We start from the raw sequence: 124,372 nt of genomic DNA, 5'->3' as shown, positions 1-124,372 counted from the left end.
AAAGGGCAAAAAGTTAAATATAAATGCAAAAGTTAAATATAAAATATATTTCACTGTATAATTAACGAGTACACACATAAAATCCTAATATGTATGTATGTATATACATACATATATATATGTATTTATTGTTATTGTTTTATTTATATTTATAGAATTATTTATTTATCAAAAAATAAGACTAGAAATGGCTCTCACTATTAACTCAGTCTTTAACTCCAAACTTCAGTAAAGTAGTTCACTTTCTACATTAAAAGCACAAACCTGGTAACTCTGCACAGAGAAACACTGTGTGGAACTAAAATGACTCCTGAGAAAGTCTCTTGAAAACCATGAGAATAAACATGGGTCAATTTAGCATTACCATTAACACTTGTAGCCACTGCAGGTGTGCTAAACTGAATGCATGTTTGTTGCTGTACACTCAGTAATTTTATAACACACTTTTTTTGCAAAACTGTAAACACAATTCATTGCTTTACACTTAGTTTGCAACACTTACTAATGGTGAGGACATGTCCCCACCATCCATACCCACATCTATGCCTGTGAACAAAGTCATTTGTCTTGTGGATCAGGAGAACACAGAGGCAATGAGAGGCAATATTGATGCCACTAAAATCAAACTAACCCTGTCTTCTCTGGCTTCATTAGGCTTCCAAACGTCCACTTATCGAGAGTCCCTGAAAATGAGCTGTGAAGGTAACACAGGATCATTGGATTGGCACTTCTCTCAATACCAGCATGGTGAATGATGAATTGCTCCTGAGAGCTTATAGAAGCCACAAGAAAGCAAGGCACCTAAACTGGACAGAGTAATAATAACAATAATAATAATCATAAACTATTCATAGAACAATTTTGAACGCAAATCTTCACAAGGCAATAGAAGCAGGATGAATGAAGTAAAAATAAAAGCAAAAGAATAAACTCCTGAAACAGAGCAGTGCTCGAAAAGATCAAGAACGAACAGAATATTACAGGAAGAATATGTTTTTGCTTGTTCATAATGGGTCATAAGTGATAATTGAGAGGAAATACATCTGAATGAGTCTATACACTGTGTTTTAAGGAAAATCCTGTATAATATAAATTTTAATGGTTGAATAAAATGCACTCTGATGTCTGTGATTTTCCTCTGAAAGTAAGAAAGATATCTTCGCATCTAGTGAGGTTGCACTGAAGTTCAAAATGTGAAGAAGGATTAAAACCATGATTAATGGTACTGATTACCACCTGAGGGTTACCATGGGGCTTTGCAAGTAAATTTGCAAAGAAAGTCATTCTTGCATCCTTAACAGCTACTCAATCAGCATGCATTAGATTTTTCAGATTTCCAAGAGATGACAGAGGTTTATCAGATCTACACATGTGCTCTGAGACACTATGTTTTTTTCAGAGTGTGAGTGTGCTTGTTCAGTCAGAAAATGCATTTATATTGCATTTCCTAAATTGAACTGGTGCAGTATAATCCAGAATAGTGGAATAGCAGTAATAGTGCCCTGTTGTTATTCCAGAGTGGAACTAAGTCATCAGTGTTCTACAGAGAAGCTGAGGGTGTAAACCGAAGGACTGGATGAAAGGAAAGTGAGTGTAGACATACCAGTGTGCAGTCTGAGGTGGTTTTACAATAGACACTAAAAGTGACACTTTGATGATCAGATAGACAGTCAAGTCAAGTCAATTTTATTTGTAGAGCCCATAATCACAAAACATAGTTTGCCTCAGAGGGCTTAACAGTGTACCACATCCCTCTGCCCTTAGACCTCACATCACCAAGGAAAAACTCCTGAAAAAGAACCCCTGTAACAGGGAAAAAAAAAAGTTAGAAACCTCAGGAAGAGCAGCAGAGGATGATGAGGGATCCCTCTTCTGTGCAATAGATGTCGTAAATAACAAATGAAATACGATTGTGGCAAAACGGAAAGAGAAAGAGAGAGGGGGAGAGAGGCACAACACTAATGGAAACGACGCATGTCATATTACAATAACAATACGTTTGAAATTATTAAATGCATTCTATAATTATATTCTGGGTGTTGCTAGTGCTGTCTCTGCACTATGTTGAACTCTGAAGCCTGACGGAAAGTCCTCGAATAAACTATTATCTTGGAGAAAGTCACAGAGTTGATGAGCAACCACTCTCTCAAGGATTTTAGAAATAAAGGGGAGATTAGACATCTTACCTAAAATCTCAGGATCGAGAGTGGGATTCTTTAGAAGAGATTTAATGACAGCTACTTTAAAGGACTGTGGTACATAGCCCGTTAATAAAGACGCATTGATAATAAGTAGCCTAGTTGAGATTGGGTCTAGCAGGCATGTTGATGGCGGCGAAGGTCAATGGGGGAAAAACGGTCCAAATAAATTCCAGGCCTTGCTGCTATATCCAAGCTACCTGTGTCCGGGGTCAGGTCAGTTAAGGGCAAGAGGTGATGGATTTTATCTCGAATAGTCATCATTTTATCATTAAACAAACTCATAAAGTCTCTACTCTTCCTGGTTGGTTGAAAACTAATTTCTTTCAATTTTTTGCAATGTTTGTTTCAATTTGCGGATCTGTAGATTAAACCATGGAGCTAATTTTCTTTGTTTCATTATTTTCTCCTTGAAAGGTGCAACAGAGTCGAGAGGTGATCGCAGTGAGCCAGTAGCATTATCAACGAGACAATCAATTTGGAATGTTAATTTAACTTAAGTTAGTAAGAGTATTTTCAGTCACTGTGAGACATGGTAATGAGGTCAATGCAGAAGGAATCAGTTTCTTAAATTTAGCCACTGCTGAATCAGATAGACATCTAGAGTAGTAACTCTTGCTGAGAGGCTTGTAGTTGAGTAATAAAAAATTGAAAGTTATTAAATAATGGTCTGACAGAGTGGGATTCTCTGGGAAGACTAATAAATTTTCAATATCGATGCCGTGTGCAAGAACAAGATCTAGGGTGTGGTTGTAGCGGTGGGTGGGTTTATGTACACACTGACTGAAGCCAATTGAATCCAAAAGTGTGGGGAAAGCGGAAGTCTATCACTATTAATATCCATGTGAATGTTAAAATCCCCTACTGTAATTATTTTGTCTGATTTAAGCACTAAACTTGATATAAGCTCAGAGAATTCAGATAGAAATTCAGAGTATGGGCCAGGGGCGCAGTACACTATAACAAATAGAATTGGCTGTAGAGTTTTCCAGGATGGGTGAGAAAGATTAAGAAAATGGCTTTCAGATGAAATATAGTTTAGCTAAGCTTTAGGGTGAATTGCTAAGCTTGAATCAAAAATAGCACCAGTGTCCCACGCAACGTGACTATTTATATGACCAGGAGGAGTGGATTCATTCCGGCTAACGTACTCTTCAGGACAAAGTGAGGCATAATAAATCAATATGATTATCCAATATTAAATCAGTGACTAAATGAGCCTTGGTTGATAAGGATCTAACGTTCAAGAGTCCACATTTAATTCTCCTGTTAAAATCTTTGACAGGAGATGTATTAATTTTTTTTAAATTTAATTGTACATCTCCCCTTTTATTTATTTTAGATTTAAACAAATGAAGTGGTTGGCGGACAGACACCATTTTTATAACATTTAGCCTACATTATCAGTGTGTGAACAGTCACTCACTAGAAGCTCAGAGAAGCGTGTAAGACTGCGACTCTGCACCCTGGTCCCAACTCTGGGATGTCATGGCTTTGATAGGAGAGCAGCTCCACCCAAAGTGGGATGGATGCTGACCCTCCGGATAAGACCAGGTTTACCCCAAAAAGAGTACCAATTATTAACGAAGCCCACATCATTTGCTGGACACCACCTCAACAATCAGTGGTTGAGCGATGACATGCGGCTAAACGTGTCATCACTGGTCACATTGGGGAGAGGTCCAGAGAAGATTACGGTGTCCAACATCATCCATCATCTTACTCACACACCGACTCTATGTTAATTTTAGGGACCTCCAATTGGCGTAACCAGGTGTCATTGCCGACATGAATAACAATCTTACTGTATTTATGCTTAGCCTTAGCCAGCAGCTTCAAATTTGAAGAAGGAACAGGGTCCATGGTTTGTCCTTTTGAGTGTTTAGGCCTTTTAACTGACTGTCACTGAAGACTGATATTGTCTGATTAATAAAGTCCATATAGTATAATATTGAAAAACAACTAACATGAATATTAAAATCACTAAAAGTCTCCCATCATATTTAGTTATAATTAAGCAGATCTGAAAACTATGAGGGAAAATTCAAGGCCATAGCTTTTATTTCAACATTGGTAGAGACACATTAAGTGGGGGGTCTGGGAATCCTCCTCCAGGAAATTTTGAGCACAAACTATGACATTTCCTGCATTCTTGTTAAGTTTTATGCACCAATTTATGTTGGAAATGTCTTTTTTTTTTTGGTAAAGAAAAACACAATTGATGTGGCAGATGACAGTTCGAAACCTGAAAATAGGCTGATAAGAATACAGTAAAGCTCTCAGACATTATGTATTGCTTTTAAATATACATTGTGTACAATATTTTTCCTGAAGATCAACTTTTTCTATTTGTCTTTTTTTTTTTAGATTATTTTTTTGGGCTTTGGCCTTAAATTGACAGGACAGTGTGAGCGTGAAAGGGGGAGAGAGCGAGAGGGGGAGACATGCAGCAAAGGGCCGAGGCCGAACTCGAACCCGCAGCCGCTATAGTAATAGCATATATATATATATATATATACCTGCCACCCATATGTAAACCTACGTCCTTGGTGATGTTAGCATTAAATGTTTATTTTAAACCCAGTTAATCATTTTTTCACATTAAAAGGTTTGGAGATCAAAAAGTACCAGACTGCAGCAACACATTTATGTACAGCACATAATTGTTCCTCATGTCCACTTGAGGCTGGCTTCAAAACAGAATCAGTTCCAGCCCGTTCTAAGTCTGACCTCATCAAATACATCTCTGTCAGTGCTTGTGGTGTACAAGCATGACACCAAAAGCCACCTTCAGTGTCCACTAGGAATGCTGCTGGATGGCACCAAACAGCATTGATGGCGTTGTTACACTGACGGACAGCCAGATGGCACCAGGTGCGTTCACATGCTACGCATATGCACATAAATTGGGGAGGTTTGCGTCAGGTTAAAACGTAGCCTGTGACAACATAATATAAGGAGCACGAGTGCACTTTTAGGGCAGGCAGGATAGGACTGTTATGCAGGAGTCCAGTGTTTGCTTCCAGTGTGGATGTGGGTTTTTTTTGTTGTTTTTTTTTTTTTTTACTACATCATACCATGTGTCTCTTTTGCCTAAACGTAACCACCCATGACGTTGTTGCCTAATCGTAAACAGCATAAATGACTGACAGAGTGGCACTGTGTGACAAGTTTCAACCCCCATAGACTCTCATGTTAAAATGCCGAACTTTACACAAAAAACAGTTTTGATATCAATATCTAATTTCAATATTCATGGGGGTTATTTATTTATTTTATTTTTTTTATAAGTTGCCTGTTAACATTTTATTAAGGCCCAAAGTTGCACATATTTCACAGCAAGGCAGCTTGTCTTCTTTTCCAGTGTAAGGAAATAACCCTGATGAAATCATGTGTTTTAAAGTGGAGGTGATTTTCTATAAGATGTGCCCATTCATCTGGCAGGGAGGTCTTATAAAAAATATGCATTATGGGGAATGTAGGATCCAGTGTTTAGTGTAACAAACTGTCGTAAAAAGCAGGATAAGTTGACTTCTGCTGCACAGACTTTGAGCATTCTTAAACTGTCTCCTCTGAGTCGCCCAATTTTTTAAGTGCAACACTAAATCACTGGAGTTCCATAGTTCAGAGGAGCTGTTCTGCTGGTGGAGCCTTTCATTTCCCATGACAACAGCTACAATCCAATACTGACAAGGGTCACAACAATAAGAAAAGTGTTGCTGTTGTTTACAAGATACAATAGGCTGCACATACAGTCGGATGTAGCACTGGGCCTTGGTGTGATTGTCCAGTGACAGACTCAGGCTGTCTGAAGCCTCATCCACAAAATATGCCCTCTAATGAATGATTAGAGAAAAATTACATCAAACAGTACACATTTTATGCAATTCCAAGACTGTTAAGGGATCCCAGTACACAGAAAAATTTAATTCACTGAAAAATGGTAAGGAACTTCTCTTTATTGATCAGAATACGGGGATGGCTGGGGCAAAATGCATGACCCTCCCTTCACCATAAATGAACATATTTCACAGTTTCTCGCCGATAAATGGTGTAATTTTGGAGATTTTTAAAGGAAATATGCTTTCAAAACCCAGCTGTGCTAAAATTTAGCACAACTTTGGAGCGTTATTATGCCACCTTCCTGACATGATTGGTACTTATGGATGCCTTGGCTACAGCAGCTTTTATTTGCTAACATTAGTCTGCTTAACTCCTCACCTGCAGCTCTGCCTGTCACACCTGCTGCTTCTTTGGCCTTTGTCTCTCTGCTCCTCTCAGTTTCTCCTTCTCTCTGTATGCCCACTTTTTTTTTTTTTTTTTTTTTTTGATGAAGCATTTTTGCGTGGCTAATCAGGCTGCAGTTTACTTCACATCTTTACATCAGCATCAATCTGTCACCTAACCACTGTAACAGCTGTCACATCAATCTGACGTGTATCTGTTTGCCTCAGTTGATTTTTCCATAATTCAAATAATTTTGTTATTTTATAAAATTGAACTTTGTCACTTTTGTACTAACATAGTAACAAAAAGTGGCGTCACCATGTTCCTAGATCTCAGCAGTACCAACGTCAAAAGCCACCTTGTCCCTGATCAGCTGAATGGCAGCACAGTGTTCACTTACCATATGAAGGTAGACCCAACCTTTTTTTTTTCCTAAACTTAACCACATGCTTTTGTTGACAACCCAGCATTGGTTGCCATGTGCCTTTGTTGCTGAAATATGACCATGTGCTTTTGTTGTTATCCCTGTTGGTAGCAGCAGATGTAGAGGGACACTTAGATCATGTAGAAAGAAATGAAATGTAGAAAGTCAGCTGACAAAGCGGCAACATGTGACGACTTACCGATGGAAAATTGGTGTTGGAAAAGGTCAAAGCTGTGATAAAATAAAATAAAATTCGAAAACTAAATATCATGTTTCAAAACATTTATATTATCAAGTGACATTTATTATACCGTAACAGAAACCAGCCTCATCTTTTTTTTTTCTGGTGCTGTAAAGATTGTTTAAGCTTTTTGCCTTTATTCAATAGGACAGCTTAAGTGAGAAAGGGGAAGCAAGAGGGGATGACATGCAGCAAAGGGCTGAGGTTGGAGTCAAATCTATGACAAGGACACTTTGTGAATGGGGCGCCTGCTCTGCCAGGTGAGCCACCCAGCGCCCCATGATCTTCTCTTTTTTTCAAATTAAAAAAAAAATTAAATTTGAAAATACAATTCCTCCCACACACCAAAAAATTATAGGGAAAGAACGGAAGAGATGCAGTTAGCGGTGTGTGTAAAGGCTTTGGCGATTAGGTAAAGCAGCAGCTGTATATCAGCAGCCCATCCTGCGGTGGGCAGGGTGCTTGTTTCTCTGCCCCGTGTCACCACCCTCATTAAAGTGGCACTGTGCAGCCCCCCTTAGACAATCAAGCCTGCCCTAACACACACGCCACCAATAAATCACCTCGTGAAAATCAATGGGCTTTAGTTAGCCTGGGACTCATTGTGTCCTTGGGAAGGTGTGAGATGAATTGAGATGAAGTGAGAACAAAAGAGGAACAACATCCACCCAAAGGGACGGAGGAGAAAACACAGCAGTGGCTACAGTTAGCCTGAGTGTCAGGGTGGAGCTGCTGATCGCTAGTGAGGTCACTGACTCATCTCTACTTTCTCTGAGCTCACCAATATTCATTTGGCCTAATGGTGCGTTCTGTGGTGCCGGTTATTTCAGCCCAAGCTTTGTCTCCAAGCACAAAGTGAGGAAACAATTGAAAGGCAGCAGAGGATGAGTCAGCCTGCCATTATTACTTTCTCTCAGAGATGGATGGAGGTCTTAAACTAAGGCTACCATACTGAATGCTTTTTTCTTTCCAGAAAACTTTGGAAACACTGCCCTCTGCATCTGCACAGTTTCCTAGGTTATTCTTCCTAGCCTCATGCACACGCTCCCAAAAGCAAATAAACCCATTCAGAACCCACAGTCTTTTCCAAACAAAAAAACAACAAAAAAATAATGATGAATCCCCACTCTACATTCACTAATAAATCATCATCGTCACAATATAATGAAGTAGGCCATGGTATTATGTCATCCTCCAAAATGCATAAAACACGACAAATTATAGTATGTTGTCAAAAATACATGAACAAAAACATAGTATTGAATGTCGGTCAAAAAATAACTAAAAACCACATAGTAATGTGTGTGAAAATCATTAAACAACTAAATGGTATAGTATGTCATCAGAAATCATAAAAAATGACAAAGTATGATGTCCAAAAATCATAAAAAACACAAAGTATAATATGTGTCCAAAAATCATGAAATACAACATACTATAGTTGTCAAGTCAAGTCAAGTCAGTTTTATTTATATAGCCCATTATCACAAAACATGGTTTGCCTCAGAGGGCTTTACAGTGTATGACATCCCTCTGCAATAATAGAAACAGATGCATGTCATATTACAATAATGGTAGGTGTGAAATTAGTAATTGCTCTCTATGATGATGTTGAGAGAGATGATAACAGTCTCATGCATATGTGAAAGGGAGTTGTCCAAAGGCAAGATCACAGCATCGGCGCAACCAGGACCAGATCACGATCAGGGCGAGCGGGGGGCACAGAATCAGTACAGCCACAGCACGAGCACAACCAAAGGCAGGGTCGCAGCATCAGCACAGCTATCACCACGGTCAGGCACAGTCAAGGTTACGGCCAGGATCCAGGGAAACTAGGAAACAAGGGAGCAGGAACGCTCCCGAGAGGCAACAGGATTAGCGTAGTGCAGTTCAACAGACCCAGGCTCTGTAATTGCGAGCCCCAGGTAGTGAGAGTACCACATGGCTATCACAGAGCTAAGCTAAGCTTGCACACGGCAATGCAGTTAACAGACATGCATGATTTCTGATGGTGGCATTGAGAGAAGGAAAGGAGCTCAGCGTATCAGGGGAAGTCCCCCGGCAGGTTAAACCTATGTCAGCCTAACTATGGGCTGGACCAGGCAACCTGAGCCAGCCCTAATTATAAGCTTTATCAAAGAGGAAGGTCTTAAGTCTACCCTTAAAAGTTGAAACAGTGTCTGCCTCCCTGACCGAAAATGGAAGATGGTTCCATAGGAGAGGAGCATGGTAGTATGTTGTCGAAAAATCATACAAAATGTCATAGTATAGTATGTCCTCCAAAAATCATAAAAGATGACATAGTATAGTGTGTTGTCCAAAAAATCAGACCAAACGACATAATATAGTATATCGTCTAAAAAAGTTTAAAAAATATATAGTATAGTATGTTCTCTAGGAATCATTAAAACAACAAACTATAGTATGTTGTCCAAAAGTCATGAAAAACAGAACAGTATAATTTGTCATCAAAAAAAAATCATAAAAAAACAAAATTGTATAGTATGTTTTGTCCAAAAATCATGAAAAACAACATGGCATCGTATGTTGTCCAAAAGTGCTGAAAAACAACATATCATTCAAAAATCATACTAAATGATGTCCAAAAATCTTAAAAAACAACATAGTATAGTATGGCATGGAAACATAAAAAAAACAACATATTATTGTATGTTGTCCAAAAGTCATAAAAAATGATCTAGTATAGTATGTCGTCCAAAAATCGTAAAAAATGACATAGTGTAATATGTCATCCAAAAATGTAACAAAAATGATATAGTATAGTATGTTGTCCAAAAATCATTAAAAATGACAAAATATAGTATGTTGTCCAAAAACTATAAAAAACGATAGCTGTGCTGGTGCTGTGACCCTGCCTTTGGCCGTGCTCGTGCTGTGGCTGCATTGATACTGTACTCCTGGCTCGCCCTGATCGTGTTCTTGATTTTGCCATTGCTGTGGTTGTTTCTGAAGCTATGCCTGTGTTTGTGCTTGATGCAACCTTCTACTGCAACTATTATGAGCCATGCCTATACTATCAATATACACATGGGACTCTTATCAACACCCACAATATTATCCTAAAGTGCATATAGTTATTTTACATCTGTCGTTATTGTAATATGACGTGTCTGTTTCCATTATTTGCTGTGCATCCCCCCCCCCCCCCTCTTCCCCTCTCTCTTTCTCTTTCCTTTTTGTCATAATTGTAATTTAATTGTTATTTACAACATCTATTGCACATCTGTCTGTCCTGGTAGAGGGATCCCTCATCATCCTCTGCCACTCTTCCTGAGGTTTCTTCCTTTTTTTTCCACAGTTACAGGGGTTCTTTTTCTTTTTCCTTAGGTGATGTGAGGGTCTAATGGCAGAGGGATGTGAAAACAATGACATAGTATAGTATGCTGTCCAAAGATCATAAAAACCACATAGTACTGAATGTTCAAAAATCATAAAAAACGATGGCCATCGATGAGCCGGGGGGGAGGAGGGGGATCAGCGGGAGGGCACAAGGAACTGGAAGACACCGGGTTAAAAAAACCTTCCAAATCTGATGGCACCTACAGAGATTAGCCCGAACGGAGGGTACTGCCACTTCTTCCTCCTGTGCTGGAAAAGGGGGTGGTTGATAGCCCAAAGATACCATAAAGGGGAATATACCAGTGGCTGCGTTGATGAGGGAGTTGTGGGCCAATTCAACCCAGGACAAATGTGAGCTCCAGGAGTATGGATGGTGAGCAGTAACACAACGTAGAGCCAGGTCCTGGTTGGCCCGCTCAGTCTGCCCATTTGTCTGTGGATAATATCCAGAAGAGAGGCTAGGGGTGGCACCCAGTCCCAAATTTCCTTCCAAACCTGGGAGGAGAACTGTGGACCCCAGTCAGACACTATGTCTTGAGGGATGCCGTGGCGTCTGAACACCAGAAGGTTTGCTGTCTCAGTGGCTGTAGGCAACTTATGAAATGTATGGCCTTGGAAAAAATGGTCAACAATGGTTAAAGTGGTAGTGTTACCTTTGGATGGGGGAAGGCCAGTGACAAAGTTCACTGCAATGTGAGACCAAGGGTGGCTGGGAATGGGCAGAGAGTGCCACAGGCTGGCTTGTGGTTAATGGGAGGTCTTACTGGGAGCACAAACAGAGCAGGCAGACACAAAGGTGCGGGTGTCTTGAGAGATGGAGGGCCACCAGAACCGTTGCTTTACAAAGGTGAGGGTGCGGTTAAAGCCATGGTGACAGGTGAGTTTTGAACTATGGCCCCAGGGGTGCAGCTTGAGGTCCGAGGGGTATTGCTGAGAGAGCACAGCAGCCCCAACTCCTGAATCTGAGGCATCAATCTCTACAACAAGCTGCCTTGAAGGATCTGGATGGGAGATAACTGGGGCTGATGTGAAGAGGTGCTTCAGGTGGGCAAAAGCAGCATCTGCCTTTGGGGTCCGGGAAAAGGGAGAGGATATGGAGATGAGCTGTGTTAGAGGAGCTGCCACACTGCTGTAGCTCCTAATAAACTGTCGATAGAAATAAGCAAAGCCCAGGAATCGCTGCAATTGCTTCAATGTTGTGGGCTTGGGCCTCTCCACCACAGCCTGAACTTTAGCTGATTCTGTCTTCACCTGCCCCTGTTCAATGATAAAGCCCAGAAAACTCACAGATGATATGTGGAAATCACATTTTTTTTGCTTTGACAAAAGGCTTATTTTCCAGCAGTTACTGTCGTACTAACCTGACATACTTGACATGTTCTTCCATGGTTTGGGAGTAGATGAGTATGTCATCCAGGTAGACGAAGATAAAGCGGTTTAACATGTCACGGAGAACATTATTGACCAGAGCTTGAAAGACTGCCAGGGCACTGGTGCGGCCAAAGGGCATATCTAAATACTCGAAATGGCCAAGGGGGGTGTTAAAGGCGGTCTTTCATTCGTCACCCTTCCAAATCAGAATGAGATGGTAGGCGTTGCGGAGATCTAACTTAGAATACACTGTGGTTTTATGCAGGGGCTCAAAGGCTGAGTCAATAAGGGGGAGAAGATATTTGTATTTGATGGTGATGTCATTGAGGCCTCCATAGTCAATGCAGGGGTGTAAGGTGTGATCCTTTTTCTCAACAAAGAAAAAAACAGCACCGACAGGAGATGAGAAGGGACGAATCAACCCTGCTGTCAGCGAGTCATGAAGACGGGATACATTATACAGACAGCTGGTGGGTAAGGGGGCGCCAGGAAGTAAACCAATGGCACAGTCGTATGGTCTGTGTGGGAACAAGGAAAGGACAGAGTGTTTTACTGAAAACCTCACCTAAGTCATGATACACTGAGGGCACAGATGACAAATCAGGGGGCTCAGAGGTAGGCTCAGCAGTTACTTCACCAGGGGCCAGAGCTGACTGAAGACAGGGCGAATGGCAGAAAGCACTATTACTGAGCCAGTGGACCAGTCGATGTGGGGGTTATGGAGTTTCAGCCACGACTGGCCTAACACAACAGGAGCATGAGGAGAAGAAAATAATAAGGAGTTGAATGGTCTCTCTGTGATTACCTGATAGGATGAGGTTTACAGTCCCTGTGCAATGTGTTATTTGAGCCAGGAGCTTTCCATCCAGGGCACTGACCTCCTTAGGCGAGGGAAGAGCTTCCACAGGGTTCCCAGCCTGGGCTACAAGGGTACAGTCAATGAAGTTGTTATCTGCACCTTAATCCACCAAAGCAAGGAGAGGAGTAGAATCCCTGTGCCAGAGAAGAGAAACATTAAACTGTAAGCAGGAATGAGGGGATGAGGAAGAGGTAGAAGTGTGGCTCACCAGGAACCCTCCAGTTACTGATGAGCCTCCTCTTTTGGTCGGAGGGAGCAGGAGGCCAGAAAATGACTGGCCTGGCAACAGTAGATGCACATCCGGTGGGGCTGTGCATCTATTGTTGCCAGGCCAGTCATTTTCTACATTGGCGTCGTCCTACGTTAGAGACAGGCCCTGCCTATTTGCATGGGCTCCTCCGAGAAGGCAGGGGGCAAGAAACTAGGGGGAGTACTGGAGATACTCAGACTGTCAGGGTGGATCCAGGGAGAAGGGCGGGGCTGGGAGTGTGCAGTGGGGGCTTGCAGGTGACCTGACCTCTCCCTATGACATTCTCTGAACCAATTATCCAAGCGATAGAGAGGGAAATTAGGGAATCTAAACTGTCTGCCTCATCTCTGGCTGCTAGCTCATCTTTAATATAGTCTGCTAACCCCTGGACAAAAGCTCCCTGCAAAACAACTTCATCCCACCTGCTCTCTGCTGCAAGTATCCTGAACTCAATCGCATATTCAGCTACAGACAAAGATCCCTGATGGAGAGAGAGGAGCCATATAGCGGCCCCTTTCCCCTGAACAGGATGGTCGAAAACTTTTCTCATTTTAAACACAAAGGACGAGAATGAATTACAAACATGTGATTCTCTCTCCCATAAAGCTGAAGCCCGCTGTGAAGCTTTCCCAGTAAGTAATCCCGTAATAAATGCAATGCGTGACTTATCTAATAGGTAAGTAGCAGGCTGCTACTCGAACACAAGGGAACAGTGAGGAAGGAACTGCCCGCAAGCCCCCAAATCTCCAGCGTAGCGTTCAGGTGTAGGAATGAAGGGCTCCCGAGCAGGAGGGGCTTGAGTGGAGGGCAGGGCTGGTATAGTTGATGCTGGTAGATTGCTGGCAAGAGATGCAACAGTGTCCCCCGCAGAGGAGGCAGAGAGGAGAGAGGAGACCTGATCCATTTGGCCACTTAGTTGCGAAATGCTGCTGCTGAGTCCATGCAGAGTATCAATCAACTCAAGGAGAACTGTGTCATGATGGCCAACTAATGCACCCTGGGAGGCTAGAGCTTGACGGAGTGTCTCCAAATCTGCTGGGTCCATGGTGGCCAGATTGTTCTGTTAGGGTTTGAATACTGTAAGACCCAAAGCAGGCTTGAACACCGATGGTAAAGATGACAGTGTGATGTTGGAGGCAGGGGCAGGCAGGTCTGGTGAGAGGATGAGGAGTTGGGATGTTGTCGTCAAATAATCATAAAAAATGACACAGTGTTGTATGTTGTCCAAAAATCATAAAAATGTAATAGTATAGTATGTTGTCCAGAAATCATAAGAAACAACATAGTATAGAATGGCATGGAAACATCATAAAAAACGACATAGTACAGTATGTTGTATATATATGTATATGTATATGTATATGTATATGTATGTTGTCCAAAAACCCTAAAAAATTACCTAGTATAGTGTGTCGTCCAAAAATAATGATATATAACACATTATAGTGTGTTGTCCAAAAATCATGAAAATTGACCTAGTATAGTTGTCATCTAAAAATTAAAAAAAAAAACTGACATAGTATAGAATGGCATGGAAACATCATAGAAAACGTCATAGTACAGTATGTTGTCCAAAAGTCATTAAAAAACTGACATAGTATAGTATGTTGTCCAAAATCATCAAAAACATAGTGGGGCGTTGGGTGCCTCAGGGGATAAAGCAGGTGTCCCATATATGAAGGCAGTGTCCTTGCTGCAGTGGCTGTGGGTTCTTTCTGGCTTGCGGCCCTTTGCTGCATGTCATCCCCTCTCTCTCCCCGTTTCACGCTAGCAATTTCCTGTCCTATCAAATAAAGGCAAAAATGCCAAAAAAAATCCTAAAAAACAATACAGTATAGTATATTGTTAAAAAATCATCAAAAACAATGTCATGCCAAAATCATAAAAAAACAAGATAGTATAGGATGTCATACATAAATCGTAAAAAAAAGTCATAGTATAGTGTCATCGAAAAATCATAGAAAATGACATGGTATAGCATGTCGTCCAAAAATCATTAAAAACACCATAGTACAGTATGTCCTCCAAAAATCATAACAACAATGTACAGTATGCCATTCAAAAATAATAAAATACCCATAAAATAATAATTTGGTGACACAATCTTGACAGGAAACGATGCAATGTAAAAAATCTTTCACTTTCTGTGACACTATCCCTGCTTGTTTGTTCATCTTGCACAGTGCTCTGCACCTCGACAGACTTCTCTCCTAGGTGTCACCACCCCCTCCACCTCCAGATGACAGTCAGCTCATATACTACATCACTTTGGAAACACTGATAAGATTTGAATGAAATATCCAAATGTAACATATTAATGGTCTGCAGAAATGTTAAAGGCCAACATTATCTTCTATAGACCGGGCCCAGAGCTACAGTAGAGGAGGGTTGCAGTTAGCCTGCATTGCTTGAAAGTTATTTTGTCCATTGAAGTTCCACCATGAATCAGCCTGCTGACATTTGTGTGGCTGCTGTGTGTGTTCTTGACAGGACGGCAGGTTCTGTGACAAGTAAAGGAACACCCATGTGTCTGATATTTCATATTTGGTGTTAGTTTAACCCTTTGATTGCAATTTAATACTACACACATGCGCATCACTGTGCACAAAATTTTCAAAATCAGGCTTTGAAAAAAAAAAAATTATATAAGTATGTATTTCTACTGTCTAAAGCCAGGCTTTACTAAACAGCTGAATTTGCCTTTTCAGAGGTTGTGATTCACTTTTTTTATTAAAAAAAGGATGAATATTCACTGTTGTAAATGCCATATGTTTTGTGTATATCTATTTTTATATTTGTTATATATGTACGTATTTTTATTCCATTACATGTTTGATTAAAAACACATATCAGTGTGTTTTTTTTTCAATATTTCCGAGTTTTACCGTAAATGTAAATATCTTGAAAACATACGTGAAAACAATACTAGCACTGATAATACAACTAATCCCATGGTCACAAATTGATATATGCTGGGAAAGTAACATTTTGCATTCTAACAGTAAATGATTTGTAAATTTGATTTTTAGTTTTTGTTTTACCATGAACGGCCAAAGCAGAAAACAAATTAGGTCCATTCTTGTAACATACATCATCTTGTGATGCACCTGGATTAATAAAGCCCCAGCTTGTGTCCAGGTAGCACTACCCTACCCAGAGCTCTCCTCTCCTGATCCACTGCCACTCTGATGCAACTTCTGCTGCCTCTGTGGCAGACTTAATGGACCTTCACCTACTGGCCCCCGTGATGCCCAGCATTTTAAAGGCCCTGCAGAGGGACTGGCTGGTAAACCCTCTGCATCCCACCTCAATAGGCTCACACCTTGCACGGCACCCGTTACTTCGGCACTCCTCCATCATCTCGGTGTACTTTGTCCTCTTCCTCTCGTTGGTCCTGGCAGCTGCTGTATGTTTCTCCCAGGCCCCCAGGAAGTGTGCCACCCTCTGAAGCAAAATTTACATGTGGAACTACAGCATCACGTGATGCACACTGGCCCAGAAAGACTTTTCCCCATTTGCTTAACGTTGGGAAAGAGACCTCCCTAAATCACTATATATATTTTTTTGAGACAAAATAATATTAAAAAAGCAATATTACATGGCACCACCTTTTATTATATTTTTGTGGGCACAACACATTTTGATTCTGTTAATTTGATTTCTCCAGTCGGGATTATGATATGATTCCCTGATAAGTTGTATGTATAGGTGTGTGTGTGTAGAGAGATAAATATACCATTATCTGATTATCACGTAAATATTAAAACCGACAGCACCGCTGTCGTTATACCGCTGATTAGCTGCTGTTGCTAATAAGCTAAGCTACTACGAGAGGAATGCCTTTGAATGAGTGCCGTTCGCTTGACTAGGTTAATTTGTGTGAGCGAGCCAGTGAGTCGGAGTCAATGCTCGGGTACACTCGGGCGCACTCGGCCGTGTTCGTCTGTCGTTAATCACTTCTACGCATGCTCTATGGGCCAGTAGAATTTTACACTTTTATAAACCCGGAAAAATATTTTTTTCTGCTTCATGAGCAGCTCTCATAGGAATGAATGAGGCACCGCCCCCACGGCTATATCCAGATTTATAATAGATCCATGGTTTCTCCCCAGCCCTGATGAAAGCAATGTTCTTCTTCTCTGGGTGGAGGCCCTTGCAATGGTTAATTCCACTGCAGATGGTGTCCGCTATGGATGTTGTTACAAACCCAGCTCACAATGGGAAAAAGGGAAGTAACACACAAACAATCGTTGGAGAGGACTGTGAATTAAGGTGTATTCATTTTAAAAGACAAATGGATAATAATGACAAAACAGATAAGGGCCGCCAGGTGCTGTCAAAACAATGAAACAAATAGAACAAAAAGCGGACTCCTTAAAGCCAAATGGAGCTGACTATCTAAAGACTACAGTGACAATAACTCAAAACAAAACCTAACTAACTACTCTGGTGAATCGGTGAAAAACAGAAAGACAAATGACCAGCACCCCTGAACCTAGTGAGACTAAAAAGTGTCAAAACCTATAGTGAGTGTAAAAATCAGTGTTTTAAGCTTACCCTGGCCCAAATCTGGGACAAGCACAGGAGTCAAAACTTACACACTAGTCACACACAATGATTTTACAAAGAGGTGATACAAGTGGCATCTGCCACCATTAGCAGAGCACATCTGATTTATATAACAGCTGTCACTCCCGGATTGGTGGAGCCCTGCACCAACCAGCCGCACCAATCACCAGCTGCTGGGGATCCGTTTGGGGCCGGAAGGACACGCCCCTTGGAGACCTGACTGATGTAACTCAAAGGACCATAAGACACACACATACACCCACATACAGCGGGAGGAGAGGATTAGGGCTCATGGCTCAGGGCCGTAACAATGTAAGGACTTGGTCATGGCACCAATGGTACCGCCCCTCGCCAAGGGCTTTCGGACAGCAGCTGAGGATATGCTCCATGGTCCCTCTCTTCAGGCACAGAGGGCAAGCTGGTGAGTCCACCTTCCCTCAGCAGAATAGGTTGGATGGGCTTGGTAGAACATCGTAGAAAGCCTGGATTAAGAGAGTCCATGAGACTTTGCACTCTATCGCTTGCTCCCATCTTATCCAGGCTTCCTGCATTCCTACCATCCTGCTGGCTCGCTCCTCGTCCACTGATGCTCACACCTATTCCTACTTCTCCTGCGCCTTGTCGTAGCGGGGTTCTCTGCTGCTACCCAGTCAAGCCCTTCAACGAGCCACTGTCCTCACCAACACCCTTTGCTTTCGTCATGACTCAATGACATCCACGGCCTCTGCTGCCCTCCACTTCCATCCTGTCCTGACCTTGATCCCAGCCTGAGAGACTTTTGGGTCACAAGACTCTTGCTACTGCAGGACCTCCCTGGTATGGGTCACCATGAACTCTTCCTTCAGGCTGCTGATTGGGAGCTTCAGCATGTTGTTCTGTCCGTACAGGGCAATGCTATTTAGGCTCCAAGATAGTCCCAGCCACTTTCTAAGAAACTTGCTGACAGTCCTCTCAAAGCCTTCAACAGTGGAGATCGGGACCTCATAGACCAAGAGGGGCCAAAGCATCTGTGGGAGGATTCCATGTTGGTACAGTTGATCCAAGCCTTGAACTTGCCAGGAAGCCCTGACTTATCCACTGCCGCTAGCTAGGCTTCCAGCTCTTGGTTGGTTGCTTGGAAGGATGCTGCGTCTCTCAGGCTGCAATCAAATACCTTCCCCAGGCTCTTCACTGGTTTCTCGGTGATGGATGGTATCTGGGTGCTACCTAGTGCACAGTGGTACTTGTCGATGGTCTTTCCCTTCAGCACTAGCGACCGAGACGTCACCGGCTCGAAACCCAACTGTTTTGTAGAGGCCTATATTTAAAAAAAAAAAAAAAACAAACAAACCAGAAGACAAACTAGGAGGTCTATTAAAAAAACTTAATTATCACAGCTCCAAGGACATAAACAATTCAAAGAAATGATTTTCCATTGCTTTTTCTCAGTTAGGACTTTGAAGGGATATTCAAACCCCAAACCTGACTGCAGATGTTTATATCGTTTATTTCTCTGAAATGAACAACACAAGAGAAGACATGTTTTTGATACTTTTATTTAAAGTTTTCAATACAGTGAGCACAATCAGCTTGCAGTATACTTTGGCCTGTGATAAAAGCATGATACATTTTAAAAATGGATTATATTCACTCAGTTTTGCATTGGGCTAAAATGTGATGGACACTTGGTGCAGCTTTGAAAATAACTAAAAGATGATGTGGAACTTAAAAAGGAAGTGAGTGTCAGAGGTCAGTGGAATGAACACTGTTAACTGCAGGTGTCACAGATGTCCTCTTACAAATAATATTAATAATAATAATAATTGTATTTAAAGAAGTTCATTAAACATGAAAAAAAAATACACATGTAAAAACAGAAACTCGTAGACTGACTGAATGTTAATTTGCACTTATTCTATTGCAGATATCTCAGGCTGTTTGTTTTGAGAATGGATGAATGTTTTCAGCATGTTCTTTTACATGTTTAGTATTCTGATTCTGATTCTGATACTCCTTACACTAAAAGAAGGGAAAAACAGTTAAAGATGTTGTTATTTAGTGTCACTATGCACTGGTTTTATTGGTGCGGTCCACCTGAGATCAAATGGAGCAGTATGAAGCCCATTAACTAAAATTGAAAAGAAGAATTAAAAAGAGTTGACAGCCGTCCGTTACACTACTGTTGTCAATCATCTCCGTGGCTTAAGAATACTCACCCCACCAGAGCCTCAAATGTCAACAACGTCACAACTTTTTTTGTTTAAACAATTTAGTCTTACTTAAATATGGGCTACTCATATTTCTCTTTGACAACAGGGAAAATAAAACTTGTAAAAGCTGATGGGCTGCTACTCTGGCAAGTGCCTGTGCACGTCTCTGGGTTGGATGCTGAACTGCATTAGTCAGACAGGCTGAAAGCTGAAATACATTGCTAGAAAAGCTGGAGGATGACTTTCCTGAAAAGGTTGCAAGAGGAAATGTGTTATATTGATATCAGTCAGATGAAGTACGTTGTTTTAGAACAAAAACAGCATTTCTAATGAAGATCTGAAGCTGAAATGTAGTGACTGAGAGGAAGAGGGCTGAACGACCTCACAAAGCTGAACGAAGGTCAAAACCTTTTTCAGATCTTGTAAAAAAGCACAGGAAAAAAAGTGGTCATATGACACACTTAAAGCAGTAAATTACACACCCATTATAAACTTAGAAATAAAACATAAAATTTGAGTTTTGGAAAATGTAACATATATTCGAAAACTGAACACTAGTTTAACAGTTAAAGGCTTGTAACCTGTTTAAGGTTTAAATTAAGTCTGTAACTTCAGAGTGGAGTGGCTCTGAAGATAATTTGAAGATGGTTATTAGGCACAGTGGAATACAGTTCAATACGTATTATTTAACATTACATATTCAGAAACATAATTCATACATTTCAATGTAATACAAAATGTTTATAAAAAAGAAAGAGAAGAAAAAAGGCACATGCAGTGTGTTTGACGGGTTGAGCGAGCGTTCATCTCCATCCTCTGTTTTCTCTTCATTTGTTCTTGGCGGCGAGCGGTTTGCGGCTGATCTTCTTACTCTTATCATTGCTCTTCTTTGGAGGCTCTGGGTTGGCCTGCATGTGTCTGCCATAGAGACTGAGGAGGACAGGAGGAGAGAGACAGGAGAGACTTCTTTAGGTATGCACAGAGATTCTTAGCAGGATGTTATAATATGATACAAATTTGAGAATCCAGACCAAATTCTATGAAATTGGGTCAGTAGGCTTTTTGGACAATCTCGTTTTGAGAAGGAGGGTTCATTCACATTTTTTACCAATACATTTCCACAACAGTTATTTTTTACTGCAGATTTTTAAAGAAAACTTTTTTTTTTTTCAAATTATTTTCGATTTCTTTTTACGATTATTAAAGGATTGGGTTTTTTTGCCATAAAAAAAGAAATGTTGCATTTTTTTCTTTAATTTGTTTTTTTACTTTATTTTTTGTTGTTGCAATTTTTTAAATAATAAAATGTGGTGATTTTGTTTTTTTGGAACTTTTTTTGTCAAAAAGATTTATGATTTTTAAAGAAAACATACCTTCTGGAAGCAATGCTTTTTGAAAAAAAACACTAAACATAACATCATTTATCACAGTCTGGAACTGTAAAAACAGAAATTATTGTTGGATTTTCACATTTCAGACAGTCCTTGATCACATTTTTTTTTTTTTTAAGATATTATTTTTTGGGCTCTTATTGCCTTTAATTGACAGGACAGTGTGAGCATGAAAGGGGTAGAGAGAGAGAGGGGGACATGCAGCAAACGGCCGAGGCTGGACTTGAACCTGCGGCCGCTGCGATGAGGACACAGCCTCTGCACATGGGGCACCACTCTATCCACTGAGCCACCAGCGCCCCATCACATCATGTGTTAATGTACAAAATTTCATGACTCTTCCAAAACAATCAGGGTGTATTTAGTTTTCCAACACTTTTCCAGCTTGGAAATTTCCTATTTGCAAATTCTACGCCTTTTCAAGGTTTTTCAGGGCTGTATGACAGCTGGAGAAGAGTTTCAGAGAGCTTCCTAGACAAACCAAAGACTGGATGTTCTGTCACTGACGTACAGTCATTCGAGGGCAAACATCAGCTTTGAGGTGATCAGTAGGTACTTTCAGTGATATTGTCTAATAAATTAAAATCATACCATCTATAGAAATCTCACAGCCCAACTCCCCCCTCTGTCTGTCCTTGTGTCTGTATTTTCCAAACACTCAGAACAGCTGCTGCTGTTTGAATTTACAGACAACTCTTTCAGAGTCACTGAGCAGGTCTGATCAATGGCAGAGCAGGCACTTAATGTATTCATCAATGTAACCACTCAAATAAAGCCATGCAGACAAAACACTGAATGGCTGCTTATGTGTTTAGGTGTGATCAGGCAAAAGCATCAGCATAATGCTTTCTTTTTTTCACTGGCTATCCTCTCTGGTTCCTCCCATCACCCACTGGCACTGCCACAGTGAACCAAAGATTTGGCTGAGCAGCTGCAGTTGTCTTAGAGTGGTCAACAACATTACTGGCACACAAACACAGTGTGATCCTCAGCAGCCAAATATGGCAGACACTTTAATTGGAACAAATACACAAACACCAAATATTCACACAGCGTACACATGGTCATCAGCAGTGGACGCACACGCAGCTGCGGAGAGGAGACACTCGGTAATCATCATCAACATTCACTACGCTCCACTTATTAGTGTCTAATACTGCTGAGTAGTGGACAAGTGGACAGTGCCTCCCCCAACACACACACACACACACACACACACACACACACACACACACACACACAACCTCTGTCTGTCACTTTCTCTTTCCCATGGGTGTCTCTTGCTCACAAGCGAGAGAGCTCATTGGAGTGGAAAAGACTTTTTCTTCAGCTCAATCTCTGTGTGCTTTCCCCTACAGCCTTTTAATAATTGTGCCTTGGATTTTCCTCTTTATTCATGCTTTGCGTATGTTAAAAACAAGCTCACTCAAAAGTGGCAAATTTTGGAGCGTACCAGTGATGCGACTGACCAGGATGCACCAATCAGATCAGACAATAATCAGCCAATAGACTGATTTCATAGATCATTGGTGGGAGGACTTTGTTGCTAATTTTATTCATAAGCAATTTCGAAGTGATAGTTTTGGTGATTATTTTTCATTACATTCCTGTCTTAGTTCACAGTTTTTAGTAGACATGATGGGATTTGGTGAAATTAACATCGATTAATTTCTGTAGTTTTGTTTAGAACAGACCTTAGCTACACTGTTTGCGCGTTGAATAGAATGGAAATGTAAACACTGTTGAAATAATTTCCAATTTCACTCCTGAACATCAGTGTACTAGTTATGAGGAGCGCTACAGAGTCTGTAAAAACAGCTTTAGAATTTCTTAAGTGGCTCTGAAGGAGCTTTGTCAAGATAGCCCTGATGATATCATTGATATCAACCCGGGTATCTCAGATTGGGCATGGAGGCTACCAATTTAGAAACCAAAGTTTGAGTTACAAACTTGGGGAGAGCAGCACCAGATAGCCCACCGAAAGCAGCAGTCAAAGTCTCCACTAAAACTTATACCCTGGAGGCTTGGAGGGCTGCCTCACAAATGTTTTATCTTGCTCTTTAGCAGAGTGAGGCTACTGTGGTCAGCTCTGACTGAAGGTGCTTACAAAAGATGCCAACTGTCACCATATTAAAACTATGTCCACACACATTTCTTAAACCGCCCCAGCAACAGTCTTCAATCCAATCACTGTCCATCCACATGCTCAGTATATTCAAAATGCTAAGATCACCACCTAGAGAGGGGTGGAGGAATACACAGTAGAAGTGGAAGATACTATAGTATATTATAGAAAATAGTATAGTATGATATGGTATGGTATAGTATGGTATAGTATAGTATATAGTATTGTATAGCATAGTGTCGCATAAAATAGTATGGTATTGAGTAATACAGTGGAGTATTGAATAGTACAGTATATTTTAGTAAATTGCAGTACATTGCAGTATAGTATAGTATAGTATAGTAGTATAGTATAGTATAGTATAGTATAATGTGCATTAATATTGTATAACATTTAAAAGTATAGTATAGTACCGTAAAGTATAGCTTAGAGTAGTACAGTATAGTGAAGCATTTTAATGTAGTAAAACATTTTAAAGTATATTACAGTACAGTACAGTAAAGTATAGTTTAGTGTTGTGTAGTATAGTATAGTAAAGTATAGTATGATATAATATAGTATAACATTTTAAAGTATGGTATAACAAGGTAAAGCATAGTATAGTGTAGTACAGCAAGGTATTGTCTAGTATAGTAGAATACACTAAACTCTATATAAAGTGTGTATCTTCCTTGAAGAGCAGGTGTGTCAGTGTATCAGAGGCAGCTGTGTCTGCTGACACCTGTTTTTCTCACTGCAGCCTCTAAGTTCTGCTGCCAAGAGGAAAGTTCAAAGAAGAACCTCAAACATCCCTTTCACAACCTGCATGATGTTACAGACACTAGGGCCATGCCTTTCTACAGATATGCACGCGCACACACACACACACACACACACACACACACACACACACACACACACACACACACACACACACACACACACACACACACACACACACACACACACTGAGGATGCGCATATACATATCCGCAGTGGTTGAACTGTCAGTCTACGACTGAAGTGTCTTGTGTTCTCTCCTCTTTCTGCCTCCATCCCATGTCACACTTTCAACTGGGAATTAAATCCTGCCAAACCCCATAATATCTGCTGCCCATCAAAACCACAACAGGCCTACAGCACAGACGGAGACAGAGACAGAGACAGAGACGGGGAGAGACAGAGAGACAGCCAGCAGACGTTGAGTTTTGGAGAGCTGGTTTGATGAGTGGCTGTCTTCTCTGAGTTCATGCAGTCAGACCGTTCACCTTTGATAAGCTCACCACAGGTGCTCTCCCACTCTGTCTCACACTTACATTACTGTCAGCTGCTGTGGGTTATTACCCACAGTCTGACTGTGGAGATGTCTGCCTGTTTGCACTTAAAGACCCCCCCAACCCACCTCCCCATTTTGAGGTCTCCAGTCTGCAGGGATACATATTTGACAGAGAGAGGTTGAGACTCTGCAGAGCCTCTTGTCCAGTCAGCTGGGCTGCAGAGTCCCAGAAGACAGTGTGGGACAGGGGAGGCGTTGCAGGCTGCTCCTGGGAGTGTCTGGTAGCAACTGGGCTTTGGGACAGTTAACAGTTTTTGGGGATATCAAAGTGATTCTGCCTGTCGGCGGGATGGTCCACAACTTTGGTCCTGACTGAAATATCACAACAACTTACTAGTCTGTGTGTATGTACAGTATGCCTGTCCTTCAGTTTTCTTGACAACTGTTCATCTGAACATCTTCTCAAATGTGTTGTGAAGGGCCACACTTACAGGCGGGCTGAAAAACCAGCTATCATGGAGTGGTGAACTAATGAGTCCTAAAACGTTTATAACCTTTATAATATTTTATAATATTTCTCCAATTGTGTTTTAAAGTGTTTTTACAATGAAGTTGAACAATTCGGGGTGGTGATGTTTAAGTCGTGCAACCACGCTGTAGTTCGTGTATAGCCTAACAATAGCTTTTTGCTTCTGGCGGTTTTTATTTATGCTTCAAAACAAACAAAAGTGGTGTTCATGTATGAAGATTATCATGCTAAACAAAACGTGCAAGTATCATAAATTTTTGGCAATATTTGAAAATCCCACTCAGAAATCTCATAAGGTTTTTGACAAGGGAACAAGTGTGATGCTAAGTTCCTGGTTGGCCTACAAATATAAGTCATCCCTTCACCACTCTATAGAGAAGGGTGAGACATGATTCTGTTTAAATACAGACAATTACCATTTTCCTGGAAGACAGTCATAGTGTTGCATTCAATTGTTCACATAAAGGGTCTTTTCCAAACTGGACCGGGCCCACTCCCACTTTATCTCTGAGAATAATGCCATCTGTAGTCACCTTCACAGCTGAGTGCAGCTCCTCCATCAGGGTGGAGGCTGTAACTACAGCAGCAAGCTTTGGGACAAACTTCCCTCTCTGCAGCCGAAAAAGGAGCTTTAGTAATTTTGGTAACTATTGATAAAAATAAAACTAATTCCCATTTTGTGTTCTTCATGTGTATTTTGTAACACTTTTATTTGATCTGTAGGCTATTACTGCCATTTGCCAGAATTTTGGTAGGCTATTTCATCCTTTTGCCATTAAAATAAATACACGGATTGGTAAATATATCAGTAAATGAAAACAAACAAACAAATAATGATAATAAAAAATTAACCAATAGAGTTTTTCATGTTAATGTTAATGTTATAATGTTATAAGCTGCTCATTTTTTCAATAGTTCCTCCAACACTTAACAATAAAATGAATGAATAAATAAATAAATTACGACTAATAACAATAACCAATCAATTAAAAAACAAAAAATAATAATAATAACCCATGCCAGTAGGAATAAATACAATTTAGAAAATATAAGTAATAAACACAGAAATAATAGTAATAATAAAAGAATTAAACACGATGACGACAGAATAAAAGAATAAATCCAAAGACAAATTAAAATCGCTGAATAAAACTGACGAAAACACAACACGACAGCCATTTTCTAGAGACTAGAGAAGGGTATATTTGATCCCAAATACAATGTAACCTTTAAAATATTAATGCCTGTATGACAATATGAAATGTCTATTTCAGTTTGAGCAGTTTATAGCTGCACAATGCTTTATTTGTAAGGAGCGTCTTCCATGAGGACAGATAACAGAGCTGCTGGACCACATCAGGTCTGTGCTGACTGATTGTGTACGCTCCCTTTAAGAAAAGCAAGATTATTCATTGAGTCAATAAGTGGCCAATGCAGCACACTGGCTGCTGTCATAACAAGCTACTGTTAGCATAATTGTGGGTTCTTAGCATTGATGGATGAGCGGAGGAAAGAAGGATGTGAAGAAAGGAGGGGGGTGGAGGAGGAGAGTGATCAGTCAGTGTGTCATAAAGGAAAAATAAATCAATGTGAAGAGGGGAGAATAATGCAGCCTAATTGATGATGGAGTGTCCACTCACAATAATAATAAAAATAGCAGGCTGCTGATGTGTATTAATGTTTTTTTAATCATTTCTTTTCACCAGTTGTATGTTTAGTATGTGTTACTGTGATGTTAAGTCAAACTCTGACAGCTGGAGACTGACATGTAACATCAACACAATACTGAGGATAATAACAGAAATACTTATTCCAATAATGAAAGACATGAACAGGGAGAGACTAAACCAAACAGTCTCCTGTAAACACAGCAGACAGCTTTGACGGTCAGGCTAGCTTCACCTCAGAGAGGCTTTTTTAAGGCCATGACACACTAAGCCGACAACAGAAAACTAGCGGCGACGGCACTGCTTTGTTGCCTCATGTTGCCGTGACTCAGCCAAAAAATTTTCCTATGAACGCGGCAAACCGACAGCCAACCAGCAAGTACATTCTGCGCCTGCATGAAAGGCGATACCCCAGCAGGCAGCTGCTGCTTCTAACAGTCATTCAAAAAGGGAAACCAAAGGACCGCCATGTAACTAGTTAGCCAGTTAGCATATTAACAACACATTTTAATGTTGAAAGATTAAAGCATATTCACTGAGCGCCAGTGAACAACAACACAACCAATCAGGAAACATTTCTGTTAAGAGCTCAAAGGTTTAAGAAATCTATCTTTACTCATATACCAAATTTGTTTTGACTTCCCTCCTTGACTTCAACGGTTTATTTTTTATTCCTCACTATTGTTTCTCTTCTTGTGCACTGAGCTTCATTGACAGATAGGCTCCATGGTTGCTGACACTGCTGCTTCAACATGCTGAATCAGTCGAAAAAATTGGAGACAAGGACCATCAATGTAGGACACACAGCAATGACGAGGGCCTTGGGCGCTCACCATTGGCCCAATGTGACTGGCTGACCATCGGAGACAGATGGTTAGATGGAGAAGTCTGGAGATCCCAGTGCTTTTTTTTATAAAGCACTCCATAGGCTTTGGAGGTATGAAAATGGGCTGGGCAAATAATCGAAAATCATTCTGATATTCAGAACTCTAACAAGCGTAATCTTGCCCATGTCGATTATTTTGGTTGTTTAAAAATCCTGTTAATACTTTCCCCACCAGGGTCCCCAATTGTCACGCATCTGACATGAGTCTAATGCTTTTAGGCTCTGTCTCAAGCTCTCACGACACCGAGGAAATGTCACGCCAAAACACTGCGACAGCAGAGTTGTTGAGTGAACAACTTTGACTCTAGAATACAGCCGTGCTTCCATAGCGTTTCATTATCGCGGATCAAACAGCTGATCAACTGACAGCCCTGCGTGGTTAGAGTGAGACAGACAATCAGAGCCGAATGATTCAAACAGCCAAATATTAAGCAGTGGAAAGTGACTTCTTTAGACTTCCACCAACTACTCTGTTTTTGTTTCAGGTTCAGTCAGACTTTGGATGAACTTTTTTAGAAACACCAGGGCGAATCGCTCATATATAAAGGATATATATATATGGTCAAATGAAACCGCAAATAATGTGGGCAAAAAACAAACCAAAAAAATTAATAAATAAAAAACAAAATAATCCTTCATTAATTGTAAGTAAGGTAAAATGTTCAACTAATCGTGATATTGATTGTAGGTATAATCGTCCAGCCCTATTATGAGGTATCCTTGTTTCCTCCAATCAGTGCATTGGCCAAGTATCGCACCTTGTCAAAATAGGTGGGAAATGCACATACTAGGGTGTATTCATTTTTCATAGAAAAATATACAAACCATTTGTGAGCCTGCATCAATTAAAGACACAACTTCAGCTCCGTTGTAATGGAGATGCAAATTCCTGCCACACTGGGCTGAAGCGCTGAATTTTGGCAGTTGAATCGATAGAGTGCATTCAGTAATTTTACACCTATCATTATTGTAGTATGACATGCGTTTGTTTCCATTATTGCTGTGCATCCCTCCCCCTCCCCCTCTCTCCCTCTCTCTCGTTCTCTTTTCTTTTTTGTCATTATTTTAATTCAATTGTTATTTACAACATCTATTGCACGTCTGTCCGTCCTGGTGGAGGGATCCCTCATCATCCTCTGCCGCTCTTCCTGAGGTTTCCTTCCATTTTTTCCCCCCTGTTTCAGGGGTTCTTTTTCTGAAGTTTTTCCTCTAAGGGCAGAAGGATGTCGTATGCTGTAAAGCCCTCTGAGGCAAACTGTGTTTTGCGATAACGGGCTTTATAAATACAATCTACTTGACTTGAAATTGATAGTCAATGATCTGTTTTGTTTTTTTTTTCATATAAAATTTTCAAGTTTGAACGAGCTCTGCAGGATGTCCAGTGTGACAGGGGCATTCATATAATATAGTAAACAAGCTAACCGCACTAACAACTGATCGCAAATATGTCACATTTTTTGCAGACACTAGATATCAAACAAAAGCCATACACTATGTTGTATTAAGTTGCTGTGAGCTGCAAATTCAGCACTCTGTCCGCTCTCTCTTTCTCTCTGTGCTGCTGCCTGTGTGTCCGCAGGTGCTTGTACCAAAAAGTGGCGTTTAAGTCAAGAGCGCTCACTCCCCAGCAAAATCTGCTGACAAATTGCTTGACTTGAAGCAATCTCATTCAACTGAGGGCTCTCTGAGTGATGATTCAAATCTCCGACTTTCAAGGGGCAGCCCTAAAAAATTCCAAGCCCGGAAGTGTCTGCTGCTTGATGAGAAAACCCATCTTAAATACATGTGATCTGAATGATGTCACCTTAGAAATGTTGAAATGATACATATGAAATGTACAAATGCTACGAATCTGTGGTTTGCATAAATGTACAATGCCAACATTTTCTTCTGGTGACTGGGCTGCAGTACTGTAAATAAGCTTATTTTATTTCCATTTTATTTAATTTGGTACACTCGTATGACAAGCTGATCAACTGTTTATACAGTGGGCTCAAAATGATCAAATTTAACCTTATTTACTATAGCTGGTTTTCAGCAGAGCAAGCTTGTCTCGCATTGTGTCTGTGCAGTGGATTCTGTCTTCATCCTGTAACACATGTATGTATTGTCATGTGCTGCTTCGTTGTACTTCTGAACTACTAACATGTACACAGACTGAGATGCGGAATAAGAGGGCTTCGGCTGATCTTCATCTCATCAAAAAATCTATGACACTTTCAAGACAAACAGAAGGCATTTAGTCCCACCGGTCGCTGCTTTCTTTTTTCTCTCTCTATGTGCTGAAGAGGCCAGAGCCCAGGAGAACATGGGATATCCAACCAGCCACAACCAACCAACACTCACAAACAACCGTGTGCATGCACGCGTGTGTGTGCGGGCACACACACACACACACACACACACACACACACACACACACACACAATGACAGAAAGTATTTCATTATGCTTTTATACCAGCAGTACAGAGCAATAACAGTTCTAGCTAAAGATCAACATAAAGATTTCCCATTTCTTTTAAGTTTGTGTGTGTGTGTGTGTGTGTGTGTGTGTAGCTCTGGTGATGAACTGTTAGGGCCAATTAAATGCAGAAGAAGAACGGTGAATGGATTCAGATTCCTAGTGATGTCTTTATGGAGCTCTGCTATTCCACACGGCTTAATTAATCAAGGCAAAGTTCTGTGTGCGTGTAAAGAGATTGAAAGTTGGTATTTTCTTTCCTTTATCGGAATCTGTATGTGTGTGTTACAAAGTTGAAAATATGTATGTGTGAGTGTGTGTGTGTGTGTGTGTGTGATGAATGTGCAGGGAGGCCAAAGGCCATTGATCTGATGGGGGGCCTTCCTCTCATAACCACTTCTTCTTCAGCAGAGCTGCCAAGCAATTTAGTAGCTTCCTTTACAGCCACAGAAACATTAGCAGTGAGGAGAAGAAGAAGCTGCAAAGATAAGGGAGGGAGAGCAGGGAGAGGGAGAAAAAGGCAGAGACAATGTATAGGAGAAGAGTGGGGTAGAAAAGGTCCTAATTAAGATTCATGACAAACAACTGGAGCTTTTAGCCAATGGAGGCAGAGATCTGTACCCTTATAATAAGTTAGTTACAATTCCTGCTGACTCACCAATACTCAGAGAGATGTGTGCATGTATATATGTGAGCTCTATTATATCAAAAAATACATTAAAATATAATATACTCTAACTTTGTTGACTGCATGCACAGACATGAGGTACAGTCCATATTTTTCTGCTTTGAGCACATTTGACCTCCACGTCTTTTCCTGACAATATGCTGAAGACGTCAACAGTCTAACACAGCCTGTGGGAGCAGCAGGTGTGCGTTGAGAAACCTGTTATTATTTCAGTTCCCATGTTAACTGGTCAGAGCAGCCACACTGCTGGCGAAGCAGTGCTGCTCAGCTGCGGCTCAGCTGCAGCTCAGCTGCAGCACATCTAGAAAAAGGAGTCTTGCCGTTTTTTTTCTGCATGACATGCGCAATTTTCAGCAAAAATAGTCAGAAAATTTATTGGGAGGGGGCTTCCCCCAAGAGGCTGTGTTTTTTATCTATCTAATTTATGTTTGATACTCTATTGCATCACTGCGGAATTTAAGGATATCTGACTTAATGGTTTCAGTAGTAGTATCAACAAAGGCACAGTGCCACACAACAAAAATGCATGCTGCTGAGAGTTTGATAACTTACCTATTTCATTACATTTTCTGCATGTTTCAGACCAAACCTCTAGGAAACTACTGGTAGTAGAGGTGAGCAAACTGACTTTACACAGACTTACAGGACAACAGCAACAGTAACCACAGAGGGTAGTTCATCCGCTCCCAACAGTGGGTGTCATGCATTTCCAACCAGCGCAAGGAGGCAGTTATGGATATAATAATCAATCAACCGCAGATTATTATTTGCTGATGTTTAATATATGTCTTTGGTGATGGATCATTATTCATGCTTTTGTGCCACTTGACAGTGACTGAATATTTGTCTGCTCATTATTCTGTAGTAGTGGATTGTTTGCACTGTAGTGGTCAATTAGATGACTTGTTTTGGGACATTACAGTAAAGAAAGTAGTCTCTTTGAGTGGAACTTTTTCAGGCACTGTTGGTGTATATAGCATTACTTCTCCACTTGAAACTTGTCATTTCAAAATGTAATGACAACGAACTAATTAAAAGGTGGCAGTGTAAATAACTAACATATGAATAATAGTAAGACATATTAAATATATTTTAATCTTATGGGACTAATACAAAAAAAGTTGGTGATTTTTTTTTTCAGGAATATCAGTTTCAAATGTCATTTAATAAAAAACCAACAAACAAACAGACAAACCTAAAAGCTCTGTTCTTTATTTGTAGTCCTATAATAAGTATAATCATAACACACTGGAGGTAAAAGCAGATATGTGGGGTAAACAAATGCCTTGTTCAGTGTCTTTTTTTTTTCGAGAAGTCCAGTGGGTTTAATCAGAGGCTGCTCCTCCTCCCTGTGTTCCAGAGCTGAGCAGAGCACCCAGTGCAGACAGGTGGGACAAGACAGAGGTTGCAATATGAGCCCTCCAACTGTAAGACCTCCTCACTGCAGGGCCTCATCTCTGTTAGGCATTAATGCGTGAATATAATTTGACAGCAACTGAGAGGGAGGGACTGCACACTGCATCCAGCAGAACTAATCAGGCCCAGCTGAGCAGAAATGGCTCAGAATGACATGAAATGAGAAGAAAAAGATAAATTGTGTTTGCATGTTGCTGGAGGATGATGTAAACGGCACAAAGATTGCAGCTATTCTATACAACATGTTGGGATTTTCTAGAATGATTTCATTACTTCTATGTGGCCGCTGGTTTCAGTCCATTTCAATACAGAGTGAAATTAGCTTTAAATCATTGAGAATTAAAGTGAGTAAAATGGTGCTAAAAACTTTCATGCGTATGAGAGCAAAATATGGGAGGACAGAAATAAATGTCACAAAGATATCTGCTGAAGCAGAGCTATCATTACTGACTATTGTCTCAATGGCCTGTATATGACTGGCTTATTTGAAACATGGATGTTGTAGGTTGGGGTGATGTCTTAATCAACAGGTTTATCTTTAATTAACCTCCATTGATAATATTAAATTCAACTAATTTAAGGCTTTTGTATTAAAAACATCTCCATCAACTAAGAATTGCTTTGACCAGGGCAACAGACTCCACCCACCACCTGGCAGTCACTCTATTGTTTTGAGGAATTTGGATATTTTATCTCAGAACTTGTAGCTCATTCTGATGAGGTGAGCGTTTGTCTGAAATAGTATGTCCTATGTACAAGCATCTCCTACACAGGAGACACAATCTCCTAAATGGGAGACAATATCTCCTACATAGGAGGAGATAATTAGGCTGTTTTGAGAGTGAGAAAGTGTTGCGGAATGAAGCGTTGAGTGCCCAAAGGACATTAAAGGTCCAGCCAAATGCTGCACAAACAAAAGGTTTCTCAGTTGACTATCTCCAAATGTCCACTGTTATACGTAATGGAATTGTGCAGAGGTGCTAGCAGGATTCTGTTTTATATGCACAAAACCCCCCACAAGCAATGTCTGGGTTTTCATGTGTGCACATACTCAGAAAGAGAAAGAGAGATCAATTCATATGTGTTTGCACTTCTGTTACTAATATCAAGAATACTAACACCACCATACAACTATAAAAAATTAAATAAATATATAAATGAAAAAAATAAAATAAAAATGAAAAAAGATGTAAACAGTCATCATTGCTGCTCTTATACAGTGGCAACTAGGCTGAGTGGTATCAAAATATTACGGTATGCCAAAGTATTTAGAAATCCTGAAGTATGTATTTTAATACCATCATAAATTGGCACTCCTCTTTCTATTAAACTCAATGCACGCACCACCAGAGCTCAGTCTCTGGTCTCTACTGGTGGAACAGGCAGCTGAGCTGAAAGACACAGTGACACCTAGTGGTAGAGGGAGAAGTTACAGGACTGTAAACAGCTGGCGGCCAGCAGGCAGAGAGAGAGTGTTGGGAATAACGGCATGTTTTTTACATCTAACTTGGTGAATATTGGTGAGTATTTACTTCAACCAAACCAAAGCCGGTGATTGTTGGAACAGTGGACTTATGAACTTGATTCTAAGTAACAGTAGCCAAGACAGGGGTATGGGTTATGTATAATTTTATTTCTGTTGAGATGATGAAGTGAATTTTATTGAGTATTAGTCTTTAATATTACTTTTTTTTTTTTTTAACATTTATGGTTTTTTGTGTGTATTTTTTGCCTGAAAAGTAAATCATTCATCATCTGAGGCAAGGGTTGGGGTGGGGTGTGTGTGCGGGTGGGCGTGGGTTAGCGACACACACATATACTATATATCCCAATGAAATTTCAGGAAGGTATAAAGGTGATAAAAATTATATATTAGCATGCCACACACACACACACACACACACACACGAATGATGAACTGGTGCAGGTAACTTATATTATTGTGGCATATTTATATGAAAACAGTGCATCTAAGGCATGTTTTTGTCATTTCATCATTAATGTAAATGCAACTGTGGTCAGTATCTCACAATCATTATCCTAATTCACAGTTTTAAGAAGCAACAAATAATATTCAGCTGAAAAATAACTCATCTCATTTTCAATCTTTGATCAGAATGGGGCTTTCAGTTTCAGAGAGGTTTGTAGACTGTTAATGATAAGACCTACTGAAGGTCCGTCGTGTTCAAACAGCTGCTTCATCTGGAATGGGATTAACTCACTTTTCTTTGTTACATTAAAGGCAAGGCTCACATTATATCTGGTTAAATTATGTAGTGGTAGGAATATTAAGGCAGGAACTTATACTCAACAACTACTCACTGAAGTGATCTCAAGAACACAGTATTCATGAAACAGAGGGGGAGGAAACTTTTTTTTACCCGAAATGCTGTGAAATGCAAGATGAGAGAGAGATATGGAAAGAGGGAGGGAGACAGGCAGAAATGAATAAAAGATGGTGTATTGTGAGGAAAGAGAGGGTTTCTCTCTACAGTATGTTAATGCGTCATGAGCTACATAGTCTGGCAGCTCTCCCTGTCAGGAGAACACGAGTGCTGATGAAACATGTATGACAGGCAACATATCCCTTCTCTCTCTCTCTTATACACACACATTATGATGGAGGAGGATGCTAGTATTTTAGTATTTAGACAAATATATGTTTAGGCCACCTCTTCCTTTTTTCCTTCCTACTGTGATCTGGTTCCTTTCTCAGCTTGGCATGAAATCATGCTGTCTTAATTGAGTTTTTAATCTAAAAATAACATAACATAAATAACATATGACCAATCAGTGACTTTGCAGTCTGAATTTAATGTTCAAGGTGAGAGATTATATAGGGATACACGATATTGGATTTTTTTCCAATATCCGATATGCAGTTATGTAATGACTCATTTGGCCAATAACCAATACTGTAATCGTTATATCCACTTTTTTCCCCAACCCAGTTTTGGTGATCATCAAGTCTCCTCTGTAGTGGAATTATCATCATATTCTACATACTCTTCTCATGATGGCCCACCAGCAGATGGAGATATAAAATACAATGCTTTTCACTATATGTAATATTGATTCATTGTGCAAAATACGAGAAAAATACTTCCACTTAGGGTTGATGTTCTGTACATGTTCATTTTGTCAAAAAAAAAAAAACAACAACAAAAAAAAGGTTTGTGATTTCAGCAGAAATTAGGATGTTGGACATTTCTAATATTTCATTTTAAAGCTAATATCTGGTGAAATTTATAATTTAATAATAGTAATCATGGTCTTGTTTCCACAAGATACAACTAAGGCCTTTTGGGACTTTAGATGTTCCCATATAGATATATTATATCAACCATCAAATCCATCTCATTTTATCAGAACACACAGGCCTATAGTACATGAAATAGCAGTTTATATGTTGACTGTAAGTTGTTTTGTCATATTATTAAATGATTTATTGAATTACCTATGACTTGATATGTGAATCAGTTGTGTTGTGTATTGTGAATAATACAGAACTAAAGGAACTTAAGAAAATGCATACTGAATTTTCATCTCATTATTGATCTAAAAGTAAACTGAGAATATTTTCACATAGAGTTTATATTCTACAGTCGGAGCTGGATGTGTTTAAAAAATGTCCTCTCTGGAGAAAATGTGGCTGCCTATGGTTCCACCATCCCTTGGCTAGACATCTTTCTTGTCCAGCACCTTCTCATCCCATTGCAGTGGACCACTGCATCTACATATTATGCTCTAGTAGGGCTGGGCGATAAATCGATTTTAGCGATTAGTTGAATTTGTGGTTCATGACGATTTTTAATGAATGAAAATCTCGATTTTCGCCTTTGCCATACAGCCCCAAAAAAAAACAGTCTGATCATTCATTTGGAACTGGTTTCAGTTTTGCGGCATCAGATCTCGAACAAACCACAGTTTCCGCTGCAAAGTTTATTTAAAGGCTGTTGCAACTAAAGGCAGCTGCACGACCTCTTTGTCTCAACATCTCAAACAGAGGCAGCCCGAGGAGGAAAAGGTGTCTCACTTAGATGCACAAAACCGCAAACAGCCGGTAAAAAGCAGCCAGCATTAGTGGAGGCATTTTCCCGCTGTGCCCCGTATTACAGGACAGCAACCCGCTGCAAATCTGCAGTGTTTCCTTACAATGTTAACAAGACTAGAGGCCACGCATTCCTGTCTGAACCAAAGTAACTGAGCCCAAGTGATTAATGTGACTATTTTCAAAGACTGACAAAAAGTGGGCCTAATAAAAACAAACAAATAGATCCATCAGAGCAGACTGAGAGCAGCGCAGTGACTGACCTCTCATCCAGCTGCTCTCTGCTGCTCTCCTTGTTATCAGGGGCAGATTTAGAGATTTGGGGGCCTGGTGCCCCAGCCTGACTGCCTTGCTTTGATTTCAGCCATTCTCTAATTTGGAGTGATGGTGGGCTGTTGGCAGCTGTAGAACAAGTTATGCTGTTCTCTAAACCCTCAGTGTAACTAATATAGACGAGTGCAGGTGATGTAGAAACACTGAAAGCTGTTAATGATACAGTCGCATTGCATATTGCTAACGATATGACACAAATGAATATATTTCGTGAAATTACTGCAGCCTTCAGTGTTAAAGACATGTGCAACTTGCACTTTAACCCCAAAAGGGAAATTAATTTTTACTGCTAAAATCAAAATCAAAACTTGTTTTGAGTAATTTCTTTGTCATTTGTAGTTTGTTTTAAAAAAGAAAAAAAAATTGATTAAAACTGTAAATCGGGTTTGGTGTGAAAAAAATCGGAGATTTTACTTTTAGGCTAGATCGCCCAGCCCTAAGCTCTAGGTATCCTTCTGAATATGCTGTTTACATTCTGGGATGCTACTACTGTGATGTCAACACAAGCACATGGTGGGATTAAGCTGCATGTTGGTATGTTCAGACAACCCACCAGAAGTGAGGTGAATATGGCCAAGAAGAGAAAACTTCTCTGAGTAGGAAATGAAAACACCTGAAATTCCAGGTGAGATTTAACTAACTGGTTCTGACTGTCAGTCTGAAAAGTTTCAGCAAAGGAACCCGAAATTACATAGTATGGAAAGAAATCAGTATTATGGGTCATATAGACATTATGGAATATTTTAGCTGTGGTCCTGCTTACTTAAAGGAACACACTCTGGACATTACTGTCTCCTTTTATTCCTGAAAGTTTTGATGTGTGTGAGGCTAGCTGGTGTTTTTGACTACATAGCGATCAGTGTGAGGCCGCTGCTTCCACCTCCTGCTCCCACAGTGTCAACTTCTGTTTCTTCTCATGTTCTCAATACAAATTCTGCTGACAGCTCTCAGCAGGCTCTCATCACAGCATTAACACATAACAGTAACCAAAAAAAACATCTGTCCACAGATGATTTACTAAATAACCTCAACACTACATGTAACGCCATACTTGATTCAATAGCAGTGGAAAAAATCAGGAGAGTCAAACAATCTCAGAGCACACCTCCACTGAATACCAACAGCAGAGAGATAAAGGGAAAATGCAGACAAGCAGAACGGACATGAGAAAAGGACACTCTGCTGGTGTCATCTGGAATTCTCAAAGAACTAATGTCCACTTATCCAAAAGCAGTAAAAGAAGTCAGTCATCTTATTTCTCAAACAGCAAGCTCACAGAAAGCTTACTGCCAAACTAAAGCCTTCATCATGCCCTCAGGCTACACCTGACAGATTTTTAACTGTGTGATCCCATTACCTGATCCACTGTAACCATAAATCAGCTGATTAGGGTTACACTGACACCTTTGATGAGTGTTGTTCAACAGAAATATTGTTTTTTCAACAGAAAAAAATGTTGAAAACTCAAAAGAAAAACTCCAAGGCACTCTCTTCAAAATGTTAAAATGCCTTTATTTTCACGACATGGTCGTGTGGGACCTAAAAAACACTCAAAACATTTTGCCAATGAGCCTCCGTCAGGGATTCAAACAGATCTCGAGGAACAAAATGCCCTTAATAAATGCCGTCCACCAATAGGAATCTTACACCTAAACCTGGAGGGCGCGGCCTAGAAGGAGTGTAGGTGTATACAAATTTCAATAGATAGCAACATTTAGGCCCATATCAGCAAAAGATATAGACCAAATCAAAATGTTTATTTAGGGTGTTTTCATAAATACAATCTGACACTGTACTCTAAAATGACAGCTTTTGTTCAAAGAAACAGAGCATTCTGTTTCTCAGTGAATTAACTAATTAAGGGTTTGGTTAAAACCGTCATATTACTTCACAATACAACAGAGTTACAGGTCTACTGCTGCCTCTCTCAGCTATTGTGTGAGGCAAAGTACTGAAAATATTTAAATATAGTGTATATTGGTATTGATTATTTTAGGTGTCTAAAATTCGTTTAGCTGCAGCCCCATCCACATCAGGACATTGTTTATCTTCCGGGCCAACAGAATCAGTTTATCAAAGATGTTAGCAAAGCAATACAGGACATAAAGTAAGCACAGCAGAAATGTCAGGTTGGATCACCATGTTTAACCATGTTACAGCTGAAAATGACAACAGGAATAAACAAGTCTACTGACTTCACAGATTTCTACAGTTTAAAGCAGTTGCCAGTTTTCTACCCAAAAGTACCTGTTGTAATTCACCCAGTGTCCCAGTGATTTGGTCTACATCTGCCTATACAAGTATTGGAAAATTTCAAACAATAACCACCCTGAAAATAAACACAGTTGTTGATCAATGATGTCAAACATAATGACTGTTTGTCATCATTTCTATTGTTAAGACCAATGACCTACCAAACGCTGTCACTTGCCACAACCTTTCCTTTTCATGTTTTTGTCATTCTTGATATAAAATTAAAATCCCTGTGGGCACCTTGTTTTATCATATTGTGATTTTTTTGTTTTTCTTTCATTTCACAGTAGTGCACTCTAAAGGTGCACACTGCGCAGGTTTACCAGCCTTTGCTGCTCAGAGCAGAGTTTAGAAGACAACTCTGGCTATCAGAGTATGACTTCATGCACCCTCTCCACTAATATCCCATTTAATGGACATCTCACTGTTTCGAGGCATTCTAGTTATCAGCTGACCCTGACCTCTGTCCTCCCTGTGGACGAGTCAGGACAAAATACAATTTCACTACCAAGACGAAGAGCAGAGCGCACGATTATTACTGCTCTCACACACAAGATACATCCCACCAAATTAGAAAGAAAATGCATGGGCAGACAGCTGTGTGTGTGTGTGTGTGTATGTGTGTGTATATATACGTGTGTGTGTGTGTGTGTGTGTGTGCGCATGTGTGTGTGTTCTGTGTGTGTTTTCACAGTGTTGGAAGATGAAGGACATTTAGTCAGGTGTGAATGAAACCGTGAAGACACAGAGAAGATCTCTTTGGGAGATTGTTCAACACCTGTCTGAGGACAGGCTGCTGCTTGCTCTGTGTGTGTGTGTGTGTGTGTGTGTGTGTGTGTGTGTGTGTGTGTATGTGTGTGTGTGTGTGTGTGTGTGTATGTGTGTGTGTGTGTGTGTGTGTGTGTGTGTGTGTGTGTGTGCGCGTCTTCTCTTTCACTGTTGCACTTCTTCACATGCACTCATACATCTTTCTCACCCTCACAGTCTGTTCATACAATGTGTGACAGACTGAGGGGGGTCTGCAGTAGGATGACCATCAAAATGGGAAGAACACACTGAAAATAGCCATGAGTGGAGGTAGTCATGTCCAAGTGCTGAGAACTGTCTCTTCCTTGTTTTTCATCACTCCAACAGTAAATGATAGAAACTGTGCTATTGGTAACCCTCAGTGGTTTGACTTCTGAACCGGCTACAGTGATGAAGTAAAATCCCGAACTCCTAACAGCACTGTTAGTTTCAAAGTGAGGTGCTCTACATCCTGAGGGTGGAGCTCATGTTGCACATGCACAGGTAAGATTCTAATAAATTCTCCAAACATACTACATATAATTAACTTAAGTCAAATCTGCATTGTCTCTATAGTAACAGGCACTGCTTTCCATCTCTCTGACCCAGTATGTCCATCTATTACATATTCTTTATATTACTATATTTGCTTCAGGTAACAACCAAGTGAAACTTCTCCTATGTACCAAGCGTGTAGGAGAACTACAGGGACCGCCATGAAAACAGCAATGGCACAATAAAGCACTGTTCTCCTGTTTCTCCATTCTGGGCTACTATGGAACAACATGATATACTGTGTGGAAGAAGACCAGTTCCCTATGTATATAAACAGCTCATTCTAAAGTGTTATTTATACTTTTGCATCAAATATACCCTGTAGGCTCTGCATAGACACGCACCCTACATCGTACTTCACGACACACCATACGTTCCCTACATCATACCCTATGTATCCTTCATCTTAGCTGATGATGTACCCAATAAAGTACCCTACATCATACCTTTTATCATATCCTACATGCTACCCTAGGTCATACCCTACATCATGCCTATTGGTACCATATGCCATACCCTAAGTATCCTTTGTCATATTGTATGTCATACCCTACATCATACACTGCGTTGTATTCCACATGTGTCATCATACACAATGTCATACTATACTTCGTACCACACGTCATACCCTACGACATACCCTACGTCCTACTCTTTGTATCCTTTGTTGCACTGTACATTGTATCATACGTCGCACCTTAGGTCGTACCCTTCATATCCTATGTCGTACCCTACGTCGTACACAAGTCTTACTCTATGTCTTACCCTACGTATCCTATAATATAGTCTGGCAACAAGTGTTGCAGCGACACAGACCTGTTTATTTTTGTAAGCTGAAAACCATTTCCCACAGTGGACACAAAACTTGTATTTACTTTTATTTCACAGATGAGACACAATAAATTGCAAAGACAATAAAGCCCCCTCCATGTGTGATTTATCCTGGTTTCACAAGATCAGAGAAAATCTCAGCTAGCTTCTAGGCTAATTTATGCCATGTAAAATGCCACTGGCTTATGCCCCAGCCACCAGAGGACAGACTTACAAGAACGTTTTGGTGTGTGTCCATAAGTGCATTGATGAGCATGATAGCTAAATTATGCACGTGTTGCTTCTCTGACTCTGACTTGAACAGTGATGGATCACACAGATAGAGAGGCAGTCAGTGCATGACACAGAGCAGCTGAGCTCTCCATCATCCAGCCTGACACACACAGGTGACTGCTACATTTGATCTGCTTGTCACTCAATGTAATGCATTGTCTTTTATTCCAAAATGCTCACTGGACCTTCCTGGCTAGCAGCACAGGATTATAACCCAGTAGTTCCAATGGTAAAAAAGGAGAGAGATGACAAGTGTCATGTTTGATGGTTAGTGTCCTGTTCCTAAGTGGTTCAAGTAAGTGGATTTAACTGGGCTGCCTTTCACTGATTCACATATCAAGTCATAGGTCATTTTGATCTGTCCCTGCTTATGAGTGTGAGTGTGTGTGTGTGTGTGTGTGTGTGTGTGTGTGTGTGTGTGTGTGTGTGTGTCTGTGTGTGTGTGTGTGTGTATGAATGACCTGTTACTTTGTACCTGCTTAGACATGTATACCTTTAAAGAAAATTTGACTTGTGCCAAAGAAGCTCAGTGATCCCTCAACCTTTTCCTCTCGTGCCACCAACAGGAAACAGTTTCAGCTGAATACAAGCCATCAAATCCTGTCCATGATCTCCACACAATAAACCCTTTTATTTTGCAAAAAAGATGGGCTTGAACAACACCCAGAGTTGAAAGTAATGAATGTATGTGTGTTTGCGGCAAGTATCTGTGAGAGCAGCAGTTTTTAATGTAGCCACGGAGCTGTCAGTGATTGGCTGCAACATAGATCTCTTTGCAGATGCTGCAATAACTCGTATCGGTTGTACAGTTCTGTGTGGAAAGACGCACACACAGATAGAACACCGACTCCCACACATCGCTCAAACAAGTATGCAAACATAATATGGAACAGGATATGGTGGAGATGGTCCTCCTGTCTCACTCACACACAGTCACACAGTGCAGGGATCAGTTCCAGAGCCTGCCTCGGAGCAGCAGTCTGAGGCATTCACACAGAGGATTTGCAGCATCTCCTTCTGCCTGGAACAAAGAATTCATGGCAGCCCTCTGCCTCACACTGCAACCTCCACCAGAGACAGGACCGCTAACGTGCAGTTTCCTGTGCTCACACATACAAATGTGCACATTTAACATCCTATCAGATTATCAGATTATTTGATTAGCTTTGGACACAGATCCTGGGAACCTCCACTGCCTACTGACATGTTTTTAAGGTTAAAAATAGCTTTTTTTATAATCTGCAGATGTTTTGTTCCTTCCTTTCTATTTTATATTAGTTTAGCAGACAACTCTCCAGTCACTTTTGCAGGAATAACACAAAGCAAAAATGAGTTTTGTGTTCAACACACCTTAAGAATTGCCACTGGCGGAAAGTTTTATTGTGAAAGGGCAACAGAATGCAGTATGTATGCATTAGCAAACAGTTCACTGTCACTCTGAGTGGAGTGATGAGAAAACTGAGGTTTCTACCAATCATTTTGCCTGGCTGTTAACACAGATCAGTAGTTATCTCTTTGTTCATTGTAGTGATAAAATTATTTCATTCTGAATAAAAGGGCCAATCAACCTTTTGAGGGCTGATAGTGGATCAAATGTCAAGTCGGCAACTTATGTTATAAAAATAAAAAAATAAAAGTTGTTTTTCCGACATGAGATGCTGTTCATGTCAGTTTTCCCAGTGGGGATTACATCATTCTGATTATTTCAACATCACATGAACGTAGCATTAAAAATGGTATGAGCCTTTTTTGGGGCCACATGGAAGTACCTCCCTGAGGCAGGGACTTGTTTTGCCCCCATAAAAATACTCATAACTTGTCCTACAGAGCTGTTCTTGTGGTGGAGACAAGCACCAACAGGCAAAACCCCGTAAAACTGCCCGAGCTCCTGCAGTCTTACCCCTAATTTCCACCAGATCCGTGTGCGGTCCAGCTCTGATCCGTCTGGGCAGACGGAACAAACAGATTACACTCTAGTCTATGTGTTAATTTCCACTCGCTGTGTTGCGGATTGTCTCCGTCCCAGCTCTGGTAGTCCAGGCGCGACACAACATTAAAAAGTCTGGTTAATTTTCAGAATAAAAAACTCAGTGTTTACGTCTGATTGTATTTCATTTAATTACATCAACAAAACTTCACAATGGGTGGTTCCAGGCCTGGAGTCAACAGGTCAGAGACTTTTTGAGGTCACTACCGACAACACAGACGAAGAGAAGCTAATTACTCAGGTGGAAAACCACAGAATTATTCATGACACCACACATCCTGTTTTATAGGGATAACCATAGAAAGGGAATGGCATGGAACAACTTATTGGGAGTTATGGGAGTGAATGGAGTTATTACTTCTTCTGTACTGATATAATGCACATGATTCTGTAATTACCGCAGGAATTCCTCAGTCAGCTGATCAAGCAGTGCTGCGCCATGCCAGACTCAAACTGCAAACGGTGGGAATTGACGGATGAGGGAGCACAGAGCAAAACCGCAGCGGAGCCTTAACGCACATGCAAGCGGTGGAAATCCTGGGTTAGCGGCCTTATGACAGCCTGTGACAGTCCACTGTTTGCTGTCAGTGTGTGAGTGTGTGTGTGCATGTGTGTGTGAGTACTTACTACTTGTAGGTCTCTGAGCGAACATATTCAAAAACATGGGAGACGCCCAGCTGGAACTGGTCTGCAATGGGAGTGACCCAGGGATTATTCTCTGCTTTAAAAACCTGTTTAGGACCAGTCAGATCCAGATTACCTGCAGATGGACAGACAAACAACTGGTTATACTCATCACCTGTTCAAATGAAAAAGACTGTCCTGTTGACATTCATAGTCTCTGATGAGGCTCATGGGTCAGTAGTAAAGAGCTGTTAGTGTCTTGTGCACAGGGACATATTTAAAATTTTCCCCAATTTCTCCACATTCTAATCTGATGATTATTGCACATTATCCTTATAGCACAAAAGCGTGCCAGCTTTGAATTTCACTATGTTAAAAATATGTTCGACAGAAAGATCTTTGAGCATTGAAATTTGAACCAACACAGTTCATCATTTTTAACTTGTGCAGATATTCAAACACCACTGCTGCAAAACCAACAGCCTGAGTGATATCCTGGGTTTAACACAGATTGGCTAGGTGTTTTAGATTTTAACTGACTTTGTATATACAGTGTGTGTGTGTGTGTATGTGTGTGTGTGTGCGTGTGTGTGTGTGTGTGTGTGTGTGTGTGTGTGTGTTTATGTGGTCAGTACCAAGTTCAGGGGGCAGCACAGTCAGTCTGTTGCCCTGGATGTGAAGCTCTTTGAGTTGAGCCAACTCCCCAATCTCCTTAGGCAGCGAGATCAGATCATTATCCCTCAGACTCAACTGGACAAAATAGAAGAAAAACAGGACAAACTCATTTAACACGCACTGTCTGACACTAACGTACAAACAAAAGCATCATAAATTTGTTCAAAGCACAAAGACTACTATTTTACAATATAAAAAACTTCCTCCTACAAGTAGCGCATACTGAGCATGCCTGAGCATGTGCGTGCATACCAGCTCCACTTGTGCAGCATAGGATTAGATAAATGAGATTTGGATTGTACAACAAGTTGTGTGAGAGTTTATAAAGAGATTTTTTGATATGGTTTTGCAGTTTCACAAGGTCCTAAGTGACTTCACTTCTTGCAGAATGTTTGGTTTTTTTGGATTCTCCATTCACTATGGAGGCATGTGAGAAAGTTTTCTTTATAAATTTAAGGTAATACGCACTGATATACAAATGGTTATTTTTCAGGTGTTGTATTCATTTGAAAAAGTATTTCATCAAAATAAAGAGAGTCCTCAAATAAAACTAGGTCGTACTGCAGGAGAAAAAGCAATACTTTTGAAACTGGTGCTAACTTAGTAGAGAAAATGGAGAAAAATGACAATGGCAGTGGCTTCTGCTCAAAAGGTAGAAAACCTTAATCTACCAGAACAAATCAACACTCCTGCTGGTGGGTGACGTAATGTGACCTTGTCCGTTCGACACAATGGCAGCAGGCCATATCTTGTATTACAGATAAAAATAAGCTAAAACATGTTTTTGAAAACATTTGAGGGAAGAAATAGGCAAGGCAGTAACACCATTTTGCTTTATATTTGATCACTACTGTTTTTCTGTTTTGTTTTGGGGTTTTTTTCAACTTCCGTTTTCACTGTGCAGGAAGCAGTATGGCGCCCACTTCCTGTTCAAAAACTCTTGTCGTTACAATAAAATGGGGCATTAAAATATGTTTTCTGACAACATTTTAGAGGACAAATAGGCAGTGCAGTTACATGGTACTGATATATTTTCAATCAGCACTTCCCAGTTTTACTGTTGGATTGGAATTCAATCTGACTTTAAGAGACAGAGAGAGGGGTGGGTGTGTCTTTTGATCCAGATGTTTACTTTACATGTCCACAGTAGTGGTGGCATGGTTGGCCAGCCCCTTCTCATTTAGAACTCGAAAATTACGCCACTTTGACAGTGCTTTAGGTGTAAGAATGCAATGCAGGACGGCTTCAGGTTGAACCGCTGCTGGTAACAACATAATTTAGGGAGTGCAAGGTGCCTACAGAGCGGGAGGGAAGAGCAGTGGATAGGTCCAACAAACCCCGGACTTTCATGCGGGAGTCTGGTGTAAGCTTCTGGACTGTATGTGATGTTTTTTCTACACCTTGCCATGTGCCTCCTTCCTCTAACCCTAACCAACTGCGGCAGCATGTGCGTCCCAGTATTGGTTGCCATGTGCTTTTGTTGCCTAACATAACCACGTGCAGCATCATCCCATCATGTGCTTGTGTTGGTATCATGGTAGTGGCATCCCAGAACGTCAACAGCAGATGCAGAATGATACCTAGAGTGTAATATGTAGACACGGAAGTCCACTGACAAAGTGACAAAACGTGACGGCTTGGGATGAGAACATGTAGGGTTGGTCGGCAATAGCAAAATGCGGAAGAACAACCTGTAGTTCACGCAACAGCCCCAAGAGCTTGCAATACTCTGCCAAATAACACAAATTACATCACTTCGGCACTGATTAGATGGAAGGAGGTTTACCACAGTTCATCCACATGTACCACTCACACTGTTGTGATACAAAGCTGGTTGAAAGTCGGCAAAGTATCTCTTAAGGTCTCTTGCTTCCCATACGTCATGATTAATTCACCATTGCACACTGTGTTAACTACAGATAAACTGCTGTAAATAAGAAATTAGCATATACTCTTTCCTGCTCTCCATGTGATTGTAACTCATGTACACAGTGCTGACTGACTTGATTCACTTTGTCCGTTGTGTTGACATTAACTTACTATTTGCAGCTTGGTCAGCTTCCCAATGTCAGCAGGCAGGGCCTCGAAGTCATTGTCACTCAGATAGAGCGCACGAAGAGTGGCTGCAAAACAAGCATTTCTGTTAGTCTTGTCTGTGTGTGTGTGTGTGTGTGTGTGTGTGTGTGTGTAAAGGTCCTAACAGACTGGAATCTGATCAATAGCAGCAGTCAGGCTTGATTAATAATACTGCCTCACATACTGGACAGAATCAATCTACACAGACCTTCTGCTTGTCTAGCAAGACTACAGACCCAGCAAGACAGCTCTGTGGTGACAAAAGGCTCAGCCCCTTCTGAGGGAAAAAGGATTTCACAAAGAGGAGCTGACAACGTTGTCTCATACAACTGTTACAACATGGAGCCAGAGAGCTGCTTCCGCTGTACAATCCTATTCATCTTTTAATGTGAAATCCATAGTACAGTGTACATGACTAATGCAGCCTGAGGCCATGCTCCTCTCCTCCTGCTCCCAGCACTGTGACCCCCTCACCTCTCTCACCACCTGAGTCAAACTAAAAACATTATTTGCCAGCCTAAGATCAGTGGCCACAGTAGAAACCAAAATATTCAAGTTGTGATCATTTCAAACATCCTCTTCAGCACAACCACTACAGATTACAAAGTACAGAGAAACGATCCATGAAAGGTGTTATTCACAATTTGTTCTGTCTTTAACACTTTTAAACCTGGAGCAATATAACTTTTCTTGTGCTGCAATTACACACCTTTTACAAGTATTTAAACCTTCTAACCCCAAGCACATTGGTTTGATTTCTTCAAAAAAAAAAAAATGAGACAAAAGGCAAAGAGCAACTTGGCAAGAAAGGTCTCCTCCTCTGCTCCTGTCATCTATGGGGTCCTTCAGGGTTCCATCCTGGGTCCATTTCTATTCTGCCTCTACACTTTTTGACAAACATTAGAAAGAACTACATTTCTTCTCCTGGCGCTTCTACGCAGATAATTTACAACATTACCTGCCACCAAAATCTAGGGACTCCCTACATCCTCATCTGGACTGGTCTGGAGGAAAGGCTGAATGACAAATGATTTCCTCCAACTCGACAGTAACATACTGAAGTAATTATCTGGACCATATAAATCCAGAATTCTTTTCGTCACTTAACTAGGACACCATATATGTGAAGTTAAATGCAACAACAAGGTATATCTGATTCTGAACTCTGTATATATAAAAAAGATAAAAATAAAAAATCAGATCTTTTGTTAAAAAAGTTAGTACCAGTTAACACTTTGAAACATAAGCGGCCTGGCTTTATTTCTTTTAAAGAAAAATGGAAAGAAGGCAAAAATAGCAAGATACATAAAAGAAAAGTAAAAGAATAAAAAAGGGAAATTACTGAAAAAAAACATTTTTTTTACATTCTGTAGCCTAATTTGAAATATATAATCCTAAAAAATATCCTTTCCTCAGTTATTTGATTTCTTTTTGTACAGCTAATTTTCAGGGCATTTTTTTGTAACCTTTGACAGATTGGGGTTTTTTTTTTGCAATTTAAGAGACATTTCACGCAAAGCTTTTCCCTCATGTTTTTTCTAAAGAAATCAAACAAATTTGCCCACATTTCAAAGGTTTAAATACCTGTGCAAAGCATCTGAATGCAGCACAAATGTCGATCCAGGTTTCAAAAGGCCATTTTCAAACTCAAGCCAATTTTGTTGTTTCTTTGTTTTGAAAAAGTAATTCATGTCTTCATTATGTCAAGACTGGACTGCTGCAATTCCCTTTTTTCGGCATTCACTATTCCTTATTAACTTGCTTACAGATGGCCCAAAATGCAGCTGCAACAATTTTTATTGGTAGTAAAAACTGTGAGTACATCACCCAGGAACTGACCTTTTTCAATGGTTTCATGTTTAATTCAGAATGCTAATCGCTTTCAGTGGTCAGTTAGGCCCCATCACTGGCACTCTCCCACTAGGTCTCTTAAATCTGGCAACTAATCTCTCTTGTATGCCCCTTGATCACGTCTTAAACTATAAGGTAAAGAGCCTTTGGGGTTGCTGCTCCACAGCTGTGGAACCAGTTGCCATTTGATATGAGAATGCTCGCTCTCTGTTTCTAAGTCAAGGCTAAAGACACACTTTATTCTCTGATCATTTTTACCGACTAAGAGAGAGAGAGAGAGGGAGAGAGAGAGAGAGAGAGAGAGAGAGAGAGAGAGAGAGAGAGAGAGAGAGAGAAAGAGAGAGTTGACTCACTGAGGTAGAAGAAGTTTCCAGGCAGGGAGTTCTGGTTCAGATTGTTATAGGTGAGGTCCAACACTTCCAGAGCTGGCAAAGAACCAAATCCTCTGGGAAGGCCACATAGACGGTTCATACTGTGCACAAAAAGACACACGCATGCAGAATAAACATTAAGCAAACAAATGTAGCACTGAAAATAAAAGTCATTAAAGCTTTTTTAAGCTTACAGCCAAAATTTTAGGACAAAGTGACACTTTCTTGAAGTGAATGAAGTATCTCATATCAAAATGTTGCCTTTAAATGAATGTAGTTAGGATTATGACACAAGATGGAACCATTTTTATTAGCATAAGGGTCTTTAAATCCAAAAAGGTTCATTTTAGCCTACCAGATAACATTAAATAGCTGTTCTTTGTGTCACATGGTGTTGGTGGTGGTGTTGTGACCTCCCTTCTTTATCCAGGTTGGTTCTTCCACCTGAGCATTCGAAAGACAACTCCCCCTGGCAGCAGGAAACTCTTGAGGGGTTTCCGGCCACTTGACCTCCATCAGATGGCAGCCCGCCCCACCCCCACCACCGGACACCTGACTCTCATCAAGCGGCCGGACACCCGACCCCGAGTTGTCTTTCCACCGCTCAGGTGGAAGAACCAACCTGGATAAAGACTGGAGGTCACAACAACACCACGTGACACTTCTAAGGAAGACTGCAGACACAGCAGTCCAAACTGTTGAGGCAGGAAAGCAACACTAGCCATAAAAAAGAACAGCTATCTAACATAATGGTCTTTTGATTAAAATAATATCCCAATTTAGTGACAATGCATCTGACTTATTTCTTATCTTCCTGCTGTTTTTTAATATTGACAAAACAATAGTGAAACCCAACAGCTAATGGAGTATGTTTCACTCATTCAAATAAAGCAGTGTGCAGTCTCCATACCGTCACTAGCAATGCGACTGTCCTGTCAACAGTACAATATTTCAAGGCATTTGAAAGGGACAGTGTAACAATTGAGACAATAATGCAGTGAGTTCATGATGCCAGGACTGGTCCTTTTAAACTGGCCTTAGACTTAAATTCACTGCTACTGTCTTTCCTGCTCTTTAAGCGAATATGTAAGATTCCCCTTCAGTCAAACACATCTTTGACTTGTTGTTCCATCATTTGGATGTCTTCACAGTGCAGAATATATTATGCAGAGTTTGAGTTTGATAAAAGTAGGTTAGGTGAGGCTCCTAGTTGTGACATCACAACTTGCGCAGCAAACACGAGAGCAAACCCTCTTTAACCCCAGTGAAAATGATGATTTTTAAAGACTAAATGCTAACAAATATAGATTAAAATAAACATTAAAAAAACATGACTTTTGGAAATTATAATATTTATCTTTTTTTAAATAAATTTGGAGCTTTGGACTTTAAATCACTCTAGAGTTATTGGAAATGTTTAGATCACACGAGTCATAAAGCCACCAGTGGTATCTAACTCAACAAATAATATCATACTAATAAATACTAAATGCCAGGATAAAACAGGGAGAATAGAGATTTACTGAAAATGTAATAAAGCCTGAAAATGTAATAAAATGTCCACTTAACATGATTGACAATGTAATAAAACACGAAAATGTAATAATTCAACCAATAATGTAATAAAATGTCCTTGCTGATATTCTAATCTTTTTTTTATCATCAATGTAAAATATAATTATCAGCAAATTATTTTTTTTAACCAATGATGCAATACCTTATTGTATATGAATAATGTAACACCGTAATAAATTACTGAGAATTTGTTCCAAAGAAAAAAAAAACTAATTGTAGGACTCTAGACTTAAAATGGCCTAGTATTACATTACCCGTCAAAAATCGGTTTTGGGGAAAAAAGACCCACCCAAAAATGTAATAAATGTTTAATAATGTAATAAGGTATTACACAATCACTTTAAGAAAAAAACAAAAAAACTTACATTATCAGTCAGAATATCTGATTGTATTATTGGTCAGGTTATTACATTCCTTGGTGTTATTACATTTTTAAGGACATATTTTATTACATTTTTAGATGTGATTACTTTTTCAGGAAACTGTTACACTATGGCGTGCTACAATTGTAATTATATAAAATATAACTGTAAATCAATGGATTAAATCATGATAATTGCAATTATCAGATAGGATAATCAATTACATAAACCATCTAAAATGTTCAGCCACAGTCCTACAGCTTGATGTTGTCTATCCTGACTTGTGTTTATGTTCTTGTCCTCAGAGGTTCAGGTTTATGCTGTTTGTTTGCTGCTTGTCCTTGTGGACTAACCATCACTCACATCCAAATAAGAAGGAAGCAGCCCAGAGGCCTGGACAGACAGATTAGCACACAGGAAGGATTTGATGATGTAAGAGACATAAGCTGAATTTATGCACATATATGCCCGAGTGTTTGTGTGCACAATCAGCTGACAGGTCACAGGGACGGCTATTCTATTTCAATTCTATTACGTGTGTTTGACAAATGAGATTAAGCACTGGTAAACACACACACACACAGAAAAATAAACAGCCTCTGAAAAGTGAATGCACAGCCTGAATAGCAGTGTGAGGCTTACACTATCCAGATGATGTTTGTCTGTGGATCAATACACACCAAGGCTCCCCTCCTAATCCTCCTGTCACTGACACCCTGCCTGTGTAAGCCTGCACTCATATCTCAACACACACAGAGCATTTCTAGACAACAGGTGAGGAACTGAACCTCCCTCGACAGTTGGTTACTGGTTCCTGCAGAGGGAGATGAACGGTTTAAGCTGAGTTTTAAGAATCGAACTGCAGTCTAACTTAACCTCCAGTTAGACCACAGCTTAAATAACCCCGTCATTTGGCTGCTGTTTCATCAAACAGCCCTTTGGAGGTCCAAAATAACTTCTGTAACCAGTCTGAGGAGGAACAGTCTGAGGTTTCACTGTGGGGAGACTGCAGAGATGGGAGAGAGAATCTGGAGGAGTGTGTGTGTGTGTGTGTGTGTGTGTGTGTGTGTGTGTGTGTGTAGGTGTGTGTGTGTGAGTGTGTGTGTTATATTGGCATTGTAAACAGTTTCCGAAATTAACTTTTTGACTTGTCAGCATAAACGGCTGGTTGATGAAAAAATTCATCAACCAAGCATATTTTTTACTGGTAAACTTTTCAAATTTCACATGTACACTTTTTTCAGTACATTTGATTGAGATAATAAGTTGTTATGTTGAATACAGACTTAAATAAGAGGCCAGACGAAAATCTTAAGGAAAATAATTTCAATACACTGAAGAGCTCATCACCACAGCTTCAGCATGTGAATAATTTCACTCTGGTAAGCAGTGATGCAATGTTTATGTATAGGGCTTTTATTGTGAAAGGTAATAATGGAAAAAGTAGTACTAATGCGCTGTTGCTGATAACGTGGGGGGCAAATAAGAGTTCGCCATTTTGATTCAAATGGCGGGGCCTCTGTTTTTTTATTTCCTAACCTACATAAGAATAGGTGCAGTGAGTGCTGGATACAGTCAGGTTTCACTGCACTGTGTGTGTGTGTGTGTGTGTGTGTGTGTGTGTGTGTGCAGGAGCAGTTTTGGAGCAGCAGAACAGAGCGCCCTCAGTAGTGTCTCAGCATTGTTTTTAACTACATGACTATTTTGATACAATCCTTTGACCACCAACGTGGCTGATAGCTTTCAAAGATTTATTTGCAGAATGGAAAATCTACCTATGTTTGGCTCTTGGCTGTTAATTTTGTTCTCTGACTGTGTAACAGAGTCAAAAAGGGAATTTATTATTAAGTTGTTTCCAGTTAATATTTGAGGGTTTTTTTAAATTTAAATATTATGTTAAGTATTTTTAAATTTTATCTCAATATTTCATTTATTATTTTAATCTTCCTGTGGAAATTATCCTTTTTGTACTTCATGGCTTCTGTACCTCCTGGGTTTCTATGGCTCCTCCCCTCCGTCCCGCGCAGTGCTTTTCTGCATCACAAAGCGAAAGTTCATGGAAAAATGCTCCTGCATTCTTTGATTATTTATGTTGAAAATGGAGTCATTTAAAATATAAAAAATCTTGGTCTACATTGTTAACTGTAGTTAATATGACCTTACATGGGGATTTTGTGCTGTTCTGGATGGTAAAATGTCAGTTTTTTATGTTTGCATGTAACTGTTTGGGCGTGATTTGTAATTAGTTGCACCCCCAGATGTCACATGACTAATGTGGAATAGAGGTAAATTTTCCACTTTATTCATGCGTAAAATCTGTTTTGGAGCTGAGGTGCAGAAAGTGGACCAGAAGGCATTTTATGTGTCAGTTTTTGACTTCTGCAGGCATGTTATTTAATTAATTAATGTTGTAATTTCTTTTGTATGTCATCGCCCTACATGTGTACCTTTCAGCCTTGTCCACCAGGTGTCACTGTTTGTCCTTTGAAAATGCTGTTTTCGTGGATTTTGGCAAATTGTAATTGCATTTCAGTGTAAATTTCAGGGGTTTTTTTAGCTAATTTTTGTAGCACTTTGTAAATAATTTGGTAAATAATTTGTATATTTGGTCAAATTACATATTGGATCACATCTATATGCACTGTTAATGGAAATATGACCTCACACGGTTCTGTTCTGCAAAGTTGAGGGAGGTGAGGTGCAGACAGTGAGACGAGAAGGTAATTTATGTGTCATCTTCTGCAGACCTAAATAAATGCTGGAAACCAATCTTGTGTCGGCTTTCTTCTATGCCCTAACCACATTCTTTACAACTGCACTTATCTGCAAACCTTAAATATGTTTTTTTTCTATGTGTCATCAGCATTTCTAGAGTGATGTAGTTTGTGAGAGAAATGTCTGCCAAGTGGCAGCCCACTGCGGACCACTGTATGAGACCACAAATAACAAAACCTTTACACCGTTGTGTTTCCACTGGGCAACGTGCCACCAAGAGACGACTAGACAACGCTGCATTTCCTGCAGGGAGAGTGCCCCCAAAAGCAAGCATTTTAAGCCAAAAATGATCTTTTCTGAACCATAACCAAGTGTTTTTTTTGCTCAAACATAACCGCAGTGTTGTTGAAACGTATAGAAATGAAAAGTTTCAGTGCATTCCCTACATACTTACCTACAAGGGTTATATACAAGTTAAAATGCCAACATGTATTCTTGATTGAGTTGGTGTGTGTTAATGAAGGAAACAGGAGGATGATCAGACAGGAGACAAGCCTGGCCTCAGGGTAGCAGCAAATAAACAAGAGACAACTTACCTGACTGTTGTACTCTTCCAGCGTGTGTGTGTGTGTGTGTGTGTGTGTGTGTGTGCGTGTATGCCTACCCGAGGTTGAGGTGTTTGAGTTTCTGCAGACTGCTGATCTGAGTTGGCAGCTCTTCAATCTGGTTGTTGAACATGTTAAGGACCTCCAGGTTCTTTAGCTCAGAGATGTTAGCAGGCACCGCTGGAAACACACACACACAGGAGAAAAATGACAAACACATCTGACACACATACACACAAGTATGTTTTCAAGATGTTTTTAGCTCTTCCAAAGAGTGAGGTTCACACTCATCAACAGCCCCAATCCTTGACAGCGGGCTTATCATCATTAGCTGCGGGGCTCTGACACGCCTCACGTCATGAATAAGTCCACTGGCGGCCGTGTCGGCGCTGCCTCTACATGTTGACATTTGAACAGCAGATATTACAGTTTCTCTCTCCTCGTCCATATGCAGTTTTATTCCCCCCCGGTCTGCGGCCACGCTGGCGGACATGGATCAATTGGCTGATAACAAAGAGCAGCAAGTTTATTGGATTATGGGACTGATCAATGGAAGAGGGGAGAGATGGGAGCAGTGAGAGGAAGAGGAGGAGAGTAAACGGAGCACACCCTGACCTGAATGCTGCCAGGAGAATGAGTGCTGGAGAGGTGAGGACTGGGCATACTGATACTATATCAGTGTGTGTGTGTGTGTGTGTGTGTGTGTGTGACTTCCATTTTGAGTTTGTCTCCATCTTAGACTGCTTGAGCCAGAAGTGACCATATGTGGGTAAGAGGGTGGAGCTATGGATGGATCTGACTCATCAGACCCTTTTACTCTGCCTCTTCAAGGTCCTGAATGGGGGGACAGCGTTGCCTCAACTTTGAGCCAGTGCTGCAACAACTTCAGTGCGAGAGGAACAGCCGGCAGGATGGGATCATGGATGGCACGGTTGTGATGTTTTGACGTGTTATGTGATTTAAAAGCAGCCGATAGCAGTTAGCAGCTAACTCAAAGAAGGAGAACAGCCGAGGTACATAGGCAGGTTTCCATTAACTCTCAAATTGAGCAAACTGAAATTGCAAATATAAAATATACATATCGCTTTGTGATATCAGCAAAAAAATCAACATGTTGGCTGATACCCATATTTCACTTTAAAGCCAAATTCTGTTGATACCTACGATGTGCCAGTGTTATCCATCCATCCACCCATTTATCCATTTTCTACCGCTTATCTGGGGCCGGGTCAGAGGGAAACCAGGCGGAGCAGAGTAATCCAGAGGTCCCTCTACTAAGCAACACTTTTTACTCCTCCTGGGAAACCCTGAGGCGTTCCCAGACCAGATGAGATATGTAATGCCCAGAACACCTCTAATGGGAGGTGCCCAGAAGGCATCCTGATCAGTTGCCTGAACCACTTCAACTGGCCCCTTTCAACCCAAAGGAGCAGTGGCTCTACTCTGAGCTCCCTCCAGATGTCTGAGCTCCTCACACTTTCTCTAAGCCTGAGCCCAGACACCCTACAGAGGAAACTCATTTCAGCCGTTTGTATCCACAATCTCATTCTTTTGGGCACTATCTAGAGGTCATGACCATAGATGAGGGTTGGGATATAGATGGACCAGTAAATCAAGACCTTTGCCTTTTGGCTCAGTTTCCTCTTCACCACAACAGTCCGGCAAACAGCCGTTTCACGTCATACTCTCTGCTCCTCTCACTGCAGACTCACTGTCACCATCACCGGCGCCACATACACGTTTGCTCTCTCTGCACACGCTGTCTGGATCCAAAATGAGACACCAAAGTTTCAAAACAACCAGAGAGGCAGCGCACTGGGACTCGCTTGTTTTCAACCTGTGCCGAAACTTCTCTTTGCACTTCAGTGTGAAGGGCAGAGCACTGGGAAAGGGTGCGCTTGATTTACAAAATAAAAGACAAATCGGGAGCAACATTGTTAAACTCATCATGATCCACAAAATCATTTTATCTCGATTACCTTGTTTTGAAAATCAAGGGAAGCCAAACTTGTATTTGAATCAAAATTAAAATTCGATTAATTGCACAGCCCTAATGCACAGTTAAGTGGAGCTATGGTTATAGCTCAATCAGGCCATTTAATTGGAGTAGGGTTCTTATCCCAGTTTACAAGCAATGGAGTAGAATCCATTAATGAAGTCTGTTCAACTCCTCCACTGCCGGTGGAGATATGCTCCCTTTCAGCTAGTTGCTATAAACCTATATTATTTATATAGTCTATGATATCGACCAAATGAAAATCATAACTGCTTATTATATTATGTTACATGAACGTGTTACGTTCATTTAATCAAACAGTGCTGAGCAAACTCTTCAGAATATTTTAACTGCTATACCTTGCCGTAAGACAGCCATTACCGACGGGGATTTGAAGCCGTTATATCAAAACCACCAAAATTTACTACACTACATGGTGGAGCTGCTGCTGTACAGCTGCTCCATCAGCTGTTGTGGAAGGTTAAGAAGAGACTATATTCAAATATATTGTATACTTAAACTGATACTGATTTTTTTAGGTGGCTAAAATATGAAAATATTTAATTTTTTGAATAAATATAAAATACTGCCTTTCCAAGTTGTATATCTCTAACCTAAGCCAAAATTAAAATCACAAGTCCCTCCTCAGTGCTTACATTTTTTTAAAAAATGTCTGCCCCTTTTACAGCACCTCTTCTGCCCTCACAAGTGACAACAGTCCCTATTTATGAAAAACCAAGGGAGGCTAACGTGGTGACTACGAGCACGCACAGAACACCTAGTCCTGTTAAAGTCCGACTGAGGTGTTTACATGACTCAAATTCCAGTTGCATTATCTGCGTGTGTTAGTCTGAATTTGAGAAATTCGATTGGGTCCGATTTTAGTCAGACTAACATGTTCACATGTATTTTTAAAAGTCTAGTTTAAGATGGACTAACACAATAATTCCACTTTTTTCGAGCATTATGTAAACACACTGACCAGCTTCAAGACAAGTGAACTTGGAGGTGCTGAAATGTAAACTCATTTCCAGGTTTTTGGACTCATCTCTTTCTGGGGGCTTGCTCTTAGAGCCAGAATCAAGTGGCCCACAGAGGAACTGCAAGTTTTTGTCACTTCTGTATTGGCCTTGTTTCTCAGGCCTGGAAGCTGTTGTTTGAGTGGAACAGGGACACTAAAGCGCTGCAGGCTAGATCACAGTGCCGATGCTCACAGTCCTACAGCCCACAGATAGATGGTCTGTGGTGTGTCGGAGGATTAGTAAAGACTCTGTCTGGTTATAAAGGTCCCGCTGGTTCACTGAGGATGTGAGAAATCAATTTCTTTTAGCTGTCCTCTCCCTCTGTGGGCCACTGACCACAGCTCAATCAATGCAACACCACAACCTCCTGTCCAGGTGGACAAACCTGCTGTATTTATAAGGTCCTCCGCGCAATATATGGTATTGATTTCCATATGGGCTCCGTGGCCCCGTGGCTGTTAGTGTGACCTGGGGAGCTGCTGGATTTTCAGGCTGCATTTTGGTGTGTTTGAGGAGGAAAACCCCTGCAGCCCTGCGTGAGGACAATAACAGGACAGCTGAGATTTACCGTTGGTGTATGATGGGAAATGGTCACCTGCACTGTGATGATGTCACTATAACTCTTGACCACCTTCATACAGCAGCAACATCCTGTCTGACACAGAGCAGCTGTGTTTGTAGGATCACCATAGAAGAAGGAAGAGACAGAAAAACACTGGCTGCTGGCAGACTGGGACAGCAGAGTTACCTCGTGCTGCTGGAGTTACGGAGCATACCTTGAGAGCGCCTGCAGGTGGCTAACTACGCCAATTATGTTATCCCCATTTCTGTCTGATCTGAGCTATAAATAACCCAGCAGTGTGAGATGTGTGTAATCTTTCAATCTTCAGCAGCAGATGAGAAAACACAGCAGAAGGTGAGCATGTCGCATGCTTTCTTAACGACAGATTAATTGATCACCGATAAACTGTTATCATGCAAGAAATTGCTAGTTACAAGAAAATGACCTGAAATTTAGGTAAAAATAAAAGGTAAAACCAAAAAAAGGGGTAACAAAACAGAAACACAAAAAAATGGAAATATCTGGATGAAATAGTTAGTAATAATTTAAATTGTAATTATAATAAATATCACTGTCTCGACATTTTCCCTATTTTTTAAAAAAGTTATTAACTTCTAAAAATGTCTCCCTCTATCTCAATCTTAGCAACAATCAAACAAAAAAACTATATTTCAGGTCATTTTCACCTTTTCCTAATTTCTTGCAGTTTGTGGGACATCTCTTGCCATGTTGCGCAGTGTCTTTTTACCTATGTTTTCAAAGAAAATCAAAGCAAAATGCTCAGGTTTTAAAGGTTAAAATGTAAGTGAAAGCTGTCTGAGCGCAGTACAAGTAAACTGATGTTTCAAGGTTTCAAAGGGTTAACAGACTTTTAATGTTCGCATTAACAAAACAGAGGCTGAAGTCAGAGTGGAGAGGAAAACAAGAGAACTGGCCTCCCACTCTGTAGTTACTGAACCAGTTTATATTTTTTAAACTGATAAGCATCTCTTATGTGTACCAGTGGTTCACATTCATACTTTACTACAAACTTTACTTTCAGAAAATAAGGTAAGCACAGGAGGATAGTCTGTTAGAGTTAAAAAGAACCACACTGACACTAAGATTTTAAAATAGAATATCAAATAATAATAAGAAGAAGAAGAATAAGAATAATAAGAATAATAATAATAATATTATAAGCCTTTAAATTTAACATTAAATTTGCACAGACATCATATTAACACACAACCCAAAGCTGATTTGGTTATTTAGGTTTGTAAATGTTTAGCAGTGAAAACATGAGACAGTGTGAGTATGTTTATCGGTCTGTGCTGACATCTGCTGGTGCAAAACACTATTACATCACTTCCATCAAATTATTTTATGATATTAAATGTAATCAAGTACTAAAAGTAAAAGTAAATGCTGGTAATAAAAAAACAAGCGGATAGGATTTTGAGAATTATGTCATCAGTTTTTTTGTATTATATGCCACCTTAATAATGGAGCCTATCACACACAAAGATAAACAAGGTCTTTTTCATCAAGGATCTAAAGACCAATTTTCAGTTTTTCCTTCCCTCCCATTTCTTTATTCATCTATCCCTCCCTTCCTCCCTCCTTCCCTCTTTTGTAGCAGGTAACTTAAATGCTTTGGGCAAATGTAGTGGAGTACAAGAATCCATTTTATTCAGTAAATGTAGTGGAGTAAAAGTGGAAGATGACAGAAATATGAAAACTCGAGTAAAGCACAGATACTTCCAAAAATTACTTATGTACTGTAATAAAGTATTATTACTTTGTTACAATACACCACTGATCAGCTTTTGATAAGGATGTCCACTCAACATGTCCATTCTTCCTGTTCCACAGGGAAAAGAAAATTGAGACAGAAGCACACGAGCTGTCATTTGAACAAAATTAGCAATAAACTGTGACTTTAGTTCAACGACTCATAGTGAAGCTGACTCAGGTGTAAATAATTTGTGATACCATGAAGTTATATTATAAAGGGATGTTTCTGATATCCGATATCTTCAGATCGGAGGCAACAAGTCCTGGTTGGACACTGACGCATGAATGGGGATCACCACAGGCACAAATTTAAGAAAAGCAAGCACATCCAGAGGATGGACAAAGGGCTGGACAAGAGATCACACAAAAGACAGACAAATCGAATCACTACACTAGACTACTCGCCCATAATGCTGACCTGAATTACCAGCAAGGTAACAGCAGGTGGTCCAGGGGGGCTCTGTTGTGTGGCTGCACTGTCACAGCCTCCAGCAGTCAGCACCAGCCTCAACATATTCAGCAGCAGCAGACCTCTGCTGTTACAGAACATCCAACTCCACAGAGATACACAGTCTCTCCCAAATATGACCGCCTGCTATCACGTGACCCAAGCTCCAAATGACGACACCTCATATAGATCATTTCAGTGAAAAAGACAGTAGATGCATTCAAAGAGTCATTCAACATGGCCTGGTTAACGTCCCCTTGCCATCAGAAGTGTCTTTCCAATTGTCTGAAAAACTGAAGAGTACTTTATGAGATGGACCCTCAAACATCATTCCCACTGAACAAAAAACACACTGACGCCTGCTGACATCTAGCTTTTTAATGTAATGAGAATGCGTATGATCTGCATTCACACCTGGGTCAAATGACTGCAGTAGACACAGGTTTTTATCACCTACGACCCCAATCAGCATAGATGGGAGCACAACACCCGCATGAACGCCCTGATTTCAGCTCCTTAACCAACAAAATGCAATGACGTGCCGCCAAATGCAGCTAAAAGCTGCAAAAGCTCATAAGTGTACCACTGATCTTAGATTATTTTGGTTCAAGGACAACACGGTCAACTTCACCGTCTGTGTGTTCAGCTGAGGTCAATTTAACTTGTTAAACAACAGAAGCAACTGTACCCAAAACTACAGTTAAAATCCACAATCAGAAACCATAGATTACCAGAACCATCCAGGATGCCATAAACGCACACTGCAGCCAGTCAGGAAACGGGGACTGTTACAAAGCAGCAGCCTACAATGTAAGAAGACTCAGGCCAAACAAGAACAGCCCTACTGAAAACGGATAAGTCTTTCCTTCTCCTTAAAAAAAAAATAATAAAATATGCGTTTATGATAACATTGTGCGAATGATACTTATGTACAGGGCTCTGCAAAAACTGAAAGCTCTGTAGTGTGCATAGCAGGTCAGTAGCTGGCAGTGTTACTTTGTAATGACGCACCACAGAAGAACACCATGCACATGAACAAAGCACGGCCGTGACGTCACCGTTCTCACAGGATCCTTGCACTGCAAATTTATACAGTGACAAAAGGGGTTGAGTTTTCAAAAGATTAAATCTGAAACCTGGTTTCAGGCCCCAAAAATGCTGTTGTCATGTAAAGTAAAGGCCAAACTGCAACAAAAGTTTAACATTTCATGAAGAACTGTTGCCCTGTAAACAGCGCCTCAAAGAAGGACTACATCACAGAGCACAGAATGAAGGAGCTGATGGGATCACATTTCACTGGAGTTGTATCTTTTTTTTTTTTATCTTTTTTTGACTAATGATTTATTGATAGATATTTTTTGGCTACTTGTACTGCTCTGTAAAGTCAATATTAAGCCTTGAGCAATTATTACACAGTTGCCTGATTGAGATTATTTGAGTTGGCCACGACCACTCTGATGTTTTACTCTTCATGTCTTTTTGTCCCGTTATTGTATTCATTCTGCAGCATAAGTGCCAGATTTGGAGGCTGACATTTATTTACATCTCAAAAGTCACATCATCATCCCACATTTCCTGTCTGATGTGAAACATGGCGTCCCCCCTCCACAGAGCAATGTCCCCGCTGTAAGACAGGCTGAGCAGGTGAGAGAAACTTACTTGTGAGCTTGTTGTGGCTGAGGACCAGCTGAGTGATGTTGGACAGAGTGACTGAAACGACACGACACATCAAGTCAGCACAGCACTGTGACTAACTCACCACTTTGTTTACTCATGTATCTTACTCTTACATCAGATTTCTATAAGGACAGCAATGAATAAAATACCAGTAGTCAAATGATTTTTTTTGAGTAAAATGACTGAAGTTAACAACAGGATTCATTGTGTATGTAATGACATCATTAAAAAACCTATTACAATAGCAACATATCATATACCTGCATAGAAAAAATATATTCTTGGTATACTTTATGTTTAAGTTTGCCTCTCAGTCCTGCAGAACGGAGTCATACCTGCAGGAGAGACTAAAGATAGCTTGTAACCTGAAAAAAAGCCTATATGAGCTGGAAACAAACACATTAATCTACCAGAACAATGGTAGATTAATGTGTGTGCAGTTTCACACTGATTCTTTGAGTATTTCGGCATGATGTAGTTACTGAGTCCTCAAACCCAGGAATGAGTTAGCATTTTAGCACACCCCAGTCCCTCATCTCAAGTGGGTTTTTTTGTTTTTGGTCAGAAGGCTGAAATAAGGTCTGTGGTTAACAGAAGGTGATGAGACTTTCACGTTTTGTTATATGACAGAAAATTCATCAGTAAATACCCCACATGTAATGCACTAGCATCTTAACCCACATGCAGGCCACTTTTTCCTGGTCTTGGAGGATATCCAGCTGGTCTGGTCTGTCCCCTGCCTCCTTTAGTATTTTATTTACCTGGGAATAAGCGTGTCTGTTGCTTCTGTGCAGGTCTATTGCTGTTATTTTTGCTATGTATGACTTTCATAAAGTTGGTATGAGTATGTTTACGGTGATTTTGTCATTGTGTGCTGGTATCCTGCAAACCAATTTCCCCACTGGGACAAATTAAGTATCTACCTATCTATCTATCTATCTATCTATCTATCTATATATCTATCTCTATCCATCCATCCATTACTTGTGAACTGTAAAGCTTTAATGTGTATTAAAAAAGGTGATTGCTCACATGTGGCTAAATGAGTCTACAGAACATCATCACGCTGAGCCGCACTGAACGATGGCAACATTAAGTCATAAGATCATAGTGTGTAGTGTAGTTGTGCTTGTTTTCTTTGTAAAGCATCTTTGAATATCAAGAGAAGCGCTTTAAAAGTCCAATGTATTAATATTTTTATTATTATTATCATTAGTTTGTTAATAGCCAAACATTAGCTTTTGACCTCTGGTGACTGCTTTTAGGCCTCAAAAATCTTTTAGTGGTGTTCAATAATGAAGATTGTCTGGCTAAACAAAACATGTAGGTATCATAAACGTTTGTTTACTTAGTTTATTTTCTGCAACAATCAAAAATCCAATGTAAAATTCCCATAGGCTTATGGTTGAGGAAACCAGTGCGACGCTAACTTCTGTGAGGGTCTGAGGACAGAGGGATGTTGTATACTGTAAAGATCTCTGAGGCAGTTTGTGATTTGTGATAATGGGCTTCATGAATAAAACTGACTTGATTGACTTGTGTTGGCCTACAACAAAACATCATCCCTGCAGCACTCAATTACCAAACGTTTTGGGGGAAATTTGTTAAATTTGACCCGGAGCAGCTGTGGCTTAGGTGCAGAGCGGAGTGGGTCGTCCTTCAATGAGAAGGTTGGTAGTTCGATCCCTGGCTCCTCCAGTCAACATGTCGACTTATCCTTGGGCAAGATACTGAACCCCAAATTGCTCCCGATGTTGCATCATCAGAGTGTGAGTGCGTGTGAATGGTTGCTGAGTAGCAGGTGGCCCCTGTTATGGCAGCCTTGGCCACCAGCATGTGAATGTAAATGTGTGTGTAGTGTGTGTGTTCTTAATGTGCAATTTCACTTTAGTGTGAAAGCGGTGTTGAGAGAAGTTTATGGTTGTGAAGACGTTTTTGAAATTTTTGGAAATTTCCCCCACGTTTAGATGACTGATTAGTCTTAAAGGATTTATGGATGAGGTACTTTAAAGATCAATTTATGGAACTAAAACATGACAAATAAACAAATATGTTAAAATCATGACACACCACTTATGTTCTGTGTTATGTTGTATATATATATATATATATATATATATATATATACAACATAACACAGAACATAAGTGGTGTGTCATGATTTTAACATATTTGTTTATTTGTCATGTTTTAGTTCCATAAATTGATCTTTAAAGTACCTCATCCATAAATCCTTTAAGACTAATCAGTCATCTAAACGTGGAGAAGTCTGGAAGCACTGATGAGGATCATCCCTGCACATTTTAACCATACACCTGAACTAGCTGATATTCAGGTTTTTAACCATTTTAACATGGTACCACATACATGTAGGATTTTTTAGACATATCAGCCATATGTGTGTTCCCACTGTTAGACTGGTGTTCTCTGCAAGTGGCCCACACTGCGAGCTGCTGGAAACAAGTCTCATTCTTTCTATGTTTTCTTTGTATTTTTACTCATAGTGTGATGGTTAGCAGCAGGATAACGGTTAGACTCAAGGGTTTTTTTGGTTTGGGTTTTTCTCTCCCCTTACACCGCAGACGGGAGGCTGCAGTGACGTCATCACCGCTCCGGTTATCGGCTCCGTTCAGACTCATATTTGTCACGTAGCCGCAGCTGAAGCCTGAGCTAACCTCACCGAGCTTTATATAGCAGGGCTTTAACAGTTGTGTGGTGAGACAGAAGACATGTCTTACACAGTCCCGGGATGTCCAGCATGTTTGAAATGCCTCTGTCGCACATCTCCACCTCGGGGACGTTCTTGTCCCGACTCTCCTCCACTATCTTCTTCAAAGACTTGGACATGTTTGTACCTGGAGACATCCATACAGAAAGTAACAGCGTGTCAGTTAGCTAGAAAAGTCGTCTTTAGTGGTTACACGGTAACGGTCTATGAGACAAGCTAACAACAAACACACGCACACAAACACATGGTAAGAGACAGGACAAAGTGACGGAGCTATGCCAACGCCACCGGAGACACTTACCGGTACCGTGCCAAAATGTTGGGAATGAAAAAGTGGAGTATTTAAGCTTTTAAATTCCTGAGAGACACTTCGCGTCGAGCTGACACCCTACAGGAAGTTTATGTTGTTAGCCACTCTTCCATAATAGGATACTTCCTGTTCCTCGATGTGTTGAGCCACACCTCCGTGTCAAAATAAGAGCTCCCAAAACCAGCAGGCTGCGGCATCACACTGAGACACAGCTGAATCAGGGAGCTCAACTCTCTCACGTTGTTCAGGACAAGTAAACATCATCATGACATATATGTATATAATAATGATATATATGCATACATATAGATATGCATTTATCAAAATAAAAATGTGTCAATCAAACTACAATGTAGATTGTAAATGTTTCTTGTTAATTAACTTTATAATATTCTTAGATTTATCCTCTCAACTCTCTCTCTCTCATCCTCTGATGAGGCCTCTGTTTGTTTTTTTCTTTCAGGAAACGTATCATTCTCTCAGTGTATGACAGAAATATTAATCAGATATATGTGTTTACCTTCTTTTATACCATCATGCTTTAGCGATTTCTTTGTATGTCTTTGTACAGATTCATTCATGTAATACTAGACAGGTGGATCAGCTTCATCTTCAGATTTACAAAACAAAACACAGTCAGTATTCCTTCAGATATAATCACGGTGTACACATATGGAATGATAAAGTAAGCCTACATGTTATCAAGAGCTTATAAATATATATTATATTTTTGTTTTTTGATTTGTTTTCGAGTTTAGAGGGGTCCGTTTGTATAAAGCTCTGGCTTCTTGACCTCTTTTTATAATCTGGATTTTATGTAGTTCTTAACTGTGAGCAAATAAACTGCAGTTTAACTGAAGTGGGTGGAGACTCTCAGTGCAGTCTCCACACCAGCAGGTGGCGGTTATGCGCCATTTCAATGTTTGACAAACTCGCCAAACATGAGAAAGAAGAGGAAGTGAGAGCAGCCACGTTCCGTGATGGAGAGTGTACGGGTGCTCGAGCTGTACAGTGGGATAGGAGGGATGCATTATGCTTTGAAAGGTAAGATGATCTATCTGCCACACGCTGGTTTGAGCTGGTCTGTTTTTTTTATGTGGAACTGGCTGTGCACATCAGCAGTCAGAGACAGACTGAGAGATCTCCAGCACACTGTCTGTTTCTGACTGAAGGGGACTGCTGGGAGCTCAACACCAGAACAGCCAGACAGGCTGATTGGATCCAAATGCTGAAAGTTTAAGGTCCTTACAGACTCGCGGATATAACAGACTCGAGTCCCGAGCTGTCCAAATCCAAGTTCATCAAGCCCACGAAGAGCCTGAGGCAGACCTCCTGTTGGCTGACACAGTCCTTCAGCTGCAGAAATCACCTATAATCCATGGCAGCATGGACATGAAGATGCAAAATAATAATAATATGCACTATATTACGTAAGATTTGCTGTGTTATTCTTGTTGTGATCTGTTGATTGACTGTTAGCGTTAATGCACACACTGAATAATTAGGACCTTATGTCCTGCGGAGCTACATGGGCAAAGGTTGGTTTATTTAGTGTGAGGATCTGCAGCTGATGGTTCAGTGTCACCACAAATATTATTATAATGTGTTTGGCTGCAGCAAAAAAGGGGACTATTTCTGTGCACATGCTGACTCTACAGATCCTAGCAGATCTACAAATATGATGCACAAGGTGTCAGTAACAATGCCTTGGGGGTGGCAGTAGCTCAGTCAATAGGGCCTTAACTTGGGAACCTGAGGGTTCAAGTCCCCTTCTGGACTAAATATGGAATGTGGACTGGTCGCTGTCTATGTATGCATGCCCCCTCGCTCTGACATCTCTCCAGTCAGTGCATGTGTACAGGTCCTGTTTGTGCATGTGTGGGTATTTGGGGCCTGTGTCTGGAACATATAAATGACAACAGAGTGGAAAGTTAGAATTTATCCTTGGGGATTAATATAGTATATTGTCTTTTTCTTTCTTTTTAAAGAACAGTACAGAGAAAAAAATACCAAATAAATACATACATGCAAAAACTAGAAAAAATAATTAAAAATCACTTTTCTGGGCTCAAGAAAACTTGAAATAATAAACCCTATTTGGATTAAAAATTCACGCTTTTTATAAAGCTGTCCTGTCAACAGCTTTATAACTTTAATAACTCTTATTTAAGTGTTTTCAGTGGGAAAATGTCACATGTTATTTACAACTGAAAAGAGCTGGACAATGGTTACAGAAACTCTGGTGGAGTGGTGAGTTAGGTTAGTTTTATGCAGGGGCCTTCTCTGTGCAGCTGTAACTTCAGATATGTTAAGAAACTCTCTCTCTCTCTCTCTCTCTCTCTCTCTCTCTCTCTCTCTCTCTCTCTCTCTCTCTGTCTCTCCATAAATTTAAAGAAAAAAATGTATTTGTTATTGTTGTATTTTTAAATTGATTTGTTATTGTTGTTTATTTATTACCCTCTAGAGAGTGGTATACCTGCCCAGGTGGTGGCTGCCGTCGACATTAACACCACAGCCAATCAGATCTACAGGCACAACTTCCCTGACACAGCCCTCTGGAACAAAACCATCGAGGTGGGTGACTGTGGAGGGTGCAGCTGTGACTGCAGGCATCTGAACAGAGCAGTGATTTCGATCTCTGGACAGCTCAGGACAGCCGTCACTCTGCCACAGACTGATCATACTCACTGTCATATGTGAGGAGATGTGACCCTTACCAGGAAGAATGAAGATGATGGGACCCAACTTTGTTTAACCCTTTGAAACTTGAACAAACTGGCCTGATTGCAGAAATTAGCAAGAAACTAATACATATTTAAAAATAAATAAATAAATAAACTGGGAAATTAATTTGGAGAAAAATGACACAAACAACAAATGGGCAGGCAAAAAGGGAAAAAAACCTCAATAAAAAAACCTCAATAAAAAACTGCTTAAATTTTCTGCTTAAAGTATCCTGTAACATAATTTAAAATATATGATTATGACAATTAGAAATATAGTTATAGTTAAATATACTTATTTCTTGCAATTGGAGGGACATTTCAAAAACATGGGAATAAGGCAAGAGAAGAGAAGAGAAGAAATGAACACAAAATCATCAAGACATTTGTATAAAGTACAAGAAAATAACCCAAAAATTGCCACAAAAAAAGAAAAAGGAAAGGAAAAACCCAAATTTAAAATGACTTGAAAAAAGTACTTAATAATAATGCTAGTTATCTTCAATAATCAGTTATGATAATTACAAATACAGATTTCTCTGCATTTTTTCCAAGCATATTTTGAATCATTTTCTAAATACATTTTTTTTGCAGTTTGCGGGGCCTTTCTTGCCTCTTTGCCTGTTGCCTTTTTCTCCCTAGTTTTCCAAAGAAACACCAGTGTGCTTGGGATTCAAAGGTTGCATGTAAATGCAGCACAGGAGAAGTGATGTTGCTCCAGGTTTCAAAGGGTTAAACACCATCACGTCTACAGATTCATAGACTGGGCTGAATTTGAAACTGCAATGTAATTACTTCTGAAAAAGTTTTCTCTTGTTTTTTTCTTTCAGGGCATAACTCTAGATGACTTCAATAAATTATCTTTTGACATGATGTTGATGAGCCCTCCATGTCAGCCTTTCACCAGGTACGCCTCATGTTTCAGCTGCAGTGTGATCACAGAGGAGCGCCAACGCACAGACCTTTGGAGTGCAGTTTACTTGTTCCTTTCTTGTTTGTTTATATTGTGAGTAACAGGTGGATTTTAGAGGTTCAGTTTGACAGGTCGACCAGCTTCACCATCTGTTCTACAAAACAAAACATGGCCAGTATTCTCCCAGATATCACCACGGTGTACACATATGACAAAGTATATCATCAAAGTACTCATCATCTTTAAAAAAAAAAATTCAAAGGAAATAATCCTAATATTGAATTCATTATGCTTAATTATTCCATCTTTTTTCTTACATTTTTTGTAGCTTACTTACAGTTCACTTTTTGCTTCATGCAGCTAAACTAAACTAAAATAGAATCAGATCAAATCAAACATGGTTTAAGCACATTGTTTGGGAGAATGGAATAATGTACGTTGTCCTGTACGCGAAATATGTTTTTGTTAGTTTATAATCACCTGAAAATAATAATAATAGTCTTAGAAAAGAAGAGGGATGAGTAGTTGTTCTGCAGACTCAAGCTTAGGTAAAAACCTTGTGTCGGATGTTCATGGAAAACAAGAACCAACAAGGTAAACAGGAAGGAAATCGAGGCACTCCAAAACATGTGAAAAACATGAAAAATGAGGAGGAATTACGTTAAAAAGCCTTTATTGTAGTGGCGAAATCATTAAAAAAAATGCCAACATGTTTCGTCCACTGCAGGTCTTTGTCAGGGCTTTAAAAACAGTAACTGTGATGTCCTGAAGACGGACTCTATAGGGTCAAACATGTCTCCTGCTAGGGATGAGCTCAGGTTCAGTTTGCTCTTTGACCAGCAGTGTTGAACTCTTCTGTTCCATTTTCTCCTTTTTTTGCTTTCTGATGTACTTTACCATTTTATTCCTCCCCTGTCTCACGTTCTGTGGTTTGTGTGTTTTTCAAACTGTTTTAGGAGTGAAATCATGCTGTCTATCTATGCAGGTTAGGACTTCAGGGTGACATCGCTGACTCCAGAACCAAGAGCTTCCTCTACATCCTCGATCTCCTGCCAAGGTCTTTATCCAAACTTTCTTTATTGGATTTTGCATAGAACAAGCAGGAGCTTAGTACTTACAGTGAACAGTAGTTCTATAACAAGTTAATAGAGCCAGTTCTCTTTTTACCTATCCCAACCCAAAACAACCCGTCAACACACCTACCCGCCCACCCTGAACTATACGCATTCAATCCATTCACTCTCACGACAGACACAGGACAAGACACAAATTATAAACAGGGGAACAAAAAGTGAATAGACATAATACTAAGGCAAAATATAAATATGTATTAATTGCATAGTGGTGCATAATTACCAAGTGGTAGTTACTGCCAAGGTCTTTAATCTCCACATTTTGCTTTTTGTCTCCCTCCGCTCAGCCTGAATGAAAAAATGATTTTCAGATTGAAAATACAATATAAAAGAGCACAATTTTCTTGCCTCAAGAGCTGCATTTATATCAACGTTTTAAAGCCCAAGATGGTTTTCTTTGAGAGCATGCAGGTTGTATCTGTTCCAGGTTCTCATTTAAAACCAGTGTGAAATCTGTGTATCGTCCTCTCTTCCCTTACATGTGTCCTGACACGTGACGGTGTGTGTCCAGGCTGAGCAAGCGGCCTCGTTTCATCCTGCTGGAGAATGTGAAAGGCTTTGAGTGCTCCTCTGCCAGGTAACCATGGAGACAACAAGGGGGGGATCAAAAGGCCTGAAAGGTCACCATGTCAGTAAGCAGCCACATGTACAGTAGACAGGGAGGATTGAAATCCTGCAAATTCTTTTTTGTCCTGCCACTGACACTTAAGGAGTGATGCCAAGATGGAGAAGTGGCTGATGTTATTCCACCAGCGGTTCAGTGGCATAAACCCGTCCCTCCCACAACCGCATTGACAATTTAACACAACATAAATAACATAAATAAAGGAATAAATAAGTTTGTTATGCTGCTGGGATGTGTGCCATGCTTTTGTAATGACACTAAAGTGATTTCATATCAACATTTTGTGGCCAATGTAACATAAAGCTGAAATTTAGAGTGTTTTCACATATAGTCCTCTTTAGAAAAAGCTCAGTCCTCTTCAAGTGGACCAAAAAGTGGACCAACAGAAAAGGGACTAGGTCCTTTCTGTGTTGACATTGTTAGGCCATTTGAAAGAAGACTCAGTTCTCTCGCTAGTCCCCCATCTGTTCTCACTGTACACTTAAAATAAATGAGTGAATGAATGACTGACTGAATCTAGTTTTGGAAGACTGTACAATGAGGGACAGACAAGACCAAAACAAACAAACAAAAACATAACGCTTGTAGTTGCTCTATAGGAAGGCTTGGCTATAGAGGTGTTTTTTTTTTTGAGTAGATGTTTTAAAGGATTCAGCAGATCTGATGGACTGGGGAAGATTGTTCCAGAGGGTTGGAGATAAAACAGCAAATGCATGATCACCTTTTGTTTTGCAGTTGGAATGGGGGACGGATAAGAGATCTCGTCCTCGTTAGCGGTCTTGCAGCTGCATTTTAATCCAGTGGTAATGGACTTAGAGCAGTCTAACTGAGGCATGTGTAAAGGGAATTACAGCTATCTAAACAGGAGAAAATAAAAGTGTGTATCTTCTTGACAGATTGAAAAGTTTATCTGAAATGATAAACTGAAAATTATAAACTTTGCTGATTTATAATTAATAAGTGTGATTTTTGTTGCATATTTAATCACTATATCAGGTTTTCCATTCCTCAGCTATGATTTGGATTCATTCATGTTGTTGTGGTCAGGTGAAGACATTTCAGTAGAGTGGTAATCTGTCCTCATGTTTCTGGTCTCCAGGGAGCGTTTGGTGAAAACACTGACAGAATGTGGATACTCTTTCCAGGAGCTCATGATCTCACCCACAAGTGTAAGGAGAATACATTTATTCATAAATTAACATCCGCACTCTCAGTTATAATAATATCACTGTTCTGCTCATGAATCCAGGTTGGGATCCCAAATTCCAGACTGCGCTATTTCCTGATCGCAAAGATTTCTGCAGAAAACTTCTGCAGCCAGAGTTCAAAGGTGAGGCTTGTTTGACAAGCTGTCATAAGATGTGCCAGAAAAATGGTTTAGTTTGAGCTTTCTGGAGGTGGGTTTCCATTAACCCTTAAATTGCGCAAATTGAAATTGCAAATGTAATATACGACTACCGGAAACATGTCGTTTTTGAAAAAGTTTTTGCGCTCACATGAAGTGGTATTTCAGGTGATTGAAAAATAGCCATGTTTTACAAAAATACAATGGGAACACTTTTTGGGCTTTTCTAGGTCACGTGATCTTATGGCTGTGTAAATGGTAAATGGACTGTACTTGTATAGTGCTTTTCTAGTCTTTTTGACCACTTAAAGCACTTTTACACTACAAGTCACATTCACACACTCACACACACACATTCACACATTGGTGGCCAAGGCTACCGTACAAGGTGCCACCTGCTACTCAGTAATCATTCACACACACGCACACTCAATCCAATGACACAGCACTGAGAAAAATTTTAGTATCTTGCCCAAGAATACTTCGATATGTTGCCTGGAGGAGCCGGGGATCGAATCGCTGACCTTCCAATTAGAGTACGACCCGCTCTACCTCCAAGCCACAACTGCCCCTGCTTGTCAGTGGGAACAGGCTTCCTCATGAAGCAGCAGGGGCCACATGAGCTGTTATTGCAGGTATAGCAGGTCATCTGGAGGTTTTGAATTCACAATTCCTCTGTGAAATTGTGGACTATCAGCTCCCAGAAATCCCTCATACATGGCTGTTCCCATGTATAAGGAGCTTTCCTTTCCATTATTGCTCCTTAACATGCCTACATGACCTTGGATTGAAAATAATGACGGCTAGTGTTGTGGCTGCAATAGAAATAAAGCTGCTAATGTTTGAACATCCATCACCATGGTTACTGGGATATTATCATGAGAGAAGAAGTTGCAGAACATCACTAAGTGGAAATGCAATGCAATCTCACAATTGTGTTTTATACACATTTGGAAAATATTATTTAAGTTTTGTGCAAATCAAATAATGGAAACTCACCTACGTTTGGCTTATTTGTCCTGGTTTTTAAGATTTTTGCCTCCACCTGTCTTTCATAGGAGGGAATTGAATTTAAGTTGTGCTGCTCACTGAATGTTAAATATATTTTTTAAATCAAGCAGTGACTTTGAATAACCAATAGACCAGGCTGTAAACTATTGTACCAAAGAGTTTGTCACCGTGCAATGTTTTTCTGTAGTTTGGGTGAAGTGATTCCTTGACGAAACCAAGTTTGTTGGGTACTGGATGATTTTAGGAGCCTACATTACTACTCATGTGTAAATCATGCTTTTAATAATTTTAGATTTTAGATGCCTTCCCACATCTTGCTGCGAATGATTCCCCTGAGCAGCCCACAGTCTTGAATCCTCCTCACCAAGATATCTGTCCACCAGAGGAGGAGCTGCAAGGGGGTCCTGTCCTCTATAAACTGGAGACAGCAGAGGATGCCCAGAGGAAGACGAGTCAGAACAGCAATCTGTCTGTCAGGCGGATCCAAGACTTCCTGGAACCACAGTTGGAAGCAAACCTGGAACACTATCTCCTCCCTCCTAAAACCTTGCTGCGGTACGCTCTGCTGCTGGACATTGTTCGGCCCACGTGCAGGAGGTCTGTGTGCTTCACCAAAGGGTGAGTCCTCTTCATCTCACTGTCTCCAGCTTCACTTCAGCTCTGCACACGAATAACATTCTGAGTGCAAATGAGACATCAATCCTCAGAGACTCAGTGATGGACTGAAAATGTTGATCCTCAACCATTTACCTAATGCCAGTTAAATGTTTGAAATCCAGTCCAGTCTAGCAGGCTTTATATACACTGGAAAGCCCACGTGTTAGCATAGCATACTTAGTTAACAAGCTAACTTGCTAATATTCTTGCATGTTTCTAACTTGTGAGCAGAACCCACTTAGTTATTACCATGGATGTATTGTGCTAACTTGACAGAAGCAGCACACTGATGATGTCAGAAGGCTGTGATTGGTTGATTGCAATGTTGGTCCGGTATCCCACTGTTATATGTTTAATGTGTTTCATCAACAGCTATGGGCGCTATGTTGAGGGAACTGGCTCTGTGCTGCAGTGCTGCATGGACACAGAGGTAGTTTTTTTTTTTTTTTTATTGTTTATGTAATTATTTTTGCGAGACATAAGCATATGTGTATCAGCATAACAAAATGAAGTATAAGAAAATATGTAAACCTGCACAATGCCTCCACACAGATTTGTGCACGTTGGTTTATTATTTTGAACAAAGCCATACTTTTACTGTTACACATTAATTGATAAACCATAAATGAAATATTTCTTTAATAATACTTAAAAGATAGAAGAAGAAGAAGAGAGAGGGCGGTAGGTTTTTATTCCAGTCCAGGCATCAACAGGATGGAAAAGCCAAGGACAAAGTCTGAGGGGAATCTCTTCATTTTTAGGCCATGTTTATACAAAAACGGTTCTACTAGAAATGGAGAAGTCTCCTTTGTGTATTTAAAAAAATGCCCATTTACACCCAGTCCCAGCCTTGATCCGGCTCAGTACTGATGCTGAGAGCCTGCTTCTCAGTTTTTCCCAGTGGCCACTTGCAGTATTGCAACATGAAAAGCCCCAAAGCCAAAAATGCATTTTCCCCATTGACCAGCATTATAGAGACATCTGTTACACAGTTGACAGGACGCCCCCAACTGAAAACAAGCTCAATCATGAATCTTCTATTCTAAATTTTTGAGTTTTTTTATTTGTAAAACTTTCCTGGAGGCAAGACAGGTTATTTAAAACCTGTGGTGTCATCACAATTTAAAATCTATGATCCTAGCGGGAAATTTAAAGTGTCTTAATGCATCTAGTCTGTCCAGCAGCAGCAGTAACATTCAGCTTGAAAACATGTCTGGGAAGCAGCAGTAGTTCAGTGCTGTCATCATGCTGATCATCAGCAGCTTGGGTTTGGCAGTTTTATCAGAATAAGGATCACCAGGATTTAGGATCACCTTAAATTCCATTTCTTTTTACATTTAAGAAAAACGACAATAAAGTTACCTTGTACCTTGAATTAAAGGTGCATTCAGGAAATATTCAGACCCCTTTACTTTTTTTATTTGGTTATGTCGCAGTGTTACGCTAAACTAGCCTCAGTTTATTTTCCCTCATCAGTCTGCACTCAGTACCCTTAACGACAAAGTAAAAACAGGATTTCAGAACTTTTTTTTTTCAAATTTAGTAAGTAAAGACTGTAATATCACATTGGCATAAGCATCCAGATGCTGCATTCAGTGCTTAGCTGAAGAACAGCGATTACAGCCTCAATTCTTTGTGGGTTTGACACAACAAACTTTGCGCACCTGGATATTTCTCTGCAGATCCTCTCAAGCTCCATCAGGTTGGGTCAGGACTGTCATTGGCAGGCCCTTTTCAGGTCTCTGCAGAGATGCTTGATTGAGTTCAAGTCATTGTACCTACACACAGTACTTGAGTTAATTTAATTAGTTGCATTTGACCACTGGTGAGTATCCTCTGTGTCATTTTACTTTACTGTTCATTTTAAACAGACATTAGTGCGTTTACATGGACAGAGTACAGCAGAGATACCCAGCTTGCTTTGCATGGGGGCCTCATTTGTAAAACGACAGGACAGCCCCCCATACATGTTTCTAAGATTTCAAAATGCTTCTAGGATTTTGGGACATTTATAGAATTTTAGGAAGTTTCTAGGATTTTAGGACATTTCTTGGATTTTAGGATTTTTTTAGGATTGTCGAACAACTCTATGGGGCTTAGCTAGGACCTCTGTCGGGGCGGGGGGGATCCTCCACTGACACTTTTTTTGATAAACAAGCTCTGTTTTGATGTTATTTTATGCATTCTGGCACCTTATTTATACTAAAAGTACAAAAAACAATTCCCAGTGTGAATATATCTATTGTGATTTAAAAAAATGGTTGAGGGCCCCCGCCACCCTTTTATGGGCCAGATTTGGTCTGCAGGCTTCAAGTTGAGTATGATATTTTCACTATTGGTACATATTTCTATCCCGACTTCGGTCTTAAATATCACTGAAAGTGTTTTTCAAAAGGTATTAGAGTGTCTTGTTTTGACCTGGAGACAGCCGGCGTAGCTGTGACCAGCAGTTAAATGGTTCCCACTGAGCGTCACAACAAAGACATGTTTAATGTCAGTGTGTTGAAGGATTTTCTGTGTGTGCACTGCAGATGGAGAGTGTGTTTAAAGCTCTGGACCAGTGCTCTGAAGAGGAGAAACTGCAGAGGCTGATGAGACTGAAGCTGCGTTATTTTACTCCCAGAGAAGTTGCTAACCTCATGGGCTTCCCTCCGAGCTTCTGTAAGTGAAAAATCTGCTAGCTCAGGCTAAATGAAGGTCTGTCTCCTGTCAGCCCTCCTCTAGGAACGTGTTGCAGGCATCAAATTTAGAAAAACAGTATATCAGTGTGAACACTGAATATCTTGTCTCTGTACTGTATTCAACCGAATGTAGGCCTAAACAAATTTGCACATCATTGCATTATGATTTTGTTCACATTTTAAACAGCATCCCAGCGTGGGATTTCTATTCATCTTTTTTTCCTTCAAAGATGATATTGAGCATTTTTTATATTTTTTTATGAATTACATGCTCAAGTGTTTATGTCTCTTCCTAATGTAATTAAATATCTTTTGCAGCCTTTCCAGAGCAGATCACGACCAGGCAGCAGTACAAAGTTCTTGGAAACAGCCTGAATGTGTTGGTGGTGTCCAGACTCCTGCAGCTGCTGGTCTCCTAGCACATGGGACACTCTGAAGGAGGACACCATCCTGTTTGTCACTGTGGATTTGATCACACAGTGCTCTCTGCCCAGTGGCTGGGCTTCAAAATGTACAGTAAAGTCTTCTTTTAATTGGGGATGTTAACTGAAATGTTGGCCAAATGCTGGACCAGTGAAGACTGTAAGATAAAGGTTTCTTACAATTCACTTCAAACAACTCGTCTTTTCAGCTGGACATGTTTTTTTTTTTTTTATAAAGCATATTTATAGATTTTTTAAATGATCAAAATAAAAAAAAACCTAAGAACTAACCCGAGAAGCACATTGTTTTGTTTTTTTTGTTTGTTTTTTCTTTTCTTTTTTTCCCCACCTACATGATAATAATGCATTTTCCCAGGTTTGTCATATTTATCTCAAACTTGTATTTAACTCAGTCCTGTCTAAATGTTAAGCCAGCATCCACACTGGAATAATGCTAATTTTTGTATTTATACTTGAGAATCTTGATTGTCTTGCATTTTCATTCATCCATCCACTAACTGATTATTCTGCATCTTTGGTTTAGCATTCTTCTTTGTAAAAATGGCTAAATATGCAGGACTCCCACCTACCTGACCACTTAGTGGGGACAATGAACACAGAGGCATTCATCAACAGTAACCAGGTTTCCATTAACCCTCAAATTGTGCAAAGAATATAATTTTAATAAAAATATAATTGCCCTAATGAGAACACGTCAAAGATTCACTGGGAATGCAGGAAATGCATCAAGCTGCACAGAAAGGATAAGCCTCCCTCCTTGTTGACTGTGGCTGCAGCAATAGGACAACTTGGACTGATATAATTTATAGAATTACTCATCAAGTTTATGTTATTATAAACTGAGTTTACTTCACCATTCATCAAAGTGAAGACTTACCAAAAGTACAAGATTTTCTACAATAATTTGGCATTATTGGCAGGATCTCAAAGCAGTTAATAAAACTCGCCTTGCATCCATGCCTCTTGTACCTGATGTGAATTCCATTTTGGCCTCATTGTCACCCAATTCAAAATTTTACAAGTGAATAGAAACTATTTATAAAGCTATATTTTTGATAGACAAGTACTTTCCTGTATATACCTGTCCTGTTTGTTGAGTGGAAAAACACTCTGCATACAAGCTGAGTCTCAAACATATTAATAAAGAGCATCATACAGTGGTATAATTATAGTAAGTGTAATATATTGGAACCTTGTATTCAAACTAAAATAATCAATATGTTGAGTTAACTTATATATTTTCCCACTGTGTGTCACAGTGAGGAGTTGCCTTTTTATTCCATACAAATGCAGTACCACAGTATTTCCACTAGATGTCACCATTTTCTGTATCAAATACTTTGAAGCAACAAACCAGTCAGCATGCCTCTCAGTGGCCTGGGGCTTTGTGTCCTCCGTCTGTAGTGACTGCAGGATTACTGCTAACTACTTTTACTTCAGTGCATGTCCCCCATTGATTTTAGTTACTTTCCACAAAATGAGGAGGGAAGGGATGAAGAAAGGAAAGGAGGAACGGACAAATGAAGGAGTGGGAGGGAAGGAAAAGCTGGATTTTAATCTTTAAAATCTTTATGTTGAAAAAGAAAAGGCCTTGTTTTTCCACAAGTGTGTTGCACGCTCCATTTTTCTGCTTACTTTTTTATAAACAGCATGTACTGCTATTACAGTCCAGTAAATATAAGTGACTTTAAGACCAACATTATAAAGGAATCCTTCTCATTTAATGAGCATTTCAGAAATCTTCCAACATTTGTGGTGTTCTTATTGCGGTCAAAAAAGGCAGTATTATTTTTTCTTTGAGATGTAATACTAATGTATTTGAAGCTATAATGTTATACTGCGGTGAAAATTGTTTCTCTGTGATTGGAAAACTAGTATATTTAAGACAATTTGAAACTGTTTTTAGTAACTTCAGTACCACTGACATGAGCATGCTTGAAGCGGTGCTGTGTCACGGTTAAGCTAATGGTAGATAGCTAGCTAACGAGCTAATGTAACTTTAAAGTATTATTAGCTAATGGTTTAACAAAAGGAGGAAACTTTCTAAAAAAAAAGTGGGGTTTCACCTGGGGACATTCATCAGCGTGCCTGATGCACTTTCCTGTCAGCTGGCATTGAGAGCCTCTCCTCACTTGTTGGTTAAACTCACAAGCCATAACCTAAAAAGTTGTTTGTCAACTTAATATTTACCGTAACTCCATTAATAAACTCAAAGGAGATCTCATGTCCAACTGTAACATCAAACTGAGATGATTTTGTCATTTTTATGATCTTATATTCACAAAGAAACACACAGTTTTAAGAAGGCCCTCTTCAATGTAGGCTATTGTTACCATGCTAACAAACCAGAATTACTCTTAACTCCCATACTCTCAATCATAAATTAAATATTTATTGAAAAGGTGAGGTTCACTTAGGGAGTTTTATGATTTAAGGTTAACCAATTTAACATAAATGCTACCAAGCCTTTATTTCCAAATGAAACCTGTAAGTGTAAAGTTAGCTTCTTAACAGTTAGCTAATGTTAGGGAATAAGCCTGGGGGGTACTCCATGAAACTTGCTTAGCGTAAAGTCTGGTTTAAATCGCTTATTTCAGTTTGCGTTCCATTCCATCAGCGTGGCTTACGTGAGTTCTCTTTAAGTAACCACAGCAACTTGTGCAGGCGAACAAGTCTGCTCCCGACCATGCCAAAAATCAAGCTAAGGTTAAACATGTGTCAAAGAATGTCCGATGGCCAGAAACAGAGACACCCAAACATTCTGCGCTTATGTCACTCACGTCATGTAATAAAAATAAAATAGGTAAGCCAATGAAACTCACGTCTCAGGACTTTGTCTCCGAAATAAATCAGTAAATAAAAACCTTAATCACATTGTAAAGGTCACACATTATATGCAACTACAAGTGAAAATAAGGCAAAAAGAATGTGATTACATTACAAGTATGTACATGTATATGGTGTTTAACCATTACTAAATTCACAGATTAGTTATATGAATTACATTTAGTAAGTGATCATATAAAGCAATTTATTTCTTGTTATAAAGTTACTACACATAGTATCAATTGGAACCAAAGCGATATCTTGCAAGCTATTCTCGCTTTATTCTTGCTGTCATATAATGAGTAACACTTACATCTACAAGTGAATATAAGGCAAAAAGAATATGATTACATTAAAAAGCATTTCAGTGTCTGCAGACACAGTGTCCTCATCAATGGCCCTAGATGTACTGGGGCCATCTAAGTGCAAAAAGAGAAGCCCTTACGTTATTGAAGCAAGGGAGAGATTGGATGACATGAACAGTGTAGCAGACATGGGGTCTCCTCTCACTGAGAGGCATACCATTAGTTATTAAAACTGAAAGACTGACACATGACTGAACCCCCCCACCACCACAATAAAACTTGCACGTGTAATATTCTCTCTGTCAGTCTGTGGTTTCGAGCTGTAATGGCGCTCGACATTTGCCTTTTTCATCACTACCAGTGCCTCGCCACAAACTAGGCACACTGGCTTGCCTTTCACTTCAACAAAAGAAAAATCATCAGTCCATTTATCCTGGAATACGCAGCATTCTGCATCAACCTTCCTTTTCTTGACAGTCGCCATGATGCATCACTTGTCATCTGTGTCAATCACTCCCGCCCACTGCATCACATGCTGTATTCACTGATCCTGACGTTGACTTGGACATACATAGTCGTCTGTTTTATCTCAGAAAACTATGGCTGTCGATCATTTTTTTTCCTGATTTTTTATTTATTCATACTATAAGTGCATATATAAAATATAAATATTTTATTGCGTTGCGGGCCGGTTGAAATGGTCTTGCAGGCCGTATATGGCCCGGATCCCTGCTGTAGAGGCATGTCCCACAGGCAAAGAACCGCAGTGCAATACAGACAGACTGCACTGGTGTCAGGGCTTGACTTTTGGTTTTGCGGAGGTGCGGTTCTAACAGACTACAAAGATAAACTATGCTGGGCCTGCTGAACCGGTATCTCTCCCACAGATACTCATCAGGGAAGGTGAGTGGATTGGTCCTGTCTCTGAAGACCCTTGAAGTGGGTGTTTTGAAGGCCCTTTGCAGTATCAGGGCACCTTTCTCCACAGGGTCTTCTACAAAAGGGCAAGCCACATTTCAAAGGTGGTTGGTATGTCTGTTAGTCTCCCTAACTCTTTGTGTCTCTGTTCGGGTGAATATCACTATCTGTACTGATTATAAAGGCCTGACATTAATTTACAATTGTTTTACCTGCCTATCGGAGACAGAGTAGGGTGGGTCTTGTGGAATGTGCGCTGTAAATGCCAGAAGGCTTTTTAATGTTATCATATTCTTTTTGCTTTATACTCACTTGTAGTTGCGTACAATGTGTGACCTTTACAATGTGATTAAGGTTTTTATTCACTGATTTATTTCAGAGACAAAGTCCTGAGACATGGGTTTCATTGGCTTACCTATTTTATTTTTAATTACATGACGTAAGTGACATAATCGTGGAGATTTACCTGGTGGAGCGGTCGTTTGGGTGTTTCTGTTTCTGGCCGCCGGACATTCTTTGACACACGTTTAAGCTTAGCTTGACTTTTGGCCTGGACTTTCAGATTTGTTCGCCCGTACAAGTTGCTGTGGTTACTTAGAAAGAACTCACGTAAGCCATGTGGATGGAACGGAACTCTCACTAAAATAAGCGGGACTTGGTGATTTAAGCCAGACTTTACGCTAAGCGAGCTTCATGGAATACCCCCCTGGTCATGAAGATATTAGAAATATTATGTTAAAGAAGCTTGTGCAAATTACATTGCTGGCTAACTAATTCAATAACATTAGCTGATGGAGGTTATTTTGGTGAGCATGACGGCTGAGGAATAAATCAATAATCATAATATCAATACATAAATCATTAAAAATCTTACAATAAAATAAAAAAAATAAATAAGCAATAGACACTGAGAGAAGCAAACAAACAAACAAACAAATAACACTCATATCACATCACAGGATTTCACCAGATAAAATGCTGTACTATTCTAAAAAGCTGCTGCATTTTTGTATTTGTAAAAGCAAGAGAGTAAAGTATTGAGTTTAAATGCATCCCGTAAAGATTGAAAGAGGGGTGTGAACCTAAAATTTTTGTTTATTGATAAAGAATTTCTCCTTTAAAATAAAAAAACTTTTAATTAACAATTATATAGTTCAAATCAGCATAACAGATTACACATTTATGGGTAAAATAGTGAGTGATATTACATTTATTGAAAACATGAGAACTTAAATTAGACAAAAAAATCATTGTTTTTTTACACTAAAAAAAGGATTAAAGTCTCATCAGCCTGCCCACAGAAAGAGCATGAGTCTTCCAGTTGTAAGGTAGATATATAGACTGACGAACTGAAACATCTGATGAAGTTAACACAACAAGCTGTTTCAAGTGCATGTCAATCACACTTATATAAAATAGAAACTTGAATGACACAGAAATTCTCATTTTTTTTAAAATAGACATCTTGGACTAATTATTTTCTGTACAACAGCTCTGCATAAATTCTGCCTTAAAGGGGAACAACAGCCATTCAAAAAAATAAAAAAAAGAAGCTATAATTCAGGAGGCTATATATATATATAAGAATCTACTCATGAACGTGCATATTGCCATGGTGTGCCAGGAAAAAAAAGTCTTAAAAGGCATTGAATTTTTTAATCTAAAAATAAGGCCTTAATTGGTATAAAAATCTCTTGAATAAATCTTTCCCATACAGTGGCAGCTCACCTGTAACCTGCTCATGGGTGGTCTGACAGTGGAGGCTACTACCCAAAAAATAAGTAATGTAACTGTTTTATGGTTTTGTTTTGTTTTTATTAATTTATTGTTTTAAATTTTGTTTAGAATTTTTTTTTTTTTTTTAAATATTGATCTAAAGTTGATACTCCCCTTTTTGTTTTAGTGTTCAGCTGATGTGGTGGGGGGCACATAAAGTTTTTTTAATTGTACATAGTTTTAAATCGACACATTTTGTTTGTTAAATCAATAAATGTTTAATAAGTACTTCTATATCAGTTGTGTTATTTTGAGAGAAAAAACCTCATTATCCTCATCCCTCTTTATCTAGACATGGCCACCATGCCCTGACTATCTCTCTAGCTGTGTCCCAATTCAGAGTGTGCATCCTTCGGAGGCTGCATTCAAAGGCTGATTACATCACAATGCTGCGCAAAGGCTGTCCCAATTTGAAGGCTCCTTCAAATGCAGCCCACAAATGTGGCCTTCTTTTCCCTCTTTTTGGAGGACACATTGCTACTATCCTTTGCAGTCTTCTATTTCCCAAGATTCCTTGCACGCCCACTATCTTCAAAGAAAATTGTCATCATGGCGGCACAGAGGGGAGCTTGCAGCATTTTTTTCACTAATGTGGGTTTTTACTCCTTTGAAAATCAAACGCCAGATATGTTAAACTTAGAGGGACATTAAAACAATCCATCCATCTATCCATTTTCTTCTGCTTATCCAGAGTTGGGTCGCAAGGGCAGCAGCCTAAGCAGGGAAGCCCAGACTTTCCTCTCCCCGGCCACTTCGTCCAGGTCTTCCTGGGGGATCCTGAGGTGTTCCCAGGCCAGCAGAGAGACACAGTCTCTCCAGCGTGTCCTGGGTCTTCCACAGGGTCTCCTACCGGTGGGACGTGCCCTGAACACCTCACTAGGGAGGCGTCCGGGAGTCATCCTAATTAGATGTCCAAGCCACCTCATCTGGCTCTTCTCAAGGCGGAGGAGCAGCGGCTCTACTCCTAGCCCCTCCCGGATGACTGAGCTTCTCACCCTATATCTAAGGGAGAGCCCAGCTATCCTACGGAGGAAGCTCATTTCGCCTGCTTGGATCCGCGAGGTGAGGGTAGGGACGAAGATCGACCGGAAAATCGACAGCTTTGCCTTTCGGCTTAGCTCCCTCTTCACCACGACAGATCGGTGCAGAGTCCGCATCACTGCAGACGCTTCACCGATCTGCCTATCGATCGCCCGCTCCAACCTGCCCTCACTCGTGAACAAGACCCCGAGGTACTTAAACTCCTCCACTTGGGGCAGGGTGTCATCCCCGATCCACCCTTTCCCGGCTTCAAACCATGGCCTTGGTTTGTAGGTGCTGATTCTCATCCTGGCCGCTTCACACTCGGCTGCGAACCGATCCAGTGAGAGCTGGAGGTCACGGCCTGATGAAGCCAACAGGACCACATCATCTGCAAAAAGCAGAGACCCAATCCTGAGGTCACCAAACCAGAACCCCTCAACACCCTGGCTGCACCTAGAAATTCTGTCTAGAAAAGTTATGAACAGAATTGGTGACAAATGGCAGCCCTGGCAAACTCCCATGCATCCTCAAGGATCCTGCCAAGGGTCCAGAGCTGGTCCACAGTTCCACGACCGGGGCAAAAACCGCTTTGCTTCTCCTGAATCCGGGGTTCGACTGTCCGGCGGACCCTCCTCTCTAGTACCCCTGAATAGACCTTACCAGGGAGGCTGAGGAGTGTGATCCCCCTGTAGTTGGAACACACCCTCCGGTCCCCCTTCTTAAAAAGAGGGACCACCACCCTGGTTTGCCAGTCCACAGGCAATGCCCCCGATGTCCACGCAATGTTGCACAGTCATGTCAACTACGACAGCCCCACAACATCTAGGGCCTTAAGGAACTCCGGGCAGACCTCATCCAGCCCTGGGGCCCTGCCACCGAGGAGCTTTTTGACCACCTGGGCAACCTCAGCCCCAGAGATGGAGGAGCCCACCCCCGAGTCCCCTAGCCCTGCTTCCGCACCGGAAGGCGTGTCGGTGGGATTGAAGAGGTCCCCACCATACACAGTGTTGACAGAGTGCTGCTTCCCCCTCCTGAGATGCCGGATGGTGGTCCAGAACCTCTTCGAAGCCGTCTGGAAGTCGTTCTCCATGGCCTCACCGAACTCCTCCCACACCTGGGTTTTCGCCTCGGCTACCACTGTAGCTGCATTCTGCTTGGCCTTTCAGTACCTGTCTGCTGCCTCCGGAGTCCAACAGGCCAAGAAGGCCCGATAGGACTCCTTCTTCAGCTTGATGGCATCCCTTACCGCCGGTGTCCACCAGCGGGTTCGGGTGTTGCTGCCCCGACAGGCACCGACCACATTACAGCCACAGCACTGGTCGGCCGCCTCAGCAATGGAGGCACGGAACATGGCCCACTCGGACTCAATGTCCCCCGCCTCCCCTGGGACATGGTCGAAGCTCTCCCGGAGGTGGGAGTTGAAGCTCCTTCTGACGGGAGAATTTGCCAGACGTTCCCAGCAGACCCTCACAATGCGTTTGGGTCTGCCAGATCTGACTGGCATCCTCCCCCACCATCGGAGCCAACTTACCACCAGCTGGTGATCGGTTGACAGCTCCACCACTCTCTTCACCTGAGTGTCCAAGACATACAGCTGCAAGTCCGACAATACGACTACAAAGTCGATCAGCGAACTGCGGCCTAGGGTGTCCTGATGCCAAGTGCGTATTCTTCTGGATATTGTCCACATCCCTGACAAATGACAAATTTCCTTGGATAGCTCATATTTCATATGTCTGATATATTAAACAGGATACATTAAAGACAAAGTTGATATATAAAGCTCATTAACAGATTAAATTGCAGAATATTACATGTATTTCAGGATATGAAAGATTCATTATACAATTGAAATTACATCTGTCGGGTATCAAGTCCATTTATATCCGATATCTTAAAGAGGATACATCAAAGATGCACTTAATATATGAAAAATGCAACAAAGATCTTTAGCAGATTTAAATTCAATATATATGTATATTTCAAGATATCTGAGATGCATTAAATATATGGAATCATATCTATTGGGTATCAGGTACATTTATATCTGATATCTGAAACAGGATACATCAAAGATGCTGGTAATATATGAAAAGATCCAATGCATAGATCTTAAGCAGATTACATTGTAGGATATTTTATGTATACTTCACAGATGGTTATCCCGATTCCCGATTTTTCAGGGTCCAATTTGATCCGTTTATGGAGATATGTCAAGATAGGATCTGCCAAATATATATTGTGTATTATTGTGGATAGTTATTGTCCGTATCTTTGACATATATAAACATATCGGACCTTGGATATCTCCGTATTTTCTGGTCGTTTGTCCAGAGTGTCTCCATGAGGCCTTACTTCAGTCCATTCCATACAAATGCAATACCCAAGGTTGTCCACCAGATGCTGCTATTGATCTGTATTAATCACTTTGAAGCAACATTACACTCAGCGTGTTCTTAATGATGCTGTACTTCGGGAAGCTTTGTGTCTTCCATAGCAACTGCAGGATTACTGGTAAGTAACTCAGCAGGAAGAGAACTGTTGACATTCAAACCGAGCTTGCTCTGCCCATCACCAACAATCATAATCAATACAAGTCTGATTTATGGCCATACCATACACAGGTTGTTGATATGGCATCAGCTGTAGACCTGCATCTGAGGGCTGGGTTATGCTCAGAAGTAGTATGGTCTTTTTGAATTAAAAATAAAGCGCTGAGTTTTCTAATTTAAAACTGTACAGAAAAATAGTGTGTTGCTAAATGGTTTTGAACATCAAAAGAGATGCGGATGAAAAATTTTGAAGTTCATCTCTATCTCCGAATGAGTGCTGATTATTCTTACAGGATCAACTGTTGTGCTGTAGACTGCATTTCACGTGCACGTGACTGATTCTCTCTGGATGTGTTCTCAAGTGAAGCTGCCCGTGGATCATCATGTGGATGAGCTTGTCCAGCCCCGTTCTCAGTTTACGCTGTCCAGCCGCATTCCAGGTGGCAGTGAAAGGTGGCTTTTGGAATCATGCTCATATGTTGAAAGCAATGACAGAGCAGACATGTTTGATGCTTCCCACCTGAATATGATGTCCACACCATATGCCCCTTTGGCCTAAACCCAGAGCCCTTTGAGAAAGAGTCGCGTCATATCCGTTCTCTCCAATGGACCATTTTTTCTTTTCAAAGATGGTGGATCATGGAGAGCCTCGATAGTTCTGGAAGTAGCATTAATTGCTAGCTGCACAATTGAGTTACAGCGGGAGGAACATTTGTGATGGGCTTTAACAGGGTAAGACATCTAAAGAATCATTTTTCATATTATCAGCATATCTTAGCTAAATTAACATGTGCATTAAAGCCTGATGTTGGATTATCTGCCACTAAATAAGATTTACAAAGCAATAACAGACATGCTAACGGAGTAAGCTAACGTTAGTACACTGTACTGTATATACTGAACACATTTCGTTAGCTGCTAACAGCCTGTGAATTTAAAATGTTCTGCTCTTGAGTAGTTTCATCCAAGCTTGGGGAGTTAAAGGGGAGAAAGGCTTGTGTGATTTGTTTTACAGCTCAGCTTTGTTAAAGATAACATGGTGCTTGATAGCAGAGTGCTATTTTATGGTACATAAGTACTGATATGGATGAAGAGTACACATTTGAGACTAATAAATAATGTAAAAATTTAAGGGTGAGTGTTTTTAGCTTTGTGATTCTGTTGACTCCATTTGTCTTTATTATGTTTCAGCTCAGCTGATTTTCCACTGATGGCAAAGGGAGGGAAGCTGAAAGACCTGAATGAGATCACAGCATAAGTCATTTAGAAAAGTGAAACATACTAGGCTTAATGGGGAATTATTCTTAATACTGAAATTGTTACACTACTGTATTATATTGTAATTTATTATGTTGTTATATATGTAATCCTGTTATTGTATATTGGTAATTTACAATAGGAGCACTGGGTGCTGGAGGAACTATTTTGAAGCAGGTTATAAAAACACAGAAGGCTCTAGTTTAATGCAGTTTATTAACGTATAAATCCAGTAGAGGGCAATAATACAAAGCCTAATGAAGGCTCTCCTCTGGAGCACAGATCTGACTAATTCATGCATTCACATGCAGTGGTTTACTCTTTGTATTAAAATAACTATTATATTAACAGTAGTGTGACAACATAGAACAATGAAGTAGAAAGACCTTTTTAAACAAAGGAATAAGCTTGGACACAGGGACGAGCAAGCTGGCAAAGTCTGATAAATTATTAAAAAAGGATCAATAATTGTAGGCCTTATATATGAAACACTATAGACAAGTGCTGAGGTTGGCACAGCAAAAGCTAATTTCCAAGCGAGTAATTCACTATGAGAAGCACAAACTTAACACAACTAACAAAGTTTCATAACTGAAGTTGGGGAACAAACACGCCTCATCTCCCAAAGCGCTTTCCCATCCAGGCCTATAAAGGTATGTCTTACCCTCTCTCCTGTCCTTTTCTCCCTCCCTCTTTCAGCAAAAGAGCTACACAGGATTCAGTGGAGTCTGGAGACTCCCTGCACTAAGACAGCACCCTCATCCTGAGTGTCAGCTTCCTCTCTTCTGCAAGCGATTCCTTGTTTCTTATTTTCATTAAACCATATACAAGGCTTCCCAATGGTGTGCTCTTTGTTTGGGTAAAATGTTCTAATGCAGTTTTTGAAAACGATAACTTCACATATTTTTTGTAGTTGTAATCTGTGGTGAGTCTAAGACTACTTCTGCTGGCATTACTCAACAACATTTTCCTCATCTGCGTGTCAGTGTGCCTTTCTCTTCACGCCTGGATCGTCCCCGTGCAGCACAGCAAAACATGGTGGAGACAATCTGAGAGGACACCACAAAAGAAGGACACATACCAACTGCATGCTATTTACATTTCTGAGTTTAGTAGATATTAATAAAATTAATTAATTGCAGTAAGTCTGTAGAAAGACAAAGATAAATGAAATACACATTTATATATATAAGCAATAAACAGCAACCTGCTCCTTTACCATGGTAAAGTAAGTTTAAAATATGTCAGCATAACCATATATGTCATATCCACATCACTCATATTTATACTATGTAATTATACATTTTATATACAAAAGTACTATATATGTATGTTTATATATTTTAATATTACATATTTTAAAATATATTTTATTTTTTGTATTTTAATCATATTTAACCCTTATTTAGCACTTTTTTTCTGTTGCCTCTGACTCTTTAGCTGCTGAAATGTGTGAATTAAAGTGTGAGATTAATCAGTCTAATGTAACCCTAGCTGTTAACATTATTCTTTAAATATAAGCATGTTTTACTTTAAAAAACAATATAATAACACATACAATGCGCTTCGTGTACATTGTAAATCAATGTGATTATTTACTGCTATTTAGCAAAAATCAGAGTTTTGTCTCCGTATAGTGTATTCAAATGGCCTGCCAGGCACTTCTGGGAACTAGTCAACGCCTCCGTGTGTCATGTGACACCCGAGCATTTTGAACTTCTATTGTCAGTACTCTGTCTATTCTAGTGCACTCCCTAAACCTAATCATCTGAGCCAGCTTGTGCTTTTGTTGATGTCCTGGTGTTTGTTGCCATGGTTGCAATGGTTGCTATGTGCTTTTTGTGATGTTTTGGGATTTTGAGTTTATGGTGGATTTGTTTTGGGGTTTTCTGTTCTCTTGTTTTCCTTGATTCCTGATTTATTTTGTAGTTTTATTCCGTGTGTCACCTGTGGTTTTTGTGTTTTTTCTCCCTGTCTCTGTGTCTGCCTCTCTCTGTGTCTCCCTGTCTCTGTGTTGGTGTTTCTCTGATTTGTTTCACCTGTGTTTTATCAGTCTTGTCTGTCCTGCCCTGTCAGTCTCCCCTGCACACCTGTTTCTTGTTTGCTCCACCCCAGTGTTCCCAGCCACACCTTCTTCAGATAACCAATCCCTGTGTTCCCCTCCTGACCCTGTGTCCACATACCCAGCTGTATGTCATTGTCTTGATTAGTGCCCTCTCTATATATATACCTGTGTGTTTCCCTTTGTTCTTGATCAGTTTGTCTATTGTCCCTGCTGCTGTGTTCCTGTTCACCCTGCTGTATCCTGTCTGGTTATCCTCTGTTGTTTTCACTGTTGTTGCTCCTGCTTACATGTGAGCTCTACAGTATTACCCTGGTTTGTTTCACTTTGTTTTTGTATTTGTTCTTTGTGTTGCTTGATTTCTGTTTGTTTTTGGAGATTATCAGCATTAAGTGATTGTTTTTTGTTTGCACACCAGTGTGCTTTTTTGTATTCTGCATTTGGGTCCTCATTCTTCCTCACACCTGACACTTTTGTTGCCACATGCTTTTGTAGTATAATCCCACCACGTCCTTTTTGGACAACCTGGATTTGGTAGCATTTTCCTGGAACATCAGCAGCAGTTGCAGAAAGATACCCAGAGCACAATATGTAGATGATGAAGAAGAAGTCCATTGACAAAGTTATTAAGAAGCAGTAGTGACTCTACATATGTGTAGTGACGGAAGTAGTAATCAATGCACTGAGATGTGTATGATCTGCCACTAACCTTTATGCCCCCAAAGTAAATCAAGTTAAATGTCATTCATCAAATCAAATACTTCTCCCCCATCCTCCTGAACATCATAACACATCCACTTGATTGCAATTCAACACACTCATACACATATTCTGTGACCTATGGTGCTGATTAAAGAGTACGCCCATACACGCTGTGTGTCCTGGGGAGGGGTGACATTCCCATGGAGCTCCAGTAGCTTTACAGTGTGCGATCTGTCAGATTAGATCTGTCTCCTGTTCAGGTTTAGAGCTGCACACAGAGCAGCCCGGCGTAAAAGGCCATCACCACACACCATTAATCAATAACACTTAATTACTGTCATTTACAGTAGCACACAACTGCAATGGCAGGGGTGTGTGTCTACCTATAATTATATTTTGGGAGAAGCTGAAGGCTAGTATGCATCAGGCATCAAGGTAGGAAAAGAGCAGATCTATTACGGAGAGCAGTCAGACTCACACCTATGATGATGTAGTTTTTATTTGTATGTCTTTGGACTGATACAGGAAACTGCAAGTGCCAGCAGAGGAACAGTGGATCCAACCAATAAGAAGCATGCAGAATATACGTCCTTTACAGCAAACATCATACAGTCAGAAATCTGTGTAATATATCAGCCCTTTCTTTTTCTAAAGTCATTAAATATCGCTGCTTTTTGCAGTGATTTCAACGTATGATCCCGATGCCAAAAAACACCTTTTGAGGCTGAATGATACGCTGCTGAACCACAGTAGCTGAGAACACATCTAGTAAGAACTATTCACAGTGTTAAGATATGCCACCAGATGGCCAGATGGCACCTGCTGCTGCAGCGTGATATGCAGGTGGCATCATTTGAGAATGTAGCTGGATGGAACCTGTGATGTCCGCATGATATGCCACTGGACGGTGTCTGTATGGCGGGCAGGAGTGGTGAACAAACCCTGGACTTTCACGTGGGAGTCCTGTGTTAACTTCCCATTTGAATTTGATGTGGTTTTTTGGAAACCTGACTGTGTGCCTCTCCTGCCCAAACCTAACCATCTGTTTTCTTGTTGCCTAATCATAACCATGTGCTTTTGTTGATGTCCTGACATTGGTTGTGATGTGCTTTTGTTGCCTAAACATAACCACATACAGTGTAATGCATTTGTTGACATCACCCAAGCAGCATCCTGGACTGTCAGCAGCAGATGCAGAAGGATACCTAGAGCGTGATAGTAAGACATGGAAAATGGCAACATGCGACATGTTGGATTGAGAACCTGTTAAATATATTACATTTTTTTCTTGTGTCATAATTACAATCTCATAATGGGCAGCCTGTATCAAAAAGCTCCAATAACTTTTATACTCACAGTTGATTAAATGATGAACATGGGAAAAGATTTGTTCAATATAATAACGACAACTATAATGCTTCTATTTATCAGGTGGAAAAAAATACCAAATTAATGGCTTTGTGCAAATCTGAAGCAGTTATAGGATATGCATTTAACTGTATTTTATTATTATACCTGTATGAACTAATTACTGTATTAACCTATTTAGCTGGGCTTCAATAAAATCAGCAACAACACCATTACTTGCTCTGTCATTTTCAGGCCCATAGATCTCAAAATACATTTGGAGTATTAAACATTGTTGGAAATATAGTCTAAGCTTTCCAATGTTATCAATATTGTTTTTGTACTCCAAATATTTTTTAAAAACTTGTGACATTACTGTAACGATTTTCACTGAGCCATGACATAGAAAAAGAGGCTGTAAAAGTCCACAGTGACGTGGCTATAAAGATACATGACAGAGCCCTGTGGCATCCTAAAGTTGAAGTGCATTCTACTCTCCAGGTGCTGTCTTAGCGTGAAAATTACACAGAAAAGCTTGGGGACACTTTTATTTCGTAGCCAACAAGGTACCAAAAACAAGAATACCCAAGATCACGGTGCAAGAAAATGATAAACTGTTAGTTATGTCAGTGGATATGTGGTCTTTATGGTGAACAAAGTTAGTGACAGTTAGCAATAGACTACACATGACATGTTTATGTAAAAAGCTATCTCAAAGGTTTTTTTTTCCTGTCCCTTGTATAATGTTAGCACACAGGTAAATCTGAATGAATTGTACTTTGGTGCTCAGAATAAGTTTGAACAAGTTTAAACATTTAACATGGTGTTTTGATGTGCAGTGCTAAGCCACTCCAACCTCTTCTCATTCTGAACTTGTCAAGTAGCGCCACTCTGTCAGAGCTTATGGCATACAAGTATGACACTAAAAGCCACTGTCCTTATCCACATGCATGTGCAGCATGTGCATGGACGCATTAGATGGTAACGCTGTCCGACAGATGTAGCAGCATTTTTATCTGTCGGACAGCCGCACAGCAGCAGCCATGTCTACATGCAACGTGCATGAGCGGCATCACTGGAGAACGCAACCATACGAAACAGGCTGCATACACCTCAAACGCTGAAGGACAGGAAATGTGGGGTAATAATGCTGCCACTAACTATGTAATATAAGGGGCGCCAGTGTGCCAGACAGCTGACTTTCGTGCAGGAGTGAGGAGCTTGTTTCGTGTGTGGATGCGTGTATGTGTGTTTTTTCTACGTTACCATGTGCCTTGTTTGCCTAAGCCTAATCATCTTTGACTTTGGTGCCTCATCCCAACCATCATGACAGTCTATGCAGTTATGTTAAGTTATGTAAGGGACCATGCTGCTTCATCCCACCATATATGCATATGCTGACATTATGGCAATGGACTGCATCCCACCATGACATCATCACACCATGAGCATTTGTTGACATCACCCAAATGGCATCCCAGAGTGTAAACAGCTGACACACAAGGATAGCTAAAACGTTATAGGTTGACCGAGAAGGTCCTGACAGAGCGACACCACTTGATGAGTTTGGAGTGATAACATGTTGGCCACTCAGAACCTTTGACTGTATAGATAATGGACGTAGCTATGGTGACGTCACCCATTAGTCTGTGGGCTGCTGTTTTCAGGCTTTGAGTTTTGCATTTTGGCCATAGCCATCTTGATCATACTTGGATGAGGGGCTGGCATTGTGGAGGAGCAAGCTTTGGATCTGATCAATGGTCAAACATCCAACTGATTTTGATGAAACATGCCACATATGGACATGTTGGTGGGTAATTGCTCAGAAGATCACCTCTAAATATGGCAGGGAGGACTGTAAGAAGAAGAAGAAAGTCACAGTGAGCTGTTAGATGAGCTGCAGACAACACACACCTCCAGGACATCAAGGTAAGCAGCTGTGTGTGTTGCAAAAGGTCAAATGTGTTCCAGTCATCCCGGGTGTGAACTGTATGGTGTGCTGTGATGTGTGTGGTTTAGTGTGTGTGAAGAAGGACAGTACTGTCACATCTGATGTATCCCTCCACAATGTGATGACTTCACCCAGCAGTGACATGCTCAGCCAGTCCTGTAGTACTATGACCACACATTTCATGTACAGTTCCAGCTCAGCTGACAACATTTGTTGGCTGATGTAGCTCCAGTTTAGGCTTTCACAGTCGACAGCAGTGACCCTGATGACAAAAACAAATCTGGACAAAACTATTTTTATGTCTGACACTTCGGTCGCTCTGCTTCTGTAAATGAGTCATTGAAAAAACAAATGATTTAAAGCTTGAGGAGGCCTATGGACACAGACCTCTGTCTGTGGACACAGACCTCTGTGGAAAGACTGTCGAGCTTCAGAGTGAAGAGATCTGTATGCTCCATTCCTTACCATGTCAGTGACATTTTCCTCTCTGTCCCTCCCGCTGTGCTGCTGTGACTGTCAAGCCTGCTCTCATTCTAAAGTTATCAACTAGCAATGCTTGTCAGTGCTTTCAGTGTAGGATCTCAATGCCAAAAGCCTTTTGTGACCGCATGACACTCATGCAATGTCATTGGAGTAAGCTGAGCATTTGGCCAGGCACAACTGGTCGCAATGTTATTATACACTGGCGACCAGTCAGACGGAACCGGCGGAGCAGGCGGGAGGGGCAGTGGATGGGTCCAACAACCTCAGACTCTTACATGGGAGTCCGGTGTTTGCTTCTGGTCTGAATGTGATTTTTTTTTCTTCTTTCTTTTTCTACACCTTACCATGTGCCTCTTTTGCCTAATGCTAGCCATCCATGGCAGCGTGTTTGTTGATGTCTTGGCATTGGTTGCCATGTACGTTTGTTGTCTAAACATAACCCTATGCAGCCTCATCCCACCATGTACTTTTGTTGACATCATGGTAGCAGCATCCCAGAGGGTAAATAAGTGCTATCTTTGGCAAAACATGATTTTTTTTTCTAACCATAATTAAGTGCTTTTTGTGCCTAAACGCAACCACAAGTTAACCACTGCATTGTTGAAATTGAGTTTCAAGGTATTTACTTCATGGTAACATGCAGATGTATCAGTGGTTTGCAGAAATGTACAATACCAACATTTATCTGGTGATTGGGTTGAGGGCTCAGACAGATAATGACCTACTTGGTACACTCGCTTCCAAGTGAAAGCCCTGTGCCAGAAATCTTGATGTAATATTTGACTCTGACCTTATTCCTGTTGAAAAGTGAACCTTGAGCCCAGGCTGAGGTCCTGAGCACTCTTGGGTTTTCATTCAGGACAGCACTGTACTTTCCTTTGAAAGCTTTAAGAATTATGGAGGCCACTATGCTCTTGGGAACTTTCAGTGCAGCAGGGTGTTTGTATAGCCTTTCACAGATCTGTGACTTGACACAGTCCTGTCTCTGAGCTCTGCACACAGTTCCTTTAAGTTAATGACTCTGTATGGGCACTGGGTCAGCTGTGAGACTTCCTCATACAATGGTGTGTGCCTTTCCAAATCATGTCCAATCATTTGAACTCCTCAGCCTAAACTAAAAGTGTCATAGCAAGTACTTTTAGGTTTACATGATTTTTTTTTTTCTTTTTAGTTAATTTGCAAAAACATATCTGAAATCCTGTTTTTACTTTGTCATTATGGTGTGGTGGCTGTTTATATAAATATATTTTTTGTTTGGCATTACATCTGCATTGTTTTGCAAGAATAAAACACGCATTCATGCACGCAGGCATGCAAACATGCACAGGCACCTCCTGCAAGCTGCGGGGGTGTACTTGACAGCACAGCTTGTACACAAGAAACTTTGACATCTTATAGAAAGAGTAGGGCTCTCAGTTGTTGTTTGGTCTATAAAATGTCAGAAAAAGGTGAAAAATGTCTGCCAGTGTTTCCCAAAGCCCAATATAACATCTTCAAATGTCTTGATATGTTTACAACCCAAAGACATTCAGTTTACTGTCATAGAGGAGGAAAGAAAATAGAAAATATTCACAAACAGGTGTTAGGGAATTTAGACTATATGTTTTAAAAAATACTCAAACCTATTAATTGTTATCAATTTATTGGCAATTACTTTATAGTTGACAACTCCTCAATCAAAAACATTGATTGATTAATTCATTGTTGCAGCTCTAAATATTAGAAATATATTCTTCCTCTCTTATCTGCTTCCCAGAAAACACTGTAGTGTCCTGTAGTTGGTCAAACACACCTCTTACGAGAATGTAAACTCATAGAAATGTTAGCTCTTGGACATGTTGCTTGGATTGGAAGGATTTCTCCCACAGTGAGGAGCACTGAATGGTGGAAAGTCTCTGTTGCTCATGGAAGGCCAGTGAAGCACGCAAAGCCAAATCTCTGAATATTCAGCAGGTTCTCTGAATTCCTCCAAGGCACGCTCAGAAAAATGAGGATGTCAAAGCTGGAGCCACATGCTTTCTATTGTGTGTGTGTGTGTGTGTGTGTGTGTGTGTGTGTGTGTGTGTAATGTCCTACTCACACCAGCATATTCTCCATACTTAGTGCATGACCTATTTTTGACAACATGAATGAATGAACATATAAGTGACTGTCAGAATGACTGAATGAACAGATGAATAAATGAAGGGGCTGATAAGGGATGGATGGATGGATGCAGCTGTGTTTTAAATAATTCATGTGTGATGTGTGATGCTGAACAAGCATTCAAGATTCATTCATGCATCACAAGACTCAAACTGGATAAAGACACAGAGTCTTCATTTGCATTGTTTTTGGGGCAACCTACTTTTAAATGAAACATGACTCAAAATCAATGTGAAATGTGAAATGTGAAATGTGAATGTGTGTGAACGTAAAATATTGAACTATATTACATAGAATTCAGTTTATTTTTCTTGTGTTGCTTTCAGACAACTTTCACAAGCACTGAAATCTTTGAACCAGAAGCAAATTGGTGCGATTTCTTTCAAAGACGTGAGAAGAAAGGTAATAAGCAACTTGGCAAGAGATGTCCCACATTTTACAAGTAATTAGTAGATTCAGAAAATGATTTTTAAAAAAGCTAGGGGGGAGAAAAATCCAGAGAACTACATTTAAAAATATTATTATTTTATATTTAACAGATTTTTTTAAATTATTATTGTTTCTGTTTTTTAACCACCGCATTTTTTTTTTGTTTGTTTGTTTGTTTTAAACTGTTGGGGTTTTTTTAAACTGATTTCTAGATCGTTTTTGGGTCATTTCTTGTTTAGTTGCTTCTTGCCCTTTTCCTCAAAACTAAAGAAAAAATTACAAGGCTTCTCACATACAGGCTGATTACCATTTCGTAGTGACAGCAGGATCCCCTGAAAACATGACCACTGAAATAATGTGGGTTTTTAAAAGATTAACATGCTATTTTTGCCATACATTTCAATGCTTCTATAGTCATCATCATGGATCATGCATAAAACCTGCTATTGAGATATGATTCATGCATGAGGGTGATTCATCACTAATTCCCTTTAACACAGATACAGGCATGCATGCTACATGCCCACGTGGAAGCTTTATGTGCTCTTTAACTAATTATTATGTCAAATATGCTGACATAAAGCAAGTAGACCTAGATGCTTACAGCTATGAATGCTGGGTCACTGTCAGTCCTCATTTTGACGTACATGCAAGTCCCCCTCTGCCCCCTCTTCCCCTCTCCCCTCTCCCCCCTCCCCCCCCCCCCTCCCCCTCTCCCTGTCAAACCCCCAATCAGTTACATAACTTCTGCGCTTTTCATCCCGATACTGTGGAGTCCTCCAAGCAGTAACTGATCGCAGCTGCATGGCCACATTTTATATATTTTCTTTTAAAAATGTATTGATTTTTCTCATTATTCCTGCTTATTTGTATTGTAAGGGACTTCCTTTACTGATGTTCTCTCTGCGATTGATATATTTTATTTTAATTTTCAGTTATTTTCCAGTTTTTATTGTACGTTTCTACTATTTCATAATTCCACTGGCCACCCATGAAAGAGGTCTGGATGGGATGGGGTTGGACTGAATAAGGTTTATGGTTATGGACAATGTACTGATAAGTCTTTGTAAAAAAATATTTAAAAAATCAAAAAATCCATGATTTTTTATCTAATAGTCAAGTGCATTAAAAATTCTCAGGTAGATTTCTTAATAAAACATGGAAAGAAGGCAAAGTGCAACTTAAAGAAGTCACAAGAAACGTCCCATAAATTACAAAACATAGGTGGCAAAAAAATAAAAATAAAAATAAGATTTATAAAACGAGAAAAACTGTCCCAAAATTGTATTTGTAGTTATTATAATTTTATACTTAACATTACAGAAAAAAATATACAATATATAAAACATAAATACATGCGGGGTGTTTTTTAGGTCTATTTTTTTGGGGGGGGGTTGTTAGGGTAAACTAAGTGCATGCTAATTTTTGGGGCAAGTCTTGTTAATCTGCTTGTTTCCTCTATCCCATGTTTTGGTGGAAGTCAATAAATTTGTTTAGCTTTCATATGTTTTGACTTAATTATCAATTCATGTAATGAGCACTTGGTTTCCCACTCACAGTTTCTCACACTCAGCACACTCCAAAATAAAACAAAAATGTACAGTGACCACTGAGAGAAATAACATGCATTCAATAATACTGACTACATCACCAGTGGAGCGTGTTCAAACTTATAAATACTTTGAAATGATTATTGACAGCAAACTGACCTTTGAAGCAAACTGTGAGGCTGTGTATAAAAAAGGGAAGCAGCGCTTTTTTTGCCTGAGAAAACTGTCCTCCTCCCCATTGGCAGAACCTTGTTGACCTTATTTTATTGTGCTTTTATTGAATCTGATTTATCTTTTTGCTTGGTGTCATGGTTGGGCAACCTGTCTCTTAAAAAAAGAAATTGTCTGAACCATATTGTGAAGTGGTCTAGTAGGCTGATTGGAGAGTCACAGTTTAACCCAGAATCCCTGTACACTATACAGTTACAGAGGATAGCTGGATCTATTTTGAAAGATGGCTCCCACCCCTTACATTGTGAATTTCAGCTTCTCCTGTCTGGAGGTAGGTACAAGTTACCAACCTGTAAAACAAAGTGATACAAAACAGCTTTGTCCCAGCAGCCATCAATGAGATCAACAAGTCATAGCAAGATAGCTCTGATGTGTAGGAGCAAAAATCAGTATTATATATTGAGTATTTATTGATCGTTGCACTTTTAAGTCTTGTTCTTACTGATGACATATTTCTATTTCTATCTTTTTTTTTTACTTACCATGTTATTACTGACTGATGGTATACTCTTATATTTACCTAGCTTTTATTTATCTTGTTTTACTGTAATTCCTTAATAGTATTGAGCACTGATGTCACTTTATCATGTTAATTCCTGTCCCATTGTGTTGATTGTGTGTGTAGAAAGGAGGTTGACTCATTCACTGAGTTGGGGCTTTGTGTGCTTATTCGCATAATGGTTTGTTTGTACTGTAGTGCAAAAAATGTTTTTGAGAGAGTTTGAAGAGTTTTGAATGGTTTATCAGGAGATGTACAATGTTTTGCTGAAAAAAAGCCTTAGATTTCAAAGATAGTGCCTAAGCAATTCGGAAAAAAAACTGTGAAAGAAACCAAAGTTTACTGTTGTTAGATAACAGTAAATGCCCTAAAATACAGTGTCTTCTTTTGACTAATCCATCCATCCAGACCTTGTGTCTCTGTGGACAGCTCTGTAATAATGGGCCTCATGCACAAATCTGTGCTTAAACAGCTCCCTCTCGTTCGAAATTCATCAAAAATAGCAGCACTTTGACAGTGCTTTTGGCATACAATCCCAACACCAAAAGCCATATTTCACATCCACATGATATGCTGCTGGACAGCATCAGCTGAGAACACCAACGAACAGGACCAGTTGTGGTGTTATTATACACCGCCGAATGGCACACACCATGGTAGCCTGATATGTGGATACACAACACTACAAGAACGTAGCCGGCAGTAACTTGCTGCATCCGCATGATATGCCAGAGGACAGTGTCAGGTTGAAACGCTGCCAGTAACGACATAATAAAAGGAGCAAGAGGGTACCTGTAGTGTGGATGGGAGGGGCAGTGGATGGGTCCTACAAACCCTGGACTTACATGTGGGAATTCTAGTGTTTGCTTCCTGTCTGACTGTCATGTCAGATGGCGGTGCACGTAGACGAAGTGACTCTTAGCTCTCTCTGAGTGTGCTAATCTATGACTGAGTGTGTCTGCTGTTTAAATATTTGATAAGTGCTTTTTTTAATTTGCGTGTTCTCTTATGCTACTGCACCTGATCAGATGTAGCACTCATAAATTTGTTGTACACGGAAGTCCACTACAAAGGATGCGATGACTTTGGATGAGAAAGTTTTGGACTGACACAGAGCCAAACAGAATGTTGAGCGCACGTTATCAGGATGGTCTTACAGGTTAAATGAGACATCTCTCAGACAGGACTGTGGGTAATTGTGAGGATCTCTGGTGTTTTCAGTGCTTTGCTGTCTCCTTTGCAGTTAGAGAAAGTAGGACAAGGCCAGCAGCTGTACTGTAAAACCCACAGGAGAGGAAGGGAAGCACATTTCCTCTCCATTTATTCTCAATATGACCTGCACAGGATGTCATTATTTTCTGAAAATCAAATGCGGTTTTCTTTTGACCTTTGTAATGCTGTTAAAATGATCACTAACTGAAGCCGATTGTTTGGTTTTCATTTACCTCGACATCAGTAGTTAAGCTTTAAAACTGCCACCCCTCCCCCAATAGTCAGAGTTTCATGAAAGAGCTGTGATTGAGCCCTCCGTGCTTTTAAAATGGCTAATCGCTTGTATAGTTCCTGCAACAATTATCCTTGTTTGGCTGGTGGAATCATCACATCACTTTACGCTTCCAGCTCAAGGCACAGAGGTTTTGGTCTTTCATTTTGGAGACAATATACACTGAGACAGGGACCGTGTTGCTATAGCAACCCTTAGGAAGAAAGATAGAGATGGCTACAAAGGAGGAGAAGTAGGGCTTATTAAAGAATGAAAAGGGTATGAATGAGAGAGAAAACTTGTTTCCAGGCTCTCTGTCATCTGTTTTCTCACTCTTCTGTCTGATTCTGACACTTGATCAAACTGTTTCAAGGTCTGCAGAGTAAAAAAAACAACACTGCTAATTTGCCTGAGTGCTTCTGGGCCAAACGGAGACATATAGAGTTGGAGTGAGCTGTGAGTGAATGCAGGGTCACACAGCATCTCTGCTCTCAAAGACTACACTTTGGGTTTCCATGAACCCACATTAGAGGGACAGAAATATAAATAGCATGCATACTACCTGCCACACACACACACACACACACACACACACACACACACACACACACACACACAGATTCTCCTGTCTCTGCTCTGTGTCAGTTTTAATCAGGCACATTTGTTGGACCCTGAGGCCTCGTGGGCAACATAAGTAGTCATTGCATCTCAGTTCCTTTGAGTTTCTCTCAGCATCTCTCCCTCGGATTTCCATCCACACTCTGTCACCTTTTTGTCTAGTTAGCAACCAATTAAAAATTGCATGCATGGGGGGTATATTTTTATTTTTGTTGTCGAACTGTTAAATAATTGCTTGCAATCGTAATGTGTAATGATGGTTATAGAAGTCTCACTTGTACATATAAAATGTTTCATTTAATAACCCGAGTGATGTAAATAACCAGCATGAATGATAAATGGACTGCACTAGTAAAGCACTTTTTCCTTCCAGCCACTCAAAGTGCTTCTACCCAAACTTTCAGTTTCAAGCTTAAGTTTCAAGCATGAAAGTTTGGGTAGAATTAAAGGGTTGAAGTGGTAACTTTAAAGCATCTTAGGTACCAAAAAGAAGCTAAATCAGAGCATCTAAAGTTTGGGCAACATGAGGCAGCAATGATTTTGAGCTGGCTCTGAGATGTGCAGTTATCCATTATTGACTGTAGGCCAGGCCTAGTTGCTGTTGTTCAGTAGATTCTTTAATGATGCTGGTGCAAGACAGAAGAACAGTGGTGACAGTGAGTTCCTTTAGAATATTCTGCCTATTTTGTTGATATAAACAGAAATGTTATGATGGTCAGGATTTTGTACCCAAGTTTCTTTGGATTCTTCATTATTTTACTGTATGCCATCAGGCACCTTTGAGGTCTTTGCAGATTGGATGCTGGACAGGTTACTTATCCAGAAGATGGCAATTCTGTCTGTCCCTGATGCATTCCTGTTGTTGGTCTTCTAGATGTTAGCAGTGGTCTCAGAGTAGTATGACAAGTCTTGGTTTCCTAAGTGTTTGTATTGACCTGTTGTCACTGGATCCATTTCGCTTATTGTGTCTTTTGTTGTTCTAAATCTTACTCCAGAACTTCTAACTTCTTTGCCATTGGATGGGTCGTTGACATTTATCATCATCTTCTTCTTGCACAGCTCACAGTTCTTTGTATCTTCTTTCAGGATCTTTTCTTGCAAAAATAACTTGGCAAATGCTCTTCTTGTCAAACCTTATGAGGCTCTGTGCCTTTGTCTGTAGCCCCTTTGGCCGCTTGTATTGCTGGCTTGCCAAACTTGCATTTTCCGATCCATGCCACGTGGAGGAGAGATTAAAATTCTAAGGTTATTATTATTATTATTATTATTATTTATTAGGTAAACACAAACATGTACAACTGTACCTTCACTCTTGTCATACTCACTGCCATGGGCTATGAAAGTTATGTGTAGGTGAATTGGTTTTCTGATTGTTACATGGTGAAAAACAAATGCAGTCTTTGACAGAGAGATCTGTTCCAGAAATCAAAAATACAGTCCCTTTTCATTGTCAGCAGCTTGTATGATAATTCCTCTAGAGTTTCTAAGTCACCACCTTTGACCGTAGAGTACAGACACTTTGCAGACATCGGAGAGAACTAATTGTGGCATAACCTTTAGTTGCTGACAGCTACTAGAGCTTCTTTGAAGAATACTGCCTATTATCATACGTATCCTATTACAGAAGCTCATCCTGAGTCACAGGCTATGTGACTCATCACTGAGACAACCAATCAGTGTTAGTCATGGTGTCTGGTCCAGCCATATAATATGAGTAAAAAGGTCACTAAACAAACCACCATGACATATGTATAAGTCATTACCACAAATACATAAATGTGGTATTATTTTACATGGTATTTTAACTGTAACAATTTATAATATAGGCTGATTTACAGTGTAAAGCAGTCTGGTTCAGTTTAGTTCAGTTCAGTATGCATTTTTTGCATTTCCATAAGGAAAAGTTGTGGATGGTACGGATGGAACCATCCCATACCATCCTCATCTTTCGTCACCTCTCTGTTGGGGTACCTGGCACATTAATTTGGTACAAGATAAAAGGTGGAGCTAGAAACCCTACAGCCTGTTGATTGGTCAGTAGGGAACTGTCACTGTGTGCTCAGGGCTGAGCTGTGGCTGCTTTAACAACTGTTCATACTGTGACAAGTTTTTCATACATTAGATTATTATTATACATATCTTCTCTGCTGGATGGGTTTTTACAGCATTGATTGCTCTTCAGCCACTGCCACCTGGATGCTGACTCTGCTTGTCTAATGATGTTAGCCACAAGTCTTCTTCTGGTGGAACTCTGGTTCAAAGTCTGAACAGGGCGCTCGAAAGTGGCTACCCAAGAAATCCCCAGCAGCCTACTTCTCCAGCCATGTTCCAAGTTCCATGCCCACCATCCCACGTGTTGACACTCGCAGATTAGGGCCTGGTACTTCCTGAGCTTCCTCTCATGGGCCTCCTCCAGCCTCTCCTCTCATGGCACAGTCAGCTCAAGGAGCTTGCTCGTTTTGTTGCTCTGGACCACAGAACTATGTCTGGTCTGAGGGTTGATGTGGTAATCTCCCCTGGAAAGTTGTTTCCTGAGGTCAACTCTCACATCCCAGTCAGCGGCTGATGCCAGGATTCCTGTGCAGAAAACCATCTTACCTGTCCTAGCACCAGTGGTACATTGCAAAGTTCCTCAATAGTTAAAGCTCCATTAAGGGATTTTTGACCACTAGATGGCAGAAAGTTGCCAAATGAAACAAATCAGGCCTTTAACCCTTTGAAACTTAAAAGAAAAAGAAAAAGGCTTGATTTCTTTCAAAAACATATCAAGAGGATGACAAGCAACTGGGCCCAAAAAATAACAAAACCACCTCAAGAAAGTTCTTAAAAACAATGTATAGTTTTCTTTTTTTTCATGACATAAATTTAAGTATAAAATTAAGACAATTATAAATTTAGCTTTCTTGATTTTTTTCCTTAGATTTTATTTATTTATTCATTTTTAAAAATATCTAATTATGCCCACAGCTAATTTTCAGATCATTTCATTGTCACCTTTTACTATTTTTTGCACGATATATTTTGCCACATTGCTCATTATGTCTTTTCCAGTGTTTTTGAAAGAAATATGACAAATTTTATCAGGTTTTAGAGATTTGCATGCTACCAAATGGTGTCTGAAAGCAGCACAAGAAAACTGATGTTGATCCAGGTGTTAAAGGGTTAAAGGCCTAATGTCCCATATCAACTATTGCATTGCCTGGATGATGGCAGTGCATGTAGTTGCAGCAGCCTGTAGCTCCTCAAATCCTTGCTCCTTTTTTGCTATATTTTTCTATTTTTTCAATTCCATGTCCCCTTCTGCTAAACCATGACTTTTCTACAATAGAGAAGCATTTATCAACATCGGAAAAAGTTGTGTGGGGTTTGGATGGAATGCAGCGGACAGTAAGAGGATCCCAATGGCATATGCCGAGCAGCCATTGAGACCAGAGGGGAGAAACGAAACTGCAAGCGCCAGATGAAGAGAGGGAGGAGAGCCGGCATCAGGGTGAGGCTGACCTGACTTGGACTAAGAACTGTTCCTCTACCAAGCCTTCTTCTGGCTAATCGCCAGTCACAGGAGAATAAAGTGGATGAGATGTGATTGAGGCTCACTCAGCAACGGGAAATCAGAGACTGCTCTGCATCTTTATGATGACATGGTAAACCCCTAACATCCCAGATCAGGCTATTTCACTAGATGGGCAGACCTTGTTCAGAGCCAAAAGGAAACAGGACTCTAATGCAAATTCAAAAAATACACTGCAGGAAATGTATGATTGCATCAGCAGCAACATGCCCAAGCAACCAGATGGGATTTTCATAGCAGCTGGTGATTTGATTTTATGCTTCAGCTCCAGTGATGTAGCAGGATCAAGGACAAAAAATGTAATTTTCATTTTTAAAACTTTGTAATAAATCTACTTTTACCCTTTTATGTTCTATTAGCAAATAATTCCCTCATCCAGCAGACACAGTGCAACATGGCCATCACACTGGAGTTGTATTTCAGTTGATTAGAATAGATAGAATAGAATAGAATAGATTAGAATTTCTTTACCTTCTAAGAAAAATGCCAGGCTCTTTAGCAACACAGTGCTAAACTGTGTTCACCAGCTAGTTGTATACATTTGGTTTTGCCATTTGGTTTTAGGCAAGGTTTTTTTTTTTTCTACAGACAGGAAATATGGCGGGATAGAGGAGTGTAACACTGCAGCCACATGCTTAACCAAAGGGTCACAAGGGTGCCCTAAACAGGCTTGTTTTCCTAAAAAATAATTGCCTATGAACTGCTTCCAGGTTGGAAAAAACAGTAAAACTAAAGCTTACAGCTCCAAAACCCAAATAATTAGCAAGAGTCCAAAAGATGAGTCATTCTCAGTTCCTTTATCACTACTAACCCCTTCTCATTACATTTCACCATTTGACTGAATGTTCAAGTGAAAATATTATGTACTACAGATTTAATTAACATTTTTGATGAGTGGAAACAGCTTAACTCATTTCATCCAAGTCTGATACTGAGACAAAATTTTGGACATTAAAAGAAATTAAAAAACATAAAGCATGAAACTGGAAGCTGCACAGTGCATCTGTCTTCTTCCCCCAAATCACAGCAGGTATAGATCTCCACAGACCTAATGTAGGGCACAGCGCAATGCACCTTTAAATAATTTGTCAGGCTCTTCATCCTTTTGAATCAGACAACTTTAGCATTTCCAGTGTGTATTTTTAAATTATTGACTACAGCTATTTGAATTATTCACTGTTAACTTGACACGACTGTATGGAGAGCAGTCTCTTAAGCTTCTCAAGATGGTAAGGTTTTGGTTTATCTTGTAAACCCAGCTGTGCCTTTGTGTAATCTCTTTACAATGAGGAGGATGTAATTTCTGTATTAATTGCAACAAACACAGAATTCTCTCGAGCAGCTGTGCAAATGTAAACCTTGTCTATGAATGTGACAGTTAGTTACTCATATGGTAGTGCAAAAATGTGCATTGTAGTTGTGAAATGTGATTATCCTTTAGTGCAGCTTAGATTACAAGAAATTGAAAATTGTAAACACTGAGGGTGTGAGAGACACTCAAACTCAGTGGGCCCTATTTAAATGATCTAAAGTGCAAGGTCTAAAGAACATCCCATTCTCATCCTAAAGTCTTCAAATACTGCCATTTTTGGAGTGATTTTGGCAAAAGATCCTGACACCAACAGCCACCTTTCACTGCTGTATGATAGGCCACTGGGCGGCGTCAGCTAAGAATGCTGCTGGACAGAACCAGATGCAGTGTTATGATATGCTGCCAGATGGCCAAATGGTACCTCCCGCATCAGCATGAGATGTTGACAGGCAGTATCAGTTGAGAACACAGCCAGACGGAACCTGTCGTGTCTGCATGAAAAGCCACTGGACAGCATCAGGTTTAAACACTGCTGGTAACGATCTGATATAAGGTGAGTGAACATCCCTACAGGGCAGGCGGGAAGGGTGGTAGATCCACAAACCATGGACTTTCACCTGGGACTCTGGTGTTTGCTTCCTGTCTGAATATGACAAACCTTGCCATTCATGCCACTGTTACTTAATCCTAAGCGTGTGCATTTGTTGATGTCACTGCATTGGTTGCCATGTGCTTTTGTTGACATCCAAAGTGGAATTTAAAATCCTTCTCCTTTCCTATAAAGCTGTCAATGGTCAGGTTCCATAAAGTCTCCAAACACAGGATGGGAACCAGAGCCTTCAGTTACCTCACTCCTCTTTTTTGGAACCATCTTCCAGTTTCGTCCAAGAGGCAGACACTGTCTCCAATTTTAAGAGTAGACTTAAGACTTTCCTCTCTGATAAAACTTATAATTAGGGCTGGCTCAGGTTGCCTGGACCAACCTCTTATTAGGCTGACATATGTCTAGTCTACCAGGGGACTTTCTTTGATACACTGACTCCTTTTTCCTTCTCTCGCTCGTTACTGCATTACACTAACTCAGCTTCCTCTCTGGAGCATTTGTGCTTCCTTCTTTGGTAGTTTTCCTGGTTCTTGGCTATGCCTTGACCGTGGTAATGGCTGTGCTGATGCTATCATCCTTCCTTTGGCTGTGCTCGTGTTGTGGTTGCACTGATGCTGTACCTCCAGCTCAGCCTGGATTGTGATCTTGGTTGTGCTTTTGCTGTGGTCCTACTTGGCACCATCTTCTACTGCCATGTTTTTGGGGGGGGTCCCTTAGTCGATGTGAGGGTCTAAGGGCAGAGGGACGTTGTATGCTATAACGCCCTCTGAGGCAAACTGTGATTTGTGATAATGGGCTTTATAAATAAAATTGACTTGACTTGACATTCTGGTGTGGGTGGCAGCATCTTGGAACGTAAACAGCAGATAATCAGGGTTGTGTTTTGGGCATAACCTAAATTCAACCAATTACATAAGCCAACTACAATTCCCTTTACAGCCAAGCGCATATGCAACAGGTGCACTGCTATTTACATGCCTGACTCGGCAGATTGAAGGTCTGTGTGTCCTAAGTCAGTTTGAACTGTTTGACAAGTAAACTGATTTTTTTTATAGGTGCAATGTTAGTAATAAAAGTAGGTTTGAGCAGTGGAGCCAAAAATGGTAAATTAAAGCTGTGCTGACACGTGCCTGCAGCATCGCTTATACTTCATGCCACTCATGCATAAGTCAGTGCACTTGGGCCACTCCAGAAAAAAAAGTCTGCACAACCACTGATAGACTCAGCAGAGGAAACAGAACTGAATTCTTAGCTTTTGGAATAATCAGTGAAGTTACAATGCTCCTCGTGTACAAGCACAGCGTCTCATGGGAATCGGACAGTAACACTGCTTTCTACTATGTTCACATTTTACATGATGTCATTAATACTTTCCTCATCAATTATGTATTATTTCACCCATCAGCAGCGCATCTTTGCGTCCCTGTGTGTAAAAAAAAAAAAGAGCATACATGCATTGTGAACCTGCCTATGTAGTTGCATCTGACTTTCTGAATAATGTGTCCTTGAAAAAGCAGGAAAATAGGTTAGGGTTAGGGTTAGGGGGTTAGGGTTAGGGGATAGGGTTAGGGGTTAGGGTTAGGGTTAGAATATGCGCCATTCTGACTCAGCCAGCTTTGTGCTGTTTAGTGGCACAACTGCTTTCTGCCTCAAATAACAATACGTCAACAATGTGCCTCACACCTTAATTTAAGACCTAAAGGCCCCTAGGCGCACACATGGGTGCAGGTGCATTTGCCACTTACATAATGTGGGTGCTGGTCGTAAAAATGACAACTATGTCAGTCTGAAACTGAACAATGACAGTTTTGCTGCACTGTTGAGGTGTATTATGCTCAGTTTCTTAAGGTTCTTATTTCGGTTAGGCGAGGAGGCCTCGAGGTCAGAGGTCTAGGGATGGTTAGGCCTGGGAGCCAAGTGTGCAGCCAAGTGGCACCAGGCTAAAAGTAACATGGAAGGAGGCTCAGCGGAGGTTTCTTCATCATCTACACATCATTGCTACTTAACTTGGACTTGGTATTAACTACATGAAGGCTGTGGCTGTAGTTTGGGATCAGTTGAAAAAAGTTATTTCAATATATTTATACATCATGTGTTGAGTTGAAGTATCACAGCTACCAAAATCATAGACTGCTCTGCCAAGAAAAGTTGTCGACAGTAATTAAATTCAAGACGTGATAAAGTCCTCTCACAGTAGTAAGAATTTAGATTCTTGTACATCAGGAGCCAAAGAGGAAGTCAGGAGATAGTCAGGATGTACAGAGGAGACCAATGATGTCAAGGGTGTCAGATCAGAAAACACATCTTTGCTGTTCTAAAAGGCAGTATCAAACTATGTATTTTGTCTTATAATTCTGTTGTTTAATTCGATCGTTTCATTCCTGGTGTCATGATGCTGAGCTTTGAAGTGTATAAGAGCACCAAAACAAACTTTTAGGTTTGGTCCCGGTGAGGTTAGGACAGCTGATGATGATTCTGTTTTGAATCCTCTGTATACTGTCTTATTAGGAGGACACCAAACGCTCAGCTAGCACTATTTCAACACAGTAGTTCATGAGACAGGTAAGTGAAAAAAAAACAACTCATGTTCCTTGTCCTCTTTGTAGCACCTTGAAGGGAATCTGCCGGAATCTACCGCAGCTGAAGGAAAACCTCTAAACAGAGCAGAGGAGTCTCTAACACAGCTGTCAATCACGTCAGTCACCAGCTTGTTCTCATTTCAAAGCCATCCAATCACGCAACATTGTCAGTGATTTTGGCGTAATATACAGATGACAAAAGCCACCTGTAGCAGCAGTATGACACACCGTCGGGCGGGCCGTATTATATGCGGATGGGCGGCGTAAATTGATAAAGCGGCTTGACGGAGCTTGTTATGGCCATATGAGGGTCTCTTTAGGGCAGGTGGGAGGAGTGGTGTATGGATCCAACAAATCACAGACTTTCACCAAAGAACTCAGTATCTGCTTCCTGTATGAATGTAGAGTCAAACCATGATGTTTTTTTTTGTAAAACTAACCACATGCTTCTGTTGCCTTATCCCAGCCACCCATGCATAATCCCACCATGTTGTACTTTTGTTTGCATCCAAGCTTTGGTTGCTGCATTCCAGAATATCAACAGCAGACACAGGAGGATAACTAGGAGGTAAAAAGTAGATGCGATGTCCACGGACAAAGCAGCAATAGCTTCTGTGATGACTTGGGAAGAATGACCCCCAAGCCAGAAGCTATATATCGTCCATATGAATTTTCTAATTTTCCAGTTAAACTGTACACTAAAAAATGTCTCAGAAAATATTTAAGGTAAGTAGTAAGCGATGCAGTCACAATTCGGCATGTTTGAACAGAACCAATTACAACTACAGTTATACCCCTTAAACCCTAATGATTGTGTTGTCACAAGCTATATTGTGAAGAAAAAAAAATAGAAAAATGGAAGCTTAAATCCCCAGGGAGCTGCAAAACAGCTGTATACATTTGCTGCTGTGTAGAAAAAAGAAGCGTACAGTTTCAAAACATTATGCAAAGATTTACGCATGTTTACTTACTCATGTTTTTTTTTTTTTCCCTTACCATGTGACCCCATAGGAGCTACTAGTAAACATGCAGGAAAAACACATTTTTCAGTTCATCCATATTTGATAATTACTGTTCTCTTAAAATAGTCTCAGTGCATATTTATAAGCACCCCAAATGTCCTGGGTCCCTGTGAAGCAAGATCCCTGGCAGCTTTTCTAAAAATGGAAGCACACAGTTTCCTCAGCCGGCCCTGTTCCATCACTTGACTCACTACAGAGAGTGAAAAGGAGAATGGGGTGTCGGGTTGTGGTGAAACATTAGCTGTGAAAGGCAGGCCGTTGACCTCACAGGGCACAGACAAAGGAGGACTTGGCTTGTCTCACTACAATAGTACATCAGAGTGTTAAATGGTTTGACTAAATCCATACATACACAAACACTGTATGTATGGACTAGTCCCATTTCTGGATATTTGTGGTGCCCTTGGAAGGATGTCAAATGCCGACCCTAAAGTGATTAGAATATTTCATACTGCCTAATGCAGTGGTTCTCAAACTTTTTTCAGTGATGTACCCCCTTAGAAATATATTTTTAGTCAAGTACCCCCTGACACGGGCAAAACATTTTTGGAAGAAAAAAGAGGTACAGTGCTGTAAAATCAGTGTCTGATTTATTAAAGCCAAACAACTTATGTCAGTGAACCTGACAAATACATTCATATTGCAAACATTGAATATAGAAACAAAAAAGAAAAACAGAAGACGGTGACCACCAGGAAGGTGGTCACTGTCAAAACTCAAATATGCAAAAGGCTGCTAATTTATATTGGTCTCTGTAATGGTACAAAATAAAAAATATACATAAATAACAAAAATGTGTTCACAGAAATACATCTATAACTTAATTATAAATAAATATAAATATTTTGTTTAAAAAATAAATTAACTTAATAAATAAAGATTTGCTCACAAAAAATAATTAATATTACCTCTTTTAGGATCAAAAAAAGAAGATTGCACTTTAATCAGTTTGCATTGAACATTTGATTTGATTTGAACAGCATGTAACGCAGTGATTTATGAACAGGAAAAAAATGTACTCAGTACATTTTAGTGAGAAATATGGGCTTGCACCTCACTGAGGATCTTTGTCATTCTTGGTGGCAGGGAGGCATAGTTTCGGCCAATACAACAGCGGCGGGGAGCAGTAGGTCTTCCGCTATGGTGAACGGTTTTTTGGCTTTAGCAACAAGCAAAGACACCGCGTAAGAAGCCTCCAGGGCTTTGGCTGATGTAGTGGAGGCTTTTCGCATTGTGGCTTGGGATGACTTGAAGTCAGAAAGTTTTCTCCTGAAGAACTCTGGTGGCTTACCAACGTGACATCCATGTTTTGTGGTGAGATGCCGCTGGAGATGTGCCGGCTTCATGCTAACGTTGGCTAATTTCTCCCCGCAAAAAAAACACAGTGCCTGGGGTGGGTCAGAGCTCGTGGACGTAAATCCCATTAAAACATACTCTTCCATGTACTTTCTGTACTTCGTCGGCTCTGGCTTTGCCTTCTTTTTCACTTGTTTATCCGTACTTGCAGCAGCATTGCTGCTGTGCTTTAGCCACGTCTCCATAGTTACTTATAGTGTTTTTCTGGTAACGACAGGTCGTTGACGAGTGCGCTGGGTCAGTGGGTCAAACTAACTTGGTGGGGGGGGGGGGGGGGGGGGGGGGTCAGTTTTATTTTAAAGGATATTGAAACTAAATACTGAATATAAAATTCAGTACATGAACACACATTTATATTTTATCGAACTTTTTGCAAAATAATTTTCCCCAAGACTTATTATTAGGATGAGCCTACTGATTTTTTAAAGATATTTTGAAAAGCTTCATGTACCCCCTGCAGTACCTCCACGTACCCCCAGGGGTACGCGTACCCCCATTTGAGAATCACTGGCCTAATGTATGCAGGTCTACTTAACACGCTAACCCCTAACGTACCCTAATTACAATCAGAATATGATGTCAAATAAGAAACCTTGCTAACATGAGGCCTCTGCTGTCTGTTTTAAACAAATAAAGTGGGTATCTTTCAATGTTAAAATATTTTTTAAGTATGAAACATCCTCTGTGACAGCATTTCCTTGCTGAACGGTGGTAGAGGGACGGTAACACAAAGTGTGAATTTGGTAGTAATATGACTGTAACTTTGGAGGATACCTACCTGGTTTTGTTGCTCAAAGTGCTAAAGCCTTTCCATAAAAGAATTTCGTCATAGAAAAATAGAAGTATAGAAATAGGAATAATTATGGAGACCAATAACTCTTTTAATGTACATGTCCAACACATCATCATCCCAAGTCCTCACGTATTACCAATTTGTCAGTGAAGTTCCACGTCTTTATACTGTGTTAATCTCTAGATATCCTTCTGCGTCTGCTGTTTACATTCCGAGATGCCGTTACTGACACCAGGATGTCAACAAAAGCATGTGGTTATGTTTTGGCAGCAATAGCACATGGGACAAATGCTGGGATGTCAACAAAAGCACATAAGGAGCAACAAAGGAACGAATGGTTAGGCAAAAAGGGCACATTGTAAGGCACAAGGGGCATAATCACAGTTGTGTTTTGGGCAAAACCTAAATTCAACCAATTAGATAAGCCAACTCCTAAGTCAAAATAACAATCAGACAGGAAGCAGACACTGACCTCCCTGTTGAAAGTGCAGGTTTGTCTGACTAATCCACCAATTCTTCCGCCTGCCCTATTGGTACATTCATGCTCTTTATACTGCATTGTACTACTACTGGCAGCCTTGCGGACATGATAGGTTCCATTAAGCCATTCTCAAGTGACGCCACCCGTTTGTGTATCATGATGCTCTAAGCTAACGCCTTTTGTTTTTGGGATCTTACACCAAAATCACTGCAAAAGAGGTGGTATTGTAGAACTCTGGAATAAGAAATGGCTGGTTTGACCCAACAAAGACATTTTGAAAATGGCTAAACACACCTAATCAGCAATATAATTGAAAGAAATCTCCTTCCACATGTCACAGTGTTTTTAACAGCCTCAGAGACCAGCGCCGTCTCAATGCTGCCTTAGTTCAAAGGTACATTATTACAGCTTCCTCCACCGTCGCTATGTTTATTGTTTTCAGAAACTTTTGACTCTCCCTCGCCCTCTAGTGCTATCCCTTGGCTGTATATATAACAACATAAGGGAGATTTGGAAGTATGAGGGCAGCAACTTTTACAATGAATGTATCTATTTTTGTGCATAAAGTTGTGCATTCTTTCTCTTCTTTTAGCTGTCAAGTTCAAACATCACAAATATGCTGACTGTGCACCTGTAACCAATAAAGTATCTTTGTGTTTGCATTTGTGTACAGATGTATTGTGTAATTTTATGCTTACAGAGGACAGTACAGTGTGTATTGCTGACAGTGTGTGACTTAATGTTGGTGTGTCTGTGTGTACCCTGAAATTGCATATGTATCTTCCACAGACCCTACCTTACAGATTCCAGCAGACTCCCAACAAGTTGAGCTTTCTTCAGTAAACCAGTGATTGTAATGACCTACTTTAAACCAAATGATGATAATTACACAAAGCAGCGCTAACAAGTTTGTTACACTTCCACTGAGACAGAGTTACACACATGATGGAGACAGAGAAAAAGTAAAAAAAAAAAAGAAGTGGCCAAATATGTGTGAAATTAAGCTTTTATCTTAAAGGAGACATTCATTACAGGCAAAAATGGAGCAGAGAGCATTGACGTTTTGCTCATTAAAGCAGTACAGTAGAGGATATTTGGTATGTAAACAGATTAACAAGGTGAAGTCAGAGATGATGATCTGGTTTAAGTAAGAGTGACACATTTCTGCATTCCTGGTCACCTGCTCTGTTTTGTATGCCCAGTCTTCCAGCTCTCAGGCAGTGAGTTTCCATTCACCTTCGTTTTCCTGCTCTTCAGCACTAGCCACCCCCACCTCATCTAAGGCAATTCATCGCACCTGCTCCTCATTACTCTCAGCCAGCATATATTCCCCAGCCAAACAGGTCCTGCCCGATTGGTCTTTGCCTTTTATGCTAGGCTCTTCAGCACTCCATTCCTGATTGATTGTTAAGATCTAAACACAGCAAACTGGTGGACTCAGGGACAGACAGAGACAACAAGTTTAACAGTGTTTATTGTGCTATATAACGATGAATGTGCAAAGGTGAGGGGGGTGTGAGGCCAGGGATCCCAGCTGGAGAGGTCCAATTCCAAGTGAGGTGGCGTTCTCTGTGGCGTCTTCCATATGGCATTCCTCCACGTGGCAAGGAAGAGCAAACGGTCCGTTCACAGAGCATTGAGTGAAAGGCGTAACTCGGCTGAATCTGGAGCCAATCCCAGCTGTCATCGGGCGGAAAGCGGGGTACACCCTGGACAGTCCGCCAGACTATCGCAGGGCTGACACATATAGACAGACAACCATACACGCTCACAGTCAAACCTAAGGGTAATTTCTAGTCACCAGTCAACCTGAGCTACATGTCTCTGGAATGTGGGAGGAAGCCGGAGACCCCGGAGAGAACACACGCAGACACGGGGAGAACATTCAAACTCTGCACAGAAGGGCCCTTAAAGCTGTCAGGAGATGAGGTGGAGGAGGGCCAGACAGTAGAGAAGGAAGGTGAAAGCTCAGAGGAGGACACTCCAGTTTTGGAGGAGCCTGAGCATGGACAAAGTGACGACGTCCATTATTATGGATAAGAAGCAATGTGTAAGCTAGGCTTCTTAGTTGAATACACACTCACAGAGAGAGAGTGAGAGAGTTCATTTGAAGTTAAAAGCTTGATTTGGCAAACTATTGACCCTGTTGATTTTTATAATTAATAATACATTTGCTAAAAGTGCATTAAACGATGCCTCTCCTTTCTTTGGCATGTCTCGGATACCCTAGCATCCTGATGTACTGGGCTGCGAAGACGAGGGTCCCAGTTATAGCCAATTTAATGAGTCGAGACAGATTCTTCAAGATTAGGCAGTCCATCAAAGTCATAAACAATCTTGATGTCTCTGATGAGGAGAAAAAGAATGATGCCCTCTGGAAGGTGAGACCTATCTTAAACACAGTGCCTCAATCTGCTGAGACCAGGGAAGGCTTGTATAGATGAGCAGATGATTCCCTTCACAGGCCGGTGTCCTGTACGGCAGTTTGTGCCAGGGAAACCAAATCCTGAAAGCATTTGTGCTTGCTGGTCCCAGTGGTCTGGTGCTGAATTTTGAAGTTTATAAGGGCTGGAATACGTTCACTGATGAGAAGCTGGGAATTGGAGGGAATGCAGTTGCTCGGATGGCACAGTCTCTTCCAAGAGGAACACATCTGCACTTTGACAGGTATTTTACCTCTGTCAAAGTACTGGATATGCTGAAAGCTAATGGTCTCCTGGGAACAGGGTCCATTATGAAAAATAGAATCCCTTCAAAGTACAAGATGCAAGTTCTGATGGCCTCCAGTGTCCATGGGATAGTGCCAGGACAGCTGCATGAGATGATCATCAAAAGACAGGCACCATGTTACTGTGCCTAGACCTGCTGTTGTGACTCAGTACAACAAAAAAAATGGGTGGAGCTGATTTGTGCAACCGCATGATCAGCTTTTACCCGATGTCAAGCCGCACAAGAAAATGAACCATCCGTACGGTCCTGCATTTCTTTGACCTGTCTGCCAGAAACAGCTGGATCGAGTACAGGTCAGACAACCAGGTCTCTGGGAGACCAGAGAAGGAGAGAATGCAGTACTTTGACTTCAAGCTGCTGGCTGGCTGAAGAAATGATTTCTCAGGCACAGAGTGGTCAAGGTCAACAGGTTGACAAGGTGGCCAATGATGATGATGAGATGAGTACTGATGATGAAGAGTACATTCCGACAAAGAAGAGGGGGCCTGTTAAACCACAGCCCAATGGCATTGTAAAAAAATACGGGGCACTCCATTTGCCAGAGATGGTGGAGACAGCACATGCATCACGCTGCAGGAGAGAAGGATGCAAAGGGAAAGCATTTGTCAAGTGTATTAAATGTAGCATATTTTTGATTGTTTCAAAGACCAAAAACTGCTTCCTGTCATATCATGCATGATCTGTTGTTGGTGACTGTAGGTGACTATCTGTTGTTGGTGCTGTGTGTGACATGACCTAACAACCCAGCTTTAGGTGACTATCAAGTATGCAGAATGCAGTTTATCAAAAAACACCACTATGAGATGTTTCATAAAATGATGTTTTAGTGTTTAAAAGGGTTTCCTTCATCTAACTGTTTTAATGTTCATGAAATGAAAAGCAACGTTAAAAGAAGTCAGTCAGTCATTTTCTGTAACCGCTTGTCCTCGTAAGTGTCGCGGGAGGGGCTGTCATTGGGCGGAAGACGGGGTACACCCTGGATAAGTCGCCAGACTATCGCAGGGCCGACACATATAGACAGACAACCACACATGCTCACAGTCACACCCAAGGGCAATTTAGAGTCACCTATCAACCTGAGCTGAGCTGCATGTCTTTGGACTGTGGGAGGAAGCCGGAGACCCTGGAGAGAACCCACGCAGAGAACCCCTGGAGATAACCCACAAACATGCAAACTCCACACAGAAGGGCCCCTGCCCACGGACCGAACCCCGTTCCAACCAGGTTTTCGAACCAGGGACCCTCTTGCTGTGAGGCAACAGTGCTAACCACGACACCACCGTGCCGTCCTATGTAGTAAATATGTTAAAAGTGTTAAAAGTTAATGTTAAAGGAAATCCACATGAAAATGAATGCAATATCATTACATTACATCATTACATTTTGTGATCAAACAAGACCCGATGTCGACTGCAAGGGACAGATGATAAAAACTCAATAAATAACATTTTTGAAATAATGTAACATGTTTCTTTCAACCACAATACTTAAATTATCTGGAAAAATCTAAATATATAAACCTATTTTCTTCTGGGTCTCAGGAGGATACGCACACAACAGATTCCACCTGTCTGTCTTTTGTGAGCCTGCAAAACCAACAGGAAATTAAATGAACTGTGTCACTATTTGAGACTGTGAAGGCTTAGATTTTTTAGTTACAAATATCTTAATGCTGTGATCTCTTAAAGTTCTGGTGTATTATCATTGCTGTGTTGGGTGGGAGATGTGAGCTCAACCTTAATTAAGATTGACCCCAAACATTCATCCAGCACCATCTAACTGTGGCTTTTTATGAACTCATTCTCACCCAGTGTTTGGAGAATATTTTTCTAGTCTCTTTGTGTTTGTGCCATTTCCTCCTCTGCTCAAGTAACTCTTAACCCCCCCCCCGCCACTTCTGTTTTACTTTAGGAGTTCTTCTTAGAATTTTGCCAACAGGGTCAATGCTTTGTAGCAGGAAGCTATGTGAATACAGCCTTACATTATTTAAATCTGGAAAAAAAGATACTGTCAAATTATAAAATACAATTTTTATAATGCTCTCATCATAGAGGAGCCACTAATTAATGTGGCTGATGTAAGAACGTGAATGGCTTTGTCAATAGCCTGCATTTGTCCATTCTGGGCTACTGTAGAAACACAGCAATGCAACATAGTGCCAAGGACCCGCTCCCAAAATCGCTCATTCTTTGATTACAACAACACAAGCATTCTTATTTTTTGAGGTGATTCTACACTAAAAACAGCATACATTTATTCCATTACTGCCAAAATATCCCCCTCAATCCTACACAATGGAACTATAAACCCCAGAGCTTGATATTTTGAGATGACTGACTCTCACATACATATAGCAACCTCTCTCTGATCACACTCACACACACACACACACACACACACACACACACACTTAATAAAGAGAAACTGAGATAAACCTATAGGGGCAGAGTAACCATATTTAAATCAAGGCCTTTGAAGTAGCTCTTAAACTTCAAACCTGCTTATGCGCTGGGGTCAGAGTGAGGTCACAGGGCAGGTTGAGCGAAAATGGCTCCAAGAAAATATACCCTGCACAGTATGTAACTGAACTAGTTCAAGCAGAAGATGAGGATTTGGCAGAATGTTTCATGAAACTACCTGAATTGACACAGCAGAGTACAGTTCTGATGAGGATTTTGAGATAATTGACAATTTATCAGGGAATTAGCTGGATACTATTGCTATACATGTACAACTATACATGTTGCCATATGCTTTTCTTGAGTAAAAATAAACACATGCTTTGGTTGCTAAATCCTAACCATGTGCTTGTGTTGACATCCCAGCTTCATTTGAAATGCCTTCTTTAGACCGCTACAGACTACTTTGTGTTAGTTTCAGGTTTAATCCGACTTTGGATGGAATTATTTAGAAACACCAGGATGCATCGCTCTGTGTCTCAACCAGCTGAGCTCTCATTATTTTTACCAGTGGCAGATTTTCGGAGCCTGGGGCCACAAGCACATGACCTTATTTTCACCCTTTCTCCAACTGTGAATGTTGGCAAGCTGTTGGCAGCTATAGGAGATGTAGGCCTACTCAAAAGTTTCACAGAAGATTCACAGAAGTTGAAGTCAGAGTCCTGCAGTCAGGAGAGGTTGACCTATTATCAGCACAATGTGCTTAAATTTACCTGAAGTTTGTTTGATGGAGCTTTTAATTTTTATATAATGCTGGAAAGTTTAATAAATAATAAATCATATGTTTATTACACTCCAACACACCATGGTCAAATGAAACTGTGTCAGTGAACTATGGGAGCAAAAATAAACTACAAAAAAAGCAAAATAATTGTTCATTAAGTATAATTGAAGTAAAATGCTGAATTAGTTGTGATACTGATTTTAGGTGTGAGGGTTCAGACCTTTGCTGGAAGGAAAATTTAGTAACTGGACCTCTTTCAGTAAAGTAGGTCCACCAGTTGGTGATGCCTGTTCTACAGTATATTTGTCAAGTTCAATGTCTGACAGAAAATAAATATTTAAACCAAAATTAACCTTATGATATCTTAATATATCTATTAGGAGTAAAAGGGAACCTTTAAGCTTGCCAGAAATAGTGATTTGATGTATATTGTGATATATATCAATATCGACTGATTAATAAAATTATCATGATAAGACTTTTTCGATATCACCCAGCCCTACCTGAAGTTAATATGTATACACAGAAGTCCACTAAAGAAGTGGCAATATGTGTCTTGGGATGAGAACGTGTTAATATCCACTACATAATAATGCAGAAATGTAATATATACTTGGTTTGCAGAAACATACAATGCCAACATTTATTCTGGAGACTGGATAATGTTTCTGCTACTACTTGACAAAAGCTGCCATAGAATTAGTCATATCAACAACAATTTCCTCTTCTTAAAGCTACAACTTGCTCAGTTTAGCTTTGTGATGAGACTATGGTGAATAGCACTACTCTAAAGGCTGTAGTCAGGGCAGAGATGCACCCTGTTGCAGATGATTATAAAAACTAAACATGAATGTGGTCAGGCACCAGCTGTAGCTCTTTGCTGGACAACTCTGATATGCAAAACACCTCTGCACATGCAGTACTATGCATAAGTCTTAGGCCACTCTGAACTTTATTTTAGCAAGGTTACACTGACCATACATATTTATTTCACAGTAGTCTCTTTACAAAAATACAACCAGTATACAGTATTAAAAATGCAAATATTTCAGAATAAAACAACCCCATCAGGCTTATGTTTTCTGTGACCTCCATTTCCACTTAGCGTGTCTTGAACTCTCTTAGGCAGGCAATATGAGATTTACAGTACTAATCTTTAGTACTGTAATAGCATTCAAGACATGTCCAAAGCTCAGTATTGATTGTTTGAGCTGCCTTTTGTTATGGTTGTATGATTCCATGTTTCACACTAAATATTGACTTCAGTCAGAAAAAGTCATTTTGTTTTAATTTTGTTTGTTTTTGTTTTTTGCTGTTTGAAAACATTGTACATGTTTTCTGTATTCTTTGTATCTTCATAAAGAGACTAAGCAATAAATGTGTATATTACGTCCTCATTACAACTTTTCTAAAACAAAAAATGTATGGTGGATTTTTGCATACTACTGTACATTCAAAGAGAACTAGGTTTATTGTATTTTACTTTTTTCCTTTGTTTCAATTGTTTATTTTAAATCAAATTAAATGTAATTTCAAATTTAATATAAAGAGCAACATCCATTTTTTTTAAACAAGTCAATTGTTAACATACCCTTGTTTCATTTTTTTTACTCACTCAACTGACATCTTTTTTTATTGTCTTGTCTGAGTCTCAATCACATGTCCATTTGTAAATGTCACATTGTAATAATCAGCAAATCCACTTCAGTAAATTGCTGTGGATTTTAGGCCGTAATAAAACAAAGTGTGAATCTGAACCAACAGCCACATGGATGAGAGGAAATACACAGGGTGGTTTAAATAGCAAACATTTATTCCAGTCATTTGGACAATGCACAATTTGTCATCTACCCTGATCAGCGTGCTCTGAATGCTCTGTGTGACTGCTTACTCTTTAAGCAGTCAATGATTTGCTACTTTGATTGTTACACAAAATGTAACTTTTGAGCCTTTGTTTTTTTTCTTTTTGACCTCAACTTATGGTAAATCCGTTTTTATGAATTTTTTTCTTGCTGCATAGAATTCATACAGCTGATCACAGTATCAGAAAACATGAATTATTCATCCAGGGACAACACACGAGGCTACACATGCAGAGAGCATCCATTCACAGGTCTACTTATTGGATCTACATTTCTACCCACGTGTCACATTTCCATCTTTGATTTTACAGGCCTTTGGGAAAGACTAAATCAGACAAATCCTTTAAAACATTGCCAGAGAAATACTCATGTCACATCTGTTTTCTTTATATCCAATCTATGTATCTGTTTTATTACTCTTTAGGGGGGGGGGGGGGTTCTCTTCTGCAATCCTAAAGGGTCTATGGTCATTGTTAAGGCTTTGATCTAAAGAAAGTAAGTTCTATTTTGCACCCTCCCATCTTGTTAGATCAACTTTGTAAAGATTGCCATGATCAGGTGATGTCTTACAGGCTGGTTTCACATCTGCAGCATCATGTACTGTGAGTACAGACTATAATGGCAGTCCATTTTGATATGTCTGTTGTAAATATGCTGGTATGAAATGTTAGTCTGGAATAATGCATGGACTGCTGTTTCAGTGGGTAGCTGAATTGTATTGCACATCATCAGAAATCTGCAGTACTTTAGTCAGTAACTCCTGTACTTTTTGTATGTTTTCTGTAATTTGAAAGGCAGTCATATTTCTCCAGTATGTAGGTTAGTAGGGGCAGTTTGGATTTTTCGAAGTGTTGTATGGGGTTTTCATCCATAGTCAATGTATTATCTATCGTAGATGTGAGCCACCACGTCCCCAGTTTAGAGAAGCAGGCAGGAGTTTGACATGAAAGCTAAGTACTGCTGTGAATTAAAGGTGGAAAAAGTATTTTAGCCAAAGAAATCTGACTTAAAAAAAAATCAAGATTAGTTTTAGGGTACACTATATTGAGAATATTTTCACTGCTTAACCTCTTGTCAATTAGCCCATTTGACAGGAGAAGCCATTAATGGCTTCAGTTCCCCACTAATGCACCAATGTGAAAGCTACCAGACTCCACTGAGAAAAACAGTAATTTCTAGCTTGCTGAACACCAAAGCTGCTGGTCTGCTGCTGCTTTGATCAGTTAGTTAGTTTGTGGTATTGTGGCTCTGCTGTTCAAAAGGGTTAGTTCAGATTCACACAATAACACAAACAAAATACCTGATCGAGTCAGCGGCAGACCAGCAGCTCCTGTGTTCAGTGATGCTAAATCATCACTTTTTTCAATGGAGTCTGGCATGAAAAGAGTGATATAACAGCATCATTTTCCCATTAGAAATCACTGTCTGGCGTTAGAAAAGCAGTAAAAATACTCTAAATATAGCATAAACTCAAACTGGAGGTAATTTTTCTGTGGTTAAAATTCATTTTGTTGCTGACCCTTCCACAGCAGTAGATTGATTAGCTTCTATGACTCCAGCCTGCTTCAAACTGGAGTTGTGCCAACTGGCATCAGCTGCAGGTTATACACTGTCTTTGGATACATATCTCACACAACCCCACTTTGGAAAAGCCATACTATCCCTTTAACACAGCCAAAAAAATATCACTATAGAGTTACAATTATGGTGTTGGTACAGGTTACAGTGAAAGAATGCACAAGACAACAATAACTGATAAATCTGGTGAAATTTCTCTAAATGTCATCAAATCCCATGTCCCAAACCAACAATGCACTTATCCTGCTAACAAGTACTAGATGTGTATCAAAGCCTGATATATCTTCATCCTCTGTGCCAAAGAACTCTATAGTTACAAACACACACCAATCAGCCACACTGCACTAGGTGATGTTATTTTTATTTATGCAAACACACACATTGTAGTTTAATTTGAGTCAATCCCACATACATTGTCCTGCTGCCACAAATTTAATTAAAACACCACGTGCATTATTTTTGCTACTAAAATGCTATTTTAAAAGAAAAACTATATAATTTTGATGTGATTTTTAAGATTTGAATTTTCAACCGATGGAGGTGAGAGCTACAGACAGCATGGAGTCAGAGAGTACTGAGAAACTGAGAAACACATTGTTGGTTTGGGTATTTCATGGGATCTATTGACAAAAAAAAAAAATACAGTCAAAAGAAAATTATAATGGTTTCCTTTATGATAACATAGTACCTCTGAATTATCTGCTATCCTGTAGCATTGCATAGGAAAGGATAATTTCTAAAGAAATTATGACTTAAACTCATAACTGATTCAAATTTTACTGTCAAAGCTGAGCCACTGAAACACATCATCTTTCTAAGGCTTGCATCAAACATACTGATTGGTGGTCACTTGAAGAGTTGGTGTTTATTTGATAGGAAAGCAGTGTCCATGAAATGCACCTCAGTAACTCCTGTTAAAATTACACCTTCATTGGATTGTGTTCCACACATCCTAACAACCCCCAATATTCTCCTATATTGCATGTTTCAAAACTCCTTTCCCTAAGTACAGCCAGCCTGTCTACAATCCGAAGTCGTCAGATAGCAATGCTTTTACAGTGCTTTTGGCGTAATATCCTGACACCAAAGGCTGCCTTTTGCGTCCACATGATACGCCGTTGGATGGCTGAGAATATGGACAGAACCGGTCACAGTGTTACTATATGCTGGTAGATGGCTGGACAACACCTGCCATGGCAGCGTGATACACAGACTGTCAGCATCAGAAAAGAATGCAGACGGACAGAACCTGTCGCGTCACGTTGAAACGCTGCTGGTAAAGACATAATATAAGGAGCACACAGGTCCCTGTAGAATGGACAAGGCGGTGGATGGATTGCACAATCCACGGACTTTGATGCAGGAGTCTGGTGTTTGCTTCCTGTCTGAATGTGATGTTACCATATGCACCTTTTCCTAATCCTAACCCTCTGTGCATTTGTTGATGTTCCTGCGTTGGTTACTGTGTGTTTGTGTTGTCAAAAGATAACCACATGCAGCATCATCCCACCATGTGCATTTGTTGACATAACAGTAGGGCCATCTTGGAATGTCAACGTAGACACTGAAGGATACTTAGAGTGTAATATGTATATGTAGAAGTCTAGTGCAAAGCAGAGAATATGTTAGTACAGCAGTGAAGGGGCAGCAGCTTGATTTAAGCAAAAACAGAAAACAAGTCTGTGGTAATGACCTCTAAGTATATACAGTAATTATAGACCTAATTATTGTGATGACAGAGGGTACAATAAATGATTCTGAGGTGATTAAAACCAAATTCAGCAACTGTAGTGCTTGAAGAACTCAAAGCTTGATTGTTCAAATAACACAACAGAATGTCTTTCAAATATTCAATCCACCCGGACTTTAAAAATAAACATTTTCTTTTTGAGCGTTTGATTCAGTTTGAATCAAAACCTCAGATATTTCCACACATTTATTAAATTATGTACACATTTCAAATAAAAAATGTTTTGGAATGAAACAAAAAACAGCCTGTAGTATTGACCTGAAGGGGCAACAGTACTTAGATAAAAAAAAAAAAAAAGATTGCCATATAACTCTCACTTTTAAACACAGAAATAAAGGATACACTGTTAAACACATCTTTAAATTCAGTCTTTTTGAACTCTTAACACACTTATGATAAAAATATTGTGATATGCACTATAGAAAAGTGACCATGCAAATGTCCTTAGGGTATAGAATAAATCATGTACATTATAATGCAGGCTAGCTGTACAAGTACTGAAAGTTACATCTGGTGATTTATATTATATTTCAATGAAAATTTTTAACTTTGGCAAATCTTCTCATATAGTCACTCTGGAATGGATATCTTCATAGCACAATTGGCACCAATACTGTGTTTGTATCAAATTTAATTTCTATTCAGTGGATGCTTATTTAACCACTGATATCCTAATAATGATATGCACTGTCATGTAAACCACTGTAAACAACACATTTTATATCCCCTTAACTAAGACAACTGTCCTCTTTTAGTTTTTTCCCCAACAGTCACTATCTTGTTCGTTCTTTGTATTAGCTTGTAAGAAAAAAGTAAAACATATTAATTATTTTTTGTCCTTTTTATCTATTGGCCTTTTTATAGCATTTGAACACTGGATTGGATTCTGTAGAAAATCTGCTGGTTGCTTTATTGAAATGAGTTTCCAGAATAAAACTGGATGAAGGTGTATAACTCAGAAAAAACTACCTTATCCACACTTATCATCCCAAAAGGTTTTCATTTCATGATGACAATTAAACTGAGGTATTACAATTCAACAGCAGTGTTGTTTATCCTTATCAAAGAATGCTACATGTGGTACTTGTAGAACAAATCAAGTTTGCTTTATGACCATGGCAAGCACAGTGCGTTTCAGGATGTTCTGCTTATGAAGAACAGAAATCTGTTTTTTGCAACATTTTGGGAAATAAATTTGTTTGCTATCTGAAGTGTCAGAGGAGAAGTTCAGTATCAGTCTCACCTCTGTGCATCCAGTACAGAAATAGGTCCCTGATATCTTTAGCTAAGCACAAAGACTGGTATGCCTTTAAA

At 40.1% G+C, this 124,372-nt stretch overlaps 2 protein-coding genes and 1 pseudogene across 2 annotated transcripts; 1 reads left to right on the top strand and 2 right to left on the bottom strand.

Annotated features, from left to right (window-relative positions):
* Positions 1-13,993: 13,993 nt before the first annotated feature.
* On the bottom strand, positions 13,994-20,398 carry LOC121961002 (annotated as a pseudogene).
* On the bottom strand, positions 20,001-64,648 carry rsu1 (Ras suppressor protein 1). The gene is made up of 9 exons (XM_042510622.1): positions 64,541-64,648; positions 64,250-64,366; positions 61,494-61,544; positions 54,090-54,210; positions 48,756-48,874; positions 46,516-46,598; positions 44,436-44,550; positions 43,804-43,936; positions 20,001-20,618 (listed from the first exon to the last, which is right to left on the bottom strand). The coding sequence occupies exons 2-9, from the start codon at positions 64,356-64,358 to the stop codon at positions 20,516-20,518; spliced, it is 834 nt and encodes a 277-aa protein (XP_042366556.1). The 5' UTR covers positions 64,359-64,366; positions 64,541-64,648; the 3' UTR covers positions 20,001-20,515.
* Positions 64,649-65,495: 847 nt separating this feature from the next.
* Positions 65,496-76,344, top strand: trdmt1 (tRNA aspartic acid methyltransferase 1). The gene is made up of 11 exons (XM_042510406.1): positions 65,496-65,593; positions 67,014-67,123; positions 68,103-68,179; positions 69,171-69,242; positions 69,830-69,895; positions 71,043-71,112; positions 71,193-71,273; positions 72,592-72,917; positions 73,329-73,386; positions 75,488-75,617; positions 75,956-76,344. The coding sequence occupies exons 1-11, from the start codon at positions 65,530-65,532 to the stop codon at positions 76,054-76,056; spliced, it is 1,155 nt and encodes a 384-aa protein (XP_042366340.1). The 5' UTR covers positions 65,496-65,529; the 3' UTR covers positions 76,057-76,344.
* The last annotated feature ends 48,028 nt before the right edge of the window (positions 76,345-124,372 follow it).

This window comes from Plectropomus leopardus, chromosome 21 (genome assembly GCF_008729295.1).
Source record: "Plectropomus leopardus isolate mb chromosome 21, YSFRI_Pleo_2.0, whole genome shotgun sequence".
Taxonomy (NCBI): Eukaryota; Metazoa; Chordata; class Actinopteri; order Perciformes; family Serranidae; genus Plectropomus; species Plectropomus leopardus.
The sequence above is the reverse complement of the archived record's forward strand: the minus strand, read 5'-3'. Positions and strand labels throughout refer to the sequence as shown.

Coding starts and splice junctions, on each gene's coding strand:
- trdmt1 (XM_042510406.1), top strand. CDS start 65,530: ATGGAGAGTGTACGGGTGCTCGAGCTGTACAGTGGGATAGGAGGGATG. Junction 69,243..69,829: donor ATCCTCGATCTCCTGCCAAG/GTCTTTATCCAA, acceptor GTGTGTGTCCAG/GCTGAGCAAGCGGCCTCGTT. Junction 73,387..75,487: donor AGTGCTGCATGGACACAGAG/GTAGTTTTTTTT, acceptor TGTGCACTGCAG/ATGGAGAGTGTGTTTAAAGC.
- rsu1 (XM_042510622.1), bottom strand. CDS start 64,358: ATGTCCAAGTCTTTGAAGAAGATAGTGGAGGAGAGTCGGGACAAGAAC. Junction 48,875..54,089: donor CTCAAACACCTCAACCTCGG/GTAGGCATACAC, acceptor TTTTGTGCACAG/TATGAACCGTCTATGTGGCC. Junction 43,937..44,435: donor TGTGCTGCCCCCTGAACTTG/GTACTGACCACA, acceptor GTCCATCTGCAG/GTAATCTGGATCTGACTGGT.